This window comes from Drosophila gunungcola (assembly GCF_025200985.1).
Source record: "Drosophila gunungcola strain Sukarami chromosome 3L unlocalized genomic scaffold, Dgunungcola_SK_2 000003F, whole genome shotgun sequence".
Lineage (NCBI taxonomy): Eukaryota > Metazoa > Arthropoda > Insecta > Diptera > Drosophilidae > Drosophila > Drosophila gunungcola.
This window is the reverse complement of record NW_026453179.1, coordinates 3,646,672-3,768,567: the sequence shown is the minus strand read 5'-3', so window position 1 is coordinate 3,768,567 and position 121,896 is coordinate 3,646,672. Positions and strand designations below refer to the sequence as shown.

The window sequence follows — 121,896 nt, the reverse complement described above, 5'->3', positions numbered from 1 at the left end:
AGTTAAGATTGCTGAAAAGGTTTCCCTTAAAATTCCCTCAAACGCCAAAGATTTAACCCTTATCATGGCTCGATTTAATGAGCGGAATCCCAGTAAAAAGGCATCCGAATTTGGTTTCTTTTTTAAATTTCACATTTTATTTTCTTTTGTGTTCACTTCAAAAGGATTTCGTAATTTAATCATTTGTCACACATTTCACTATCCTTATGTTTGAGTGTTAAGTTGCATTTGCAATTGTATAATCATTGTGTATTTCTTTTTTTTTAATGTTTGTTTGTTTTTCATGTTTTCAAAAAGTATTAACATACATTGCAAGTTTTTTTGTTTATTTATATGTGTTGTTCTGGTTGCAGCTGCTTTTTAAGTTTTACAATAAAAATTGAATTTTAATGTTCGTTTCTTGCTGTTGTCCATTGTTAATGGCTACACTTGTTTCCAATGCTGCTGCACTTGCTATTGATTTTTGTTTCAATTTTGGATTTCGTGTGGCTGACTTACAAATTCTATTTAATATGCAATTGTCTACCCTCGTACATCCTGCTGCCTTGCTCTTGCCAAAAGGAAAGTGTGATAAGAGATAACTAACAATACGCTCAAACAAATCAAATATCCGATAACAATTTGTTAAAAGAGATTCCAGTGCGTCGTGTGCACGTGAACTTAATTAAATGAGTACATTGTTTGGTTCTCAAACATTCGTATAATAGTGACTATGTATATATATATAATAAAAATGCTTTAAAAATAGTCAAATGCGTACAAAAAGTTTCACGCCACGTTCATTCGCCTTCAAATGAGTTTCATAATTTAACTATTTCATTTCGCTAAAGTCTTCCAACTGACTGGTTGAGTTTTGTTTTTTTTTATTATTAGTTATTATTTACTTTGCCTCTGTCAAACTTATACAAACTGTAAAAATTATGTTAAAATGTTGTGACTTGGTATTTAGTAATTTCTCCTTGTATTCCCGTGTTTGATTAGCTTTCATCATCGACGAAGATGATGATTTATCATTAGACTGCTGTATACATTTAGAATTTCTATTTACTCCACTTCTTATAGCTTTCTATGGTCTGTAGTTTGAATTATTACTTTCGTTTTTATTTTCTTTTCATCATTTAATTAAAGTTTACTTTTGTATATTTAATTCAATTTGATTGGAAACCTAAAAAATGTTTTGATTATGTTTCGATTTGTTGCTACATGGTTCAATGGGTTTTAGGGGTAAAAAAATTAATGAGTTATCCTGTGAATGAAGGTGAACAATGCCTGCAAGTACACTGAAAAAAACCATTGACAATCGCCACTCGCACGAATAGTGTACGGCCGGAAGAATAAACAGACGTTCAGCAATTGGGGATTTCATTGTTCCTGAATCGAATTAACATCCAAGCTGCATTCACAACCAATTAATTATTATTTCCCATTTGGTAGAATTTTCATTGATTTGACTATATATTTTTATTTTTTTGCTAAAAATTCGTTCTACAAAAATTGAAAACCATAGGGTATTGAGACGTAGGGAAATCAAAGGGATTTTTAATAAGGTTTTCAAAAATTGTGCCTTTGTCTATGGGGTTTTCGGGGCTTGGGATTGGTTTCCATTGTTTAACTATAATTCTGTTGTCATTGTTTCTCGATTCTTAAAGTGTTCAAAGTGAAGATCTTAATTATTATTGTAATTCTGCTAGAAGGTGTCGTCTTTTTTTGGTTTGTGTTGGTTTTCTTTACGCTTGTATATTTTCTTTTATTTTTTCTCTTGCATAGTTTTATAATTTGTTTTAATGTTTGCCCGCATTAACGTATTGAGTTTGCTTTGCTTGAGTTAATTTTTGGTTTCTTGTTTTTTGCAGATTGGATTCTTTGTGGCGGTTTGTTGACCAATTTAATTGCATGGAGTCGCTTGCGATTTTTCGCTTTTTTATTATTTCCTTTTTGTTTAAGTTTACCATTTAACATTTTGACTAAATTTTTTCTATTTTTCGTTTATGTGTATGTGGAATTTGTATGGTATTTTTATGTATTTTTCAGTGTACTTCCTACATACTAAACATTTTTATTGCTGTTTTGGTTTTTAATTTTTTCATTACGATTACGAGTGTGTTGATTTGCTTCAGTGTAAGTGGCTTAATTGGCTAAAATGTTTTTCAATTTACCATTTTCGGTTTTTCTTATTCTGCATTTGCATTTGACTTTGTTTTATTTTTTTGTTGCAATTCTCTGGGGTTCTTTTGTTTTGTATTTTACTTTTATAATTTAAATTCTCTAAGCCTAAATATAATGGTTGCAATTGGTTTACGGGTTTCCCTCCTCATCGCTTTGACAGCTTCGTCATCGTCTTGTCCTCAATAAATGTATTTAAATCGAAATTTACTTTCAAGTCTTTTCAGCGACAAATGCATTTGAATTTGTTCTCGTATTTCTTAATCATGTTTAATCTTTTTCCTTAGTTCATATTAAATCTGCTCAAAATCCTTTGCTTTAATTATGCTTTTTTTTTATATGTTTTGCACTTTAAATACAATCAATATAAATCAAAGTCTTCTCTTGGTTTTAATTTATGTTTAAGTTTTTCTTTCTAAAAAGGATCTCTCTAGCTGGACCTTTTTGTGGTGCATCTCTCGTTAAAAACGTAAACGTAATTATGACAAAAAACTCTTCGATGTTTTATCCATTAAAAAAGGAGAGGAAACAAATCGAAGCCAAGCATTCTTCAAAAGCCAACCACATCCATTCACCGATGGCCGGTGATTCAATGCATCTTCATTTCGCAGCGTTGAGCTTGAAAAATGCTTTTGGATTCGCTTCGCCTGCTTTAAACTTTGAACTGTTGCTGTTGCTTTTGCTTTGCTTTTGCTGTTGCTTTCACATTGCTCTTGCTTTTAGCTGTTTCTGTTGCTGTTGCCTTACACTTGATTAGTTAAAATTGAGAAATCGAACAGAGGAATTGAAGTTGTGGGCTAAGAGCTCTTATGCTTGCTTAGCTTGATACTAAATGTTTTGCTTTGCTTTTTCTGATTTAATTTTTCACATCGTCTTTGCGGGTTGTTGACTGTGGATCTGTGCCTAAATTTATCATGTCTCGTGGTTTCCACACCGGGGACCCTACAATTAAATGAAAGAAAAGAAAAGATACAATGGAAACCATATATGAAAAAATATGAAATATTTTCGGTTTGGTTTTTGCAGAACTTAATTTGTAGTTTCGTTTTAAAATTCAGATAGAAAATATATAGATTTAGAGAGCGAAAGAGTTAGAAAGAGCAAGTGGGGCGGAGTAGCATCTCCATTTGGCTATAATACAATTGTGTCGAACAGATTTTCATAAGTAAATTTTGGCCAATTCGGATTCGTTTGGTTAAAAAACATGCAAGCAAAGTGCCCAAAGTGACCAACCAGCTTTGGCCAGACACTTTCGGTTCTTTTTTGGTTAAAAAATATAAGCAAAACTAATTATTGTTTAATGTAATGAGCACTACTTCAAGCGGGGTTCGCTACTTGATATAGTTTTGGGGACTGGGGCTGGGTCTGGGTCTGGGTCTGGTTAGTGGGAGTGATTAACAGCTAATTCAAACAACTAATACCGGGGATAAGGGGTTTGGGTAGAATTCTGTTGGCTAAAATGTTGACATCGCTTGGTTCATATTCTAGTTTACAGACATTTTGATAGTTTAGTTTATTTTAGTTTAGCTTTTATAACTATGGCAAGACTTGGCAAATTTTCGAATTTCAGATCAAAAGTTTTGCATTTTATGCCAACATTTTCCGTTCTGCCACTTCTGTTTCTCGTGTGTCTTGATAAAGGGCTCCAATTCGGTATACAAAATAAAAGGGAGAAATTTATGTACATATATGCGGTGGATACGGGGGAGTTTTTATTTGGAAAATTGTGGCTGAGTGAGTGGTGAAATTGAAATTGTTTCGCATTTCAGTTAACCCACTTGCTAATTTCGAAATGAGTTTTTCAGATGCGAAAGTCAAAGAGCATGATTCAAAAAACGATGGATAAAGTTGTGCATAGATGAGAGTTTCATAAAATTCAATTCAATTCATTTTAATTTTATTTAGTTTGGCACACAAAAAGTTGTACGGAAAACAGAAAATTAAATTTCTGGAAAATAATTGCGTTTTTGTGTGTGAAAAAATGCCGAATAAATTCTGGTTTCTAGATTCTGGGGTGGTGGGGAAAGTGGAGTAGTGGTGGTCGAGTTGTGGGGCACGTGTGTGTAACCATAAGACATATATAATTAGATAAATATATATAGATCGATTATAATGAACTCTCTTTCGGTTGGCATGGCATTCAGCAGTTTAAGATTTGGCTCTAGATCTTCGGCACACTCTGTCATTTGTCGTGATTGAGATTTGATTGAGAAAATGCAAAACGTTCAAATTGAAAAGGAAAACTTGCAAAGTTTATCGATTTTTGAATTCAAGTTTTGGTTTCATCAGATTAGTTGTTTATTAATCAAGCGATGCCAACTAATAATATCAAGTGTTTGTAACAGACACAACAGATACACAGATACGCTATAAAGAGATACACATAAATGCATCGAATAGGCGGGAAATAAAACCTAGTAACTTAACATGCCTAAGGTAACTCGAACTCCGACTCCGATTCCGATTCCGACTTCGACTTACGACTAAATATCTAACTGAATTCAACATTATTGGAGTCAATTTTTCTTGTGATTAGGGATTTTAGTTATCTTTGAGATAATTGTGTGTAGACAAAATGAAATATCACCCGTAAAATTGTTTAATTACTATTCAATTCAAGCACTCATCGCCGACAACAAGCGCCTAATTACAATTGCTTAATTACAATTGAATATTGCACTTACCTGCTAAGCAACTACTAAACAAATTTAAATGCATAACTAATCGAGGGGAGGTGTCTTTTCGAGAGTCTGGGGATGGGCCAGGAAATCGGTGCATAAACTCTATTAGTTTATTGGTTTCCGTTCCCGTTCTAGTCGCTGTCCGTCCGCCTTTGATATTTGTTTGTTTTTGTGTACTTTATGTATTGACTTTTATCTCAAATGCCATTTTGTTAATTGCATTTGAATTGGTTTATGTAATTCGCTTTAGTTAGTTCAATTTAGTTTGCTGTTTCCATTATTAGTTATGTATGCTTGCCTTCGTTTAGTTTTTACGCATTCGCTTTTCAAGTTTTCAGTTACGTTTGTTGATTTTTCGATTATTTGTTTAGTGGATTTCTGTGTTTGACCGTGTGGGTGTGTGCACACAAGGATTACCGGTTAAATTTGATATTTGTTATAGTTTTAGTTTTAGTTTTGGTTTTACTGTTACTCTTAAATGTTCGCTGTCTGCGGCTTCCGCTTAAATCTATTTAGTTTGCCTTTATTTTCGTATATTTCTCTGGTCATCGAGGATTCCCATTTTTCGTTTAACATTTATGTTTGCTGTATATGCTGCTGTATATATGCCGTATTTAAGATGTATAATTTGATTTTTGAGAATGTTTGTTTGTTTTTTGTATTTTGTTTTGATTTTGCTGCTGTGAAGCCCAGTGTAAACTGTAAACTGTAAACGTTCTTGAAGCTTAAACATATTTATTTTGACTACGTTTTCCTTTGGTTTGTGTTTTTTAATCTGCTTTGAATTCTCGTTACAACAACCTGAAATTTGTTTTTTATATTTAGTCGAGAGTACGGCGGCTTGGGCCAAGGAATCGAATGGAAATTCCCAGCCCGCGCCGCTAAAAGGGAGGATGGTTATGTATACTATATACGCGTATTTTCGTAGCTACCTAAGTGTACATATAATTTGATTACCCATTACTGAACATTGAGGTACGACTTACGATTATCATTCTTTGAATACATCGCCATTTGATCGGTATTCCATTTATTGTATTTTGCTGATTTAATTGAAATGGGAAACGGAAATGGTGGAAAACCCATGCGGAAACTGTTTCATTTGATTTGCCCATCGACTTGTATATGCATGTATATTTGTTTATATCTATAAAAAACCTATAAAAATCATACAAAAAACCATATGCATATATGCAAATTATTTGTCACAACATTATTGGTACACACACCGATGCCCGTTCGCACAAACGTGCAAATTGGCAATATTTTCTAACTAACTAATGTTTGTTATCTTCTAGTTTTCCTTTTGTCCTTTATGTAAATAATCCCTCGATAGGTATACTTTGTTGTTAGGTATATGTCATGTTAACCCCTGGAAATATTGGCACTCAACCCAAAGTCAGCTTTTTAGTTGCAGATCCATTTTTCGCCAGATAGATGGGTAATTAAAAATGTTTGATTTCATTTGCGGAAATGACTCAGTTTTCCCCTGCCCCCGCCCCTTTGCTTTTCCTACCTCTGCCAATAGTTAGTGAGCGACTTGTCACTAACTTTTTACCTGCCTGTGAGGCGTGTGCCGGCGTGGAGTTTTCTTTTATTTTCACCCTGGCTCCTGGCTGTCTTATTTTTCCCATCCATGTTTCAAGTTGAGTTTGCCATTTGTTTGTCTGCCTGTCTCTTAGTAGTTTACTTGAGTGCGAGTATGAATTTCAACATTAGTTTTAGTTGCTGTTCCAGCTACTGCTGCCACTGCTCTTTTCTGTTGTTTGCCCTCGTAATTACGGCACTTGAGTATTGTGTGTGCAACGCGGCGTATACGTAATATTTCTACTTGCCACCCGAGGCGAGCGGAACTTCCGCCATTTTGTTCTTTAATGTGTCGGTATGTGTGTGTGATGGGGAGTGTGTAAATCACGGCGAAATGTTCTCGCTCAACTCGGCGGCTGCAACTTAAATAATTAACTGGAAAACGGTGGCACACACCCATTATGCAACCTTTCACTTATCGTGGGTCCTAGTTACCCCCACATCCTTTGATTATTTTTCGGTATGAGCTAAATATTTGCTGCGCTAAAAGAGCTAACTACGCTCAGGTTCGGTGACTTACGGCTAACACTTATACAACGAATACGGGTATGGGTATTATAATCATCGTCATCATCACTCTGCCACTATTTTAAGAGTGCCTTCTATTGCGCTGCTATTACTTATGCTTGTGGATTTTAGTAGATTGTATATACTGTAGGCTAGGTATTTTTGATTTCAATCCCTTGTGTTGGAAGTTCGTGTTGGGTTTTGTTTACTACCCTTCTTTTTTTGTATAGTTTGCGTCGTGAGTTTACGTATATCTGAGCTGAGTTCGGTTAAAATTAGTTTTTATTGAGGCATTTCGGGTTGTTGTTGTTACGCTTTTGGCTGTTAATCATTGGATTCAAATGGTTTCTCGTTATGGAGTTCCTTAGACATGGATCTCGAAGTAGTCGTGACAGTCCACACAGCCGCCGGGTGCCTCGGCGGAGCCCATCTCGGGCACGAATCCTATGCCGCCGGTGGCCGTCGGCTGGGCACTGACCACCACCATGCCACGGGGCGTTTTCTTCCGCGTGCGACTCTGCCGCACGCGGGACTTATGCTAGGAGGGTCTCTTCTGGTACAGGCAATCGATGCACGTGGTGTACTCCGGTGCCGAGGAGCTCAACTGATAGCCACCTCCCTGTGGATCATGCTGGCAGCCACCATATCCTCCCATTTCCTGGGCATAGCTCACATATTGCTGTTGCTGTTGCTGCTGTTGCTGTTGTTGGTGGTGCATTGGTGGCTGGTGCAGCGGTTGTGGCGGATGTCGGGGCAAGGGATCATAGATGGGCTGCGAGGAGAACGTATTCTCGGCGGATTGCGAGCGCAGTGGTCCCGAGCTGTAGACCACATAGTTGCGTTCGGGCGAGACCCCATAGGCCCTGTGGCCATACGAACTGCTCGTGGTGGTGCTGTCCCTGGATGTCGAACGCTCCAGGGATTTGCTCAGCCTGCTGCGGCTACTTGAAGTACCACCACCATATCGTCCCGTGGGTGCGGCAGCCACATAGTGATCGCTGCACGTCTGGTTGTCATACACCGGATAGTACTGATAGGTCTCCTGGGCCCTGGGACGCGTGCCCGTCTCGAAGCTTCCGTGGGCGGACATGCTCCGCTTGCGGCTGCCATGCGGCACGTCCAGATTGTGATCCGACTCGCCGTGGCTATCGAAGCTACTGCGCGGCGAGTGGCGCAGGCAGGAGCTGCTCGCCATTCCCCTGTCCGGCGACAGGTGATCCATGCTGCCCCTGGGCGAGACTCGCGGCGAAAGGGTCTCCACGCTGCACACATGCGAGGGGCCGCCCTTCTTCAAGCAACTGCGATCCGGACTCTTGGACTTGGCCGGACTGGACGGTGGCTTGAGGATGCCCGCAGCCGGTCCAGTGGGGTGCTTCAGAATGCCACCGCCCTCGGAGGAGCGGCGTGGGCTGGGTGTCCTTCTGCCGCCCGAGAGGCGATCCTGCGAGGTGTCCCTCGAGGAGCACACACTCAGGCGCTTGCCCTGGTCACTCAGACTGGTGCGCGGCGACTTAATCTTGATGATCCGCACCGGAGAGCTGCCCTGGGACTTGCAGCGATCCGGGGAGATGTATATCTGCCGGCGGCCCCCTTTGACCTTGGTGGAAGCCGGTCGCTCCGGGGACTTGGCCTTGAAGATCTTGTCCACCTTCTTGTCGATCACCACGATGTGCGAGGCCAGCGAACTGGTGGTGGCCTCCTCCTCCGTCTCGTCACCCGATCGCTCCGAGGGTCCTGTGGTGTTGCCCGTGCTGTCCGATTCGGTGGCCGGCCTGGAAGGCGACTCGATGTCCACCACCACCGTCTGCTGCGTGTTCTCCACAATGGTCTGCGGCTCCGGTGAGAGACTGGAGTCATTCTGCTGCTGGTCACCCGCCTCCTCGGCCAGATCCTGGGGATCGAAGGCCTTCTCACGCAGGCTCTCCATGTAGGCCACAATGTCGCAGGTGCCGTCGGCCAGGTTCTCCTGCTCCAGATCGCTCAAATGCTTGTCCATGAACCGGGCCGTGGCGTCCGTTTCGGTCGGGTTTCGGTCACGGTCACGTCGCTGTCTATGCCCTGAATCCCTGGCCTGGCCCGCTGGCAACGGATGCTGATGCTGGTGGACGACGGCCACCTGCTGGGAGGCGGCCATTCGTTCCGCCTCGCTCTCGAAGATCTCGATTACCTCGATATCCTGCTTGGGCGACTGACGCGGCGATTGACGCGGCGACTGCCGCGGTGAGGGATGCAGGGATTGGGACTGGGAATTGGTCTGGGACTGGGAATGGGTGTGGGATTGACTCTCTCGGGGATCGGAGGCGAACAAGCTACCACTACTGCCTAGACTTAAGTTAAAGGAGGCCGCCACCTGGACGGCATGCGCCTCCGACTCCGACTCGAGCTCCGACTCGTCCGGGCTGGGCTTACCTAGGTCCTTCATCAGCACCGGCTGGTAGCTGGCCGGAGGATGCGACGACTGTATCAGGCGCGCCTGGCTGCCGGTGCTGCCCACCGAGAGCGTCGATGTGGTGCTGTTGGCATTCGGTTACGGATTCACATTCGAAAATCGCAGATGTCAAGATGCGGAACGAGCGGTAAGAGAGAGGGATAAATTCACAGGGTCAAGCAATAGTCGAGCTTACTTTGAGGTCTCATTAACTTATCTGGTTTATCCACTGACTAACTAGATTTAAGGCAAAGTGAGGGAGTCTGACTAACCATCTGGCTAAAGTATGTCAAGATCTATTGACTGTAAAATAAGTTAACTTAAAAAAACCAAAATGTAACCTTTTTAAAATGACAAGCAAGCAAATAGCAAACTTAAAAATTGAATAAATACAAACTTGCAAAACCTTTTAAATTATTAATGTAAGTGTTATTATAAAAATTAATTTACATAGTATGTTGCACGTTACCAGTTGTCAGACAATTTCTAAAATCTTTTACCATTCAAAATATGGACAATTATGTATAATTTCAGCTTGAAGTGAATAAAATAATTTATCGTTAGGAAATAAAATTAATAGAAATTGAAAAAAAATGGTTTTTTATAAAGCATGTCGGTCTAAGCTGAATGCAGCTTAAAACTGGAATTTTAATTAACAAAGATTAATGAAGAAAAATAATGGACAAGCGACCAAACTTATTTCAAAACCTCGAAGATGAAATGACAGTGAAATATTTGAGCTTTCTTAAATTGTTTTTTACGTACAATCATTGATTGTAAAATTCTGAAATTTTTAATTTAGAAAGTATGTTGAAAGTCAGAATGATCCTCAAAATGTAAGCATATTTAAAATGCATAGTTTGAAGTTTATTTGCTTGAACTCAAAGTCTTAGTTGACTATAATATTTCTATATCATGTTTTTACTAAAAAGTTGAAATTAAAAAAACTATTGTTAAATATATTGTCGTTAAGAAAAACAATTAAATTATAAAGTATGTTAGTCTAAGCTGAGCGCAGTTTAAAAGCCTAAATATGAGCGGCATTATTTCTCTAAAGAAAAATGCAAATGGCTATAAAAAACACAGTCAGTCAGCTTCTGTTATTTAAGTAGTTTTAAAGTCATCATAGGCAGTTATTAATAATTGGATCAATCCAGTTAGTCAGCAAAGTACCAGTTACAAGGGGCTTGATGGCTTAATGGGGGTGGGAATGTTTGGGCACTCACCTCAGCGTCAGGTGATTGGGCGTTCGACCCAGTGTGGCCTTGGGCCTGATTGTGCCCTGCTGCGAGTCCTCCTCGCCTTCCGACTTCGTCCCAGGATCGATCCTCTCGATGTCCGAGCTGTGGTGGTGCAGGTGTGGCTGCCGGATCGGGGGTGGTGGTGGCTCCCGCGGATGCGGATGTGGATGTGGATGGGGATGTGGGTGGGCATGGGCATGTCCTTGCTGTGGCATCTGCAGTTGCTGTTGCTGCTGCTGCTGCTGTTGCTGCTGATGGGGATCTGGGGAAGAGCAGGTGATTTCTTTATGGCACGGCGTGTGATGATGCGGGGTGTGGTGAGGGGCATTGTTAGCAATCATCTCGACAGGAGAGCGGCGATCTTCGGGACTAGACTTCAGTTAAACTTACCCGCGACATCGCCCACCGTCTTGCTGCGTCCTCGGAAGCCGGCTGGCAGCATCTGCTGCACATGGGCGTGGCCGGAGCCGTATTGAACCACGCCCACACTGGGCGGCAGGTCGTCCGCCTCCTGGCTGCCCGACAAATTGTCGTAGTCAATGTTGCCAGCAGAGTGGCGCTGCGATCCGGACTTCTTCTTCGGTTTTCCCAGAGTGTGCGAGCCATGAACTATGGTGATCTGTGGAGAAGTATTGAACAAAGGCGTTTTGTAATTAATATTTAATAATAATAATAATAATAATAATAATAATAATAATAATAATAATAATAATAATAATAATAATAATAATAATAATAATAATAATAATAATAATAATAATAATAATAATAATAATAATAATAATAATAATAATAATAATAATAATAATAATAATAATAATAATAATAATAATAATACTTTGGAAAGGTCGCCAAAACCAACTATATAATATTTAAAACTAGTATAAAATGTTTTATACCTAAGCTCAAAATATGATAAGATTTCAAAAATTAAATGAACCATTTGTTCTCTATCTTTGGAATTGATTTTAATATCTGAATGATAAATATAATTTTTAATTTCATTTTACTTGAATATAAAGGATTGGAACTATTCAAGATTAAATGTTTAATTTAAAAATTATATGTTTTACCATTTTTTTGTCAGTGTACAATATGTAAAAAAATTATATCATACAAATGCTACATGGCGCATAAAGTGTTTTTTAGGAGTCTAAAAGTTGCAAATTACCTGCTGCTTGGGTCGTTCCAGTGTCTGCGAGTTGCCCGCGTACCCCATGCTGCCCATGCCCTGCGAGGAGTGTCCGGAGACGGAGCCGGAGCTGCCGCCGAAGTTCTTCATCGGAATTGACATGTTCCGGACGCTCTCGCGGATGATCTGGCGAATGGTCTTCAGGAAGGCGTTGCGGAAGTCGGCGGTGCTGTTGGACAGCACGTAGACCTTCTCGGATCGACGCTGCAGCTGGGAGCGCAGGTGGATGAGCTCCCATAGGAAGTGCGAGTCCATGTCCTTGGCCGAACTGGCACGCACCTGCACCTCGGTCACGGGTATTAGCACCTGGTAGCGAATGATCTCCACCTCGTTGGTTGCATTCTTGCTGGACACTCCCTGTGTATAAATAGAAGCGTAAGAATGAGTTTATATTTCTTAGAAAACTATGGTGTCAAATGCCTTTCATACCATCAACTTCTTCTTCTGACGCAGCCGCTCCTTGCAGAGGAACACCACTGCCGACTTGAACACAAAGCACATGGCATGCAGCTCCAGGCCCTTCTTGATCTTGCCCAGGAAGTCCGAAATGTTCAGCCATTCCACTCCTCCATAGTACAAGAGATCTCCTGCAAAATCATAAAAAAACCTTTAATGAAATTCGAAAACTTCAACAAAAACTTCAACAAAAACTTCAACTCTTTAAACTATCGCATAAAAAAACAAAACCGTTTTGCTTTGGTAAATAAAAAATTGATTTTTATTTCATCATTAATAGGAGTTGGATTACATGTAAGTCCATATTTTAAATGAGTATTGACCATTATTGTTTTTTTTTTTTCATAAATTGATAATAAAATCAAACTATAATTTTATGAATAAACTTCTGTTTATCTAAATTTGGTTTAGAATCTGTTGTTTATAATATGAATTAACAAATAATCCAATTTCTAATTATTAAGTATATAAAGGTTTGAGAAATCTTCAAAAAGTGACCTGAAAATAAACGCATTTGAAGGAATATATTTCCTTAAATTTTAAGAACAATTGAGCCGAATCATGGTGATTGTTAAGCATAGTTACAGAGATTTCTATGACACAAATATTTTGTTGCACTCTGGAACTAAAGAAGGCTTCTGGTACACACTCGGTTTGCTCTGTTTAAAAAACCTAAATTTCTTTAAATCTTAGACTTTCTCACCTGGACTCAAGTCGATGGGCTGTTTGCAGGACTTCTGATGCTGCCGGAACAGGTGATCGAAAATGGCGCCGTACTCCTCGTGGATGCGCTGCATCTCGTTAATGTGCTCGGCCACCTTCTCCATGCCCTTGAGTGCCTCTGTTGGTGTTCAAATAAAAAATATATAACATAAAGGTTAGCATTGCATATGCATATGCATGGTGGATGCATCCACATCCACATCCATATCCACCATTGTACATACCACAAAGATGGACATGCTCATCGGCCCGGGTGTCTGTTAGATTGCGCATCTGCTGCAGGAGCAATGGGTACTTGAGGATGCGCTGAATGGGCTTGATCAGATACGATTCCAGGGTGCTGCTGTGCTGCTGCTTGGGATTCCGGGCGGCCAGGAACTCCTGCAGGGCGTGATTGCCCTCGTCTGGATGGGGGAAATAGACGGGATGGAGATGAATTGATGGGCGAATTGAAATGCAAATGCAAATTGAGACATTTGCCAAATGATTCGATTTCAATGGACGCTTGTTTGGGACGGTGAAATTAATTGCAACGTTGGCCCATTACAGTAAATGGAGGGGCGAGGCGAAGGCAAGGCACACGGTACACAAGGTAGACAAGGATATGCAGTTACAGCGGCTATGGCAGCGGCACATCGTCGACAAGAAAATGTCATTAACTTGTTCTTATTGTCAGCCGTGCAGCTTTTGATAAAGGCAAAGTCAAAGCCTGTCTGCAGCAGGATAGGCAGCTGCAACTTTAGCCGGAGCAGATTTACGTCTAATAGCGTCTGTCGCTGGCTGCTTGTCCTTCTGCCAGCCCGACAATATGCCCCCTTGATGCCCTCCCACTCCTTAATATCCCTCCAATCCGCAACAGGATTCTCCAGCTCTTGCACGTAACGAAGGCACTTAAGTGCACTTCTTGCTATAATTAATTATCCTTTCAACTTTTTGCATAAAATTTCATGCAACAGTCGGGCGGGTGCAGTGGCTCCACCCTCGAGTGGATGATGCTTCCAGGATATGGTTCTATGGTCCTACCCCCTGCCCAGTTACCTTGACTACGCCTTGGCTCATTGATTGCAAATATTGTGCATACATTTTTTACCTTGCGAACGCTTTTGATTAGCTGCAAATCCCATCCCATCCACGGACGCATCGATCAAAGTGGCATGGTTTCACATTCAGCCAACAGTGCCAGCTGTTTGCTCGATTGCTTTTAAGCTTAGTCTAAGTCTAATTTAATTATGGAATGTTTGCAAGGCAAGTTTAGTGAAGAACACCCAGCACACCACCAAGCTCCCAACGCCAACACCCCCGCAGAAGTTCCAAAGCCCTGGCATAGTTTTGGGTCGCCATTTGTAAGCGTGTCATAATTCTACAAGTTTAATTAACAAAAGATACTTGACAGTTGCCACTGCTGCTGCTGCTTCTGCTGCTGCTGCCTTGGCATGAATATGAATATGTTCGGAAAAACCCCAGCCATCACACCCTTTTTTCGGTTGGGAGTTTGCCTTCCGTTTGCGGTTTTCACTGGGGAGGGATGTCGTCGACGTCGGCATTTGCGGTTGTAATTATTCATTTAACTTGCAAATCATTTTAAAGTGGGCGCAACGCGGGCCAGGGGCGTGGCACAATTGAAGCGAACAGTTTGCCAATTGTTCACTCTGTGGGTTCGCATCGGTTCGGTTGGGTTTGGTTGGGTTTGGTTCGGTTGTTTGACTTTTACAAGTTTCTTGCTCAACTGAAACTCAAATAGACTTTGACGCTTGACGCTGATTGCAATAGTTGGTACTATTCTCAGCACACACACACACACACACATGTACAGTGCGTTTCATTGGAGTAACACACTTTTGGTAATGTTAATGAGGTCTAGGAAAACTTTTGGATAGGTAGTTAATGTTGTATTTGTACTTAATTTACATTTAAAAACTCAATTAATCTACTTTTGTTAACGAGGTTTATTTCTTGGATATATGAAGTTTTAAATTGAACTCTATAAATTTTCTCTTGCCTTTTGCTATAAGTTTTAATCTGTAACCTGCTTTCAATTTTGTATTATGCAAATTCATTCCTTGTAATGCTGATAATACAAGTTATAATTTATTTTTTTCAAGATTTCCTTGTATTTTCTGCCTGCCCAGTTTTGCCCTTGTATTTTGTTCTCTACTAACCCTCTGATGTATGTAAATTAATTCCTATAATGTACGAATTTGATTTGTCTGGGGGATTGCGGTGGGGATTCTGGTGGGGAGTACTCACTTGGATGCAGGACTTTCTGCGCCTTGCTGTGACTGGCACAGAACGAGGAATACAGCTTGAAGTGGTTGACGTAATAGAGGAAAGCCGAGCCAATCGCAAAGAGCACATTCTGTGAAGGCGGATAAATGCAATTACTAATGCAGCACTTAGATTACCATTTGCAACGCACCCTGAACTGGCCGCAGTGCTCGAACTTGTTGAACTCCGGCTCTAGGTCCAAGGACTCCTCCAGATTCTGCAGGAACTGGCGCTGGAATGTGACGATCTCGTGGATGTTGCCAAATAGAGCGTTGATCTCGGCATTGGAGAGGAATGTCTCGCGTTTCATGGGCTCCAGATAGTGCTCGAGAAGATTGTTCAAGTGCTGCAAGTTAATCGAGAGCCGGATGGTTCAATAAAGCTCAAAATGGGGGAAGTACTTTTTTACGGACAGCGCCGAAAATGCATAAATTAAATTAAAAAATCAACGACCGCTGCCTTCACCCCCCCGATTTTGGCCACAACAATTCCCGGCGGAGTTGGCCAGCAGTTATGCTTGGTTGGAGGAAACTTTTTAGTTTTGCCAACTGGCACAAAACATGAAACAAAAAAGAGTGGAGAAATACTGTAGCATAGCCACAGGCGCGCGCTTTCATTTGGAACAATACTTCCGGGCAGCGGGGGCGGTGGGCGGTAGATGGTGGGCGGGGCAGCACGTTGGCCGCGCTCCGCAGATAAGACCCGAAGCCTTCGCCGTTGCCGCAGCGGCGCTTTACATAATTTCTAAATTATAATAATTATTTGTATGCTTCCTGGCCCAGACCAACGAAAAACCAGTCTTGAAGCTGGCTTAAAGCAAACACTGGCAAGAAGAATCGGTGGAAGCAGCAAACAGAACGAGAATTGGGATTCTCAGAACAGAACAGAACAGAACAGAAGTAAAGCGACACAGTTAAAGGATTAAAATTTGCATTTTTAATTGCAGGCGCTCTCTCTGCCGCCGCCCCACTCTAATGAACACAAGTCAGTGGTCGATGCTGGGATTTCCATTTAAGTTGGTGCTGGGCACACTGATCGAAAGAAAGGATATTATTGACGCTGGCCGCACTGGCCGAATAAGAAGAGTTAATTATAAGTCGTTATGAACGAATAAAATGTGGGAAAAATTCCCTAATGAAATGGTAATTGGATTTTCGATAACTTTGTGCATTTGACATTTATTATAAGCTAATAATGTCAGAAGTAATCGAAATACGGATTATCTTTCTTTCTTTAAACATTGTAAACTTTTTAAAAAGTATAGTATTAGGGACATAAAAGTGTTTAAACCAGATTATTTTAATGTCCCTTTGAGATCACAAGCATTTAGGAAAAGTGGTAATGGTAAGTTTGCCTTTATAAAATTGGATAAGTAAATAAAGATATTAAAGTTTAAGTAACACATTTGTGTCTCATTAATTTGGTTATTAAATATCTCTAAAGGAGCTTTAAATTTAATTACGTATTTTTCTTTATCAAGAAGGCCGATGTGTATATATTTTTAAGCCAAAGATTTCTTGCGGCCCCTTTTTTTTGCACTGCATAGTAGTAGACTCACCTTCACATAAGTGCGTTCCGTGTCCACCAGCTCCATGACGACTTTGCGCAGCTTCTCCGCATCGGTCAGTTGGCGCGATGGGGTTAATGCCGTGGTCGACACCGACGAGGTGACCGAGCCGGTGGGGCTCGATTTGCGTGTTTCCTGGGGTGAACGACAAAATCCGGTAACCTTAACACGGTTCACAGGTCAGGTTCAAGTTGTTGTTGTTGTTGTTGTTGTTGTTTCAGGTTGTTTCAGTGGTGTTGTGTGGTTGTTGTTATTATTATTGTTGTTGTTGTTGTTATTGTTGTTATTATTATTGTTGTTTTTGTTGTGGTGTGTTGATTGTTGCATGATGAGGAGTTGTTTTCGTGGAACGAAAAGGAACAAACCCAAAGAAAGAACAGAACGAAAAGAGATGCGAGCGCGTGAAAAGGAGACACCAAATAAATGACAATAAACAAAAATGAAGTTAGCCGTGTGACAGAGATAGATAAGAACAGCGATAGTTTATAACACCAGGGGAGGGGTAAAGGGGTGCCAAATGGGTGGGGTATTCAAATGGGTTGGATGGGTTTTTAGGGCGTGGCCAAGAGCCCGCGGCCACTTTAAGGAGACACGGAGACAGCTGCGGTTCTAAATGACTGTCACGTCCTTGTCCAAGTTGTTGGTGTTGTCCTTTGTCCTCGGAAAGTGTTGGTGTTAGTGCTGGTGCTGGTGCTGGTAATGGTGTGGCGGCCAAAGTGTTTGTGGGTCTCAATCTCAAAACCCCCTCCTCCACAGTCACCCCCGTCCATGGAATGTAACAACCTTTGCCTGCTTTTTGTGTGTGTGCGGTTACAAGCACATTTGGCACTGACAGTTGACGCTTGATGGTTGACATACACAATATACATACGGACATGTCGGTGCCCCATCGTATAAGCCATGTAACCTCGACTCCCCCTTCCCCCTTCCTTCCATCCCCTCCACCCACTACTTTTGCATTAAGACTTAGTGGCGGCAGAGACTTTCGCCTCGAGTCTTCTTCGTGGCTCTTTCTCTTGACTTTTCTCCTGTTTGCCTAACTCTTCTGCCTCGTCTACTTGTCTATTTGCCACAGAACACAAAGCCAAAAAAAAAACTAACACGAAAACACTGGGAAAAAGTGTTAAATGGAGCATTCCTGATAAATTGACTTAACAAAAGGAGCGGCAAATGAATTTGCATTGTAAATGCCTAAACAAACAGAACTCAAACCTCAAAAAAGGTCTTGAACTTGCAGGAGAATAGGGAGTGAAATGCTTGAGAATTCCACAATTCACTTGGATTATAATAAAAGCTGGCTAAAACTAGGGGTACACGGAGAAAAATGAGATAAAAGATATTTCTTAATATTTGGGTACATTTCTAATAGACACTATTTTAGGTAGAAATTCTGGAATTATTTCGAATCTTGAAAAATTAAGCTAAAACTGAACAGTATAGTTCATTACAATAATATCTTAAAAGTTTTGGAACGAATGGTCATTGAATCTGTCATTAAAAAAAATCTGTAAATATAGTTAGTTAAAATTTTGTAGCTTCTTTTTATCCTACTAAAACTTGTTCGATAAATTACGAAATTTTGAAACTATTATGTGGATATTTATGTGTGTTAATCGGTGTAATTGCCAATTTCATTTTATCTAGCTCGGAAACCCATTTGTCACGCTGCCATCGCTAGGCAGTAGACTCATCTTTTTCATGTGCCCCAAGTCCCCTCTCTTTCTGCCCTCTTCTACTGCAATTGCAGTTGTCATTGTTTGGCGCTGTTGTTGCCCGGCATTGTGGAGACATTTCACTTTTATGCAGTTGCACTTTGTGTATTGTTAGTGCCCTCTCTTTCTTCTTGGCTATACCCCTCCCGCTCTCCGGGTTTTTGCAGCTTGTTCTTGTCTACTTTTAACTGTTTTATTGTTCTGCATTCTGGGGCTGAGCTGAGCTGCGCTTCTGATTTGCATAAGCGACGCCGACCCAAAAGCCAAAACAGCAGACAGGGGTTAAAAAGGGGAGGGGGCGTGGTTGGGGGCTTGCCAGGTGAGTCAGGTGCAAGAACAGTGGCAACATCTGCGGCAGCTGCAGCAACGGCAGCTTCTGGCTTCTGGCTTTTGGCGCTGAGTGCCCACATTGTTGCCGCCGGGCTGGCCCAAAGATGAAAAATTTGAAAATGTCTTGAATTTTGAACCCCGCCTCTTCGCTCCGTCCTGTGTGAAATGTCAACTTGAATTAAAAGGATTCCTTATATAACACAACACCCACAGTCCCTCGCCCTCCAGGTCGCCTCAGTGTGTTTGTGTGTCACAGTGTTCAAGTATCATTAAATGAAGTGGGTTTCTGCCAGTTTCGAGCACACTTGGGGAAAGCATATCCAGAAAACAAAGTGCATTCTGTGGCATCTTTGCTTGTTGTTCTATCTGTCGCGTCACCCCCTTTTCTCAACCCATCTGTACACTGAGGAAAAAACTTAACTTGGCTTGGGAAAGTTTCGTAGTGTGCATCCTGAAACAACATTCCCTGTCAGCTTTTATTAGATGATATTTAATTTGAAATATTTCATTATTCAAAACATTTAATAACAAGTTAATATTTAAGATTAACATCAAATTTTTAAGGCGTCTTATAAAAAATTTATAAATTATTAATTGGAAAATGAATGGTCCTTCTTGGAGTAAGAACCTGAACTTTTGATTATTTCGGTTCAAAAATAAATACAAAAAACATTGCTTAAACATTTTCCAATAAAAATAGAACTTATAAATTTTCATTTTATGTTGAGATGGGAAAATTTAAACTATTTTTAGTATTATTTTCATATGGTAGAAAAGCTTAAGTCAAAGCTTTTAAGTTCAACAGAAAACTGATTAATTTTGATTTAAGTTTTATTTTAAATTCAACTTCTTGTTATTAAAAAGCTTTTGCTTAATAACTCTGATACATTTTAATTCGCGTTGCAATTAAACAGAGTTCCCAAAACTTGCCAGGCTGCAAACTAAGAATTAAAGTTTTCTGAATACCAAGAACATTTGTTCTTGAGTACTTTTTCTCTCTGTTGGCATATCTGTTGTCCTGTATATATATATAGATATCCTTGATATTTTTATGCCAGCCGTGACATTTATTGTTTGCTGGCTGGAGAAGAAGGAAGAGGCCTCCTCCTCCAATAGGCCAAATTTGCCATGACATCTTGAGATGTGTCGAGACACGCCTTGGGGCATAGAGCTCTCAGAGATCTTGCTTCCTGCTACGAGTATCCCAGTTGCCACATCTTTTTGTGCAAATTTCAATTTGTGCACATTTCAATCACAAGTGCTCATTGGGGAGTGGAGGAAGTCGGCCTTCCGAAAACCACACCACCCAACACCCAACACCCACAACCTACAACCCGTTCCCATTCCCGTTCCCATTCCCATTCTCATTCCCATTTCTTCCCACCCATCTGCCGTCGTGTTTGGCGCTCGTTTTAATAGTTTCCGTTTCCGCTTTGCGAGTTCAAAGCAATTTGATTTGCCTTCCAAGTGGCAGGTTCCTGTGGGACGGAGGGTAAATGCGGAAAGGGGTGGGATTGGGGGGCGGTGCTGGGGTCATGGGGGGCGGTCGATAGGGTTGTGTTTGCGTTTGGTTGCCCCACTCCCAGTTTCCAGTTTACAGTTTACCCCATTCTCATTCCCCTCGCCCCGATTTTCGGGCACTGCACTTACTTGCTCTGCGGTCTTTAGGAGATTCTCAATCTCAAAGCTGCTCGTACGCGATGTGGGCTTGGCCACGCCCAGTCCGCCAACGACCACGCCCCCGCTTAGCGCCAACTGGGCGGCCATTGCGGCAGGATCCACAAAGGAGGTGGCCGGCGAGCTTTCCGCCTCCGGCGAGTACAAATCCTTGCTAGTGCCATCTGAAAATTGGAGGGGAGATAAGCGAATGTTGTGATTAAGTATTATTATTATTACTACTTTTATTATTATTAGTTTTGGCCTGCCTCGTAATTAGTTGTGTGTGGCAGGCGCCCGGAGAATATCGATTAAATGCTCGTTTTTTTCGGTTATTTGTTGCTTGTTAATTTTAAATTCCATGTTTGTGCAGTAAAAAGCGAGCGAAGGAATTTTAATACTGGCAAAAATGGCACGCCCTCCTCCCTCTTTTACTCCCTATTTTGCTGCCCTGCCTCAAAGCCGAAAGTAATAACGACGAAAACAGCCAGCAGCAACAACAAGCAGTAATGATTATTGCTGCAATGTGTTTGCCACAACGTCCACACGCTCAGGACGAAAAAGAGCGAAGGATACAGGCGGCGAGAAGGAAAGGCACGCTCTTAACCAAAAGAAATTTATGGCCCATACATATGAGGCCAACTCGCAGACAAACTCCCTTGCACTTCCCAAAAAAGATACCGCAACTATTTTGGCAATTTTTGATCTTAGAAACAAAGCAATTTCCTCAAAGAATCGTTTCTTTGCGCAAGAACTAGCAAAGAGTTATCCAAACTGCAGATGCTATTTTGTTTTCAAAAGCAATAAGTTACAGAAACTTATAAATATTAAGTTGGCTAACAATAAGTTGGAAAAATAGAGTACCCAATCTAAAGAGTTATAAAACTGAAAACCTAAATTAACATTCTTAAAAGTTTTCTGGGAAAGAACGTGGGGGCAAAATTTTAAAAGTCCGAAAGTGTAATATTAATATTTTGGCTTACGATAACAAAACATTTGAAAATACATGGCTCCATTTTGTTTTGAGATGCGTTTATATTTGTATGAAGCTTTAAATCAGCAACTAGTTTTTCCAACAAGTCAGAATTAGTGTTCAGTGTATTTTGGTATATATTTCTAAGCACGTGTATGTTTTTGTGCTCTGTAGTAGAAGTAGTTTTGCCAGCACCCAGGAAGCATTTAAAAATCATGTCCTTCAAGACCGCCTTGGAGTCTTGGTGTCTCGAGTCTTATGTTCCCCAACTGCTAGTGTCTTGTGTTTTCTTGGTCCCTCTGCATGCAAATTTGCTGGCAACAAATTTTATGAACATTTTCCCTAAAATTTGACACCACACCAGACACACACACACTGTGCGTTTAGTTATTGGAAATTGCCGTCTTATAAATTTCAGTTTGCGGTCTCCTTCTGCAAATTGCACGTAGTCCTGGTGCTAGGGCTTTCCCAAATTCCTGCCAGAAGCCTGAGCTAATAACTCGTGGACGTGCCAAGTTAAATTTGTCGAAGGCAAATAACTTGGCCAGTTTTAGTGGTTTTAAATAAAGTAAGACTTGCAGTTGTTTATGGCAGAAAGATACGCTCGAGGAGCTCTCAACTTGGGCCACTTTTTCGTTCATGTTTTTCTTCCAGGATACTAAACAACTTGGCACAAGTCCTGCACAGTTTCTTGGGGGTTAATGATCCCATGATTGTTCTCCAAGTTTGCGGAATAATCCGACTCTTTTCTCGTTGGCATAACTTGGTTGTCTTAACTTTCGCGAATTCATTTCCGTAATTTAATACCACAAATTGGCAAGATCGCAGGTAAAAGGTATCAATAAACTAGTTTTTTGCTGGCAAAAATTTAATTGAAAATTGGTGGCTTTCACCAGGGGAACAAACTCCCTGTAATCAGTAACTCTGCTTTTGTCTGCTTTTATTGTCCCTTCAGCTGTCCTTCTTTTCTGGCAAACTTTTTGAGCCGCCAGGATGTGTGTCAAAAAAGAAAGTAGAAATAAATATTAATACGCACACACACACACACATGCGTGCATATATAGAGAGTCGTTTAATTTCTGCTACATTTTTTTTTCTGTTGTTATATTTTTTTATTTTAATTCTTTTTTAGTGTTCGTTCTGTGCCTTTTAATTGTTTGCCGCAACAAAAAAGTTTCATTTTGTGTACTGTTGTTGCCGCTGTTGTTGTTGTTGTTGCTTGCCGCTGCTGCGTTTGTTGGCTTTAATTGTTTTGTGTTCTTAGCCACTTCGGCTTTTTGAGTGCAGTGCAGCGTGTGTGTGTGTAGTGTATGTGTGTGTATAGTACGTGTGTGTGAGTGCGCTCATATGTATGCTGCAGTTTGTAATTCTGTGATTATGTAGTTGGTTGTTGCGAAACGGCACACACCCACAATCGCCTCACTTTTTCCCTCCCTACTTATTGATGTAATTGTTGTTGTACATGTTGTACACCCACACACTCTTGGTGCCTCTCTCTCGCACCCTCGGTATTGCCATCTCTTTCGCTGGCCGTTGTCTAGAGCCAGCATTTAATGCAAAAAAAAGAGGGGGAAAAAAATATAAATTACTTTAATGAACTTTACAAATTCGCATGCATGCCCGGAAATGCGCTTTTTCGTTTCCTGTGGCACACACACACACACAGACACTCTCCCATTCGCATTCTGGGATAAAGGATAAAGGGAGAGGGAAGCGGAGGTATAGGGACGCACCTCAACGTCAAGGCTCGTGGAACCGGACCCCAAGCCATACACGGATACGGACACGGAACCGTAACCATAGCCGTGATTAGTATGCTTTTGTTGTGCGAGTGGCTGATGAATGCTGCCTGTGGTTATCCCCCCTCCCCCTCCCCGCTCCCGTTCTTTTCACTGCAGCTTAACTGTTTAAAAACGGCCGAATTTCCACACACAACAATTTCGAGGTTACCCCGTGGGGAAATTTGTTTCGGTTTCGCATTTGGGTGCATTTGGGCAGGCGGTACTTACTCCAACCCGGGGCCGGAACAATCAGTCCAGTTATCATCTCCTCGCTCATCACCGGCGGATCTGTGGGCGGCGGCGGGCACACCAGCGAATCAATCATATCGTCCGTGACCCTCATGATCCCCACAAGATCTGGTGGCTCCGTGCGGGAAGACCTACAGAATGATAAAGAAAATGGGATTCACAAAAAGAGATTATGGCATATTAGCATAACTTCCATTTCTAACCCTCTTGTCAAAGTGAAAATTTCAATGCTGAGCACAACACTTGTACGTATATGGATGAAATCAATACTAATTAAGATGTAAATTATCTGGTTTTTATTAACACATAGGTAAAAAGCAAAAAAATGGGTTTAGCTTGCAGCTGTGAATTTGATTTTTTTAATAAGAATCATTATTCATTCGATTGAATTCAATTTAATTTTACCCCTGATAGAAAGCCAAAAAACTGTTAGACTATAAAAATATACATAAAACCTGTCATAAGTTGTGAAGTTCATATTGAAATGTTCTGATTGCTTTTATTAAAAATCAGATTAAATGGCATAAAAAAAGCTTTGAGTTGTGTCTAAATTTGTTTAATACCAAAACTATTTTTATTTTGCGTAAATAATGTGTAATTAACTTAAAATTGTTTATTATTTGCTTAACGTCAAAAAATCTTTATTTAACTTAAATTTATTTAATATAAATCAGACAAGTACAGTTAATCTTTTTTTTATAGAAGTTATATATATAATATTTGTATTTATGATTATTGACATTTCTGACAAAAATGAACTGTCACATATTTTAAGTTTTCGAAATATTTAAGTAAATTTTGTACCGTGTAGTATTTGCATAATTTCCGTTTCTGACCCTCCTGACAAATCCAAACAAGTGAACGTATAGCGACACCTGGAATGGATTCCGGACTACCGACTGCGGACTGCCGTGACCTTTTTCTGTGTCAGTGCGCGAAATTAGCAAAAGATGCGGAAAATGCTCCCAACGTGCATAATTTGAATGGACGGACGACTGGCAGGGGAGGAGGTCAGGGGTCAGGGGTCATTTGGCTCTACAAACGCTTAGCACAAAAGCTTTTCTGTTTTCGTTTGCCATAAAGAGAAGCTAATTAGGCTATCAAAATGCCGTTCGGCTCGTCCGAAAGGTGATGCAGGTGGTGGGGTTGGGAAATTCGGGGGTTGGAAAGTGGGGGACAGGGGGCTGGATGGTCAGCGAAACGGAACCAAGGGAACCCACCGACCACGTTCCAACTGCATGGCAAGCGAGAGAACGTGAAGTGGCAACGTGTTTGGGTTACGGCTTGTCTACCCATTTTGCCCGGTTTTCCAAACGTTTTCCTTTTCCCCAACCTCCAACCACCACTCGACCAACCCCTCGCCACGCTCCGCACACATTTTCCAGCTGCGGCTTGAACTTGTTGTTGACTTTGCTGAAAAACTATAAACCGAAAATGGTTCGAGAATGTACATGGAACATTTTTCAGTTCAAACATCTTCTTTTTTCGCCCATCGACTTTTTTTTTTTGGTTTTTTTTTTCTGATTTGTTGCGAAACAATTTCTGCCACTGGGTTAGTTACCATTTTTTCGAGTGCGAAACTTCTTATGGTGTAACATCATCAAAAATTGGCAAAGCTTGTCGATTGTTGACATTCTGGGGTGTGTGAACTTGATGTGGCTTGTGGCCAGTTGGTTGAGTAATGCCAAGAGTTAGAAAGCTTGCACAGAATGTTTTTAATTAACAACATCAGCAGCTGCAGGTTGCTGTTTTAAAGATTTTTTTTAAAGCTGGCCATGGCCAATAATAAGGATTGTGGAGGGAAGACTGATAAAATCTGTCAGTCAGTCGGTTTTTCCTTCAACTTTATGAGCCATATAACAGGGAAATGGACACAAATTTTCACACAATGGTAGAACAATGGGCTGGATATTGCATTACGCTGTCACGAGTCGCCCTAAAGCTAATTGACATCATCGCTGGACGCAGTGACTAAAATAGTTAATTAATCCGTGTAACTGAAATTTAAACAATGGCCATATGCGCCCACATGGGGCGCGGCCACACGGCGTATACTTTATCGCCGGCCATTCAAGTCGGAACATCGAAACAGATGTTAAGCAGGGCGTAAACAAGAACAATGCTGGTCTGTGGCTGTCATAACTTACCGCATCATCATGCTGAGCGATTGTTCCTCCTGCAGGACGCTCTCCAAGTACATCATATCTAGATCGGACACAATTGCGCCATTGATGACCATTATTTCGTCTCCTTTGATAATGCCTGCAATTGGTTGTACAGCGTTAGTTATAGATACATACTTTATATATTGTTGCATATAGGTTGAGTTTCTGCCACGGTCATTGTTACTTTTCAGTACCATTCCCCGTTTCCATTCCCCGTGGCTTAGACAATGGGTTCTGCTCGGTTTGGGGCGGGATCTAATGCTGCCTGCCGAGCAATCAAGGTGGTTCTATGGGGCTGGAATCAATGTCTGACAATTGTGCGGCTGCTTTGCACCACTGACATCTTTTATGTAACAAGCGATAAGCGGTATGTCTTCAGCTGATACTACTGCAACTGCTTCTGCTATTGCAGTTTCTATGCTCGTGAAACAATAACAACAAGAGCCTTGTGGTTTTTGCATTGTTCATACGCCACGTTATCCCAGCGCCATCTACGCACTGATCGAAAAAAAGGGATTCGTGGTGTAAGATAGAATTGCTTTTGAATTTAAAAAGTAGATTGATTTTAAGATATTTGATTATTAATTCGTGTACGCTTAGCAAAACCGAACTGGCAAACTAGTATTACAATAACATAAGGGGATGCCACAGAAATTAAGGTGTCGAGAAGTATGCAACAATATGTTTTTTGTTTGAATGTCTTACAAACAATTTACATCTTTCCATTTGCACTGCATCCTTTTAAAACCTTTATAAGTGACTTTAAAATCGTATTCATTTCTGTGAGAACTTAGCTAAAGGAAAATTCAACAAAGATGGAAGTATGGACTTCTCGACTAACTTGAGTCCTATTTTGATAAAATTTTCTCAACTTAAGATTATATTTTTCTTAGTGATTCCCTGCGCTGCGTTCGTTAGCATTTTCTACTTTGTCTGCATGACTCGTCTATCATGTGTGTGTGCCTTCTACCCGCTGGCTGAGTTTTCTACAGCATTTATTCTAGCCATGATGTTGGTTATTCCTTGTTGCCTGCTTCGACCTGTCTTACCCCGGCCACTCCCACTGCCACTCCGCCCTTCTTTTCTTCCTGTTGACGACATGCATTCAGTTGCCTGCAGTTGCAAGTTGCCAGTGTCGCTTATCATTGTTGGTGCAGTAGCAGCAACATTTTCTTAAGGCAAAGTTCGATAGACAGATATATGTCCGGAGCCCGCCTTGTGCCAATATTTTACCTGTGTTACACCTTCGTTTGGGTTCTTTTTTCGGAATGGCAGGGGTGTGGGTTGGTGTGTTCAGCCCCTGCATTTGTTACAATTTAAACGGATTTTTACATCTTAATGCTGGCAAGGCATGACACATGCGATTTAGCATATGAAATGCACAAATATATACATTTATAGTATGCAAGTGTCGTGCTGTACTTTATCCGGAGGATTATTTCTGGCTCTGGGAAAAGACAAATTTTATTTATATTGTGGTGGCTGCGATGTCTCATCCCCTTATCTCTTTAGCCCCTTTTTATTCCTATTTGGCCTGGCATATGCGTTGTCAACACGTTCGCTTTGCTGTTTTCCAGTTGGCCTGGCCCAAAAGAAGCCAGAGCAAATTGTTATTCCATGTTTGCCAAATGCTTTGCCACGCTCGTTTCAGCGCTAAAGTTGCTCCACTCAAAAAGTGCCGAACTTTTTGCACTTGCATCCACCCAAGTAGGGAATAAGTTGCTTTTCAAAAAAAAAACTCGTGGATGGAAGCCAAGCGAAGACTTTAAGACTTGTGCTTGAAGAAGCCCAGGGTTTTCCCTAAGTTTTCCGACAGCGTCTTTATCAGGGCCACCGCATTTCCTCGCAGTTCGTTACCATTTCACAATTAGCCAAGCAAAAGTGGCCAGAATTTTCCGCTCCCCAGCCACATTTGCATTTGAAAGCTGCGGTCAGGATTTGTTTTTGTTTTTGTAATCCATCGGGGCAAACTTTTGTGCAATTCGGTCGTAGATGTTGTCTTCCAGCCTGTCCGAGCTTTGTTTTGCGGTTGCTGCTTAAGAGTTGCGTCTTTCGACATGCTAATAGCCATTAAATTCAATTGTGCCTGAGCACTTCCCCGCCAGCTCGCCCTTCAATCATCTCTGGTTAGTGGCCAAAAAGGGAGGGGGGGTTGGTGGGTGGCGAACCGGGGGCACAAAGTTTCCTATTGCGTTCTGCGTTTTGCAAATGTAAATGCGAGTCCTGAGTCCTGAGTCCTTAATTTATGCATACACACGCAACTACAATGAGTGGGGGATATTCTCGCAGAGAGCCGGCCAGATAACGCTAACGGTAGAGGGCTTAAAGCCGCACTTAAAGCTCAACACATTGTATACGCAATATTTGATGGCAAATGCTGCCAAAGCCAGGCAATCAGCATAGATATGGTGAAGCATTGACACTGGGGAATCAGAGTCAATAAGACCTTTATCCATGTCTATTGGAAATATTTTGTATATACCAATCTATGCAAATGCTACTGAGTGAATTGATATGGCGAGCTCATAAACAAATTTCTTCATATCTAGTAATATGTAATTTTTTTAACTATCTATCTTTCAAACTAACAATTAGAAATCTCACTATTTTCTTAAGAAAATATAAATCTACAGAAAGTTAAACACTTTAACCTTTATAAAATAAACTTTTAACAAAAATATTATTTTTTGTAATCTTGTGGTTAATTCTTCGAAGTTTGGTGATGACTTTAATTTACGTGCGACGCTTGCAAACAAGTAACACGTTCAACTCGTCGTATACGCAATATTTTATAGTAATTGCGTTAAGGAAAAGTTTCCTAATTGACTTTTCAACCCAAGCTGATGCAAAAAGATCAATGTTATAACTGCTTTAGTGTCAATTCGCGGTAATTTAATTAAGCTAAGGCTTCCTTCCTTTCCCAGCCAGCGAATGCAACATTTGCTCAGTCGTAAAACTCATTAGCACAACTCATTCACTCTACCACTTTTTCCTTGCATTCTTGCTGGCAGTCCAACTTTTTGCCTCCTGTGGTTGGGCTTCTTTTTTTTGTTTTTTGTTTTTTTTTTGGTTTTTATCACCGGTGCACTCCTTCCGGAGAATTTCGTGCGCATTGTTTCATGGATTTTTGATTCGTTGTCGCCTTCAAAACCAACCAAATGAGCGCCACTCGCCCCCGACGTGCTTAATGAGTTTTCTGCCGTTACTGCAGCATGAAATGTTCTTTCGGTTCATCACTTTGCCAAGTGCAGCACTGCAGTTTTTCCACCTGAAGGGGAAATGGGTATGACAAGGGGTAGCTGCTGCTGCTGCTGCTGCCTGTCAGTTCCATAATTTAAGGCGCTGTTCTAGTGGCATTTCGACTACATCTACTTGACTCCATGGCGTTGTCGTCGTCATAGCCGGCAAATGCAAATGCCAACTTAAGTTGATTTTAAGTGATAGAAAAACAACAGAGCGGTGGCGGGCGGGTGGGTAAGAGGAGCTGAGACGGACGGCTCACTCTCGAGGCAAACCCCTTTAAGGACCTGGAAGCCGCCATCGCCGCAGCCGAAGTAAACCGTCGCCCACACCTGGCAAACATTTCGAGTGCGCTGCTCATCACCATCATCGTCATCCTCATCCTCATCCACATTGTGGCGCCCACCTGCAAGCAACCCATTTCGCAGGGCGAACAAGCGCTGACAGTTGACTTTTCGCATTGCACGCCCCGAGGTGCTCCTCCTGTCCCTCATCCTCATCCACCTCCTCTTCCATCTCCATTCGGGCTCAAACTCCACTTGACTCGACTCGGTCTCCCTTGTAGACCAAAGTGAGTTTGCTCAAGTTTCGTCTTGTGCTCTCCACTTTTTTTTGACATAAAAGTGAAAAGCATTTAAATATAAAAGCAGCATAAAACTACAGAAAAGAGCAGGCAGAAGAGCAGGGTGGGGGCTACCTGGGCACTTTATAATTTTCTCGGGAAACATTGGGCCACATTGTTTCGCTCGGGGCGCCTGGTGAATAAAGCGTAGTGGGATTGGAAGTGGACGTGGAAGTGGAGTCTCCTTGGGGATCCGAAGACAAAGACTCTATTTCATTTCCTTGCGTTCCGCTGCGTCACCTCAATGGCATACATTAAATGCACGATTTCATCGCCTGAATGCGATTTGTGTCAAAACCCATTTTCGTCCTGTCATCTCCTGGATGGACTCAAAGGCGAAATCGTCCTTTGTACTCACCATTGTGCATGGCCACACTCTTGTCCTCTACGCGACTCACATAGCAGCAGAGCTCGTCCTGGCGCTCGGCGTTCTCGATCAGCTCCGCCTCCACGGAGAAGCCCCACATCTGCTCGAGGGTGGTGCGCTGCAGCTCCACCTGGTACAGGATCTTCATGCAGACCTCCACGAACTCGTGATTATGTAGCTGTGGAGAAGAAAATTTACAAAGATTATTACTCATCAGTCGTACTATGGTTTTATCTAGAATTTATAGCTTAACAAATACATAGTTCTCCAAAGTCTACTGGCATGTCTTTTGTTTTGTTAAAATATGACTTACCAGAAACAAAAAAATTCTAACCATATGAGACTTTTATTTTTTAAAGACTAAGGGCATTTTTACACCTTTATGTTTCCAATTCGACTAATTTTTATAAATTTAAGGAATGTTTTATATGTGACTTTTAATAACGAAAATAAGAGACGGGTTCTTAGAATAAAAGTCTCAAACAAAGTACATTTTCGTTTTCTGCTTGCTATCAATATACCCCTATTTATTAACAAAATGTTTTGCTTTGTTAGTGCAAATTTTAACTGTAAATTTAATATAATAGAAGAAATTAAAAAGCTAATAAGGCTAGTTCCTAATTGTTCCTAATTAAAGTTATAGTTTTATAAATAAATATTTTTCGTATTTGTTTTAACTAGGTGAGCTCCAGAAATAAATAAAAAAGTAACAAACATTTATGATCCGTTTTTGGCAATATATTCTGAATTTTCTGCCCATGTGGGACAACGGATTAAGGGAAAGTGAGTTTGAGTGCGCGAGCTAAGTGCCAAATTAGCCGAGTTACGCAAGCAATCATGGGGGGCAGGGGCAGTCATTGATTGAGTGGAGTTACTGCGAGTTGCTCAAGTTGTTGTCGAAATTTATTGAACTGCCACCGGCGAACGAAACTTTTTATCAAGCCCATAGAAACTGCCACCGCCACGGCCACCTCCACTCACATTCCCCATTCCGACGCCATTTGCAGCTGCAGTTGCACATTTTTGCCATTTGCCATTTGCCAATTGGCCTGGCTAATATTTACTAGCTTGTTGTTGAGGTCGGAGTTCGGAATGCTAGGCGTTCGGGTGCCGGAGGTCAGAAAGTTTTCAGCTAGCGGCTGACTTGGCAGCTGGCTAAAGTCTCACCTAGACTAATAGTGTGCCAACTGAAGGGGAAACGGGAAATGGCCAATGGGAAAGTTCATAATTTATGGCATTATGTTTCTGGAAATCGAAGTGTAATCGGCAGGGCGGGTGTGGAGATGAGCTAATTGCGGAATTTTGTATTTTGTTGCAAGCCAAGCTCCTGCCCGTTTCATAGACAAAAGAGAACTGTTGGAAAATCTTCACCATTACTAGTTTTGGTGTGAAAATTATTAAAAGTACTTTGGAAAAAGTTCTTCCTTTGTTAATGAAATCTGAGCGGTGCAAACAAAATTTAAATCCGATGGATAATAGACTTAAAAAGTGTTGTAATGTACAGAGTCCATTAAACCTGATAGCTTTTGTAATAAAGTAACTTTATAACTTTATTATTAAAATAATGATTTAAACGGCTTGCATTTCTGACAAAAACATTTTGGGCATATTAAATTATGTGTTACATTACTGCGATTTCTCAAAAATTCCAAGAACTACCTTTTTGCTTTTATGTTATAATTAAGTCTTTTGCAGGAATTTCGGTGCACATCCGTTTAAATTGCCGTAATTCAGAGACACCCATCTGTTTGGATATTTCACCCTAGCCACGTTTCCAAATTCCATTTCCAAGTTAAATTCAATAAGTTGAATTGCAATTAGAGTTGGCGGGGCCCAACCCTCATGTAATTATGTTAGCAGGCTGGCTGTGATTATGCACTTACATAATTTTCAATCAGATCGTTGCGATGCGGCACAAAGTAATTGTGATCCTCCATGTCACGTCGCTTCTTGACGCGCACAAAGTGTTCCATGGGATTGAGGTTGCGACGGGCGCAGGCGCTGGCGAGGAATTCCTCCACAGACATGGCATCACGTAGATAAACCGTCGAGTAAGCATTGTCGGGCATTGCAACTTTGAAAGTTTTTTCCGGTTCGTCACGTGAATTCATCTGGAAAAAGGCAGAAAATTCGATTGGATAAACAGGCACACAGACACACACGTACAATGTCATTAAGCAGTCAGGCACAGACATTTGCGAGGCCCACATATACATCTACATCTGCAGATAAAGATACAGATACACACCCAACAACCCACATACAACCTACAGCCATACCCATGCAGCCATTCTCGGATATGGCCACACGGAAGTGAAAATTGAAAAATAGCAAACACACACATTTGTACCCGCAGCCGTAGCCCTTCGACCCCCTGAAATTTAATGAAAAATGTCGCCAGCAGCAGCTCGGGCATCACTGCAAGCTATACCGAAAAAAACGGACTTTTATAATGGCCTCAAAATCTAAACTAAATAGTGTTAAAAGTGCAGATGTAAGTGCAGCTTAAAATCAAGGCAAAGAATTGTGATCTTTAAATATAAAACCATTGACTAAGATCATTTTTATAAACCTTAAAATATATTATATAATTTTATTTGCAGTAAATAATAATGCTATACCATCTTCGCTGGGGTGTTCAAAGTCTTTCAATTTAGAAGCTCAAAACACCAAAATTTGAAAAGTGCGAAATTAATTTGTTATATTTTAATGCAAGCCAACTTTTAGCATTTAAATAAGCTAACAAAATTCCACAAATTATAGTTTCATATCCTCTTATTAACCCAATATTCAACAAGATTTTCCGTAAGATAGGATTTTATTTTTCTCGGTGCAGGAGCAGGGGCAGCAGCAGTCGCGGATCCAGCCCTGCAGCAGGATCTGCTGCCGCTTTGAGTTGAGTTTGAAGAAAACTCAGTTAAAATGCTTAACCGTTTCCACAACGTCATTCTCGTCCAATGTAAACGCCGTGATGGGGCTTCCTGCTGCTCGTCCTGCAGGTACTTGTACTCCTTCCCAACTGCAACTGTAAACGAATCAGGTGGCCCAGCTGCCAGTTGTCGGCTTCTGGAAATTGCATTTGTATTGGCAGCCATTGGCAATGGGTTCGTTGAAGTTGGCAGCAGCAGTTTTCCACTGCAGCTGGTCCTGGCCAGGTAATACACCCACACACACGCAGGACAATTGAATTAGTTCGGCAGTTGGCAAGGGCTGCTGCTGCTCCTCACTCGAAGCCAGCTTCGAGAACTGACGGAGCCGCCGTTTGAATTTGCATTTGCATTGCATAACAGTTTTGCATATCGATTACGGGATCATTATGAACTGGCCAAATATATCAACTTTATATTCATGGAAAAATATGTGGCATTAGAGCTGTGAAATGGATCTCGAAATTGGTGTATATCAAAAATGTTCTTGCAAAAAGAAAAGTAATTTTGATTAAGGGTGGGGCTTCTGTTCAAAAATATAAAACCAAATTTTGAATTGATACCAAATTTAAATTGATACAAAAGTTGAACGCCATTTGATATTAATACTGGCTTATGGGTAATGAACCCTTTAATTTTAATTTTTTTGTGTGCGTAAATCAAATAAATGCTATTGGGACAAAGGTGGTAGACTTCGCATAAAAGCTTTTATGATTACTCTTAATTAAATTTGTCAAAACTGGTTAAGTTGGCAAATTGTCTGCTTACAACTCGATTTTATTATTCCAATTGTTGACATGGGAAAATGTTAATCTATCTGTTCCTGATTTCGAGTACCAGTTGTCCCACTTTTGCACTGTATCGGAGATGGAGCCCTGAAAGACGATTAATTCAGCACGAACGCTTCTCGCACACTTAACTCTCCTGACTAATTAACTTTTGATTGTTCCTGACTGAGTCCCCTTAAGGCCAGGGAAAATTCAGCTTTCTGCCGTTGTCGATGGACAGCTTAATTAAATTTTAGCCAGGGTATTTCGACTTTTGCGAGATGGTTATTTCGGTTGCCCGATAACTGGCTGCTGGCAACTGGCGTTGATAATTTGCTTTGGAAAGCTTTAATTTTATTTGCCATTTCTGAATTGCTGTTGCAATTTCTGCTGCATTGCAGTTGACATGTTCAAAAAATGACCAAGTAGAATGCAGTTACAAATCTGGGGGCAGGGGAATTGGCCGGGCGAAAATATATGAACCAAATCAAATGCACATTTTTCAAATTCATTGAATTTGCAGCGCATTTACAACGCAACAGCACTGGGTCTCCCATTTATGTATTTCATTTCATTTGTTTTTCCATGGCAATACAAATGCGAATGCGAATGCATTTTTGCATTTTTTTTTGATCCGAATGGCAGCGTGACTGCTGATAGAAGGTGAATCGGGATGGGGCAATTGTGCATCGTTGGCGAATTTAATTGGAAATGAAGTGTGCGACGGTCAGAGCGAAGCCGAGAGTGAGCTCCATGAAATCCGAGTTGTGCACAAGATTATTTTGTCAATAATCGAAATAAATTGAATTTATGAAATGAATTTCATTACAAACACGAGATATGCACAAATTGGTTATACTAATTGAAGCTTAACAAACAGGACAAGTGAGCCCTGCTAATCGACTGCCCGCACTGAGGTTGGTATGAATGGCCTCTAGGCTATTTGCTGGAATTTAAACTTCTCTTTATTCTTTGGAATACTTCTCGAGTTGATTCAGATTTGATTGTGTTGAGGTCATTAGTAGGGAAGGGGAGGCGTCTGATCACCATTTGAAATTATTATTATTATTCACTTAAAATATGCAAATATTTTCTTTTGCCAAGTCAACTTGGCTTTTTTTTCTCTTTTTTCCGCGGCTTTTCTTTTGCCAACTGCGAGGGAGAGTGGGTCGAAAGACCCTTCATAAATTTCATTATTCTTTTTTGTAATTTTTGATGGCCATTAAATGCAAATTATAAAAGCTAAAATACACAAAAACAGCAAACTCTAATGGACAGGGGCGTGGCCGGTGGACATATTTTTTGGTGGCCATCCATTTAAGCATTAGCGCTCAATTTAGCTTTTAATGCCGTTTCCGTTGCCTTAAATAAAAATTCAATTACTCAGACACACACACACACACACACACGCACGCACATTAAGAGAACGAGAGAGCCATAAACACACAAACAGTCACGAGCTGCGCCGTAAATGCGTTTAAAATTGAAATAATTTTATTACCCATACGCCCCGTGGTCGCACATAAATGCTCACATTGATGCGGGGACAACCAGAAAGCACATAAATGTTTATATAAACACACTCGTCAAAAACTTTTTCTTTTTTTTTTGAGAAATGTTTCCTTTTTTTTAACCAAGAAATGATTATTTTTAATTAACGGTTCATTTGTGTAAACTTAGTCCCTTCAAAACCATTAAATATTTTAATATTCAGGATGACAAAAGCTGTTATTCAAAATATATATATATTTTTTTTTTAATAATAGCTCATTTTATAAATTAAAAAAGCAATAAATAAAGGCACAAAGTAGATTTACTTCTTCGTTTATTCTATTAAGTATAATATACACTAACAGAATTTGGTTAAATCTGCCTTTTTTTTATCTTAGAGAAAAGGATTGTTTGTAGATATTTTGGTATTTTTAAAAATGAAAATTTAAAATATACAGTATTGCATGTCTTATCAAAGAATGGTATTACTGTTTCTTTTGGCATTTAAAATCTTGTAACACTTTAACATACATCTTATACCCTCAAAGACAAAAACTAGGCGAATTTCTCAACATTTTGGGATACTTCTTCTCTCAGTGCACTTGTAGCGTTTGTGGGATCCAACTCACCTGCATGGAGCGACGACTGGAGCCGCTGTTGGACCGCGACAGCATCGGCGGTCGGCGCTTGGTGGCCCCGCGTCCGGCGAGCAGGTTGTTGAGCAGCGAGGGCGAGCGGGCGCAGATGAAGGCGTGGAACGAGGAGACCGTGAACACGCCCAGCTTGTTCAGCGTGTTCTTCGTGGGACGCGACACGTGAGTCAGCAGCGACTGTTGAATAAACGACGAATGCGAAACGTTTCAAATTAACTGTGAATAGAAGTTATTTTGGGGACCGTAGTCCAACTCCCCCTGCTTCAACCGGTTGCCCGTGCCCCTAACTAATTTTGTTATATTTACGATCCTTTCAGTGAGCATTAAATAGCAGGCAGTACTCGTACACCCGTTCTCATACACCTATGCAAATAAGCCTTTGGCATTCTGCCGTCGACTCTGAAGTTGTTCTCTTCACAGGTGCTGAAGTTGTTTGCATTTTGTGGTTATTAATAATAAATAATGTTGCTTTCAGGGCACACAACTGCACTTACCACACCCTGTTGGAAACCTCGAACACCCTTCTTCAAACCCCGTTCTGCTTGCCATTAAAAGCGCAATCAACTTTCAACCCTTTTGAGTCAGTCAGTCGGCGTTCGCAAATCCTTGTAAGGTTGCCTACAGTTGGCGCTGCCGAAGGTTGCCTTAAAGCCCATTTAAGATGCTTAAACTTTTGTTTTGGAGATTAATTGTGCATGTTTGGGTTTTGATTTTCCAAGAGCGTACCACCGAACTTACTCTGCCTCTGCCTCGTCCATTGTGCAAATAGGAAGAGGTAATTATAGACAACTCGAACCCGTAAAGGGTTTTAAACGTAAATGTAAACGGGTTTCGGGGAATATGGTTCTTGTTGTTAGAGGGATTTAAGCAAATGCCATTGTACCGGTATTAAGCTCTCGACCAGGTTGTGAATCTGCTATTGATGTTCCTGTAAAGCGTGGAAAACTTAAGCCCTTTGGTGTCTTTGGGAAGGCATTGTACTAGCATTGAGCAGTGATTAAGGAGTAGTTCATCAAGGCTGTTTTGAACTAAATTTTCTGATTAATTTCCAATTTAACTAAGCCCACAGATAAAGACAGTGGGGTACACTAAATGAAAATCAGTAAGCATGAAAGAAATTTTTTAGCTATCTACATATTATTAATGTAATTTAGTTAATGTATTTATGATTAATTAGCCAAATGTTAAAATCTTAAACGTTTTTTTTATAATTAATATGAAAAACTTTGCCACTAAGTGCGAGAAGCTAAAGCTGAATTTATGCCCTAAATGACTTTTAGACACCAAAGCTAATCAACAGGCAATCACTATTTATTGTGGTTGTCAAAATTAAATATTTACATTTGTTTGGTTGGCTCCATAGAATGCAAATATTCAACAAATATATTTTAGTAACCTAGTCAATAAATCACATTATACTATTAAAAGCTATTACATTTTTGAATAAATTTAGCTTTGTCTAAAGCAACCTCTTAAACATAAACCATTTTAAATGACTCAAAAAAACTTAAATTCTTGTAAATCGCTAATCAAAAGTTATTCATTGTAGTTGGCCACATGAATTACAGAAAAATTGTATTATAGGCATAATGGAATACAAATGTTAAGCGCATCTATTATGCTTTTGAATTGCCTGAGAAATAATAAAAAATAAATAGCCGCCGAACGAAACGCACTCTCTTCAACAGCCCCCAAATGTAGGCAATGTTTTTTGCCCAAACAACTGTGCCCGTTCTGGATGAACTATACAGCCGCCTGAGGGCAGTGCATCCGCCATTAATTGCATTTGACTTATCTCTCTGACAGGTCGCATTTGAGGCCACTGGGACTGTGGGCTGCGTACTGTCTACTTGGCCATAACTCACCTTCGGATTGGGCAACTCGCCACTTTGCAGCGAGGCCATGTAGCATCGCAGCCGGAACTGCTCACAGTGCAGCCGCTCCAGGTTCTCCTCCCACTGCAGTATCTGCGTCTGGATCTGATGACGCGTCTCCTGATCGGTGACAACCGATTGCTGCAGCTCGGCCATGTGCTTCAGCTTGTGATCCTGCGAGGGACGAGAGGAAAAGGAAAGAAAAACCGGGTTAGTGCGAAAGCATATGCATATATATTTGGTGTACCATAAGGATGTGTGTGTGTTCGGCTGTGTTCGCGAGCAGTACGACACTCGTTGGTGGGTTATGAAAGCTTCCGAGGCATGGCATCATTAGCATTTCATGGCAGCTTTGTCCCACTGCCGCTGCTGCGGTGGCTGCCATTTGACGAAAATACATAAATCACGCGTCATGTGCAGCTAAAATTTTCCAGCTTTCCAGCTTTCCCCCTTTCCTCATTTCCCCCATTTGTACCCCGGTGCAATTCAAATATCTCTCGGCTGCCCTGGCCTCCTGTCCCTGATACTGAAGTGTGTTGGCAATGCACCAAAACAAAAAAAAAAGAAATTCCTTTTTGGGTGGGGAGCGAACGGGAGCACGGGCATATACATGCCCCTGTTTTCATTACAAATACCGTTTGACTTCCGCCGCAGCTGCCTTTCTCCTTTTATTTCGGTGGGCCCGAACCAGAAACAGAACCAGAATTCAGAATTTGAAATCCCACTTTGGATCCCACTTTCACGTGCATTTATAGCACGCTTGCATAGATCTCATGGAGCACGTGATTGTTTCATTTTGGTTGCTGCCGTTGTTGCTGCATTTTGACTGCTGCATTGAATGTGAGTCAGTAAGCTGACAATTATTTGCAGATGCAGATGCAGTTGCCGGTTGCCATTGCAACCGTGTGAGTTTGTGTGTGTTTGTGTGTGTGCCATGGGCGTGGCAACAACCTGAATAGGCACTTTCGATGTTCGACATTTTAATGAATGTGTACACATAAACAGGCAGTGGCGGCTGAAGGGCGCAATGGTTGGTATGAGCGAAGTCCCACCTGGGATTACGAACGACTCCCCCATCTGTGTATTTGAACTGGGCGACGTTGAGCCCTTTCAATGTTTGTTTTACGTGGAAATAAATCAAAGTTTTATGCATTTTATTTGTACATTTCGCATACGAATGCTCGGTATGACAATGTGTGCACTGCGGTGTCATCAAGTCGGCAATCGATACGTGTGAGTGGGGCAACCTCACTTAATTCAATCCCACCAAAGATGGCTATAATTCCTAGTTGAGGTCTGAGCCATCTTGGTCTGCTAATTAATAAACCTAAATCCCATCGTGCACTGCGACCGCACACACACACACACACACACTCTCGCAGAAGGGTGTTTTGGGGTATGACCCCTCCTCTGGACTGCTGTCAATCGCACTTGGCACTTGAGGAAAGCTGCTTATTTGACAAACACAAACCATAAGGAGGCGGGATGGCTCCCGAAGAGACACTTATCTTGGGACAGAGTGAGTTTTGTGATTATTTACATTACCAAACTGAGTTTCAGGGGGCAACAGTTTGTCCTTGTCAAGGAAATATGGGTTCTTCCTGTCCCATAAATAGCTCTCGCCTGCTTGACCATTAATCGCCCCGGTCATTGTATCCATTGTGCTGCACTTCATCTTTCCCACTCTCCCACGCTGGCCATTCTCGTTTGGAGGAGGCCCTCCAAGGGTTAATGGCAATGTTAATGGACTTGTAATTGCCATGCAATTGGGAGTGTAAATCACGCAAACGATAACTCCCTGCCAGCGATCCTTGGACTGCGAATCGCTCCCGGGTGTTTGAACTTCACTGGGTGTCCAATTCGAGAGAGAAATGTTTGCTGCACATGCAAGGGAAATATTTGACAAACAAGGAACGCTATCTGCTCCACCCAGGAAACTGCAGCTTTTAAAGCCATTGCATCAATGAATAACTAACGAACCCATTTTTACACGTTAGTCGTTGGTGTTATTTTTGTTTATAACAAAAGTGAACAAAGAGGATTTGATTTGCCGTTTGTTTTAATATAGTTACATATTGATAGATGTGTTAGAAAGATGGATTTGGAAGTCTATAGAACGGAATATTCAATGCATTTTTCAATCCCTGATCTGATATTGGTAAATATTATTTTAATATTTTACTAGCATTGTTAGCTCCATAAGCAAGTATCTAAGCAAATACGAAGTCTTAAATCTATGAGCGAAATTAATTTTTAAGACTTTTCCGACAGCTTAAGAATGGTTTAAATTGAAAATGTAAGTTTATTTAGTCGCCTTTTCCTGATTCGGTTTTTAAAACATATTTTTTTTGCTTTATGATGGAAGTAGTCTAAAAGTAAAAACTAACTGCTAGCTTACCAGGGAGTCGAGAAAACGGTCCTTAGTTTTATTGTGGTTATGTATTCTTAATGTCAAGTCAATCTCCATTTGGGTTAGGTTCCACCCACTCTGAGTGCCTCGTCACCAATTTTGAGGCTTCCTCCCAACCAAATCCATTTCACTACTCTTGTGGGTGGCTATTAACAGCACTCCCAGGACACGGGATGCACTTGGGCAGGGGGCTCTAAGGCTCTGAGTCTCTGGTCACGGTCTCGCTGCGGTGGCCGCTTGTTTTGACACATGTCACGCGCTAAGTGACAGCCCCAGCCACAGTTCGAGCGGCTCCTCCTTTCCAGCCTTTCGGCTCCGGCAAACTGGAGTACGGCTACGGGTACGGGAATGGTATTGGCTTGAGGTCCTACGAACTGCTTCCATCTCAGTTCCCGTGAATTTTATTATTTCTGCATAGTTGGATTCCCCATCTATTTCCCCTTTTCCCTGGCCATATCTGTCGCTCCTTGACGATGAGTTTTTGCGGTTCGCCTATTTAGTTGTCCTGCCTCGACTGTGTTTCTGTGTATTTGTCCCTGCCTTCTGCCTCCTTCCTCCTGCCTCCTGCCCCCCTAGATCCTGTCCCACTCAGTTGTCCTGTGGTCGTGTGCCTGTGGTCCTCCCGTTGTCTGTTGCGCTTTCATTAAGCGCCACTTGAGGCTGCCTCTGCCCCTGATGATGCCTCCATCCCAGAGCACACATTTGCGAGGGAGTTGCACAGGCAGAAAAAGCGTTCTTCTATCGTGGTTCAAAATTAAGTAGAGGTTTTGCCAAATAATGCAAATGACATAAAACTGATTGAAATGAGTATGTCACTCAAATATATGTTCATGTATTTCTCAGGGGAAGTAATTATTTTTTTTAATTTATACAAAAACATTGTTGTAGTGACATTTGGAATAAGTTTATTTTCCTTATTATTCATATGTTTCTCAGGAGAAGTAAATTTTTTTACTAGCATTTTTACAAGAATATAAAAGATGTGGTTACATTTTGCAAATGATTGTCACAAAATTGCTTTGGTCTGATATAAAAATTATATTCAAGACTCAGGGTGAATAGACTTAGAAAAAATTAAAATTAGCTTACAACTCACAAGAATAATTTTCTTAGAACATTTACTAAGTTGTATTTTTCTCACATAAACGACGTCAAGTAAAGCTTTTTTATTATGGGTAATTATTTTGAGGTCTAGAACTTAATTTTTAGCTGGTCTTTTAAGGTGTAACTTTTACCTTTAATTTTCTAAAACTGACTTGTTAAATAATTGTTAAAGTGGTACCACAGATATGATTAAAAATAGCCACCCCTTAGTTCCTTCAGTGTGGCATCTGAATCTGAAGCTGGTCGGGAGCTGCCATTGCCATTGCTATATGTACTTGTTATTATTATTGCTGGTCTTGTTGTTGTCGTTGGTCTGCCATTTCCGCTTGAGAGTCGAGAGTTTGTAGAGTTCATGGTTCTTGTTTTGTTTTTGTTTTTGTTTTCGTTTTCCTCCTATAGCTGCTGTGTTTTGGTTGATATATGTTTTTACTCGGGAGTACAATTAAAAAGTACATTTTACCATTGTTGCGTCCCCGTTGTCAGCGCTCAACGTAGCTCGCATGACAAGCCAAAGATGCTTGAAATGGCAAAACCACCGGGACAACAATAACGGCAAAACAATGACTAAAATAATAATCATGCGCCGGCAGTCAGGCAAAGGACTCGTCGTGACCTGGTGGTATCAGTTTATTTTGTTTGCCACTGCTAATGGCCCCTGTCCCTGCCAACTTCATCAACTTCACTCCAGTTCACTCCACTCCACTCCACTCGATAAGAATCAATTAATGTGGGCGAGCAAAAGGAGGCTATCCTGCGACCCTAAAGGATATTGAGTTGTTCAAAGGAGAAGACTTTTGACATGGCTTCTGCATTAAATGGCTGCTCCATTGCAGTCAAAAGTCAGGGAAGTGGGTGAAGGTGAACGTGAACGTGGACCCTCTCAGCATAAACCGCAAAATGAGGGGTTTGATCGGCCCATGTCAACAAAAGGCCTGCAAAATTGTATATGGTCTGCATAAATGCTGACCACAAAATGATGCCACATTATATAACGTGTTGTGAGTGCTGCAGTTGAGCGGTGGGCACAGGGACCGGGGACCGGGGACCGGGGACCGGGGACCGGGGACCGGGGAAAGATGCTAGGCCCGAATCCCCCGAACTCAAACCTCTAAACTGGCGCCTAGGTCTGTGGCCACAGCGCAGCGAAGTGGACGAGGATGGGGATGAGGATGCGCTAGCTACTGGCCATTGGATGCTGTTGACAATTGAATTGAATTTTACGCCCCTGACCACAGCCACGCCCACTGTGTCAGCGCCTACATAAAGCATATTCTCGCATCTGCATGCAGCAGGCCCGTTTGTTCGTTCGTTCGTTCGTTCGTTCGTTTGTGCCTAGGCCAACAAAAACAAATCAAAAACCAAAGCAAACGCATTCTGCGCAGGAAGGGTCGTGGGATTAAGGGCCGGTTCCTGCCGTCCTAATGTCCTCGTGTCCTGGCCCGGTGGCAACCATATGCCAGACCCATTTCCTGTGCAACTTTGGGCCAAAAGTTGCAAAAATATTCGCACGTTTGGCCAAAAACAAAGCTGCGTCGGGGTCACCACATATGTAGGAGTGTGTGTCACCTAGCCCGTGCCTTTTGTGCCGGACTTTGGAGTTCAACTCGTTTCTCATATTTCTTGCCATAAATTTGTACCATTTTGGCATTAGTTTATGAAATGCCACGCCTTACTCACATGCACTCCCACGCCCAGAGCCATATATATACTTGTGTGCCTGGTCAAACTAAAGTTTTTTTTCCCATCATGAAGAAACCTCAGGACAAAAACGAACCGAACAAGTAAATTTTATGGTAATTATAAACTTTATGGTTTCATTAAAAAATATTGAAGAGAGAATGGAGCAGCAAAAGTAAAAAACACCAAAAAATAAGTTCACTTTACGAGTGGAAAATGGAAGAATTTTTGGTGAAAAGGGAAACTCATTGTTTTCCCCTTTCCCCGCTGCCCATCGAAGCTTCTTCACATTTTGTGCGGCTTTAAGTTGGTCTAATTAAGTAAAGTTTTCGGTGTAAGTTAAAATTAACTAAATATGCATTTCATTATAATTTTGGTTTACAAATTTTCGGTTTACGGCCACGCAAAGCGTTGCTAGCCAGCAGAAAGGCGAGTTAAAGATAAGTGTGTATGTGTTTGTACATGCGGTTGAGTTTCACTTTAATTATTATAATTTTAATTACACACTTTAGGGCTTCCCCTCGAATGTGTGTGTAACTGGTGGAGTAATAAAGCCAAAAGAAATTTAAATCTTCAATGCAGGCGCAACTTCTGTAATGATTGACCACTTTCCGGCTCAGCAGTCAAGAAAAACAATTTTCATTTACTAAATGTTTTCATAAAGCGCAATACAATTTTTTTACTGCCACCCCGACTGCACAGAAAATGCGTAAAGTCATTGCCATTCACGACTGTTGCATCATTTAATTAGTGCAATTATTTAAAATCGATGGCGGCCGCAACAAAATCATTTGGCCGCAATAAAAACTGCGGTTAAGGTATTTAAAAAATGAGCAAAATAACTGACTAACTGTGAGAAAAATGAGTTTAAAGAAAGGAAAAACTTTATCACCGGAAACTATTGATGGCAAATAGTTGTTGATCAGAAAAAGTATTTAAAAGCTAAAAGATTCGAAGCTGGTTTATAATTCTTTTTTGTAACTCAGCTTAGTTTGAGTTTTGGGTTTGTTTTTATTATTGTCAATTATTGTTGCTTATGTTTCCAAAAGGCTTATAAGGCTTATAAGGCTTAAAGCTTATAAAATATTTCTGTATTGAAAAAATTCTTGCTAAAATTAAAAGTTGTATATTTTTGTACTGCTACGTGACGAGCATGAATACTATTGACTTAATTCATGTTGCTTAAAAGAAATAAACATTTTTTCAAACATATCATTTAATGTGAGATATTTTTGAGCTGCTGAACATGCGTTCGTTAGCAAAGAAATTGTTTGTGGAATACGAATGTTTTCAAAAATGTTAAAGCAAACAACAATTTAAGCCCAAAGGTTTGGCCAGGAAAGCCGGGGGCGAAATTGGTGGGCGTTCGCGAAAAGAGGGCGTGGCGGGAGTGAGCTGGCTGCTATTGAGCTGAAATGACAGCAGCCATTGCAAATTGAAAGCATCCCTGGCAGAAGGTAAAAAGCAGGAGCGAGATCAGCAAGTGAGCCTTGTTTAGACAGCGCCGCCATGGCAATTGCACATCAGGTGCGATGGGGTGTGGGTGGGGGGGAGTTGGTCTATGAAAGATAAGGGGGGGTTGATGGTGTAGCCAGGTGCGAGTGGATGTTGGCTGGTGGATGGTGGAGCTGGTGTCGTAGGAGTCGTAATTAGAGCGTAAAAACCAGAGCGTACGAAAAACCAAACGCGCTCGGGCAGCTACTACTATTTTTTTACGGCCCAGCATTGTGTATGTGTGTGTGTACGCTTATGCGAGTGTATGTGTTAGTGTTTTATGCGAGAAGAAAAAAAGATAGCTAGAAAAAGAAGCAGCTGGAGAAGAAGTATACCCACACATAGAAAAAAAAAGACAGGGAGCAACTTGAAAAGCTAAAGCAAACGAAGCGAAGTGCTGCCAAAACCGCCCACGCCACCGCCCCCTCCTCCGCTACCGCCCCCTTTTTACCGCCTCCCCGCTGACACATATATGATTATTTCCGAAAGGTGACAGCTATAAAAAACAACAACAAGCTGTAGAAGGCAGGACGACAACAAAAAGTGGCAGAAAAAAAGGACAGCACTGTTGCTCTTTTCACAGAAAAGGGGCGTTGGGCGGTGGGTGGTAGTGGGTGGCAGTTCGGTGGTTTGGCTGGGTGCCGGTGACCCGTCCACACACGCCAACACTCACAAAAGGAGCAACTAGAATGATGCGTTGGTGTGACACCTTTTTTATTCCAGCTGTCTTTGCCTTACTTGCTTTTCTTTCTGTTAATTTCATTCAACTCTCGTCGTATTTTTCTAGAAAATTAATTAACAACAAATGCATCAACGCAGTAATGCTAAATACTAAATGCAAACTTCATTTTTGTCCACTCCTTAAGCTCATTTAATTAATATTTATCCAACTAGTTTGTTTTCGGCCAACTGAGGCCCACTTGGCGGCCTGGCTGGGAAATGAGGTAAAGCGGAAGTAATAGAACCCAGAGCACTCTTATGGCAATCTCGGACTTCCGCTCAATGGTTTTTGTTTTCTTTCTCAGCATTTTTTGTTTTGTTTTTTTTTTTGGCCAGCGACGTAAACACAAACAGGCCGAGAGACAGAGAAACGCAGCAGTTCAAGGAAGTAATTATGGTTTTTCCAAAGGGACAGATAGTGGAAGATGGATGGAGGAGCACGGCAAGTGCAGGCCCTCTCGCTCTGGTCATAACATCAAACTACAACTTTGCCGAGCAAATGAGAAAAAAAACTAAATTAAAAAAGGGCGCCAAGAAAAAATTGAGGTGGGCCCCCGCCCACAGCTCACAGAAACTGGGGCACACAGAACAAAAATAGTACGATGACTTGTTTAAGATCATGTAAAATATTTTCTTAGAGTTTTCTGAAGTCTATTTGTTCAGATCTTGTAATTATTATTGCTATCAATTTTTTGTTTTTGAAAAACAAATGAGATTAATTCCACTTTCAGGTATCGAAAATCTTTAAAGACAGATTTATATTTTGTTTTTCAAACTTTATGCGATTTACCAATATTGGAAGAAACTTTGAGCAAGAAACTTAAAATATAACCTATAGAGTTAATATGTCTTTAAGCTTTTGTGACTATCGCATTTACACAAAATCAATTTTAAATTTCTTTAAAGTTTTTTATTTATAAAAACAGATTATTTAAAGTAAGAACAGCTTTTTTTATTCAAACTCCGTGCGATTTACCGATAGAGAACAAAACTCGGAAAAAAACTTAAAAAAATTAAAAAAAACTAAATTATTTTTGTTAATTTTTAGGCTCTTTGGAGATTTCTATGAAGCGATCGATTTTCTATCGTTTTAAGATTAAACTATGTATTACAGTCACAAAAATCTAAAAGTTTATGTGGCTTTAAGCTTTTGTGACTATCGCATTAAATATTATAAGTTTCTTTCTTCAACAATAATTTAAAAATCCTTAAGTTTTTAGCTGGTTATTTATTGTTGCACTAAGCAAACTTCTACGAGTCACTTCTTATAATAATTTCAAAGCATTCTTTTTTCTGAATTTGCCATAACCGGAAGTTGTAATTTTCCGGCAAACGCTATAGCAGCTGAGGCGGCAAGAGCAGAAAAGCACCAGCGATGTTAACGACAGAGACGAATGAATCAAGTTGTTGAGGATAGGACAGACAACATAATTGTCTTTTGGAGTCCCTCTAACTAACTAACAAACAACAAGAAAAACTGCGGCAGCGGGGGCCGAGAAGAAATGGGTGGTAAAAGGGCCGGAGAGAAAGGCAACTGAAAATGACATGATGAAAAATAAATAAACAAATAAAGTTTACTTTCTTTGGCGCGGGCTGGATGGGTTTCATATCTCCCCAACGGTTTCCAGTTCCCTGGTTTATCCAGAGCATTTATCGTGGGCCAAGTGCAATTTCTTGTAGTTTCAACTCGAGTTCAATTCTGTTTGCTTTTACGATTCGTTTTTCCATCTTTCCTCCTTTTGCTTTGTCTTGCGATTTGCGCGGCGCAAAAATTTTCCTCACTTTGATTCCCTTTCTCCACACCCTTTCTCCACTCCCTTTCCCATTTATCCTTTTTACAAAAGTTTTCGCTGGAGAGGAAAATAAATTGCAGTGCAAGGAATTTTACGCTGTTTGCCGCGAAATTGATGGGGAATTGATTTGAAAGCAAATACATAAATAGTTGCCAGTAGAAGCAGTTTGCCCCTCACTCGATGCCTCGACAATGGCATAAATCTTTGGGGAATCGCCTGAGACTGAGAAATTGGTTGGGAATGCGGAAAATGCGGGCGGAAAATGCGATTGTTGTGTTCCGTCGCCTGTTGTGCTGTTGACTTCTGAGTTGACAGTGCGATATTGAGAAATTGTTGTCCTGCAAAGGATATATCTGTGGGAATTTGTTTTTCTAGTCGATTACATTAGTCATTGAGTCAAGGTAGTGGAGTTCCAAAAGAGTTATGGAGCTGTGGATTTCTTTCTGATACGACAAAATGCTTTCTTTTAAGAAATACTAAGGTAAAATAATTAATGAAATATATTTGTATTGCCAATTATCCTTACAATCGTTTCCTAACTTTAAACAGCACAAACAATAAGCTTATTGTTCCCTGTGCCATTTGTAACCAAAGCCAATTTTATCTTCACTAGTGGCTTGATAAATTGCATTAAGTTTGTGGGTCATAGCACATGAACTTCTTGACATTGCTCATCAAAACTCAAAATATTTACCAGACATAACGACATATTTATTCCTACTCTAAGAGAATTTAAGCACATAATGCATAACCGAACTGATGTGTAATCCGCATTCGATGGGTTTCCTAATTTAATTCGGCTTTCGTCTGCCATTCAATTCCGTTCTCGATTCAGTACAGTGCGATTCATAACAGTTTTAAATCCTATTTGGTATTCGCACAATTTGTATGATCGATGATGCATTCGTAAGCGATACCAATTGATGGGACATTGGATGCATATGCTATTCAGTGGGGCTTAGACCGCCTTACGGCGATGAAACGCAGCTTTATCTCTTTGACATGGCTGTGCGCCATTCAATGAGAAATGCGAGATGCAACCGCAATCCAAGCAGGTGCTCCTTGGATATCCTGGCATTCTCCTGATGCTCCACGTGCTCCATGTGTTCCTGGCACGGAACCGCAGCGAATACTTTTGCACGCAGGCCCGCATCGAATGTGTATTGAATTTGTGTTTGGGTTTTTGGGATTTTGCGGTGTTTGCGTTTTTGCGGCATGCATATATTTATCATTTATTCCGCATCTGGGGGCCAACATATTTACTCACCGACTCAATGGCCTTCTCCAACCGGAAGATCTCCTCCTGAAGCAGGTGCAGCGTGCCCGTTTTTCCGCGATGTCTGGCAAAGGCGGCGGCACAGGCGCTATGGATGCTGTTCACCCAGTTCTCAAGCTCCACCTGCGAATGAATGGAAATGGAGGTTGTTAAAGGGGAAACATTGTAACAAATTGCAGACCAAATGCACCGCAAGCAATTTGATGGGCCTCCCCAGCGCCAAACGTCGAACTTATACCCCATCCGAAAGCCATTTCATCCCCGCTCATCGCTGGCTATCAGTTATGCAAATTTAATGACAAATCACGTTGGGCCACGGCGAGAGTTGGCAGCCAGAAGGACGAACAGGACGCACAGGATGGGGGGGTGTGCAAAACGTATGCCTTTGAGACATATAACAGTTTAGGGCTGCCACAAGGATGCTGCTGCCACTGCAGCTGTTCAAGGCAATCTGCCAGTTGGCAGTCAGTCAACGCCACCTCAATCATGGCTCACACTTTAAGCCGCCCCCGGCTCCCTCTACTCCCCATCTCCTTTCCACAGTATATCGCTCACTCTCTCTCTCGAGCAGACTCTTGCGTGTTGCGTCAGTCAGCGCCTTGCCAGCGTCCTCGTTCATGTCCATGTCCTCGTCCTCGTCCTCGTCCTGTATCTGCATCTGCATCTATGCACACTAGCAAAAATAAGAATGCGCTCTTTTTTTTTAAGTATGCTATAACCAGATGGGTTAAAATTCTTGAAATTTTAGTGAATGCAAACAAAAGTTTTTAAGTTTACCACACTATTAATGGCATTTACCAAGGCAAAATTATTAATTCTATTTTATTTATTAACGATTACAATATCTAATTTTTTATACTGATTTATTTCTTATATTTGTTAAAAGTTATAAGTTTTCCACCTGAAGAAGAATTTGTTGTAAATGCCAAAATGTGTGTACTTTTTACTCTGCATTTTAAATTATTCTAATATCTGAAGACATGTTTTCCATTATAAGTATTTCGATTTTAAAGTACACAAAAAGTTTTAGTTTTAGCTATTTTAAAATGTTTCAAATACTTTAAGACAAACATTCATGGTTATTGAAATTAACTTGCTAAGTTAAATCTTTATGTGGAAAAGAAAATCAATTTGCACATGTTTCAAGACATTACACATTTTTCAAAGTGCATTAATCTCCATCTGTGGTTTCTTTATGCCATACATTTCTAGCCAGCCTGGCGATTATGAGAGAGCAGGGTGACTCGGACCCGCAAGCGCTGGACTCGCCTATCCTTGCATATCCTTGTGCAAACAAATTTGCGCTGCCATCTTTCTATGCTCCGACTTCGGACGCGCGGCAAGGCCAGTCTTTCATAGCTTCCTTGAAGGACTTCCCTCTGATATTGACTGCTCGAAACGAGAGCGAGCATGTCCTGCGGCTGATATGTATAGCCAACCATCCAACCACCCACCCAGCCAACTCACACCTGCGACGTAATAGAGATACTCACCTGACAGGGCGCCTGGAAGAGATAGGCATCGCCGAACGCCGTGCTCAGACAGAAGATGTAGTCGCGTTTGGGATGCTCGGGTATTGGTTGCATAATTGCACCATCCACGATAATCAAGTGCTTGGGCGCCGCCTCCACACTCCGGCCCTCGCGGGAGTCGCACGGATAGAAGAGCAGCGTGGTGCCCTTCAGGCACACCCAGTAGCCCTTCCAGCCCCGCTTTCTGGCCAGCTCGATCTGGTGCTTCTTGCGTAGTAACCATTTCTTTACCGATAGGAAGCTGCAAGCAAACATTTTGATGTAGTTCGGTTCGGTTTTGTTAAGTGGGCGGAGGGGGGAAAAGGTCTCGTAATCCCTGGGAGAACTTCAACAGCTTCGCCATCAACCCATTAACCTTTGGAGCTAATCAAGATACGATAATAGGATGGGGCATTTCCTGCGCACATAAGTCTTCCAGCGGCTTATCATAACAGAAAGGGGGAGCTAATATAAAGGATCGAAGGCTGTCATACCCTATACTACTTCTTAATTTTTTGGTATTTGTTGGATTGAACTATTTAAATAAATCTTATTAATGCAACTATTTTATGTAAAAAAAAACAAAATTTCTAGAAGACTTAGTTAACTGAGTACGTTTGAGGCAATAATTATTTCATATTACGGATAATTCTGGAATTCTATTTTTTTTATAATGTAAAACATTCTATAAGCTAAATTTGGCAGGAACATTTGTGGAATATGTTAGCTCTAAACTGTTTAACCTTATGATTAATTCTAATCATAATTACGAGTGGGGATATTTTTTGATCTACCTCAAGTCACGTTAACGCCTTGCTAATACTAATAAAGATTAAATAAAAGTTATGGTCTTACCATAATCTACCTGATGTGCTTAGCACTTTGATACCTCCTCACAACTTTGATACCTCTTGCACGGACATAATAACGTTAATCCCCAGCCACTGCTTTCTCCACCTCTGACCACCTTAATCACTGTGAAATTATGTTCCCCGAGGAGGCTGCTCATGAACCGACCCACCGACTGGTTATTTATGATGACTTGTTGGACGTGAGCAGGTTCGGCCACAAGCCAGGATACCCACTCTATGCCTAGCTGCCAGATTACATACACCGGAGGCATAAATTCCCAGATTCCCAGAAGGTGATGGGATGGGATGGGTTGGGTTGGGGATGAGCAGGAATCGAGATGGAATATGAACTTACCCGGCTTTGCGAACAGCGCCCGTGCAGTTGAAGGAGGATGCAGCGGTGCCAGTGGCCTTTGCTTTATATGGTGACGCCATGACACTTTCCCCATCATCTTCATCCGAAACGGCGGTAGTTAGGCTCATTCGATCATCGTCCGAAATCTGCGGGAAGATTCAGAGAGCGAGAGGTTGTGGTGTTCAGAATCGAGAATGTGAGCAGTCAATTTAATTAAGACGCCTGGCAACACGTACGAGGTTTCGGTTGCCGGCCATAAAATTCAATAAATCGAACAGAAAATAATTGAAATAATTAAGTCATAATTAGCAGGCAGCAGGGGTGGATGGATGCCATCCACCTTCCACCAGCCACTGGTAAGCCCCATTGGGCGAAGCCATTTGAAACCAATAATGGCCAGTTTTCTTGTTGTTGGTTTTTGGTTTTTGTTGCTTGTTGGTTGTTGGTTGCTGTTGCTGTTGTCAGTGCCGACGGCAACATTTGTTACGTATGTCGTCGATAAAGCAATTTGTCTTCTCTTTTCGCCTGCATTTTTAGCGGGGTTGGAGTCGGGGAAAAACTGGACCGACAGATAGAGATAGGACAGGCCCAGACAACAATTGACAAAATGGCTGGGAGAACTGGGCGAAACGAAGGGATATAAATGGCGAAAGGCAAACTGTTACTTGGCAATGTTATTTCATCAAAAGCCGGTTCGTCCGACTGACTCACTAGCTGACTGACTGACTAACTCACTAACTGAATGACTGACTCTTTGACTGAATGCTGTTTGCCTTTGGCCCGGCTGGCCATCTCCCAGCTTCCTTCCGCTCGCCTTGCAGCCATTTTGCCATCTCTGCAGGAAGGGAAGGCCAAAAAGGAGCAGCTGGAGGTGGAGAATTTCGGTCCATGTGGGAATTCAAGCCAAGACCAAAGTCGATGGCTCTGCTCGGGCTACGTGTCCCGCGTGGCAATAAAAATTGGTTTGCCCATTCATTCGTTTCAATCGAGGTGGGCGTAGCGGGCCACCGGCCACTCCCATCGCCCAACTGTCGCTCACTTGCTTTTCATGCCATTTTTATTTGAGTTCCCAAGGAAATCAATTTACAATGTGTTTATTCGTTTCGTCTCTCCTTCCTGTGAGTGTGGGTCCTTCGAACAGGACTTCGAGCCCAGCCATCCAGTCCCTGGTTACTACGATACTCCAGCCCCTGCTTTCGTTTTGGCAATTTTCAAACATTTTTGCTCATATGCATGTTTTACAAGTTATTTATTTGACTGCCTGCCTGCCTGTTTTTTTTTTTTTTTTTGTTTGGGGGAGCGGGTTCTAATGTTTGCTCTCGGGCCGGGGAAATCCCACCCGTGGCGAAGAATCACCGTCTTTTGCCAGCCGGGGTCATGTGTACTTAACCCACAGCATCGACACAGCGGAGTGGAGCGACCAAGTTTAATCAAATTTTATATTAATCGAAGAGCAGTGCAAAGGCATGCAAATAACCAAAGGAACCCAACCTGAGACGTGGCTCGCTTAGCGACTGAGGAGATGGGGGGGCGAGTGGTTGGAGGATGATGATGGCCGGGAAGCGAGGGACCCAGATCAAAGCGGTTACAAGCTGCGAGGACCAAGGTGGAATGGGCACTCGCACCCCTCAAATCGATATCTGTGCGTGTCACTTTAAGTGGCTAAAAGAGTGTGGGGCGAAAATTTAATAGGAAAGTTCAAAAACACTCCCGCCACCTGCACTTCACCAAAACGAAATAGTTTCCGCTTGCTCAATGAAGTTTTCCATGAAATCATCAAGCCGAGCGGAAGCTGTCGAGTGGAACTGTGTTGCAGGAAGGGGCGTGGAATTGAACTGTTGGTGAGTTGGGGGAACCATGTTTGAATCTACCAGTACTCTCCGTTTGAATTCAAGGACTGACCCAGTGAAAAAATCATTAAAATTGAGTCCTTTTCCTCATCATCAAATTATGCGACTTAAAGAGGTTAGAATTTAAGGAAAATACTTATGATGAACTGATACAGAAAACGGTTGGCTTGCATTCCAAGTGTTTACCAATTGATTTTATGGATCTTCCGTCTAATCAACTTTAGTGATTTGAAGGGGTTCATTTGAATTTGAATACTGAAGTGACTCAGTGAAAAACCTACTTTTGCTTCATACTTCTAATCAACTCCAGTGATGTGAAAAGGTTCAGGTTTGAATTTAAGAACTAAACTGGCTTCATACATCTAATCAAATTTTGTGATTTAAAGAGGTCCAGAGTTAGGTTACCCTTTTACAGCAGATTACCACGCATTTGGCATTCCTGCTGGTCATCCCAGGAGAGATCGGCCCGAGTCCGAAGAGTTTGTCAAATGATTCATGAATTTTTAATTGGCCTGAAAGTGGCAGCAGGTAGACTGTTTCTTGAATTTCATCCCGAAATCCCGAAAACCCGAAACTGACAATGGGATTTCTCCTGGGCAGTCCATCTCCTGTCTATTTGTCCTTCCAGGACAAGCTCGCACGAATGGCTGAAAGCGTTCACATGGGTAAGCCTAAATGGGCAACCCAAAACACGAACACGAATGCGAACACGGCCAAACAACAATCACACAAAAGATTAAATGCCAGACAGTAGGGGTTCTCGTTGGTCCCTTTACCTCGTACCTCGTACCTCAACTCAGCCACCTGATTACTTTGGGGCCTAATACGCCATATCTCAGCATCGGTGCAAAATCAAAATTCAATTTACGCACAGACGAACCCGCCCACTTAGGCGCATTGATGGGTTCCCATATATAGAGCACATCTCTCCCCTTCCCCCCACATCCGCATATCCGCACAGCTGAGCCAGGTGCTTTCGTTACGATTTCTAATCAAGAATTGATTGTGATCCCTCGATGCGGCTGTCGTTCACGTTTCAGCCATAATTATCAATGACTTTTGAATGTCAAATGTGGACGAGATGAGCTGGGGAATGGCATGTCATTGGCACTGCCATTGTCACCTCGCCCCGCCCCTCAAACATCTTCGTTTTGATGGTGAAAATCTTTTCATATGTCGCTGTCAAAAATTACAATATTTGATAGAGTGTTTATGCAGGGGGTTTCGTGCTATACCCTATATATATATATGTATATATGTTTATATGTATATATGTATTGACGAGGGGGTTGCAAGGTTAAGCTGGTTGGGGAAAAGTTATTCGGTGGCCGTGGCACGTTCCTGGCATTGCTGCGATTAAGTGAGGCATTAAAGAAGTTTTCGTTGCCGGCGCAAATGTTGTTAGCCAAACGAAATTGATTCAAAGACGAAATCTGCAAGGCAGCTGGGTTTGGGATAAAATCAGGGAATACTGACGAGCTTCGAACGTTTCGTAGCTGACTTGTAAAGTTTCTTTCTTTTTTGCACAGCCAAATTGCTGCATTGCAATGCGAAAATCAATTTGGAATTATCCCTCAGCTCATCTTACTTGTGGGCTGCGAGAAGGGGCAAACGATGGGCGGATGGGTGATAAACTTGCAATGTCATTGCGATTTGATTAAATATTCCAGCCAGCGCTGAGCGCCCATCTAATTGGCTGAAGGTGAAACTGTTTAGCATTGAATCAATCAAAATTAACAAGCGACTCGGAGCAACCTTGGAAATGGTTTTGCAGTAATCAAAGAACAGATGCGCAATGTTCGTGCCATTTTGGTATTCAGATCATGTGGACGGGTAACAAGCGTTAATTAAAGCAATGGGGGAATGGCAAAACTCACAGATATGCCACATTTAATCCGGTAAATCCGCTCCTTCTTCCATTCGGGACCATCTCTTTTAGCACTGATCTGGCCATCACTTAGTATGCATACCCATTCAGTTGATAAGCCAACTAAAGCACCGCCACGCTCCTCCATTCGGCGCCACTCGTTTGAATATGTGTGTTCTCGGTATCTATGTGCAGATTCAAGCACTGCATGTAAGACCCTTGACCAATGTAAATGTATCTATTTGCTTGTTAAGTTTACCAAACGAAGCTACAGGGATGCAAAGTAAACACAGATGCCGTGCGTTTCCAATGAATTCTGAAATTGTAACTCACATTTAGAGGCTATACATCTGTGGTGCATGGCACACTCTTTATCTACCTATTTTCAGACGCCCCATGTGTTGGTTCTCCATGTTGGGCCACGCCCACACTGTGCCCAACTCCCCCTTTTCCATCAGCTTTTTCGGACAAATGGCCTTTTATCACTTTGAAGCCATTTGATTCATGCGTATTGCAATCAATGCCATTCATTACCGAAAAACTAAATACAAGTACCAGTTTTTCCCACCCCTTTTTGCCACCACCTACCCCGTCCATGAACGCTATTTGTCCGTGTGCTAAGAGCTTTTCTCGAATGGCATTAGGTCGGGGGCTAATGCTCTAATTTATTGCTCCTTTGTGGAGCCAAAAAAGGAGCCCAGGAGCAGCTCGAGCGTGAAAAGGATGCTTTGGCTTTGATCAACGTTTTGTTAGGCAGCCCGAAATGAGTTTGTACCAGTCAGACAATACACTTAACTGAAGGAATTCGCGGTGGAAAGGGAATTGGTCTCTGCTTTCTACCCCGGGCGACATTTTCTCACGCGCTATTCATTAATTTGCCACGGGAGTAGAAGTTCAAAGCATGCCTGACAAATGTATCCAACGCAAACGATTAGGATAAAGAAATTGCGGAACTTTCTAAAAGAGCAACTTCGATTTTTATAATTTCATTTGGTGTCCTATTAACTGAAAAATTTGAATCTAATATGGGAATTGCACTTTAAACCACAGTCTAACTTTGGTTAGATATAAACCTAATTAAGAAAAACCAAATCATTTGGAGGTGCCACAGAAATCTTGTGGTTTTTCAAATCACTTAAAAATATGTCTAAAAGTATGCAGGGAAAATTATATTATATGGTGATTTATTTTAGTTTTGAAAGATATTATTATTACCATACTTATAAGAGGACTCCCGTCCTTAAAATAATGAAGGACTAGTTAAGGAATGAAATGCTCTTCCTTTTCAAGAGTCACACATTTTTTTAATTTACAGAATATAATGATAAAAACCTGTTTAAACATTACGAAACTCTTAAAGATGATAACCCCAAATTACAGCCCCATTTAGGGATCAGCTTTTCCTACCTTGCGAAGGAACATTTCGTTGCACTGCTTGGCGGTGCTGCGCCAATGGCGATGGCGATAGCGGGAGTTGCCCAGCTTGAGGGTGCCTTGGAGATCGGCGGCCTCCTCGACCACCCGCCGGATGCACTGGTATCGCAGGCGGTTGCATCTATGGATCGGTTGCATGGGCACCACTCCGTGTTCCGGCTCCGATTCGGCGCCGGAACGCACCTGGTCCTCATCGTCGTCCACCCAGGCGCTCAGCACTCCCTCCACGAAGTTGTACAGCATCTGGATGTTGGCCTTCATGGGCGCCGACCCGGACGGCACCTGAGCCTCCGTCTTGATGAGCTTCCGGTTCTGGCACACCTCCCGCAGCAGGTTCTCGCCGAAGTGCACGGTTTTGTGGCGCCGGCGACGGGAGTTGAGCGAGGCAGCCGAGGCGGACTTCATCAGCTTGCCGTTCGAATGGTGCACATAGGCGGGCAGTGGTTGCACTAGTGTGGTTATGGGCTCCAGCCAGGCCAGACCTGATCCGGGGTCTCTTAGGCCACCTCCTCCTCCTGGACCTACGTTTACTATTACGCCAGCTCCCCCTCCAGAACTGGCGGAATCGCCCCTCTGGAGCGTGTTTGGCTGGGAATTGCTGCGATAGTGATGGTGCGGATGCGGATGGGGGGGCGAGGGCAGTGGCTGCATCTCCAGGTCGTCCAGGGGCGCCGGCTCAATGTCATCCAGTGTGGTGGGCGGCTGGGCCAGTTGGGTCCGCAGGCGATTGAAGTCGGCGGCACAGCGAGGCAGTGAGTTGCACTTGGCGGCATTGAGGCATTTGCGATTCCGGCAGCTGAGTAGCGGGGCACACGACCGGCAGTCATGGCAGATGACCAGGCGGCGTTCGCTGAGCGTTCCCACTCCCGATCCTGATCCTTGCATGCCACCCCCTGGCGGCGGCGGTGGTGGGGTGGCCGTTGTCGAGGGTGTTGTCGGCACATCGGAGCCCATGGCACTCACCAAATGGGCCGGGACCGCATGCAGCTGCACCTGCGCCAACTGCTGATGCCTGGCCAGATTCACCGAGCTCACGGACGAGGTGATGCACTGCCGCGCCTGGCACTCCTGGTATCGGCAGTGCGGATCCGTGCAGATGGGCAGTAGTGGACAGTCGGGATCCGTGCAGGGGCCCGGCGATGGCGACCGCGGAGCCCGCTCGGCACTCGACGACTTGCGCTTGTGGCCACCGGAACGCTGGGCGGACATGTCGGAGACCGTGGCGGATCTTTGGGTCTGGTGGCGTCGGGAGCGCTCCTTTCTCCCGGCCCCGCCCCCGCCCCCTTCCTTGCTGGCCTTCGGCACATACTGATAGCGGTCCTTGTGCGGCTTGGCATACAGTCGCTCCAGATGGGCGGTGTTGACGGCGGCGGAGGCGGTGGCTCCACCACTGCCCACCACCTCGCTGGCCGAGTGACGCAGTCTTCGCTCCCGGGAACGCTCCTCCCGCCGCTGGCACAGCGGGGTGTGGGACAGGGCACTGGGCACCGCATAGCCACTGGGAACATTGGCCCTGTCCGGCGGCTGACTTGGCGGCGGCTGCTTGCCCAGGGACTGCAGCTTGTGCAGCGGATAGGCTATCCAGTCGGCGGTGAGCTGCTGCTGCTCCTCCTCGCTGACTGCTCCACTGTGTCCCAGGGAGTGCCTCTTCCGATGGCTGGCCTTCGACTGATCCTGGGCATCCTCCTGCGAATTGGAACGCGGCTGGGCATCGCCCCCACTCCCGTTGCGGCGATGGTGCGAGCGACGGGACTTGCCCCGCTCGGTGCCCTGCCCACTGGTGCCCTGCATCTTGGTCAGCCACTCCACGATGTCCGTCTTCAGCAGCGAGAACTCACAGGGTCCGGAACTTTGGCGCGACAGCGGTTTCTTTAGCAGCTCCGACAGGGCCTTGGCATAGGCCGAACCCACTGCCTTGTCCGTGTCCGAGGGCAGGCGATCCCGATCCCGATCTCGTTCGCGCTCCTTCTTACGCGGCAAATGATCCAGCAGCCAGTCGGGCAGTTCGTCCTTGAGCACTGTGATCTCACTGGGACCCGAGGAGGTGCGCACTGGCTGAATGGGACTGGCGGCAGTCTTCTGCAGCTTCAGCCACTCCATGGTCTCCTCTCGCACCTGGGAGCCACCTTCGGCGGACCGGGCGGAATGACGCTGCTGGGCACGGCGATCGAACCACTCCAGCTGTTCGGCAGGCTGACGCAGAGCACTCCTAGGCATGGTGGCCACTTCCTCGGCGCTCTTCTGCCTGCGCGGTGGCAACTGTGGGCGCTGCTCAATCCGGACGTGGGCGTGGCCAGCGCCTGTGGGCGGTTCGGTGAGCCGCACCGAACCCTTGCGCCTAATGCACTTCTGCTCCATGGTCTCCTCGTCGCGAGCTCTTACCCGGCGTGTGATCTCGAATATGTCGCCGTTGATCTGGTGATAGAACTTCTCCACCTCAACGCCGCGATCGAACTCCTCCTTGGCCGTGGGCTTGACATGTGTACGCGAGGGGGGGCGTGGCGGTGGCGGCAGCTGGGCGGCAGCGTCATCGACCGTCTTCTTCTTCTTGTCATCACTCTCGTCGGAGGAGGCATTTAGCAGGGCGCCCGAGCCGGCCGCCCCGCCATCCACCACCCAGCTGATCGATCGTTCACCGCTGGCGGCTGCCGTCGATCCATCGCTCTTCTGGAGCAGCCTGTCCAGGCTGCCATGATGGCTCTTGATGGTGGTGGCTGCCAGGCCACCTGCTGCGGTCTCGCCCAGCGATTGCAGACGGCACTGGGCATTGCAGATGCAGACGCCCGGGCGCTTTTTGCTGCCGAAGCGGAACAGCTGGCTGGCCAGCTGGGAGACATTCTCGCCGAGACCGAGGCCCAGGCCACCACCGCCGGAACCACCACCTCCTCCAGCGGCGGCTCCACCCGCATCCCTTCCCGAGGCCGTTGTTGCCGATGTCAGGCGTCCTCCTGGATGCGCCACTGGTGTGATGTCGACGATCACGCAACAGCAGTGCAGCGAGAAGGTCTTCTTGGGATCGCCGTCGCTGCTGCAGTCTGCCCCGCCAGCACTTCCGTTTCCGCTTCCGTTTCCGGTTCCTCCGCCACCTCCACCAGCTGCAACTCCCCCTCCACCAGCAGCCGCTGCACCAGCACCACCGCCAACAGATGGCGGTGCACCACCGATCGCGTGATTGCCGCTGTGATCGCCGCTGTGATCGCCGCGCTCGCTGTTGTTGTTTTGTTGGGCGGCCAGAATGAATCACAGCGGCAGCGGCAGCGACAGCAGCAGATTGCCAGGGGGCTAGCTCCTTGGCGAGGTCCTTGACGAGGTCCCTTCCTCAGTTGGCCATGCATCGGCGTTAGTCCGCCATTATGATTGTATGTTGTTGTCTACTTATGAATTGTGTTTATGCACCTTGCTACTACTATTACTACTACTGATTATTATTCATTTGATTAATTAAACTAAAAGCTCATTTTGCGGCGCAGTCATTTATTACATCGGCAGGGGTTGTTTTCGCTATTCGCTTTTCGGTTTTCGGTTTACTGTGTTGCTTTGGCAATTTATCTCACACGCGTCGCACACATTTATCTATAATTAATTATTTTTACTTGTTGCCAGCAAAGCGAGTGGCAAAAAAGAAATCACTTGGCTATCGTGTGTGGCATTGTGTTGTGTTTGTGTACATATTTATTCGAGGATTTATTTAATTATATTTGTTTTGCTCTATAAATCACAAAGCAGTTTGCCTGGCTTTCCCCCCGAAACATTTGCAGCTTGTTAAGCTTCATTATTTCCAGTGACCGAATTTAATTTGTATTTGGCTTTAAGTGTTGGGGTTTTAATTTATAGTCAACAATATACAAAGTCTTTAAATTTTTGCAGTAATAAAGTAGAAAATAATTGTCCTATATGTAGGACGTTTCAATTATGAGTATTTTGTAAAATTGTATATATTACAAATTTTAGCATAAGCAAAACTAAACTGTTCAATTTCATGAATAAAATAAAATCCAGATAATTCAATAAGTAAATGAATTTATATCTGGTTATTAATAAGCTTAGCTGATTACTTTTTGAGGATATAGCTGCGAAGTTTTAATGAGCCTTCATTTAACTAACAAATTGTTAAATATATTTAGAGCTCAATGGAAATTTGTCAATTGAAATAAGTTTCGTTGTAAAGGCATTGCACAAGTGCTTAGGAAAAATATGAAATCACAAAGGGGCTTACTGAATTTAAAAATACTTTATAAGCCTTCTGAACACTTTGTATTTAATTTGCTTTCCATTTGTCAAATGTTGTATATTTAAAAAGATTACTAAAACAGACATACGAAAGCTCTTTTTTTAGAAATCCGCAGCATACTTTATGAAACTGGCTGTATGCGAATATAATCCCTGACAAATTCACCCACAGGTCTAGGCGTAGGCGCTTTAATTAGCACATATAAGGCTAAAAAAACAATGTTGCATGTTGTAGGAAGCACTTTTTTACTTCAGGCCATTTTCTGAGCCCTTGGTGCCATGAGCTTTCTTCGGTGTTATTTTAAAGTTGCTCTGCGAAAAGTTTTTGCAACTCGTGCGCAAATATTTTGTTTGTTATATTGCTAGCATAAATTTGTTGGCTATCTGAACAGACACTCTGGGTGTGTGGGGGCATATATTTATAAGCGCATACATAAATACTTTTCGGGCTGGCAGCAAATGCATAAATTTCATGTCTACATCTACACGGAGATATGACTCGGGAACTGCTGCTCCGCTACGGTCATGTTTGTGTTTATGCAAAGGAGTTTGCCAAAGTTTTTTCGTTTCGTTTCGTTTCGGCTGCTGCCAAAAGTTTGCTTGTTAAGTGAAAGGATTATATGATCCCATGGCAGTGGCAGTGGCAGGGGCAGAAGGAGCCGAAATGGGGGAAAACTTAAAAATACACAGCCGAATAGAACAACAAAACTTTTCCTATTTTTATGTTGTGAGCTGCAGCACCTAAGAAGAAATCCCATACACACAACAACTTGCCACAAACTTGAGTTGTGTTGATAGTTTTTATAGCCTACTTTTCTGAGCCTCATGAACAATTCGCTGGAGATGAGAAAGAGAGAAATAGAGAGAGTTGCGAGTTGCGAGTTGCGAGTTGCGAATTAGTGTCTTAGGCGGGCGGAGGCAAAAGTTTTTGGCCAGCTTGTCCCGTTTAGATTAGTGCCGTCGATAAGTTTCAAGTTTGCCACATTTGCCATGTGTTTAGTTGCCAACTGTGTGTGCGTGCCTGAGATTGCACATCGTGTGTGTGTGTGTGAGTGTGTTTCAAGGCTCAACTAGTTGGCAACTTGGGAAATGAGAAAATCAGGATGGAGTTGTGGGGAGAGACCATCGTGGCTTAAGCCACCACTTGAAAAGGTGCTTGGGCGCATTTGTTTAGCGATTTTCGCTTGATTCGGCCAATAAAGTTAATTTCTTTCTACCCCAAATGGAGGAAAACTTTTGGCTTAGCTCTCCCCTAGCGTGTTAAATGACATTTTTATATCGTTTCGATTGTTGTTTCTTGGCAGAAAACTTTTCCAAATTGCCCAGGATCGGGGGCCTAATTCAAAAATTTCCCTAGCACGCAAGGGAATCTGATGGGCCCTGAATAAGTAAAGATGGGATCAGTGAGATAGTAATGGCCAAACTCAGGTAGTAAAGCTGCTTTAACTCTTTAAAAAGTTACTCTTGCTATGTCGGGGCTTATGAAGAATGGGAAAATAGACTTAATGGCAGGCACATCCTGCTAAGGTATAATTAGATTTCCCCTTAATGCACGGCCAGCCACAGGCTTTTGGCCCTATCTCAGAGAGAGTTATTTAATTTTAGTTGAAATTATTTTTAATAGATTTATCCACATCAACTGGGGCTTTAATGCGTTTAACACACAGCCAACCACGGACGAAGGACCTCTGTCCATAAATATAAATACGTTTAATGGTTGGTAAGAACAAACAGCAACAAAATGTGCCACCAAATGCTGCATCACTCTATCTCTCTCCTTTTGGCTATCGCCTTCTCTTACTCCCTCTCTTTTTATCTGAGGCCGTCTTAGTGTGTGTGTGTGTTTGTGTGAACTTCGACAGGCATGACGTTGATAATATCCTTGCACATGTATGACGTTGCTACTGCTGCTGCTTCTTCTTTCGCTCTGTTATCCTTGCAACAGAAGGCGCAGCCTTTTCAATATGCCACCAACACCAATACCAACAAAACGCCATCGCACTGACTATTATTTTTGTTGTTTTTTGTTCGCATCTTGTTGATATTTTATTAGCCCGACTTTTGTGGGCCAAAACAGGACACAAAAAACAAAGCACACCACACACATACACAAGAAATCTTGCTGGTTGTGAAAAACTTTTTCTGTTTCTTTTACTTTTTCAAATTTTTGTTTTTGTTTTTTTTTGCCTTGGCATTTATGTTATTCTTTTTCCGTTCGATGGCGATTTAAATTTTCCCCCGCGTGCTAAAAATATCTGGGCAATGTATATAGGGACAAAGGCGAGAGAGATGCAAAGTCCGCAATATAACATGGAATCTCGACACGGCTCGAATCTCTGGCGCGTTTCAAGTTTTTCCACGTTTTTTTTTTAAATATTTTTTTCCAGCGAGTTTTTCCTTTTTGCGTTGTTTTTGTTGTGCCCCCAAATGCCTGTTTGTGTGTGTGTGTGAGTGTTTGGGTGCTGCCGCTGTGTTGGTAAATATGTGTTAAGTGCGTTGGTATTTGCCAGTACCCTTGTGGCCCCCATACCCCCCACCCCGCGAGCCACCGCGAATCCTTCACAGCTGCTCAGGCATTTTTCAACACTTTTTTCTGTTATTGTTGTTGGGCGGGATTTTCATTTGGTGCGCCAGATCTTGCAACTTGTTAATTTGACTTTAATGCCTCGCCTGACAATCGAAATGTTCGTTTGATTTTCCCCCGCTCACGCACACACACAAATACAGCCCAGCACTCTCCATTTTCTTTCGTTATTTGCTGTTATTTTTGTTGTATTATTTGCTTTTGCTTTTCGTTTTTTTTTTTTGCGTTTAACTTGTGTGCTAAATTATATGGTCTATGGTCTGCGTCAATTTCAGCGCTGCGTGTGTTAGTCCTTCTGTCGACATGAGTGTTGGTGTATCTATGTGTTCTTGATTTGGTGTGTGTGTGTGTGTGTGTGTGTGTTGCTGTTTTGTAATTTGATTTCTTTTATGCCGCCCGCCTCCCGCTGAGGCATCAGCATCAGGACTATAGCTTCAGCTTCAGCTTGAGCTTCAGATTCAGTTTCACTGCCTCTACTTTCGACGATGATGCGATGAGGCTGCTTCTACTGCTGCTATTGCTGCTGCTGACGCACTTTTCTCAGATTTTTCCAGCTTTCCTCGACATTTTCGATTGCCCCGTTTTGATTTGATTTCATTCGATTCGATTCGATTCGTTTCGATGCGAGGCGACTCGACTCGATTTCACTTGGCGGCACACAGGCTCGAATTTATGATTTATTTTTGCGTTAAACGAAGGACAAGAGGACTTGTGTAAAACTAGTGGCCGACACAGTCTGAAGTCTGACTATTGCGTTCGCGTTACAAAATGGCGTTACACTCAGCTGCCAGAGAGCGCTACCAAGCACAGCTCGCGACGACGTTCCCGTTCTGACTGACTTTTCACCACAAAGGATGTGGATGTGGACATGCTGTGCGCTGGCCGGAGCGGCGGGCTCGCTCTCTTTTTGGGAGCTTCCAGCAGCGCGGCGGCGGCTCTGCTCGCCCCATTTCGTGTAGAGACACACGCACACACAAGCGACGGCGGGACTCGGGTCGGAAAAGCTTCGGCTGCAGGTCCTTCGGCTGCCGATTGGCCGCTCGGCTGTTCTAGTGAAATTGTTTATAACAGTTCTGGCCGCACACATTCCGTTGGTGGTTGTGTGGCTCGGCTTCACTGGCTTCGCCTTTATTTACGTAATCAGGGAAAATCAGCAAAGCTCACCGACCAGCATCCTCTGGCTCTCTCTCTCTCTTTGGCTCTCCCTCTCTCTGTTTGGCACTCTCACGAGTCACATGGTTGGACAAGGTGAAAAGCTACAACCAAAGCTTGCTCTCTTCGCCAGATTTTAAGAGAAGGATCGAAAGGCTAAGAGAGATGCCAACGAAATCCCTGTGAACCCAGCATAATTTACAAATCAGACGACGGTGACGACGTCATCAAAACCAAAATGCAGTTATAATGCACTCAGTGCGAGAGAGAGGGTGCTAGAGTGCGACCAAGAGAGAGCGAGTTGGGGGAAATATAACGTATACAACCCGTGTGACAGCTGCCAGAGGGCGAGGCACCAACTCAAAGGTGTTTAGTCAACATGAACAACGACAACAACAGCAACAGCAACAACGACAACGGCAACAACTTGGAGTTATGTGCGGTAGGTCGGCCGCAGCTAAAATTAAATTTATTCATTGTTGTCTTTGGAGCCAAGGAAACGCAAGTCAAGCCACAGCAGCTGCTCTACAGAGAGCGAAAACGGGGGTACTTGCGGTAAAGGCCTTATAAGCTTTACAGCCGCCTTTAATAAAACTCAAATGTGGTGGGTGCTTGAGTCTTGAGTTAATCAAGTTTCAAAGTCTTCATTGCACCATTCTTTTTTCATGTCCTAAAAGTCAGATCATAGCCAGCTAGTTCTAGATTATTTTTCCAAGTGCCATAGCTCCTGATGCCGCTCCAGCTGGCTGCTCCTGCTGTGTGCACTCAGGATTTGGCTCTGGGGCGTATTAAAGCTTTTTACAAATCGTAAGCATAATTTATTTTGCTACAACTTGGCTCGTCGCGGCGCTGGAGGAGACATTTTGTTGGTCCATTGTTGGTGGGATAATGGAATGGCCACAGAGAATGGCAGAGGCAAGTTTTTGGATTAATTTGTAACAGCTTTGTTGCCATTTCAACATCCGGTGTTTGTGTGTGCATTTTGCATTTGATTGAATGGGTCTAAATATTTGATTATCACCGGGGTAAACTTAATTATGTTGATTATACGATAATACTTAATTATGTGGCTTGTGGGTGCAATAAAGCGATCTAGTTGTGCCAGCCCATTTTTGTGCGGGACGAAACTCTGTTGCTTGAGTCATAAATCCAGACAGGCGTTAAATCTGCGCCTCAAATGGCCCCATAAAGTCAACACCTCAAAACTGAAATGTCGCCAGGCAGACACACACAACAGTAAAAGCAAACCAGGGGGGTTTTCTCCCCACCATTTGTACTACATAGGCAATCACAACAGCACAAATGCTTAAACACGCTCAAATAAGTCACATGGCGGGCCACGCCCACACACAAACACACACAAACAGTCGCGCACACACACACACACCCACACACTGACACAAACAAAGACACGAAGGAATCGTAAAATATAACGCATACGCAGCGTTGGCCCAGTCCCAGTCCCATAGCAGCCATAAGAAAATAGCTCGAAATATGTTAATAATGAGATGTGAGCGAGCGCTGACTGCTAAATATTATACAAATACTTGTGTATACATATAAATTCAAATATATAAATATATGAATATATATATATATATATATATATATATGTATGCGGTGCAAAAGAAGCACACAAACACACACGCGAATACACGCAGTGTAAAGCCTTGCAAATCTACATAACTCGGTCAAGGACACTGCAGCTGATGCTGAAGCGCTGAAACGGAATCCGAGGCTTCGAGGCGATGAGGATGTGGATGTGGACGCAGATGCAAATGCAGATGAGGCTGCGGCTGCGGTGCGGCTGCGGCTGCGGCACTGCCACCCAAATTGCCTTTAAATATAATTATTTTCCTTTTATGCGACGTCAGTGACAGGACTGAAGGATTGCCGCTCTGCCAGCGACATTTAAATTTGGACCACAGCATCCTGCTTGTTCCATTTCGCTAGCAGATACGTTGCCAGATAAGAAAAGTCACTTTGATGACGTCAGTAAAGCATTTTAGGCCGTTTTTCTTTCGTTCATCCGTTTCTGGCGAGATAACCGCCGCCCCGCAACCCCCCTCCCCCCACCTGCCCATTTATCCTTGTGTTTCAGAGCGCGCGCAAATGGCAGGCACAACAACAGCAGCACAACGATAGCATCAAACTACAATAACAGAGCGAACGAAGGTCCTTCTCTTAGTTTCCAAAGAGCACATGCTGAAAAGCTCGTTTTCGTCCTCATCCTCATCCGCGCCCCCTTCTCGTCCACGCTCTTTGCCATCCTGTGTCTGTCTCTCGCATTTCATCTATTACCATAAAATCAAATCACAACAATAACCATAACCATATAGCAAAGATTTAATAACTGTGATTGGGATTTGAAAAATGAATTTTCTTTCTCTGGTTACCCTCGCTGGCTTTCCTCTGCCGTAGGTGAGATTATTTAATGGCTTTTGCCATTTAATCCAACGCATTTGGCATTGAATTTCGCAACCGAGCGCTTGTAAATGTAATTGAAGTCGGCTGGCAAAAAATATTGAAATTGTTTTCGAAGGCAGCTCAAATGATTTGGAAAATGATAACCTAACACAAAAAGAAAATATATATTTCCATTAAACTCAAAGCGACTTGGCCTGCCAATCGAACTCAGTTACCGCCGGAAATCTGCATTTGAAACATTTTTATAATTTCCGGCCTTAGGTTCTGGCGTTTGTTGCTTAATTTCCGTCACCTAGTCCATAAAACAAATCGCTCCTGGATATTTTCCCATTTCCCACACCTCTCATAATTATCAAACTGTTGACATTGCCGCTTCAATTTGGTTTTATGTCAGTTCATTTTGTTTACTTGATGCGCCGCCCTCGTCTTGTTTTTTTTGTGCGCTGCTGTTGAATTTTTTTGTTTTTTTTTTTTTTCAAACTCGGACTCTCTGTTTCTAGGCCAAAGCTCTGCCGAAAATCCGGCCAGCTCCCCAGCCTCCTGGCGCAAAAAGCTTGTTTGTGGCTGTTGGCGGCATTAAATACAGCCGACACACAGAGATTGTGAAGTCTGGACGACGGGCGAAGTGTTTTCAAATCCAATTACCAGCGCAAATTTAATTTGTTGCTGCACTCGAGGAAAAGTTGCCAACACCGCGCTGATAGCCTATGAAAATTGTTTAGCTGCAATAAAGCTATGTCCGTCGGACTGGAGGGGGTGGTGTGGGGGCGGTAGGTCGGTAGGTCGGAAAAGCGTGGGAGCTGTTGGCTATCACTGCCGCCGACTTTGTATTTTCCGGCTGAACCGGAGGGCGGCATCATCAAGTGGTCACAAGAGAAAAAGAGAGAGAGAAGGGAGATAGAGCGAAAGGCAAAACCCGAGCGAGGGCTGGCAAAAGTTTAATTTGAAAAAGGTTTTCTCGTTTTCGTACTACTTTTGTTTTCCTCCCGCTGTTTTCCTTCATTTTTTTCTCTTCCGCCCACGCCCCTTATTTTTATTAATATTGTTTGGCTCGGTCTGCTAGAGGTGTTGAATTATGAGCAAAGTTCATGAGTTCAGGAGCCGGGGCTGCTAACAATTTATAAGCCAAATAAAGCCATGTTATGGCCAAAGGCGGTTTCCAGTCGCGCTCTTCGCGCCGGGTGAATTTTCCAGCCTTTAGGCAGGCACATCGCAGTGCCTAAACCCAGCTAATTGCCTAGAAATTGCCTGAATGATGGTGCCAAAGCAGAAATCACAAAATATGACTGGCAACAATTTGGTTAAAAGTTTCTTTTTCTACAGCCTGTTTTTTTTATTTTTATTTTTTTTTTGATTAGCCTTTTTAATGCTCTTTGGCTAGGCGCAGAATGGCTGCTCTTCATTTCGTATGCAATATTCATAAAAAGGTCGCAATTTCATATCGATAAATTCTTCGAGGGCTCAACTGGGCAACTTGGCATCCCGTCTTCATTTCCATTTCCATTGCCATTTCGCCTACCATTTTTTATTGTTGTCGATTATTGTTGAGTTTGCCATTGCGTTGTCATTGTTGTTGTTATTATTGGGGCGTATTCCGTATTTGAACTATGCCTGGACTCTGTTAGTTTTCCACTTCTTTGCTGGCCCGGTCTACAAAAGCATTTTACACTCTGCGAAATAGAGGGTTTTATTGACCGGGTCTGGTTAATAAATCAGCCTTTGTGCTATGACTTTTTTCTTTGAGTGTGGGGCCTGGGGCTATCCAGCTGCTGCCACCTAATTGTTGGCAATGCGAAAACCGAGAACTTGTCTATGAAACTGAAGCTGTAGCTGGAAGCTGTTACTTTCCCCCAGCCCGCTGACTCGGCCTCTCTGCAGGCAAATAACAATTGCTCCACTGACAGGCCTTCTGGCCAGGATTCGTCCCCTTTTTGCCCACCATCTACCCCTTTTTTTGCCACCCATGGCTGATTCCCTGCCGCGTTTTGACCGGCACGAAATCGCCTCGTGCAACTTGAAACTAAACTGGGCAGAGGCGGCGGTGTGAACAGGGTGGGGTGATTGGGGGAGGGGATGGGGGTTAGGCAGAGGCGTGACTGCTGCTGGCCAGTGCACAATGGGCCCATAATTTCAGAGCGAGACAGCTGGCGAGTGGCAGAGCGAGAGGGCCAGAAGGACCAGCAAACCGAATGCGAAACCGAATGGGAATCTGAATCTGAATCCGAGACTGGACGCTTAAGCACAATGCCCCACTAAATTACAGTTAATGTTTATTTCTTTTGCCACCCCGCAGACTGGCCTCCTTGGAGTTACCCCCCTTTTCGGAAGGGGAGCCGGGGCCTCTTCTCAACTGGAGCAGTGGAGAAGTGGAGAATCGTCGACGACTCTCCTTGGCTTTGTTTACATTTCTAATCTCCCGCCGCCCAGTGGCAGTTCGACCTACCCCCCGACCTTCCCCACTTAAAAACCCCCCTGACTGACTGCTAGTTACTGCATTTGGATTGTATCTTTAACTGCCAGCCCACAAAACCCCCCTTACTTTCTACGCCCATTTTAGCCAGCTTTGGTTTTAGTTTTGCCTTTGTTTTATATTCTTTTTGCGTCTTCCTCTTTGGCTGTGGACAATGGTTTATTGAGTTATGGCTTGCATGCGGATATCCGCCTCTCTCACAAAAACACAGGCAGGACACAGATACACACTCACACACACACACACACACGCGAACAGAGTCCTGGCACATTTATATAACTTTGTTATTGGCTCCCATTGAGGTGTCGCTTGGCTTTTCCACTGCCTGCTGAGATTGCCAACTATAAATTAGCAACATTTTCATGTTCGCTCATAAAATGTATGCAATTTTCTTTTGTACCAGTTTCGCTCTATAAAATATATTTCTATTGCATCGCTTACTTACCCCTGCCCAACAAGACAAAGATGGAGAATATTGGCTTACCTGCAATGGCAAAATCAAAAGGAGAATTTTTACTGTTTGCTTATAGATATGGATATCAATATTTTAGTTGAAATGTCACACACAAATAAACACAGACAAAGTTAAAACAACACACACACACGCATACATATCGTTAGCTAGTGCTAGCTTCCAGGTAAATTGGCATTTGATGTTGGCCAAAAGTTATGCAAATTGGATTTTTCAGAGCTTGTGTACGGAGTGACCAAAATGAAAAAAGTAATAATGTCCCTAGAAAGTAAGCAATTGAATATGCATTTATTTTTTGAAATTTTTTTGGTGGTGCTACTTTGAATTTAGGTACTTGAATTATAATAATAATCAATAAATTTAAATGTAATTGAAGTTCCCAATAAAAAAGCTAGTTTACATTTCAGTATATATTTAAATGAAATACATATTTTTAAACAAAGCTCTACAGCTGTTATAAACTTAGAACCATTTGAAATTTACATTTAGTTCATCATTAGAGATAATAAAACTTCTTGTCTTTTGTCGTCTTTTTTCATATTTTCTCCTCTTGCTTTTACACAATCAGCAAGCAATGAAGGCAGTCATTTAACATTTTCCTTAGTTTTTATTTGAGTTTTCTTTAGGTGGCTCCTTGAATCCCGCTTTTCGCGCGCTTTTTCCCATTAAGAACTTTTTGGGGGCAACTCAATCTTGGGCATTTCAATTTCAACTTAATTTCTCAACTTAAGGACCTAATCTGCCGCTGTCATTGTCCTTAATTGTTGACCAGCAACAATAAGCGTCAGGCTAAATGGAACTCAAGTTGCTTGGCTATCCTTTTAGCTCTCCATGGGTCCCGGGCAATTTAGTTGATGTCTTTATTCCTGTGATTCTCCCCTCTCCCTGCATACAAATATAAACACCTCAAAGGACATTTTGTCCTCGCAAGCCGAGTGACAGAAGAAACATGGCTTTATAAGGGATGCAAATATGTAGTTGTAACATTTAATTATATTCATATCTTTTAGCCTCATTGCCGGCCAGGTAATCTGAGCGGGAAGGAGGCAGGGAGGCGTGGCATTTGTGCGAACTGTGCGAAAAATGTACAAAATGCTGAACACATGCCAATTACGGGGGCAAGCCAGCCAAAAAGGAGCAAAACTGTCGAGGTGCCAAAATGAGGCCTGAGAAACTGCTGCTGCCGAAGCTGTCGAGGTGAAGAAGGTCGTGTTCGCTCAACTCCCCCTGCCGCCCCTGCCCAGGGTAAACCCCTTTTTTTCGAGCTGCTCAGGTGGGTGAGTTGTGAGGCGGTGAGCAGTTGTGGGATGGCAGCTTAAAATACGCGAATGCCGAAACGACATTTACATGTTACATACAAAGAAATGCGTATGTGCGGGGAGGTTCGGTTCATGTGTGCGCTCATGTGAATCTTGGCAAGTTTACCCCGGCATCACCCCCTCCCCCTCCATCCACTGTAGTTGTGCGTTTTTTTTTTGCACATTTTATTATTTTTTATGACTGCGCGAGCATAATCTTTTGACATGGAGGCAAAAGGAACGGCAGCGGCAAAGGCAACGGCAAACGAAACGAAAACGAAAACGAAACGGAACGACATCGTTTGCCATTTCAGGACCTGTTCTCCAGCAGGAAGGAAGAAATCAAGAGGCGAATGGAGGAAGGAGCCTGCCGAAACAAGCCAAATGGCAGCAAGGAAGCGGCTTTTTATTCGGTTAACTTGATTTGCACTTGAGAGCGTGTGTGCGTGTGTGTGTGTAAAAGTGCTATTTCCTTCAGCCCAATTTCAGGAGCTCTTTCTGGCAACCATACCCATACCCATAGCCATACCCATACCCCAACGCCCCCGCACTCAATTGTTCATTGATGTTTCTTTTTAACTTCTCTGTATGATATCATCTTACGTGGTTTTCACTTCGCTCCCAGTTTTTACTTTATACTTTCATGTGTATTTTCCCGATTAAAGTGCTGAAATAAAAATCGCCTCGGTTTCATTTCTTCGTAATTTGCTTTCATTTAAGTCATGTCTTGTGATATGGCGTATATTTCTGTGAAATTTGCAAATGGCCAAGCTGAGGAAGCGAGGGGTGTACGAGTACTCCAACTCCTTGGTGAAGCATGTGCAAAGTTTTCGCTTTTCTGCACTCGGGTATTTTTTTCTTTCATTCGCCCGGCTTGAAACTTCTCGGGCGTACTTAAGGCGAGGACTGTGAGTGAAAAGTTGTGTAAGTGTTTTTAAATCCCTTTCAGAGGGCGCCCAAGCGTCGAGTGCATCTCATGGAGTTGTTGAAAGACCCTAAATTATGCCAAAGTAGCCAAGGACAACCAGGTATTCGTATCCCGAGCCAATTAATGAGCCCCACTCGCTACCAACTTTAGCCGATCCATTTATTATTTGGGTTGCCCGGCAAATGCGCTTAAATTTCATAAGCCAGCAGCGGGTTGTTCTGATCTGGTTTTGGCCACCGCAAAAGGGAAATAAAAGAGGCCACTCCCTCGGCACTTGGCCATGTGTTACACACACACGTGCGGCCATCAGCCAAAAGAATTATCGGGAAATAAAAATGAATCCCAGGCAGTCGCTCACTGGCTCATCTCCCACTCTTTTTGAACTCGGACACATTCTGCACTAAACCGAACCCACACCATCGGCTTTCGTACTTGGACAACTTTTGGCTCAAGGCTTTTAGCATTTCATAATGTCATTTGGCAAAGAAGATGGCAGCAGCAGCATCGGGTGCAGAAGAATGGAACGGAATTGAACACAAGCTGGCTGCAGTTTATATCCACACTTCATGACAGATATGGCATATAGCGGGCAGCTGGGGACACCCAATGCAATTGTGGAGAAGGCTCTTGAAGGACAAAAAAAATGTGTTCTCTAAAAATCCTTACAAAATTAATATTTAAAGTATAAAACGTGAAAAGGAAAACTGAAACATAAAGAATTTTTTTAATTTAATTTCAGTTCCAGTTTAATTTTTTAGTCCCCTAAAAATATTTGTGATATTCAATAAACGTTTTTTCCTATCTCGTCAAATTATATTATAAAATGTTGTAATTTATCGTGACATCACATTACATAGTTGGGCTAGGATGCCAAATAAATAATAATAATTAGACGCCATTTGACATAAAAAGTGGTGAAATTATATTTTTACTTAGCTAATATTTCAAGCTCTTCTTAATTTCATTACTTTATGCAAAACAAGAATGGAAGCAAACTTCACAAGGTTTGCAAAATTTACTAATCTTCAAAGAAACAATATGTCAATTTTGTTCGTATATGTCAAAATTAGTGAAGCTAATATGATTTTCCGCTGAATTATAAAGGCGCTATTTGACATAAAAAAAAGTTAAAATTTCTTAAAAAGAAACTAATGAAATTACTTTAATTTATAATTATCCGTGGTGATCCAGAAATCTTCACGCCTTTCTTACTCTACATTGAGTTAGTTATATCTGAGTCAATTTTAAAATCCCCATTAATAATAAGACAATGATTCAGTTCCACTTTACGCCCAACAATATATGTCCAGGCATAAATGGTATCCCATATGTGCCCCACTGCATGCGTGAGTGGTGCAAACTTCTGCTGACAGGTCTCTTTTGCCGATGGCCTGAGTATCAAAGCTGCTGTCTAACTAACCGGTGGCGAGGAAGAAAAAAGTAGAAGAGGATGGAACTTAGTTCCAAACTTTGAGCCAGAAATACGTGGCAAAAACTGAAAAAAAAACTGAAATGGGAAAAAACTCAGTTCGTTGGTCAGCGGCAAATAAGAAAACTGTTATTTTTGTGTCAAATAGTTCGGCCAACTGTCCACGTCCAACTTTCGCTGACAGCAGCAGAAGACTTTCCCCTCACCTCGTTTACTTCTATCCTCGCCACTATCGCCCGGCCCCGCCCACTTTCCCGCCCGCCTTAATGCACTCGCTGCAAATTAATATTGCAGTTTTTCTTAGCCCTCCTCCGGCTGCCTTGGCAATAGTTTGAAGATGAGAAACTTTTTCCCCGAGCAGCTTGTAATACAAAAATTAGTTTCTTCACTTATTGAAATGTCAATGGAATGTCAAGCGTGCGGGGGGAGGGTGAAGAGGAGGACCTACGTCTCTAGCCAAATTGTAATTTCCACGTCTGAACATCTCGCTCTTGACTGGGTCCTTTTTTTGCGAGCAGCTTTTCCGTTGCTTTTTCCCTTGCTTTTTCGCTGCTGCCTGCTCAGCGTCAATTTGCTTGAAATGCTCTGTGCCAAATGATTTAGCGTTGCACGGGGATCCTCCCCCCCCCCCCCCCCCTCCCCCACGCACACACACACACTTCTACATACACCTGCGGGCGGTGGGGTGCATAAAAAGTTTTCAGCTTTTGTTTTTTGCGTGGCCTCAGCTGTTTGGCAGCGCGCTCATCAATTTGCCCTAATGATATCAGCGGGTGGAAATGGAGGCAGCGACTTGGATAAAAAAAAGGTGCGAAAATGAAAATTAAACAAAATTAAAAAAGGGAATTCCCCCGATAAGGACATAAAGCTAATGAGCATAGCCATCCCACAAATAGAATGGGGTCCAAATCCTAAACTGGTCCAAAGTGGCTTATGTGTTTACACAGTTTTTCTTTTACCCAAATCGCCTCCAGGTTCTTTCTCGATAGCTGTTCTTAGCCTAATGAATGTCATCCTCCCCGGAATCTTCCATTGTTTTCTGTTTTTTTTTTTTGCTTTTGGGGCCGCTCCTTTTTTGGTGTCAGTCAGAAAAACCACAAAGTCGCATAAATTAATGTCTTGCCACGCATTTAAAATGTGTTCAATTTGGTGTTGTTTGTGTTGTCGCTTCATGGGGGGTAATTAATCAAATTGATTGATCATTCCGATGGCCGCGAACTGCCCCGGGAATCGTCCTTCTTTTTTTTTTACTTCAGGGTGGGCAAATGCAAATAAAGCGTTTGTCAATATTGTAAATATTTAAGTTGGTACTTTAAATTATGCAAGCTCATTAAGCCAATCGAGCTGTATGCCAAATGCTAAAGTTGAAATCAATACGAGGGGTTGGTGATGGAAAACTTTATCATTCAATTTCCCAAAAAAATATAAAGGAAAAAAGATAAAAAAAAGTTTGACCTGCCAAAGTGTCATAAAAAGTTTCTGCTGCTGTTGGCGAGAAAAAATGTTGAATGCACACAATGAGCTGACAGTTTAGTCAAATTATATTATCAGCAGAAATTTTTTGTGGAGTGCAAAACTATTTCTGCCCTGCGAAAAATATGTCATCAAAAGCCATCTATCCAATCGGCTCAATGAGTTCCATGCAATTGATAAAGTGGGGTCAGCCAGAAATTGTATCGAAAATTCACAATTAAAAGGGTAACCTCGCTTGAAAATTCATCAAACAGGCAGGAGCACTCGCCCACACCAGCGGACAGGACTCTCCCATTACAGGGGCTCAGAAGGAGCTTAACATCAGCCCGGTTTGGTATTTCCCTACTCTGCCCCTCAGTGCCTCTCACCGCTTTGCACATTGCCACATCCTGTGGACAGCGGAAAGCTTTTAAATCGCCCTCAAAGGACAACCTCCCGCCCCACCCTGCATCCCCATTTGCCCACTCACTTAACAGAAAAGCTTTTACGAAGCTTTCAGCGGCATGTTAAAACTGATAGCAGGCGATTTACATTAGTCAAACATTGCCCAGCACTTTTGGCTGTGTTTGCTAAGCGCGCAGATACAGTGGTCTCTGCCTGGGATGGAAATCAAAAAGGGTTTCTGCCATCTCTGCCTTCAAGGCACAACCACTAATGGCCAGGGCTTAGCCTGCGAATCAATTGGGTATAGTGGACCCTTTCAACACTCGACATCCTCTCCATTTCCATACAATTTATCTAATGGCTTCGTCATTACCATTATCACTACTATATATATACTTATTTATCAATGGTTGCCACTTTTCGGGCAGCCATAGAAAGACCGCACAAACATCGCCGGCGGCCACAAACACATTTGCAATGGCACAACTTGGCTAGCTGCTTATCAAAACACAACATCTACGCACACACTCGTTCAACACAAACACGTGACAGAAGGAAACGTGGGTTCTGCTTAATCGCATTTGGCCAAGTTTTTGCTCTATTTTGCAATGGAGCCTTTCTTGGGGCTTACTTTTGCAGTTTGTCGATTGTGCCCGCGACTAATTGAAAGCTGGCCTGAGCTGCATTAGGCCGAGATTTGTGCTCACGTCACGCATACGCATACGCCACGATGGCACCCCCCTCCACACTTTAACAACATTACGCATTCGCACTGTGTGCGTGATTGACTGTTTGTTTGTGCTTGTGTGTTTGTGTCAGTTTTACTTGTATTACCATGTGAATGGTTTTGGGCAAACTGAGCAACTTGAGCGGGTCTTTGGGAGGGATTAACCAAGCGTTTAATCGCAGCTTGACACACAAAAGCACATAAAACACTCACTCACTCACTGTCTGACATTATTGGGGCGCTTTTCTTTTTTTATTGACATTTACTTGCTTAGCGTGCTTGTAGCTCCTTTTATTGTTATTATTATTATTGTCGTGTAGAGATCTGCTGGCTGTGGCTGGATGGTGATGATGATGATGATGCTGCTGCTGCTGGTTGCTATTTGCTGTCTATCTTTCACGTTCTACAAAATTGCAATAAAGCGAATTTTTCCACACGTTGCATACTTTCGAGCGCCGCTTACTCACACACACACACACACTTACACACATACATGTAAGGTATGAGAGAAAATTGCAGTTACTGCCGCTCGATGGCTGAATTTTAAAACAATTTTTTATACACAATTTTCCATTGTGGCAGGCGGCAGGCGACAGGCAGGCTGTGTGTGACAAACGGTGCACGGGAAAACTCTCAGTTCGGCAGCAAGTTCTGGCGGCTGCCTTTGTGGCTCCCGGAAACTTTATTTATTGCAATATTTTCGTAAGTTGCAAATCTGGCACGCGCAGGCAAACACACACACGTACGCACAACGCACACACACACACACACATGTGCTCCGCCGAATTTCGGTTGATTATAAAACGACAGAGCAAAAGTTAGCGCAGCGCTAGAACAGCAAAACAGCAGAGCAGCAATGACAGCGGCAAGCGGAGCGGAGCGCGAACGGCACTGGGAAATCGCATCAGCAGCAGCAGCAGCAGTAGCAGCAGCAGTAGCAGCAGCGGCGAAAGAGAAGCTTTCGCAGCTGGAAAAGGAAAAGCCTGGAAAACTCAAGAGAGAGAGAGAGAAAGTGAGAAAGAGAGGGCGGCCGAAGCGCATGCGCCGCTGCAGAAAAGCTGGAAAAGCCTTTTGGGGAGGTGGGTGGGTGTTTGGTTGGCTAGCCATCAAGAGCACAAAAATCCAATTCCCCCATTTATGTGTCAGTGTAACAATGGAAGATGCAAGTAGAGTTGCTGGGCTCATTAGTGTCAAGGCGACATATAAATTTGGCACTAACTAGACAAATTCCTTGAGTGGCCAATTAATATGCATGTGCAGGGGCCACGCCCACGCCAAGGAGGCGTAACCGGAGGAGGCGTTAGTGGAGAAAGAGCTTCATCATCATCACAAAGCCATCTATCATCCCGGGATGTTAAATGCCAAAAAAAAATGAAGAAAGCAGGGGAAAGAGAAAGTATTTCGGGGCCTTACATCCTGTTGGGATGCTGGCTTGGGAGTCCTGCGCCTGTCCCGCTCTCTAGGTGTTCGAGTGTGTTCAACTGGGTGTCTGTGTGTGTGTGTGTTTGTGTGTGTGTGTGTGTGGATGGCAGTTTGTTTTTAATCAACATAAACTGGGTCAGCTTTGGGGCTGCAACTAAAAATATCATTTATGCTGCAGTTGACTTTCCCTTCTCATTTGCTTAGCCGTTTTTCGGCTTTGAATAAGCAAATACATATAAAAGTCATATATTTATGTGTACCTATATATATATATATATATATCCGACATCAAGGAAACACACTCGACCAACAGCGGCTTCAGCTCTGCCGGGCTTTAACATTTAAAGGTAGTGGAGTCGGTGCTGTTAGTGTTACAGCTTCAGCTTCTGTTGCTACTGTTGACCCAGTTGCCTCTCTATAAATAGCACAGCCCACAAATGGGCGGGTCGAGGGGTCAAAGGGCGGCGCAGGGCGGAGCAGGGAGAACGAGGCACAAGGCAGCAGCCAACGAGAATTTGAATTTGAGCAATTGATGTCGGATGTCGGTTGGCTTATGACGAATGCTGAGCGTTCGGATAAAGAAATTGCATTCTCTGCGAATGGGAAATTACATTTCGTGGCAGTCCATTTGGAGTGGGTAATGCAATATTTAGAATGGGGACTTTCTTGCTTCTTCTTGGTGGCGCTCACTTAAGGTGAGTAATGTAATATTTATGTGGGTGAGGTCAAGGAAGCGGCTTCTTGGAGATAAAATAGTTATGGGAGGTATACTTGAAGTTTCATTGCCAATTTTATATTACATTTCTGAATTTTATTTTGGGGCTTAAAAGTAATAAAGTTGTATTTTAAATAAATAAGAGCAAATGGGTTTTTTTTAAGAGTTTAAAAAAACCCTTTTAACTTTCAAATATCATTAGATAAAATTGTTTACAGCTCTCAAAGAAAGCCTTTTAGATGTTTCTTATTTAACAGCTGAAATTGTATAATTTCGTTTATAAACTACTCCATTATAAAATGTTTTATTTATTTTTATTTACAAAAAAAGGAACACTTGGATTCAATCTCATTAAGACCAGCCTTTTAATAAACAATTTAAATAGTTTTGCCTTTGATATTTTTAAATTAAATTTTTTTTAGCAAGGATTACTTGGGTAGTTACAGAGCACAAAACAAATCAATTTAAGCTTTAAGATGATTACCTAATAATCCCAAGAAAGTCATTACTTATTAACAAAACAAAGAAATAAGGTATATCCAATGCACATTTTACACAGTCACACAAAAAATAATATATATAGTATAGAATAAGCCTTCAAGTAAGGAAGCTCACCTCTGATGAAGTTAAATAGCACATCCTCGAATCGGTGCTCTCAATGGAAGCCTGTTGAACAATTCCGTAGCGTGACTCGCGATCGCTTAGATACTCTGATCGCAAACTATCCTGTCGTATGAACTCGGCCCTGGAAAATAATATCAAATTTAATTATTTCAGTGGATACAAAATATATATTAACTGACCGTTGTTCTAGGGAATCGGCACGAGCACTCTTGTAGCCCGAATCATTGAGGCTGCTGTCCTGCCTTAAGGATGGTAGCGAATCCCAGGGCGAACGCTTGTGCCCGGAACCAGGAACCTGCTGGGTCATCATGCCATGACCCGATCCAGAGCCAATTGTGGAGCTGCCGGAACGCCAACCATCCGAGTGACGGAACCACTGGGCCCGAGCCGATTCGCCAATGCAAGAGGCGCAACGCGAATTGGAGAAACTATTGAGGAAATCACATAATTAGGTCTGACTTTCCTCACATTTTCGATTTATCTCACCTGGAATTGTGATCTGATAGGTAGCCACGATCGCGTTCTCGTTCCCTTTCCCTGATCAACTCATTGCGATCGCTGTAGTAACCATCACGATCGCGATCTCGTTCCTTGTCACGAATAGTAGACAGTGGTCGATGTGGCGGCAATGGCAAAGTTGAAGACTTGGCATTGGCTGTGGGAAAAAAAGCATACAATCTAGTTAGTTTATCTATATTAAATAACGCAAAATGCAATCCTAGTTGAAGGCATTCCAAAATCTAGGGCAGGCAAAAACAATCGACTTTAAGCTTCGATTGGCATCGAATCGAGTTCGGATGGGAGATAAAGCTAGATCATTAAATCTGGAAGATATCGTGCGGATTCGTAATGGAACTACTTACGCCTACGAAGTGGATATGGGCTGCGCTGGTTTGATCCGGGTAGGCTTTCAGCGAATTCTGATGATGGTTGTTGGATTGTTGTGGTTTTTATTGTTGTAGTTGTTGATGGTGTTGTTGGTTTGTTGATTCAGGTGTCGGTGGGCAATGCGAGGAGATTAATGGATGATCAATTAATGACGTGACATGGATAGCAATTATGTTAGATTATTAAACAAATTGAGTAATAAATATGGACAAAATACATACATTTCGAGAAAACGAAATAACAAGTTAAAAAGTCAGAGTTTATAGTAAGAAATTGGCAGCTAAAAAATTCGCGTACATCTAAACCTTTTTAAAGCTAACATATTACAAGAATATGCCCTAAACTAAGGTATTTAAATTACTCAATTCTCTTTAAAAGTTATAGTTATAAGCAAATAGTTATAATAGTTAAAAAAAATGAAAACATATATAAGTATATACTTGTTGTCAATAAAAACTTTTAAATATTATTTAATAATTTAATTTAATCATTTAATATTCGGTTAATCATTTTGAAATTCAACCGAAGATTAAGTAAAAATATTATTATCTTTTAGTTAACAAAAATAAAAAGAAATATGTTTGTTTTCTTGTTAAATTAATAAAATATATATTTTTAAATTAACGATATGCTACTACCTTGGACTTTACAGACAAAAGTTTAAGCCGTTGGTAACCATATTTAAAGAATAATTTTCAACAGTTACTGTTTTATTTTCTCATCATCGAGACATAAAAAAAACTGAAAGCTATTAACGATTTTTTTTAAATTTTCAAACCTACGATACTAAAGGTAAAACAAAATTAATTACAATGAACAACGTATCTGTCTTACATAATCAACTATTCTCAGCTTGTGTGTTTAAATTACTTTATGCCCTTTTCAAGCCCTGACCAATCCTTCTCCATTACAACATTCAACATTCCACTTCCGCTAAGCATTCTCGTGCCTATTTAATCAGATTATCAAGCCATTCCTTGGCAATCCACCTGCCCCCAAAACAAGGCAAAAACAGAACAACCGACTTGATTAGACCGCTGACATGGGTTCGATTGGCTGACAGGTTGATGTTGATACGTTTCCCAGTGTGTTTCGCCTACCCCAAAAGCTAATTAAGAAAGAAATTCAATTAAGCAGCGAAGCGAAAGAATGAGAAAACCAAACGTTCAAAGCTACCACAACAACGAGAACCAAAGTGAGGCATCTGGATAAAAAGCTAACCGACAGAAGGTAACAAAAACATGGGCTAGGCTCGACGAGAGTGTCGCGTTGGCTCACCCAGATTCTCCATGCTCTGCGAGAGCAGGGCCTCGAAAGTGTGCAGGCTGTAGGACTCGGCATCCATGCCCTTGGCCAGAGTGTTCCTCAGATGCATCTCGTACTCGAGGAGCAGCCGCGAAGTGGGCGAGCCCGGAGTGGGGGTCACATTGGGGGCCTGCTGATGGTGGTGCTGATGGCGCGAAGATCGCTGCGGCGGTCCCTGCTGCTGCTGGGGATGCTGTGGATGCTGCGGATGCTGGGGATGCTGGGAATGCTGGCCCGAGGACTGCTGCTGGCCGTAGGACTGATCCTGGTCAGAGTTGCCATTGCTGGAGCTCGGAGTGGTCGCATAGCACTGGTTGTCGAACATCACGTTGTCCGAGGGCGGCGAACCCTCGATGCAGCTCCTCTCCCGCTCCAGCTCCAAGTAGAGATTACGCGGCGGATAGCCACGTCCGATTTCATGTGAGGATCTGCAGGTTATATGGGTAGTATAGAATGTGATATATATTTAGCGGAAATACGGCGAACAAGCACCCACCTCGAGCCGGAGAAACGCGACGACTGACTGCTGGCACGGCCCATCGTGTTGTTGTTCATTATGTGGTGACCTCCGCCCCCGCCGCCCATTCCCATGGCCATTCCATGCTGGTGCATGTGCGGCGGATGGCCCAATGTCTGGGCCGCATTCGCGTTGTAGTAGTTGTAGCGCCGACGCCCCATCTCCGGCGAGGTCACCGGCGACTCGGTGCTGGGCATCGGCTTCAGCATGCTGCGCTTCAGGGTGCTGGTGTCCACGTTCATGTCCTCGGTGCTCTTGGTCTTCCGCCGGGTGTTGTTGTTGATAACATTGTGCTGGTGCATGTCGTGCGAGTGCGCGTCGCGTGTCTGTTGGCGAAAAGTGGGAGTGAGTGTGGGAGTGGGTGTGGGAGTGCCAGGTGGCAAGTTGTTAGTGATAAGTGGGTGAGAGAGCTCTATTGGGGCACACAGAGAAAGGCGACCCAGAAGCGGGTCTTTGCAAATATAAAGATTGATTCGTTTACATACTGCTTTAGCCCCTAATCGATTTACTTATTTTTACTTAATTACTATAACAACTTAACTTAGTAAGTCCATGTCAATTAAACATTTTTAGCTTTAATTTTCATACGTTGTGTTTAGGTTTTTAAAATATTTATTTATTTATTAATGAACTTAATTAAAATATTTTTCGCTTTCAATTTTTTCGCTATTGCGGTTTTTTGATATCTTGTTTAACTCCATGAAAATCAGAAATGACATGATAGCTATATTCTGGTTGGTATGCTTTTTTTTAAACACATACAATTACTGCGATTCAGTGGATCGTTAAAAGATCTATTGACAATTCGTATAAAACATGTTGGCGTTTTCTGTACCTAGACAAATATGTCCTATTTCCTACTGACAGATAATAGATAAAGATAATAGACTCAATTTTCAGTTTTCGGTGATAGATAACCTAAAATAGAAATACCTGGGCTACTTTTGGGTAATTTGAAGTTTAAATATTTCTGTTATATAAAATCTTCAATTGTTTCCTTAGTTTAATTAAAAAGAAAGCATACAAAAATCTTGGGGTACCATAAGCAAAAGGAGTTTCAATTCTCATAGAATTCAAATTCCCTCCTGGTTCATTAGAAAACGAAATTAACCATACAAATTGATTATTACGCCGAATTCAAAATATTTAAAATTTTTAAAGTAATATTTTATCTTTACTTTTGATCAAAGTTGTCCTTTAATGCTTCGGTAATTACATTTTAAACTTATACCAAATAATATCTCATTTTTAATACTGTTGCTATTAACAGTTAATTTCCTGAACATTTTTTAGGTTTACTTGTCAAATAAAAACATCGTTTTGACTAATATACTTTTCTAATGCTGTGTAAATACAAAAAATGTTATAAAAACATTGACCTGAAATTGATTCTAACAGCTAAACTGTCTCACTATTTTTAAAGGAGTACAATAAGTTATTAGTTTCATATCTATTTTTTGAGTGTACAGAAACACCTCACTTTTCGCCACATTCTTCATTCTTTTTCTATGTGCATGCATTGGATGTGCCAGTGAACTAACCATGTCATCGCCAAAGTCCTTGTTGCGGGTGCCGGTGCCCTTGGAGGAGGAGGTGCAGGTGCCCACGCTCTGGTGCAGTCCGCCGCCGGCCTGAGTGCCCTCGCTCTTGGACAGATCCATGTCCATTTGGCATGCGGCCGGGTCATCGTTGCCCACCTGTGAGCCCACATGATTCTGGCCGCACATGTCGGAGCCCACGTTGCCCACGCCCGTAACAATTACGCCCGGAGTGTTGGTGTTCACTCCGGCATTAGCCACGTCCTGTCTGTCCTGCTGGCCGCCCTTCATCTGACGCGGCAGAGTATCTAGAGGTTTGGAGGAAAACCAAAAAATTAGATTGACTTTTTTTCGAGGAGCACAAAAGCGAATCTCACCTGCTCCCTGGCCGGTTCCGGGACCGCCGCTGGCCACGTTGTCATAGAGCGAGGTGCTGCTCACCGCACTGACCACCTTGCCGGAGCCCACCTGCTGCTGGCCGTCGACGTCGGTGATGCGGTGTGAACCAACGTTGCGCGGCAGGGTGGATGAACCTGCAATGAGGATGGCGGTGAGTGAGTTGATGGGTGGGGATGCGGTGGATCTGGTCGCCTAGTCGCTAAGCACTGAGTTCGCAAAATGTTCGAGTAACACAAACAAAGGTGTTGGGAATTGAAAACAAAAAGGGCTCCATTGGGTTTTTTTTTACCGCGGGTTTGGGGGCAGATTTCTGGAGTATAGCTCTCACCTCGAACACGGGGATCGGTGCGCAGGCGCGCATACTGCTCGGCGGACATGCAGGTGCACTGGGGCTCCTGGCGGACGCGCGACGGCGACGCCGGAGTGCTGAGCGGCTTTCGCTTGGCCTTCACCTTGCCCTTGCCCGGGGGATCCAATTTCAGCGAGTACGACGACGAGGCCTTTCGTGAAAATTTGAAAGAAGGCGACTGTAAAACGTCGCACTATCATTAGGTTAGTTGATTGGGATTACAAGGTTCTGTGTGTGCGGTTTCTCCTCTCTTTCTACACTGTCTCACTCTGTCAGACTTTCTTTATCTCTAGCCGCCCAGGATCAAGGATCAACTGGGGTGCGATCTCCTCGGAGATATTTTGTGCACGAGCCGCTCTTAGCAGCTCGGCGAAATTTGCGTGTCTGTGTGTTTTTTTTTTTTTTGTTACTGGATAGTGTTTTGAAATATCTTAGAGAATTTCTACGAGTAGCAGTTAAATAGAGGGTGCAGGAAGAAGAGTTTGAAGCTTGACTTTGGGTGCTGAAAGCCTTGTTCTACTTTAGTACAATATCTAGATAGTAAAAGCAGTTTTTCGATTTTTGAAGGAAGTAGTAGGGTGTGTGTGGGACACAAACGAGCTCTTTGGTTGGTTTTAATTACAGCAGTTTGGCCATTTAGGATATTCTTTTAATCTCTCTCTTCACAGCGCTAGGCGCAACTTAGTAACTGATAACTTGATTGTTTTATATAGCGATATAGCGTTGTTCCAGCTGGAACAATGACTTAGCCTAACGTTAACATTTCCTTTGATTATACAACTTTGATTTGGGTTAACTTCAACAATTTATTGTAAGCATGTGCGTTTGCTTGAATATAACTATGTTCCATTTGTCTGGACTTGATTCGGTTTCAGAAACCTCCATGGAAGCCGCCTTCGAGGCGATAAATGATGCTCCAAGAATATATATGCGCTATATCGGCAGCTACTTTTGGCTCTAACTAATGCTCTCCTTGGAGTGATACTGGCTTTGGTTTTTGAAAATTGCTTCGATTCGTAAACCGCCCACTTGCATGGGATCTCGGAGTGGGAGAGGAGGATGGATCGGGATTATCGGGATCGGGGGATCGGATTAGGGCTCGTCGGAAACGGATTGTAGGGGATAGGTGACGGTATTGTAGTACAGGATACGTGCGATTGTTTTAAAGCGTTTGGCGTTTTTCTTTTGCATTTTCATTTGTACGATTCCACAGTTATTTACATCGTTCATCGATCATCGATCGTCATTGCGTTCAAATTGTTTGTTTTCAATTTACATATTCATTTTCGGAAATTAAGTTTTGGTTTTAGTTTCGGGTTTTGTGGCACACGTGAAATGCAAACGAATCGAGTTCAAAATATATTTATACATACATAAATATATATTTAGAGTAGTTAAATAAAATTATTGTTAGATTATAAAAGCATTTCGAAGGGGGAAAACGGGGGATCATATATAGATAGAATAGATTTCAGAGAGAATCGTGGTGTACATTCAAAATGTTAATATTCGGGGGGTTATTGGTATTTGTTGTTGTAGTTGAGTTGTTGTTGAGTTTTGTTTGTTGTTTGTTAGAGTTGCGTGTTTATTCATTCATAAATTTCGAAAGAAATATCCGTCGGTTTTCATTTTGGTATCGGTTGTTTTTGAAAATGTTTCGAATTGAAGTACGAAATGAAATGCATTACAAATGAAATATTTCGAAGGATTTATAGTTTTTGAGTTTTGGCGTGTTTCGACAATGATTTCGAAAAATGATTAGAAGAGAGAAAAAGAAATGAAAGAATATATAATATAAATACATTTAACAAATTTTAGTGTGTGTGTGTGTTTGGGGTGTTTGGTGTGTGGCGTGTGTCTGTCTGCGTTCAGTGTTATCGGATAGTTTCGCTGTTCATCTTTGCACTTGGATGAGTCACATTTACAAATGAGTCCTAGGACCGGCAACTTTCAGGTGAGTTTTCCGAACACTGAGAGTGAAAGCGAGAGAGTGGGTGGAAAACTGGGGCTGGTGGGTGGTGGCTAGTGGCTGGTGGCTGGGTGGTTGTGGTGGGTGGACACATAGAGCAGAAAAGTTTACAACAATTACGACACTCAGTATGTGGTTGTTGTGGCGTGAAACACTTATGAAAGGATCTTACTCATGCCTGACGTGGCGGATTGAACAGAGATACAGAGAGTTTAAGGGAGGGTGAACTTTTAAATGGATATTAATAATATTTTTATTATCTTTTTTTCGGCGATCAAACGACACTTAGGTGAAACAAGAATTATTCAGTGGTGTGTGGCTGTGTTGGATGTACACTGTACACAGTGGAAAAGAAACAATATGAAGCGATACTAACGTATTTTTTTACAATGTAAGACACCTGCAACAAATGATGCGCAAAGTAAGAAAAGAAAATGAAACAATTATTAGACTTGGCTAGTCCAGATAGTTCATGTCTGACTACATTATATTAGAATCTATATATTAATAGGCGTATGGCATGGTATGTGTATATTAGATGGGTTCTAGTTTCAGTTTAAAATGTGTTTGTTCAGATGAAAGCTTTATGGATGAATAGGTCAGAAATTAAGTAGTAGTACAGAGGTTTGAAGTTTATCACTTAATATCAGTTATCAATTTTTTTATATAGACAATGGAAATGGTGGCGCTTATGTACATCATCACAGCTATTGTTTCTAATTAAAAATTTTCATAAAATATTTACAGAACGTTAAGCTTTCATTGTCACCAAGGATTGGGGACTTAAAACGGACAGAAACTCATTAAAACTTTGGCACATCTCTCACATTTCTCCCTCAATTTCTGACTTTGATTGTTTTTCAGGTGCATGTCTCTGTATTGTATGTGTGCTTGTGTTTGCATGTGTGTGAGTGTGTCTCTATAAATACTACGATTATACTTTACTTGGCCAAATTTCTCAATGAATGTTAACTTGAAAATGAAGAACGCAAATTTCCACATACAACTCAATAAAGTTTTCATAATTAAACAAACAAACACAAAAATTGTTTTCAAATTTTCAGCGAACCAATTTCATAAAATTGTCAAGTTTTCCAACTAATTAGAGTACAAGGAAGAATTATGTATCGGTGAGTGTTTTTTTTTTTTAGAAAGTTTATGCAGGGGGACTTTGGTGGTGAGCTTTACTTTGTTTATGCCAACTATGCAAATTTTGTTTACTTAAGTGTAACTCTCATTGTATTATAACCGATTTTTTTATCCCAAAAAATTAGATTAGTTGTACAACTTTTAAAAAATAATTATTATTGTTTTCTTTTGTGGTGATTTATAATATGTTAACATAATAAATATTATAAATACTAGAATGTCTTAAACAATAAAATTGATTTTCTTTTAAAGGGTGTTACAGCTATTGTCTTGTACTTTACATTGAATTGACTTTATTTCTTTTTTCTTGCTGACCTATAGGTATAATACTTTTAAAATGTTATGAACCACAGGAAATTTTAAGTTTTTTTTAATTTAAATTTTCAAAATAACAAAATCGTGCTTGGCATAAACGTAGTATGTGACTGTGACTATGACAGTGACAGTGACTGCGGTGACAGTGAGCGAATGAAGAGCTTAATTATGATTTCATCTTCAGATTGTTCGAGTGTTTGCGGCACTGAACCTTGAGATTGATTGAGGATATTTAGAGTACATAGCTAGAGAGATGTGTTTTATATGCAAAGCAAACAACAACTGGCTCATAACCATCGTCATCGTCATTATCATCGTCGTCAACGGCAGCATCATAATCACAATCGCTATCATTTTGGTCGTCACCATCTTGGTCGGCACCTTGGCTTCTTTCAGTGTTTCTAGTGTTAGTCTGTGTGTTGTGTCGAGAGAGTTTTTTATGGGTGGATGGTGGTTCGGTTTTTTTTTTTTTTGGCTTGGTTCGGTGGCTCTAGTGGTTCTGGTTCTGGCAGTGGTTTTGGGGGTGGTGGCTCAGCTGAGTGCTCCAGCTGGCGGGCATGATTACAGCTCGCCGCCAGACCTCTGTTAGTGTTGCTGTATTAGTTGTGGGGTGGCTGAGGTTTTTCGGTATCGGTATCGGTATCAGTTGAGGTTGGTTTTGAATTAATTTTCATTTTTGTTTTTCTTTTGCTTTGGCTGTTTTTGTTTAAAAGATTTTTTGATTTTGGATTTTTTTTATGGGTTTGGCATTGTTGTTGTCGTCGCTATGCGAAAATGTTTGCCTTTGCCAGACCGTAAGAGAATACTTACACAGCACTCGCGGAACTGTTTGGCATCGATGGGCGAGGTGAAGTTGAGGCCCCAGGTGTCGTTGGTCATGGGGTCCTTCCAGTAGACGAAGCACTCCGATGCCTGGCCAATGCGTGTACCTAAAAGGGTGGCCAGGTTGGCATTCGGATGATGAAGTGACGCCCAACAATGTGCACTCACCTGGCTGCACAAGTCTCACGTCAAGTATCTTGTCCACCTGACTGTTGTACGCGGTGATGTGAAAGATGCACTCGGGGGAGTCCTGAATGCAGGTGATGTTCACAGGAACCAGATCCTCGGACACTTGTTGCCATTTGACGGTGCCGGCTCCGCTGGCTGACACATGGAAGACCTCTGCCCACAACCTGAACGAACTATTGTTGGTTAATTAAGTTTCGACAATGGATGGAGTGGTTTTATTTATTTTTTTTTTTTGATTTGGATTGTTTGGAGGAGATTCGATTCCGATTCGAATTTGGATTTGGTGCACAATTAGATTTTGGTTTTTCGGGGGGTTGGAGAGGGAAATTGGGAAAACAAAGAAACACATTTTGTTGTTATAGTTGGTTTTTTGTAGTTGTAGTTGCAGTCGTAGGTAGGAAGGAAAAGTTGAAGCAGGATACATTTGTAGTTGTTGTGGTGGTTTGTTGGATAGGCCGCATCAATTTGTGTGTGGTTTTGAGGTGTTTTTGTTTCGATTTGTCGTAAGTTGTAGTTTGTAAATTGTATCATTTTATTTGATTTTTTTTATTTTTTTTTTTTTGGTGAAAGAAAGAAAAACCAGAAGAAGAACACAATTAGTTGGATCGAAAAAAGTTATCGAAAGAGCGAATTCAATTGTGGGTCAGTAGTTGGTTGTGGCGGTGGTGGTGGTTGTTGGAGCCCCGTTTCGGCAGTCAGAGAACATAAACAGAGTCGGGCTAAAAGAGTGGTTCAGTTTGAAGGGTTTAGGACCAAGACCCACCTCAAAAGATGACCATCGCGACGACGGGAGCTCTGCCAGGGCGAATCCTCATAGCGATAGGCCTTGCGCATCAGCGGGGCACAGGAGCAGCTCAGTTTGTTACCCATGGCGCAGTTGGCGCAGCTTGCCGCAGATCCTGCCACAAAATTGGGTTAGTTTCTGGTGGGGACTATAACGGAGGAACCAATGGGATCTCACCTTTACCAGAGGCACCCCGATGTCACCACATGCCGCTCACGTCCGCCTGCGAGAGCGCCTGTCCGCGATTCAGGGACTGTGAGCGCTGGTTGTGCCGATGGTTGTGGTAGCGACTCGATCGCTGTAAATAATTGAGCATAGTTGAATATTACATATACTTTATTTACTTATACTTATACGTAATTAGTTTTTTACTTATATATTTACTTATTTTAAAAGTTAAGGGTTTCTCTTGAATAAACATTATACTATCCTTAATAGGCTTATATAGTTGCCATCCCACATATACAAAAATATTTTCGGTTATGAAATATATGTGGAAATCATCTAAAAATCCTATCAAAATATATCACTTTATAATTGTAACTGAGGCAAAATATATTTTAAAATATTTTTACAGTTTATAGATTTTTTTGGTTTCAGCTTCAAGAAGTCTTGAAATTTAACTAACCTGTATTAGGAATAATTTTAGAGAGTGTTTAATATAAAAACCGAATGCATACTAATGACCTTAATAAACCTTTAGCTTTAATTGATTAATCCTAAAGCCCTTACGTAGTTTAAATTACATAGAGATAGACCTATACATTTCCTAAAACTATAAAGATTTATTATTTCTATTTATTTTAAGGTTTTCTAATGTAAGTATTTTACATCTTTTAGATCACTTTAGAAAAACAGTTAAAAAAAAGTAACTTGTTTTTGACAAATTACCCAAATTGAAATGAAAAAAAAGAAGTGGGAAGTGGAAGAAGTATTGTTAATAACCATCTTGAGCAATCATTAAGCTGCAATAAATTTAAAAAAAATTCAAAATATCTGCAACGAAGGCTGCACAACAAGTTCCAGGTCTTCGGGTGCTTGGCTCTGTGAGATTAAAGCGTTGAAGCAACCCACGCCACAGTTTATTATCATCAAGCCAGACCGAGAGGTGCGAGCGCTAGTGCAGCAATATTTCCCCGCCACCGCCACAAAAGTTGTGTAGGTGTCAAAAACAAAAGCGATGCATAACTCAAGCCAAACGATGAAAAGCGGAAAATGTGCTTTGAAGTTTTCACGTTTGATTTTCTTGAACACCACCCGCAGACATTGCACTCCGAAGTGATGCAAAATCTAAGGTGAGATGGGGGCACATTTTATTTTTATGTGGATTTAATTTTATAAATATTCACAGTCTGGCCCATATGTTGGCCACATTTGTTGTTCACTCGCACAAAAGCACATTTCGATCGCTATAATAGCAATAAATATATATATATAAATACGATATATATAGCTATCTTTGTTTACATCGTTTGATTCAGAGGGCGACACACACAGACACCTGTTCTATGAATCGGTTTTGGCCATTCAGTTGCCGGCTTCCAAACGGTTCGAATTGCGGTTTACGGATCGGGGCTGACGAGATCTTGAAAAAGCCAAAACAACATCCCAAATGCACGCCGCAGACTCAACTAACCGACACGCAAGAAAATCGAAATCACAACGAATTTTCATCTCTGTGGCTTGTAGTCTCTTTTTTTCGGATCTCTTGGCGTCTCGAGAGCGCCATACCGCCCACATGGAGCTCTCCGGCTGCTCAAGAGATCAGATCTCTGGCGAGATATGGTGGAGAAACATGCATGCCAGCGATCATCAAGTGGACCACAACATGGGAATGGGCATGGGAACCCCAATGGGAATCCGGAATGGTTATGGGAGTGAAAATGGAAAATGGGGGAAATGGGACCGTCATCGCGGTGCTCTCTGTTCGCGTGCTAAGTGCACGTGTTGTTGTCTAATTTATTTTTAAAATCAATCCACTCTCGCCCCGCTCCACTCTCATTAGAATTGCAATTGGGATCTGTCTGACACACATTGGGGGCGATGAGCGACACATCAAAATAGATCATCAGGTTGTTGACAATATTAGGGACGACTTTTATGGATACTTTCGGGAAGAAAAGTAAAAGAAGGGGTTCTTGTTCAAATAAAGATTTGCTGTGGTTTCTTTTGGCAGTTTGTTTTTTTACTCTTTCAATGAAAATTAATTATTGCCTTATTTTGACATTGTAACGAAAAAAAAATGAACTATTTCGGGAAGTTAAAATAAACTTAAGATCAAATGCTGAAAGCGAAGAGGTTTCTTAGGAATTTTTAAATTTTGTACTTTATTATTGTTAACAGATGTTTCTAGGGGAATTTTTCGTCTTGTAAAAAAACAAAAATATTTTCTTTTTCAATGTTTTTTTTTTTTAAATTTTAAGTAATTAAAATAATAAGTATCTCTTGATCAGCCTAAGACTTTTGAAAATAATAATACATCATTGATCGAAATAGGTGTTTCATAGAATTCCATCCAATTAAAACGAGTAAAAATCAAAAGTCTTTTTATGACTTTTAAAATACTTTTTCGCTTAAAAACTTTGTTTTGTTTTTCTTTGTCAACATATGTACCTAACGTTAGGTTGTTGGGAATCTTATGAAGTAGAATTTATAGATGGGCTTATAATTTGATTGTTTTTTTTTTATATAAATAATACACACCTCCACATGGCCCCAGCCATCGGCGTTCATTTTGGCGGCTGCCTCGACACTTTCCTTGGCGCCCATTGTTTTTGTTTTTGTTTTAAGATCGCGTTCAGTTTGGTTGATGTTTTCCTATGGAAATTGTATCGCTATTCGCTTTGGCTCCTCGGCTCCCTTTTCACTGCCCGTTAAGTGCTTTCAGGACTCGGGCAGCTGTCAGATGTTATTTATTTTGGGCCCAAGCGGAGGACCAGGAGCGTCTGCGTTGAGAGGGCCGCGGCTCGTGGGCCAGGAGACTCGGTTCAATGTATAAATATTGAGCGGATTGACGTTGACGTCGCTCCTGCTGTCTCACACACACTGGCAAACAAAGGACCCGCTCTTTTTTTTGTTTTTTCGAGAGCGAGCGAGGGATGCTGGGGCCGTTGAAGGTGGCTTTCAATCGACTTTCGTCGGGTTGAACGTGCTGCTGACGTTGAAAGCAGTTAAATAATAGAACAGGAGCACGTCCTGCCCGTCGGTGTGTGTGGTTGCTTGTGCGAGTATAGTATCCTGCTGGTATGTCCTGGCCTATATGGCGTATACGTATGCGTGCGGCGAGTGTATTATTTATGCAGCAGAATGTTCTTGCTGATGCTGCTGCTTTTGCTCCTCCTGTGAAGAGTTTTATTCCTATGTTTGTCCTTTACTTTCTTAGCTTTTTCCTTGTGGTTTTCGCGGTTAGTCAATTTTTTCACTTGATGCTTTTTAAGGGTGCGTATGATTAATTTGTTGTATATATTTCAGTTGATTTTATCTTTAATTTGTTGAGGTTTTCTTCTTGCCGCAGTGCCTGTGATTAGAATTTAGTTTGATGTTCAGTTAGGACATTGTTGTTTTATCCTTGTGGCCTTTGATTTGGCAACGCCTTTCGCGGCCCACCGAAGAAAAGTTCGCTTTTGGCCAGCTTTTTCGTTTGTTTGCGAAACCAGTTTCGTTATATTCTTGAAGGATCACTTTTCACTATACTTTAGAGGAATTTTGGGTGTGTTTTTTTAGTAATTTTGGGCTGGAAAAATCGAGGTTTTCCTTTTTTCGCCACGAAACGAGCAGGATGAAGGCGCTGTGTATTTTCGTGTAGCCAAAATACCTACAAAACTTGACGAAGCCCAAACGAAATGTTTTCACTTGACGAAGCGGGAGAGGAGCAGAGCCGAGAAGAGAAAGTGCGAAGAAAGAGCGGAGAAAGAGAGCAAAGTAGAGCAGGAGATGAGCGTCGAATTACAGCGACAGCCGAAAATTGCTCCCCCATCTCGCTTTCCCACAGGCTTATATTTTAATTTCGATTTCTTTCTTGGTTTTTCGTCGTTATCCTTTATTTTGTATGCCTTCTCTTCTCCTTCTTTTTCTGCTCCTCTCGCTCCTCTGTGTGTGTGTTTGTGTGTGTGTGTATGAGTGTGTCTGTGTGTGGGCTTAGCTTAAAGGTATGTGCAGTGGCTTTGACCCCCCTTAACCCCCCTCTCTTTGCGCTGCGTGTGTGCCTCAAAAAAGTTGCATAAATCACCACACCTTAATTTACTTAAATGCCCTTTCTTGCTTGGCAATGTTTGTTATTTGATTTTAACTTGATTAATTCATTTTCGTCTGCCCCGTGGGCGTTTTTCCACTCCAGCACAAAAGTATGCTACACTTTTTTCGATGTTTTATCAGTGACTTTATAGGAATTTTCTTTACTTTTAAGCTTCGGTTTTTGCTATTTATTTATTTGGATTTTTTTTATTTTCTTTCAGTATTATAGTTGAAAGCTTTATTTTGTTTCGGTTATTACTTTTTGAAGCAAGAAAAAAGCGACACAACCGTCGACGTCGACTTCGAAATTCGTTTTGACTAGTCGCTCAAATGCAAAAGGGATGCTGCGACGTCGACTGCGACGCGGGCTGAGCAGCTGGCAGCGGCGTCGCTGCAACTGTTGGAATGTGTGCCACACACACACGCACACACACACACTCTCCATTTTTTTTGGGGTGGCTCTGCTCCTGTTGTTTTTGGTCCTTCCTTACATGTGCTCCTGTGTGCGAAACTTTTAATGTCTCCCCGATGCATATATGTGCGTATGGTTGTGTGTTAATGTAATATTAATGTTATAATTTGCTAGGCGTAAAGGACAACGAACGTGCCGAGTTGGAGACATCAATAATGCAGTCAAAAAACATAAAGGTATATGCCAGTGAATAAAATAGGTGGTGGCTGGGTGAGGGGGTTAAGGGGGTTGAAGGTGTGGAAAGTGGGTTTCCTTTTTGAGCATGCCAATCAACTGAGAAATTCCCAATTAAGGCCCGCCTCTATTTTCCAACACTAGCACAAGTTCGAAGCAGCACGTTCCACATGCCACAAAGTAAAAGTGAAAAGCAACATCAAAATTAATAAGTAGAAAGGATGCTGACGTCGGCGTTGCAGCCGCAGTCGACGTCGCCGTCGACAGAGGCAGAGAGAGAGAAAGAGATTATGGCATTTTGCTCCTGCGCCATTTCAATATTTAACGAAACTTTCGTTAAGTCAAGACAGCGACCAGCTGCAGCTTCTCTAACGGGAATTATTCGCTCTAGCCGTTTGCATTCAATTGTTTATAAATGTTTAAAAAATGTCTTAGATAAAGTCAATGCTATTTATCTTTAAGTTCTAAAAAAAGAATACATATTTCATATTATAACTCAGGGCAAGTGAATAAACAAGGGTAACCACCCACCCACATTGGTTAAATACCGTTATCTCTCGCTCCCTCCAAAAGACGTCATTAGAAAACTGCAGCTTGCAGCTGACGGCGGCAGAGGCAGCGGCAGAGATTAAAAATCGCGTCACACCAGCACAAACAAAAACAAACCCTCAACAAAAAATCCTACAAAATGTATCAGTTGAAAAGTTAACCAAAAATGTCTAAAAAAGGTTTTTGTTTTTCTTCATGGCTGCAATAATTGGCCATATGTGTGTGCGTGTCTGTCTTTTGTTGTTGCGTAAGGCTTTTTAGGGCAACTGGAGGGTGTGGTTTAGGGTTGCCAGAAACTAAGGGTCACCAAACGGAAACTCTAGCTAACATGTATACGTAAAGTTGATACCTTAAATCTGACTGACTAAAATATATTTTAATAAGATTTAAAACCATCTTGAGCAGCATTTAAATGACTTAAAAGTTCCTTTGTGAGGGTGTGGTTGCTGCGCAGATTCCCTTGCTCATCCTTATTTGTGCTGGGTGGCAACCCTAACATCTGTTTTTCGGCCTACCTGCAATCTCTTGCACCTTTTCATCTCGATTCATGTTTTTATGAATGAATAGCCGCAAACAACAATAATTTAAAAGCTTTTTGCAGGCAACTACCACCAAAAGCGACTTGTACTAAAAGCTGTTATGACTTCAATGTTAAATATCAACAATCAAGTTTTTATCACTAACTAGTGATAAAGCGCAAAATGAAAAAATTAATTAATTGTTTAAATATGTTTTCGGGCTCTCATATATGTTGAAGAAAACCTTAAGTATAAAATGACTTACAAATCTTAGTGAAGAATATAGGATAGGATATATTTGATATTTGAATCCAAAAAGTCCCTCATTTAAATTAAAATTAACAATTTATGCGCTTTTACACTTTGAGCACACATGATTTTAACCGCGAAATTTAAAAAAGTTCTTAAAACATACCCCATAAATGAACTGGTTCCACTTCACTCACCATCGCCTATCGATAGTTCAGTGTTGGTAGAGGATACATCGGAACAATCGTTATCGCTTGAGGAGGAGGAAGGAGGAGGCAACTTGTGGATTGAAAAAACACCGACGCCGCCAGAGTTTGAAAATAAACAATTAATTAAATAATAAATACGAAGATATGTTGGAGGAGTTGCGTGAGGCAAAGGTACTGGCCAATGTGACCAGTGCTGATGTGGGCCCAGAGGCGAAGGGTAAGTTAATAAGCGCCGACATTTGCATTCCAATTTAACCATATTTGTTTGTTTTCTTTTAAGAATACAATTTACTACGCGCCGACGAAGAATATCGCAATGGCAATGTGGATCACTCGATTTACTACCAGGTTAAAGCCCAGTTCCATTCCACCGACATGCGATATATTACCGAAGCGGAGGAACTGGAGAAACTACGACCCACAACGGAGGAGCTGATAAGGTCAGCCTCTAACCAGGAAAAAGTGGACTACAAAAGGTGGGATAACACTGAAATCCGCTAATATTCAAGTTCTCAATAATCATCGACCCTAGCAACAAACTCTGGCAGAGCATCCTCAAGCGTCTCCAGGAAGTGGAGCAGCAGAAACCTCCTGAGCAGCCCACCAAAGACGCCTTGGAGTACATGGACTTTCTGGAGGACGTACGGAATGCCACTGAGGGTTTAACCCGCATCTCGGATATATGTAATGCTATGCCCAACGAATGGTGTATCCTGCACCTCTGCAAGGGCTTCAATCCCGCCACCACCTACTCTGTGTTCAATGAGATAATGGCCAGCAATGGAGCCATTTATCTCAGCCTGCTGCGTCACTGTAGAAGTCCCCAATTGGGACCAATTTGCCTGAGATTTGCTGGCGACAAGCTGGCCAATCTCTTCCGGGAATACAGCACTATGGTGCAGAGATTCAAGCGAGTGGTCTTTGTGGATCCACTCAATGTGAAGAGCAGAGAGGTTAAGCAAAAGTATTGGGAGGAGCTGAAAGTTTTTGAATCCTATTTGCAAGTGAGTTTGATGCTTAGACCTTAATTATGCATCAAACAAAATTCGAATCTTCTCCAGAAACTCCACGCCAACTTGCGGGACATATTCCTTCCCTATTCCTTTCTGTTCTTCGGGAAACGATACGACTGTAGTGATGCCCAAAGACAGGCCAAGATCATCTATAGTCGCGTCGATGATTTCTGCCTGCTTAACCAGTGGAGCAGTCACCAGCGCGTATTGCTCTCGCAAGCTGCTCTGCATGCCAATCGACTGGACTCCGCGAATCTCAAGCTCATCAGCTATGAGCTATCCAGCAACGAAAACGAAATCCAATCGGTGTACGATATGCTCAAGGACTTCGCCAGCGACTGGAATCAAGTAGAGGAGCGGCAGCCGCTGGTGGGCAGGAGATTTCCCACCATCCTGGTGGTCGATGAGGTAGCTTAAAGATTTCAAGTAATGAAACATCTCCAACCTCGGTCTAACCACAACAGTATTTATAAAGCAGTTGGTGTTATTTAATTGAATTGTTTTGCATTTTTTTTTAGCGCCTTGACCATTTCAACTGGGAGCAGCTAGTCACCGTTCAAGAGTTTACCCGCATCAAATCACTGCATTGTCTATGGCGCTTGTTTCAGATTCACAAATCGAAGATAAAGCATGGCTACTTCACTACGAACATCAAACAAGGCATGTGTGTTATAAATCCGGATGCGGATTTGGTCAACTCCAGTCGCAGGCTGCGCAGCTTCTTTGAGTACTGGCTCCCGCAATGGAAGCATATGTTCGATACAGTGCCCAACGAGGAAGTGATTTTGAAGCAGGCCTTTCAGGCGGATTGTTTTGTGTGAGCCGCAATTTTATATGAATATGAAATAGGGAGACTTTAACTAATCAATTGTGATGTAATTTGTAGCTACGCTGGCCACGGTTCTGGGCTGCAGTACGTCAATGGACGCACGATTTCTCGAGCCCAAGTTTGCGGCGTGGTCTTCCTGTTTGGTTGCGATTCCACGCGCATGTTAGGCACGGGCCTGTACAGCGCTCTGTACGGCGCACATGATTATTACCATGGAGCGTTATGCCCCTCGATAGTGGGCACTCTAATGCCCGCATTGGATGGCAATATAGATACAGTGTCGGCCACAGCCCTGAGTCTTTGGCTGGCTCCCGGCACTAAACAAGTAATCCCGTGGACGCAAATAGATCGAGTGCCTTGGCTCAAAAGTGGCATTATTAAAGGTGGGTTTGCAGAGCAGGGATTAACCTATGGTAGGGAATTAGGTAGCACTATACAAATATAACCCTTTAACAACCTTGGACGATAATTATGTTAAAGAACAATTATATATTTCAGGAAAGGAGAAAAGCGCGACCACAATGAGTGTTGAACCCAACTATCATCTGGGCAGCCTTTGCTCCATTATCTCGCTGGTGCACCAGGGAAAAGTGGAGCCTCAGGTCTACAACTACAGCATTTATGTGTGCCGCGGTCTGCCCGCATGGAATTTGGCCGTTGAAAAGATGCCTTTGTAGACTAAATTGTGTGCTGTGTCGTTGAGTCGATCTCACTAAGGCAATTGTTTAGCAAAAGAAACCATGTACAATAATCTTATTTAATTGAACTACTTCATTCAAGTGGAAAGTGGTGCTCATAAGATTACATTAAAAGTCATAACACTCAGAATCGTAGGAATAAATCAGTACACTAAAATATATTAAGAAAAAGAGTTTTACTTACCTTTTGCAATTTATTTGTAAGATTTTGTGATGAAGTTTATAGATTTAGCACGTTAACTAGAAGTTTCTTTGATTTCGGTTTAGTTTGTTGTTTAAGTAGTAGTTTTAAGCATGTTTAGGCTTTGTACATTGTGTTTTGGTTGTTGGAACTTGTAACCGTTTATGGATTTGTTAGATTAATTGATTTAGGTTAGAGTTTTTGCTTGCTTTAATTCGAATCATGCCAGAGACAAAGAGTGGAGGTTCATTCTTACATTGCCTGTGCAAGAACAAGGAGTGAAAAACGTTAAATCGAGTTCCATTCGGAATGTGGGTGATGAAAGCAAAAAAGTGAAAGTGAGGTGCAAACGACAGTCAGAGAGAAAGTTAGAGTAGGAACATTGAGAATTTGTTAAATTGGAAAATAAATGTAACATCGAGGAGAGATTATCCCACACCCAGTTCCACGGGGCGAATGTGTTATGTCTGAATGGCCAGAAACGCCCATCTATTTATTTACTCGCACTCGTTTGTCGCCCTCCATTCGCTCTCCAAAAACGCGACTCATCTCATCTCATCGCATCTCACCTCGTTCCCGTCCTCGTCCTCGTTGTAGTCCTCGTCCTCGGGTTGTCGTTGTCCTTTTGGCCAGAGCTTTTCCCCCACTGAACCTGCGGCGACCTCCAACCGCCCAGCATCGCATCTACTTGACCTACTAACGCCTGTCGCATTATGACACACATTCGTTAATTAGGCCCAACCCAACTCCTTTTCGCAAACAAATTCACTCAAATCATCATCGAGCACGCGGCGTATGCGTAATATACATACACTCATATTCGTTTGGCCCCGATTAGCATGCCATAAAAAACGCACAGCAGGCAGACACACCTCGGCGCGCTTCCCTAACTTTATTGGTATGGGTTACCAATAGCTGGGATGGGCCAGTGTCCTTCGTAAATCGTTAGTCGTCCTTCGGCCTGATGTCTCAATGCCGTGCCCATGCAGCGAGTTAAATCAAATTAGCACCCGTAGGGGCAGCAAATCCGAGGTGCATGCCATGCCACACCCCCCACATACACGGGAATCACACGAGGAGTGGGGAAACAGGGAACAAGGAACAAGGACTTGCGACATGACAGGAGACAGCGTCAGAAGGAGGATATTACATAACAGGCGCTCCCCATGTAAATCTGGTTGTAAATTCTCAGTGTGTGTGTGTGTGTGTGTGTGTGACTATAAGCAAGTGTGCGAGAGTGCCTTTGTGTGTCTTGGTTTTATTTTGTGGCTTGCCCCAAATGAATATGCGATGACGTTGACGTTGCTTTTGTTATTGTCAGTTGATGCTGGCTTTATTATTGTTTGCCCAGTTAAAAAGGTAATTTTCGCATTTTCTCTTAACCTTGAACTCTTAGGTTTCGCCATCATTTTTCGTTTTCATATTTTATGCGTTGAAAAACTTGTACTTCTTTATGCAAAAAAAAATGGTACAAATGTTTTCGGGTTTCCTGTTTTTTTATTTTTTTTTTTTTTTATTAATAAGTTTTGTAAGTTTTTTAATTGTATTTATTGGTTATTGAAAATTTGTTGCTGAAACGCTTTGTTAACTTTGTTGAAATTCTTTTAGTTGTCTAAGTTATTGTTTTTGGTTTAAGTTGCTGATTTGATTTAGCTTTCCATTAAATTGGGTCCTTTAAATCTGTGTTAAAATGTTGTAAATGTAAATTCCGCCGCGTTGCACACAACAATTCTCTGGCAGAGATCAACTGAGACTGAGCTCGACGCTGGCTTTAGGGTCCCGCATAAGCGATGCATCCTTTTGGGCATCCCGCTCCTGCTTCCTTGCGAAGGACACAAAAGCGCGACAGCGAGAGCCAACGAGCGAGCCCGAACAATGTTGCAAACTGATGGCGAACCGTCCAAACCACAACAAAAACAGCCAAAGGGCCAACAGTCAAAAAAAAAAAAAAAAAGCAGAGAGTGAGAGAGAGAGCAAGACTCTCGACTTTCTACTCTCCTTCCGGCCATGTCCTCGCCCAATCTGTTTGTTGTTGCTGCTCACTCTGTTTCACTTTCAGGGGGTGGCGGCTTGGCACCGGGGGGTGGGTTTTAGGTTTCAGAACTTAGGTTTCCAGCTTACAGTGATTCTGCGTTTTCATGGTGATTCTGTTGTTGCCCCAAGGAAAGCTCCAATGTTGTCAGTGGCCACGTGACTCGCGAGCAGGACTTCCTTATCAACCAAGAGCTTTAAGCTCGGCCCCAAGGGTGCAAAAGCTCTGACTTTGGTTAGCAGACGAAGGGATGCTCTCTTTCTTTAGCTTAATTCATTTAATTGTACTTTAGTCAAAAGCCTTATTGGTAGTATACAATTAAAGGATAAACCTAAGCCTAAACTTATTTTTTGGGGTGCTTTGTTTTTTTTTACCCCCTCTTATAACTAAGAGTAGCAGCTAGTTTTGTTGTACGTGGGTTTCTTTGATTTGATGCGTGTTTTTTTAGATTACCATTTTGTACTTGTCAAAGAAGTTTGTAACTTCCAACTACCAATCCGCTGTCCACGGATCGCTTTAGATTTCTCAGGTGGCCTCCTCGCTTTTCTCCGGAGCTCCACTGCTGCTGCTCTGGTCGCTGTGGGCTTGGTTCTGCAAAAGGATTTAATCCTGAGATTGGGACACAGGCTAAGTGGCAAACACTCACCACATTGCGGTGCGGGCAGTCGGCATGGAGATGGTCTTCACCCCGGCAGCGATGACAGCGCTTCGGCTGGGGACCCAAAGCGCATTCGGAGGCAATGTGGTTGGCGAATTCGCCGCAGTTGTAGCAGCGCATGCGGCGAGTGCGGCGATTTCTGAGTGGGGGGAAAGGGGAAAGGAAAAGTCGGGAAAGTCAGTGGGTGGTCGCGGTTGGCACTGGGTCAAGCCCTTCTCACATGCGTGGCCTGTAGGTGCTGCCGTGGCAGTTCTCGCCCTGCTTCCCCGACACCCTGGTGGCCTCCAGTCCGCGGGACGTGCGCTGGCACTCGAACTCAACCTCCTCCTGCTCGCCCAGCGATCGGAAGCCGGACATCTGGATGACGCTCTGAAGGTAGCAAAAATGGGCATTACTGTTTTGTTAAATTAATTCTTTCCATTCCACTATGTTTGGTTATTATCAAATTGAGTAAAATACTAATTATGACATTCTAATCTGTAATATCAGCAAATATACCAAATATTAACTCTAACGTTTTAGTTTAGATTTAGTTAACTATAACTATGGGAATTTTCATGGATTTTCATTTTTCAAGTAGTGTCAGTTAATGTTTAATAATAATAATAATAAATAAATACCTGGTATTTATACTGTACGAATTAATTTAATTCAATAATTTTGCCAGTGTTGAAATTAGGCTTAGACTAAATGTTTCCATGGATTTTATGGAACTAAGTAGTTGGTAATTGCATTACCTTTGTAATTATCTTTAAATTTAAATTGTTAAATTATTTATTAATTGATTGATTAATAACAAATACCTGGTACATTTACTACACGAATTTTTATAATTCAAATACTTTGTTAATCTTTAAATTAGGCTTTACCCTAATATTCCCTGGGTTTATTTTTTCTTTTTTTTTTTAAGTTCCAAATTGATAATATATGCGAAAGCTAACCTTACAATATGAATACGTTAGCAAACGGATATATTATTTTGCTTTACTAAGTAAACTAAGTAATTGGTAGTTGACCTTTGTATTTATATTTAAATTTGATGTGTTAAATAGTTTCTCAAAACTTACTTGATGTACGAACACCTCTTGGCCGCCGTCGTTGGGGGTAAGAAAGCCCCATCCTTTGGCCACGTTGAACCATTTGCATTTGCCCAGGCGCACACAGCCGCATTCCTCCAAAGGAGTCGCAGGATTCGCGGTATTCGCAGGATTCGCTGGATGGAAAAGAAATGAAATGAAAAGGAAACTTGAGTTCGTTGCTCAATTCGATATCCTGTCTGGGAATCCCTGTTCAAGGTTTTGTTATTCAAATGAGCCAGCGGCAGCTGAACAACTAGGGATCTGTGTTTCTGCGTTCATCGTGTCCTTGCCCCATTTGCCGCGAGGCGAGTTCAACTTGGGTTAGAATGCCGCTCATCCACATCCACATCTACGTCCCCATCCGCATCACCCCTCCCCCCCCATCCCACACCAACTCCCATTGAGGGCAGAAAACAGGTTTCGTTGTTATTATAAGACATATTTTTGGAAACGAAGAGCTGAAAGAGCCGAGTGGATTCATTCCATTATCTAAGCAGGGGCTCATCTCACTCACACACTCGCACGCCCATCCATTTGGGCTGGTTCATTCATTCATAAATTGTTTTCACTTCGCCCGTTTGCCCGTTCGCCCGTTCCCATTTCGCTGGCTGGGCCGCTTATCTTCGAAACGGCCTCTTGTACTCGTAGTATCGCCCAGATACAGATACAGTTACTGATACAGATACACGCAGCACTGCATTCTCATGCGCTGTGGCCTATCTGAAATCAAAATTTTTATTTTCGGGGGTTGCTGGCATTTCTAGGTCGCATTTTTTCACTCATTTCCCCGACAACGTGAATGGACTTCTCGAAGATCTGGAAATTCTTTTGCGTCTGATAAGAAACCTAACTGAATGAAAATCTTTCAATTTGGTCAAACCACCACCACCACAACCACCACTGTGATTATCCTTCGGTAGTATCCCTCTTCCCTTTCTTATAGGTTATAAGTAGCAAACTGGTTTCGCCGCACAACTAGCTTTGTAAATCTCAAAGATCTTTTGCCTCAAATGCACTGGGGCGATGATAATCCTCACTTGGACAATGGGTCCTTGATCGAGGGGTGGGGTTTGGTGGAAAGTCGGTCAACGTTCGGGGGTTGATGACACCTCTGTGTATGCAAACCCCCCATTAGCCAATAAAATATCAAATCAGCGAATGGCAAAAACACAACAGAAACCGAAAAAAAACACACGCCAGCGAATAAAGAACTGCGCAGTATATAAAAAAAGCAAAAAACAAGCAGACAAAAACAGAAACGAAATATTAGGGCGATCGCAGAGCCAATCAGCTTCGACTTTGATAAGATTTCGTACTGAATTTGTTGTCGTTGTCGATGTTTTCTTTTTTTTTTTTTTTTTGTAACATAAAACGTGTTTGGAGGGCAGAGGGGGGGAAGACTGTGGGGTGGAGGGAGTGTGACGTCTAAGCATAATTGGAAATTAGTTTCGCTCCAATCTAAACAAACCTGATGAAGTCGAGCTCTGACTGGTACTCCTTTCCAAGCCATTTTCCTGATGCAGGTTTTCCATGCTGTTTGTTTGTATTTATTTGATTATTTTTGTCTCAGTTAAATTGGTTGAGGAGTTTCGTTCCAAAATTTGTTATTTAAAACTTCACTGTGAATGCATGGTTTTCCTGCCAACGAACACACATGTGGCTACAGTTGCACACACGCAGATGTATCTGTAAATTTCACTGCCCGCACTCACACACAGATACAATACGAGCTATTCGATTTTCTTGCGTTTTTCTCTATGTGTATTGGTAAGGGGAAAAGGAAAAACGCTGCCGCTGCGCACGACGCACTTTGTCACACTGACTCCGCGTTGCGTTTGACTATTTCTAGGAAGGTCGCAGCACACCCGAAAAATATTTAGCTCAGTATCTTGAAAACACTGTTCGACTCGGAGCGTGTGAGTGAGCGTGGAAAACATCGAGCTGAGTTGAGTGGATTCGCCCCGAATCGGTTTCGGTTTGAGTTGAGTTGAGTTGAGTTGAGTGTGTGGTGTGGTTTGGTGTGTGTCACACGTAAATGTATCTGACAGATACTCTACATGGCGATCACGGGTGGAGAGCAGTCCAAAACCTAGAGAGAGCGCTAGAAAGAGCGCTACCGGAGTGAAGAGCGACCAATTTACCTATGTCGAGTTATAGACCGTCAAATGCCGAGTACACTTTCGGATTCGGATGTATATGTATCTGTACCTAGCACTCAATTAATGCGTGAGCCGACCGCACTTCAGGATACTTCAGCTTTTCGACTGTTATACAGTCGATCTGGCACAACTTAATTTATTGTAATTTAAAATTTAATAGAATAAATTGTTGAAAATGGTTTCTTACAGAATGGAATTATCTTCTTAATTGATCTTCTTTACAGATTAATTAATTTTTTAGGGGAATGGCGTCGTTTCTGTTCGTTTTTTCATTATAAAATGTGTATTGGAATAATTAAGAGGTCAAATAAGTTGTTATTTTTTCCAAAAGCTTAACACCGTATTATTTTGAAAACGTTTCTCGAGCGAGCACATTTTATTACTCTGTCTGGCACTTAATACGCACTTTAAGATACTTCAGCTTTTTAACTGTTATACGGCCGATCTCGATGAACTTAATAGTTTCTTCTATTTTCTATCCCCGGAGATGAATTATTTTATCCCAGCGTATGATGTAGGTTCTAAACATGCTTATTGGGAAATATGTATTTCAATATGGAGGGAACAAAAATTACTGTTACTACTACGAGTTTAAAAACCGTGTTATTTTGAAAACATTTCGGCGGTAGACTAAAGAGAAGAAAAAGAAAATTGTAATAATATTTTATTTTTTTTTAAGGATGCACTGCTTTTTACTTATATATGCTGAATAATTTTTACTTTTTTATTGGCCATTTATTAGTTCTAGAATAGTTACAAAGGAATCGTGAATTTAAGAATTGTGAAAGGATAGATCGCTTTTTTTAATGTTTCAAAGCTTTAACGGCCAAAATATGTTCTCTTAAAAAACAAAATAGTTTTAGATAAAAACCTTAAACTCAATTTTTTCACTCAAATATTCAAAAACTTAGATTAACAATATGTTACATTTGTACACCCCCATCATGCGCAGTTCTGATAGGCAGTTCCTTTTCCAAAAAATGATTCCCGTAAAAAACGCACTGTCCTGATTGGTGAGTGCCAAAAAAAATTGCAATAAAAAACGGCATTGCAACTGGCGGGCTGCAACCCTCGCTTCAGTCGCGTGCCGGGCAGCTGTGAGGTTCGAATGCATATATGCATTTCAACCCCTCGTGGACGTGGACTTCACCCCTGCACTCGGCTGCGTTGTGCAACATATTTGCGAACGCTCGGCCTGCCCTCTTCCTCCCTTTTCCTCACATGTTATCCGGCTTGGATGCAATTAATTTCAGCACGTGCCTCGCTGGCGTGCCGAATCGATGACCAATGCCATTGATGACAGCGGAGACGAGGGCGGAAACTGTATCGAAAATCGAACGCACAAGGGAGGTATTAAATGAACATTTTGTGGTTCGTAGTTTGGCAAAAACTCTGCCGATTTTGAGTGGAAAGTGGCTGAAAAATATAGAATTATGGGAATAGATTTGGAGAGTAAGCAGACAATAAAGGGATTGGCAATAAAGTTTTTAAAATAATGAATTTCAGAGGTAAAATTGTTTAAAAAAAAATTGGTACGCATCATCACCCTTAATAACATTATTAAGAAAAAAACGAAATTTGTAAATACATAGATATGTGCTGAAAAAAAATTGCTGACATATTTGTATCAATTAATATTGATTCAGAAGTTCTATATATAATTTCTTTTTACTTTGTGTTAGGAACTTATTTTAGTCATCATGTCAAAAATTGAGTTTAAAACTCTTTACTAAAAATATTTTGATTATTTTCTAATCTACATTTTTTTTAAATAACTTTCTTTTAATACCAATACATAATAATACCAATAGTACCATTACATAGTAGCCAAGTAAGACTTGTAGAAATGTTGAAGAACATTTGATAAGCTATTCAGATTTTGTAATTGTTTTTGCCCTTATTATAGTTCTAAAAATTTATAACTCGCAGCTAAGAGCCTTAACACAAAATGCTGGTCTAAAAGAATAGAATATTTTTAGAATATTTTATTTATTTTACGTCATAAATGCAATTCCAAAAAAATATGTAATTTGAAGACTCAATCGATGGCGAAACTAGATGAAAAGTCTGGGAAAGCCCGCAGGGCGGCTGTTGTTAATGTATGAGGGGTCACTAAGGGTCAGTTTGATTTTTTATCAACAGTAACAACAGTAAATAAGCGCTAAAGAACCCAAAACAAAGCCGCTCGAGCCAGCCGTCGCACAGTCTGTAATCAATATTTTGGCTGTCCCGGGCCGGTCTCAATCCGATGGCCACTGGTCCTTCGGCGGACAAAGCCGGCCAAACGGACAAAGGACGCGGCGAGAGCGAAAGTGCCCATTAGGGATGCGACGGGATGAAATAGCAGGCACTCACATGCGCGTAATTGGAACAGGATTAACAAGGCGTCCCGGCATTCACACAGAGTGCAATTGAAGTTGGGGAAGTGGAAGTGCAGCCAGGCATTGTCCAAGGGTCCGAGGATCGGTTCGAGGCATTTCCGGACACCCTCTGGACGGGGGCGCCCTACACAATGGCCATGAAAATAATCCGCTTTAACTATAAAACGTTGCCAAACAGAAACCAAGGCTGACATGAAAATGAGGAAAATTCCAGCCCTGAATTCTATGCAAAATCGAAAATTAAAGAGCGTTGGGGAGGGGAGGGTTGTGCAGGACGAAGCGATGCATTCGCTCCATTTAGCCAAAGCCATAGCCATAGCCTTCTATGTGGCATATCCGCACAGCACGCGTTTGACCCGACCTGGCACCTCGTTTTTTTCTGGTCTTTCCGGCATCCTCTCATCATGCCAGCGATAATCAGGAAATGTTTTTTGTTGCCATCTTTTTATGCGTGAAACGCACACAATTTGCATGTCCAGGGGGGTAAGCGTGTAAGAGTAAGCATTGGAGTGCCCTACTTTCATTGTTGATTGACATGTGATTGATGTTTCTATTTGCAGTGACAGACTGTCAAAGAGCTCTTAGTCGCTATATGCTACATTCGCACAGAGGAGCTTAACTTAATTAATTTTTACAAAATTTAGTTGCATGAATATCGACGTGAATATACATACGATGAAAAAGGAAATAAGCTTTAAAACTTAGCTAATTATTATTTAAATCAAAGTTTATGTGCTTGCTAACCTTTTTTTTATTATCTTTCGTAGTTTTCAAATAAATAAACTTTAATTTAATTATACTTTATAAAAAATGAGTAATACTTGCAGTGATATTAAACTGAAATAAATCGAACGAAAGGAAATTGTCAAAAACCACATTTGCCCCTTAAAGTATACCAACATTTTCCTCAACACTCGAACGTTTTATCCAAGTAGAAAATCGAATAATTTTAGTATGAAATATTTTTGTATTTATTCATTCTTTCGTACTGTTATTAATTGTGATTCTTTAGAGATATTTTATAGAGATATTTCATATATAATTAATAGGAATTTAAGTTGCATTCAAATAATTATATAATTCTTGTTTTCTGCTCGATTTTGGTTTTTAATGCCTTTTTTTTAGATGTTTCGCATGTAATTGGCGTATAAATATGCATATAGTCAATTATTTCGTTTATTGTGGTATAAGAGGTGAGTGATATATAAGCGTGTATATATCTTGAGGCTTGTACAAAACAACATTTTTTTCAAGTGGGCTTAAACAGAAACACAATCTCCACCTCGAATGTTAAATGATTACCTTTTAATTGCAATTTTAATTGGGCGTAGCTTTGATTGCAAATGAAGTTCGTATCGTTTTTGTTGTTTCATTTTCTAATTTTTAATTATTTATGAGAACCAATTTTGTACATTTTGTGTATATGAGAGAGAGAGTGGGGAAACAATTTCGTAGGACATACGTATAACAAAGGCTCTACATGATCTATATAGGGCTGAATTATAGATAATTGTAATTATATAGATTCATACATTTGAAATATTGATTGCAATAAAGGTATACGATAGACTTATTGAATATATAATGGAATATATATTTGGATTTGATTTCTAGAATTGATCCTTGAATCATTTGTGTATGTGTGTTTGTGAGTGAGTGTGAGTGTGAGTGTGTTCGACCTAAATCAGAGTCACTTATAACACTAAGAAGCAGTCATTTATTCTCCATTTAAATTTACGTTGTGTCGTCACGTTCCTTGAATCCTGAAACAGATTTCAATTACTGTACAAAGTTGGGCGCTTTAACCATAGGCCATAGGTTGTTCGTATGTATAAATAGCTATAGCTATAGCTCTCTACGACTACGTATTTATGTATGTGTGCTTTGTATAAATATATATCTATATACCTAGATGCATCCATATCCGTACTCCATATCGTAATATATTACAATGCTTGCTCAAACAAAAGGTTCGGTAAAATATATATCGAAATGTTTGGGGTTTCGCCAAGTCCTCAGCAGACTCTCTATAAGAAGGTTCTGCTATTTGACCTCGGCTGTCTTTTCTATGAGTTACGAGTATTGTATATATAGTAATTCATTCAGTCTCACAAATAGGAAAGTATTATGTATGTTGCTTATTTAAGTAGATTTCTGTAACTGTCTCAAAAGTTGTAAGTCGATGAAACTATGGCGAAAATAAATAAAAAGATAAGTTCAAGGATTGAATCCTTGAAAGCTCAACGAAATATTGCACAAAATGAATGATTGCACAACCAACAAATGTGAGATTTAAAACCAAACGGGAAATAAAAAATCAATTTTGTGTTTTTGTATAATTTTGATTATCTTCTTTTATATTTTCCATGTAAGTAGGCTTGTCTCATCTTTTCTGCGGTTTTGCTTTTCTTTAGAAATATTATGCGTATATATATAAATATTGCATATGCTTAGAAATCTTAAGTCTATCTTAGCCTAGACCTTACATGGCTAAAACATCGCATCGTCACTCTTTTCCTAACTCCTGCTTGCTTTGTATCAAATACAAAAAATACAAAAACTTTTGCATAGTCTTAGTCTCAATGATCGGTATTCTTGCGAATTTTCCCGAACTCCCCACCCCCCACCATCTCGTACTTTACAAGACAAATACTTAAGCATTACGAATTGGTGTTGTGTCTTACAGATCGAAGCCGAGCACAGGACTCAGCCTTTAATTTACAGACCTTAATGGCTAGTTTTATCAATATGCGCTTAATAGATTTATATATGTAGATACTTAAAGCTAGTCAGCCTCATTAAGATTATAAGCTTAAGTTTAGCTAAAGATTTCATATATAATATTCAGACGAAAACGAAGACTAATTGAGAGCGTAATTTTGGTAAAGTACAATACGAGCAAAATTTTTGGATTCACTTTTTTGTTTGTGGTTAAGGGAGTTGGAATTAAAGTTGGAGGAAGGTTGAATGATTAAGGCGCAAAAGTAGTTTGGGGGAAATATCCTAGACTGTTATACTAACGTGTATATATTTTATATATGTTTAGTGTGGTTTACAATATAATTCATGTGTTTCAAAATACAAATACAATCGTAAATGTAAATGTGGACAAATGGAAACAGTCAAAAGCACCGATTTTTCAGCTAAGTTTTCTTTACGATTTTGTTTTTCGTTTCTTGCTTAGTTTTTATATGTTTTTGTTTTTCGTAATAATCATAGTAATCATAATAATGATAATGGTAATGGTAATCCCTAGAGGTCTATGTAATTTTAAATAGCTAGGCGATACTAGTTCAACAGATGCCGAAATAAGATTTCCTTCTATGTACAGTTTTGCTATCATTTGTTTGTTGCTGCTGTTCCGGTTGTGTATATTTAATAAAATACATATAAATATATAAATATATATGTATAATATTGATATATTCATATATAAAATACGTATATTAGCTTTTCAGATCTGTTCATATCGTACAGAGATGATCGACTCTAAGCAAATGTTTTCGGTTACTGTTCTTTTCCGCGGGTTTCAGTGCTAACGAAATTCAAATAAGGCAACTTGAATCTATGTATTGTATGAGTAATGTATCCTTAATTATGATTTTTTTTGTTTTGTTTAACTTCTAACTGTGTAATCTACTGCTACAGGTGCGCGCCTCAACAAACAAACAAGCAAACAAACAAACAAACAAACAGAGAGGGTGAGAGAACAAATCAGAACTGGAAAATCATCGAAAGTCAAATCTAAATGCATTTCCTCTCGTTCGTTCTCAGTTTTCCACAAAAATTCTCTCCTGCTGCCGGCTCCATTTATTACCCCATTAACAATCGCTTTCTGTGTTAACCAATTTTCACGTCCTTTATATGTACGGTGTGTATATATATAAAATATTTATCAAAAATAATATGCCTTTAGTGCTCTCCTGCCATGCTGATAATGATGAGAAGAAGAATTCAGGGGTTTGCCAATTGGTGAGATCTAGTTTTCATAGCGCGAAAATGAGATTTCAATTTCAGGGGGCGGGGGGTGGGATAGGGGGATTAAAAATTTACGTGGGATCTTTAACTATATACAACTATATAATAATACCATTACGTTTACTTGTGCTGTGTTTTCTTTTTTCCGTTCCCGTTTTCGTTAACGTTTTCTTGGGGACGTCGTCTGTCTGTCTGTCTGCCTGTCTGTTCTTAACTCTATTTGATTTTATTGCACTTGGATTCCATCACTTCCTCTGGTCTGCAGCTGCTCCTCCTTTTACTCTACACTATGGTATATACCGATGCCCTACGTGCACTCGATGATCATGGGCTGGTTGGAGGACTCGATGACCGAAGGCCTGCTCTCCTGCGCCTGCACATGCTGGCCATGCAGATACACGCCCGTTTCTGGCAGGGATTTCAGTCCCTTGGGCGAGTGTTGCTGCTGCTGTTGCTGCTGCTGCTGCTGTTGCATCTGCAAGGCATGTGGGTGGCCATGTTGCAGCAGGCGGCTGGGCGACGACTGCTGGTGATGCGGCGGCGGTGGTGGCAACTGGCTGGCGGTGGTCAGCAGCATGGGTGTCGGACCCACCGAGTGTTGGGCCATCAGCAAGTGGGGCGGTGGCACTCCCTGCTGCTGATGCTGCTGCTGCTGCTGATGTTGCTGATGCGACTGCTGCTGGTGCTGCTGCTGTTGCGGCGCCATGTGGCTACCCAGGGGTATCAAACGGGGCGGCGACTGACCTCCATTGGGTAAGTGCCTCAAGCCCGGATGCACAGCGGGATGCATGTGCTGAGTCAGTTGCTCGTAGGCTTCCCGGGAGTCCGGTTCGGGATGGTCCTTATCTGGGGGTTACCACAAAATGTTTCCATTAGTATAAATACTTTTAAGAAGTAAGCTAGTGAAAACCTACCCAAACACTCCGATGTGGCCGCTGCTGCCATCGCCAGCTCCTCCTCCAAATTGTTGGGCTTGCAGCTGGTGGTCTTCCAGTGAGTCCTCAGTCCCGAGGCACTAATGTACTTCTTGTCGCAGCCCTGGCACACATAGGGCCGGTCGTTGGTGTGCAAGCGCTTGTGCAGCTTCAGGTGCACAAACTGGGTGAACTTCTGCGGACAGAGATCGCAGGCGTAGGGCTTTTGGCCACTGTGCAGCCGCAGATGGGTCTTCAGGTTGGAGGTGCTCGAGAATCTCTTCTTGCAGATGTCGCACTGGTGCGGTTTCTCGCCCGTGTGCACCAGGTGGTGCTTCTGCAGGTGCGCCAGCTGGGTGAAGCTCTTCGTGCACACGTTGCACTTGAAGGGCCGTTCGCCGGAATGGGTGCGCAGGTGGACCTTGAGGTTGCTCAGCTGCCCGAAGGTCTTGCAGCACACGTTGCACTCGTAGTGCATCTTGCCGTCCTTCTTCTTGAGCGGATAGGGCAGCGATCGGTAGCCGCGCGAGGCCAGAGAGTTGGGACTGAGGGGACTGCCGCTGCGGGGACACGAGTTGCCGTCGGGACTCAGGCTGCTGGGCGGTGAGATCCTCAGCGGCGATAGACGCTGCAGCGGTGTGAGGGGCTGCATCAGCGGATGGTTCAGCATCTGGGTGCTGGTCTGCAGCAAATGCAGATTGGAGGCCGAGCCCGCTCCACTGGAGGCATTCGACTGGCGGTCGAAGGGGGAATGGGAGCTGTGTGGGGGCGAGTGGAAGGTGGAGGTGGCCGCTGCACCGTAGTGGGGATACCCCGGATAGCCGGGACTGGGCGAGTGGCCACCCGCCTCGCCAGCGCCCAGATAGGCGGCATGCCTTGAGGGCGAGAAGATCACGTTGTGGTGATGGTGGCTGGGCGGCGGCGGTGAGCATTCTCCCTTGATCAGCGTGGCCCGGGACATCTCCTGATCGCCGACCACCCCAACGGCCGACGCGGACAGCTGCTCGGGGTTCTGGCCGAGATTGGAGCTGCTGTCGGGACTGACGGCATTGCCGTACCGCTGGGACTTCTTGTAGCTGTAGGCCATCTCCGTGGGCGAGGTGGGCGGCGGTGTGGCCGCATTGGCCTGACGACAGGCATTCGCTGCCGCTGCTGCCGCCTCCAGGCGGTGCTGGCTGGTGAGGATGGTCTCCAGGATGCTCGACGAGGGCTGGCCAAACCGCATGTACCGTTCTCCCGGCGGATCGGGCTCGTAGTAGGGCTTACTCAGTGGGACAATGGTGCGGGTCTGACCGCCGGAATTGTGTTCCAGTACGATGACCGTCGAGGAGGCGGGTTGCTGATTCGATTGTTCTCGTTCTTGGATCCTTTCCCTTTCCCTCTCCCTCTCTCGCTCCCTCTCCCGCTCACGCTCACGCTCCCTCTCCATCATCAGCATATGCTCATCGCCCAGGTGGGTGGTGGTCGAGGGGCAGATGGAATCGGGTTCCGGGTGCATCGCCTGCTCCTCATCCTCCTCCTCCGGCGGCAGCGACATCTCCTGGTCCACCTCCTTCAAGATCGGCTCCTGTTTCACGCAGCTCTTGTTCTTGAACTCGTACTTCAGCGGCATCTTGACCTTGAACTTCCTGTACTCGTTCTTGTCCGCCTCACAAATGGGCGTGGCCGTGGGCGAGCCGTGGCTGTTCATGGGGTTGGTGGTGGTGTTGGCCATGACCACGGCCACTGGTGGCGCACTGCCCGGCTTCTGGGCCTGGGCAATCACTGTCTCCTTGGGCGCGATGGCCTTCTTCGAGCAGTCCAGCACATAGTTGTGCTCGCTCTCGCTGTCGCTGGAGTCCTCGGGTGGTGTGAGTCCATCCTCGTGGCACTCGTTGCTGTGGTAGCCCTCATCCGATCTCACCGACCGCACGCTGCCGTCCTGAGGGGTCATCTGGTGGTCCAGGCCGGACAGCGGTGAGCCCGCCGTATCCTTGTCGCTGCTGGCCAGGGGCGATCGATCTTGGCCAATGATCACGGAGGCGTGGCGGCCGTGATGGATGTGCGGGTGGTGGGAGTGGCAGGAGGAGGTGGTGGTGCTGACGTGGGCGGGTGGGCTGGAACGGCGGCAGCATTGTGTGGCAGGCGGGGGCGGGGGCGTGGCACTAGAAAGGGAAACGGAACCGGCACCATTCGCCTGGCCATTTGCCGCACCCACGGGCAAATGGAGACCCATCACGTAGGTGATGTGACTCACGGCCACATCGGCGGGAATTTCCGGGGCAGGCATCGAGTACCGCGGCTTGCCCTCATCCCCCTCACCCTCACCCTCCCTCTCCGCCGCCGCCTCCTCCTCCTCCACCTCGTCCACCTCCTCCTCCGCCTCCACCGCCTGCTTGCAGGCCCCGAAGATCGTCGTCTCGGGATCCACATCGTAGCCGAGGCGACTGGCGAAGTCCTTGCAGTACCACACCATCAGCTCCTCGTTGGGCAGAATGTCGCGGGTGGTGTAGAAGTAGATGTTCTCCTGGTGCTGGCACGCCACCAGATTCATCACGGACAAACTGTAGGCGGAGGCCACGTAGCGCATCCAATTGGATTGCGAACGATCGGAGCCATCCAGATAATAGTAGTCATCGTCCTTGAAGATCTGCAGACACAATGAAAGAGCAAAGAAAGGGGGGGAGTTTAGAGACATTCTGGAAGGTGAAAGCCAGAAAGGATAACGACAAAAGACGCACAACAAGGAAGAACAAATAAAGAGCGTTCTAGAAGGTAAAAAGATTTAAGGTATGTATGTGTTTGTAAAAACTTTTAAATTAATTTCTTTTTCAGTAAATATGTTAACTTAATATCTCTTTTCAGATATATTATATATTAATATAGTTACTTTTATAAACAAAAGTTTTTTAAAACACATTAGAGATAGTTAAGTAGTGCAAGGATAGTTAGAGAAAGAATTTGTGCTGATTGGGGGATTAGTGGGGGAAGCTGGTGTAAAGTTACGGGTTAAATACAACAAATATAAATCAAAGAAAGCATAAATCGTGAGTGGTACCTTAATATTCCCGTAGGTTATGTGGCGTGTTCCCTGCACCTGATTAACCACAATCGAATTGAATTGTTTTCCAAAATGCAAAATTTAATTTTGAATTTATGTTCGTTTTTTTTTATACATAGTTGTGTTCATTTTGGTTGGGTATTTGTGGGATGGTTTAAGATTAGATCACATGAAATAAAAATTGAAGAGAAACGAGTTGGTTAGTTGCATATTTTTTATTTTATTTTTTTCGGCTGGATGATTGGATGGGGAAGCATGTTTCTGGTAAATGATTATGATTTGTTTGGGGCAACACTTGGTCCTCTTTTTGTGGAGGAGATGTGACCAAAGAAATGGCAAACAAAATATATGCAAATGAATAAGAAGCCCACAACAGATGCTAAGCCCTTCATTGAAATGAAGCAATCGAAAAGAGATGAGGATGCTTACCCGCCAGAAATAGCGCGCCTTATTCTTATCATTGGGATAGTTTGAGGTTGGAATGCCTTCGAATGGGCCAAAGCGAGTGCCACGTGGGATGACCCCGCTGCTCCAAACTCCTTCAGTCTGAAAGTGGCAAAGAAGATCGGGAGAATAGGGTTAGTTCTATATATTTTTTACTTTAGAATGTTTGCCAACTATATTAATTAGATTAGGGACTTCGTTTGTACCTTAACATTTGGCGTTGAGTAGACCATGGATGACTTTAGTGTCAGGCTGCGCGGCAGTGTCTTGTCCGCCCGATTCGGAAGTCCCCGCTCCGCCTGGACATCCGGTACCAGATAGACGGCCAGCCGCTGAAAGTCCTCCTCCCGCATCCTGGTCACATCGTAGTCCTGGTTGCCATCCGGCGTCGGACTGCGACTTCGACTGCGACTGCGCGCCCTTCTCGCCGACAGCTTGTGGTGCGGATGCGGATGCGGGTGGGGATGCGAATGCGAATGCGGATTTGGCTGGGCATGGGCATGGGGATGCTGATGCTGATGCTGGTGCGGATGTGGGTGGTTGAGAGGATGGCTGTGGGCGGGATGGTGGGGCTGGTTGGCTGCCTTCATGATGGCTCCTGGCTGCTGCTCCTGCGGATTTTGCGGTTGCTGCTGTTGCAGATGGTTGTGGTTGTGATGTCCATGCATGGCGACTACTAGCTAGATAGTTGCTCTGCTAACGCTATATATATGTTGGTCTATATATATATATATATAAAGGGGGTTCAGTGGTTGCTGCTTATTCTGCTAGTTGCTTGTGATTGAAGTTTTACTTGATCTGGAATGGCACAAAGGAACGGAAAAAAAACGGTTTAATTATAGACATAATTTTGATTTGGCGCTATAAATAGAGGCGCCTAGGACCCCGTACACCTGCACCCCATCCCTATTTGGAAAAGCTTCGCTGGGTTTTCACAGTGTTGCATTCGTGTTATCGTCACTGAAAAAAGCTATCTGCAAAACGGCAACGAGTAGCGAGTGGAGGGGTCATCCAGAAAGGGGGTTGGGTGGCAGTGAGTGCAGTTCAAGATTGCGGCCTTAGTAGAGGTTACACATTCACGTTCAGGGGCACCTGCACCACCACCCCTCCCAACTCTTTGAAAATGAAATGAAAATTCCTCGAAGACAACTCACTTGAATTATTCTCCTTCATTTGGCTGCCGTTGCTGTATTTTGTACTCTCGTTCTGCACTTGCATTGGTTTTCTCCCTACATTGCTTTTAAGCTAATTACAAATATTTTTCATTTTGTTTCTTTTTTGTGATTCTTAATTATTATAGAGCTGCTAAGTGATTGTGGGTTATATTTTGTTGTTGCTCCTTGCACTGATTTCGATTTCGATTTCGTTCTTTTCATTTGGATTTTTGTGTGTTGGGCCCGCAAATTACGCATCACTTTCTATTTCGTTCTCTCGTTACGCATACGCCGTGTGGCCTGCCACCAGCCCTTGAATAATTTTCCGGCTGTCCGGCTTGGCTTGACAATCTACCGCGAACCTCAAGCTGCTGCTCAGCCAGCATTCTCATTTGCACTGCGACATTAAGTTTTTCGGCCAAATTCGCCAGGCGGAAATTAAATGCAAACGCATCTGCGGCAGCGACAGCAAAAATGCGAACAAAGATTGAAGCAATAATTTGTATTTGTTTGTTTTCTTGTTGTTTGTTTAGCAGTTTTTATTTTTTGTGAAGAAGAGCTAGGGAAACGTTGACGCCGCCAACCGAGAGTTCCTACTACTGACCCACATCCAACCGGCATAGACCCCGAAAAAGCTCAAAATTGCAAGTCCAAGTCCCCTCACAAACACACACTGACACACAGACAGCAGCCGGCATTGCACCAACACGAATTGCACTGCAATACGAACGCATTCCGCAAAAGATTCTCAAATTCTCGCTCGGAAAGTTCTCCGCTAGAGAGGGTTGAGAAACGCTTTCCGGCGAAAGCTTCTGGCTCGGTGGTGCGGCTGGTCATATAGTGGTTGCATCGGTGGTTCATTGGTGGTTGCCTGTCGACTATTAAAAATGTTAGTTTCCTTCTGTTTTTTTTTTCTTTTTCGGACATATTTAGCTGCGCAATCATGAATTTATTGTGCAAGGTTGGCCAATCTATTGCTTCCTAGAATTATGAAAGTTACGATGGGCTGGGTTTTTGGGTCTCAACAACAAGTTGATGCAATACAAGTGCTTGATCGTATTTTTTTTTTTTGATTGCATAATTTAATATTCAACACCAAAGAAACTAAATAATAAAAAACAAAATAATCGTAATATGACTCCCAAAGTATTATAAAATTACAGTAAAATTAAAAAAAATAAATAAAAATTAAAATTCTATAAATTTATTTTCATGGCATAATGCACTTTGAAAACATAAAAGAATTAAAAAAAATAAACTTATATTTTTTATAACACAAGTAAAAATTTGAATTAAATTGAATATTTAAACTCAAAAACAGTTTTTATCATTAAAATAATATAAAAAATAAATTATAGCAATTTAAAAAAAAGTTTTGATAAATTGCAAATGATGTTGAAAGGCAAAACCCATACTAAACAAATATGGGTAAGTTGATTGTTGCAAAGAGGGGTGTACTCCATCAAATTCCCTAGCTATTTGCTTAAATGCAGCAGGAAATACCAGGAACTCTCGTTCTTATCAAACTGCTAAGCTTAACCATTTGCTCAAAATGTTATCGCGCCCCCCAATCGCATAACCTGGAAGTTCACTTTGATGACCATTCAGTGGGGCGGGGGGTTTGTTGTGGACTCACCCAATCTGTATGGATTATTTAGACAATAAATATGGCTATTTGTGCACCATAAAGGGCTTCAACTCCCCCGTGAACCTCTCAAGTGGGCCAAAGGAGATACCAAGTGGCGCTGATCCCGTCCGCTTGTAGAACTGTACGCACGTAGAATGCGAACTATACGCCCGTATGCGAATGTGAATGCGAATTTACCGAGCCCCGGCGATCGAAAGCGACACGGATGCAAAATTGCAACACTCTCTGTGTCGCAAATGTGAATGTGTGCGTCCGATGATCTGATGCACTTGCACTTGCACTTGCGAATTGCATTTTGATTCTGTTCTGCGAGTGCGGAAATGTGCGAAAACGATCTGCAGAAAGTGATTTCTGGCTGCTCGTGATTTTCCCATCCCTTGTGCATTTGCTTTTTTTCTAATTTCTGAGTGGGTTTGCCAGCTGGCGCCGCCAGCCAAAAATATGCAGACGAAATGAGGAAGATACAAGCTAGTGGGCTGTGCGAGATACTTTCGATTTTCGAGGGAGGGGCAACGGCGACCCTTTGCGCAATTACAGATGCGTTTGCCACACTAGGAAGTCGAAAGTCTTGTCATGCATACCGTACGAAAATCAACAATATTTTACTTAAATCAACAACTGCAACCGTGAGCGTAACTGCAGATAGCGCGCCAAAAAGCTTTTCCCTATCGCTGTGAAAATGAAAATAAACAGCTGCATGTGTACACACACACACATTCACGTGGACATTAGAAACAAAAAGTAAAAATCAGTTGGCGCTTTGCGTTTCTAATCATCGCACAATTGCATTTGAAGGACACACACTCGACGCGAGCGAAATTAAAAATAAATAGCGTACACAGACCAAGACATAATCATAAAAATGAAATGAAACAGAAGCGGGAGCGGGAGTATGAGCGGGAGAGGCAATTGGTCAGTGTTTCAACATTCAACTTGAACGCCGACGACCCGCGATAAGCGCTCGGCCACATTGCGCATACGCCATGTCAGTCGACTGCCGCATAGTGAAAGAAAACTTCCGCGAAGCTCCTATGCTCGCAATGCATCGCATCGCATCGATCTTTATCAGATTGCAATGCGGGAAGCGATTCGAACCGAACAGAAATGAACAGAACCCCAAATGGGGTCTCATACCGCTTGGAATCGGTCGCTCAAGGACAAAGCGAACTGTACTAACCGCACTAATGCACTACCTATATATAAGTACATAACAATATGGTACTATATGTATGTGCACGTTCTACTGATAACTGCACACTGCCGAAGCGCCGCAGTCATAAATTGTTCGCCATCTCCCTCTGTCTAAGTAGGAAATCAACGAAGCTAAGTAGTTTCAATGAATAAACAAATTTAACGATGTTTTTTTCAAGTGTAATGTAAATATTTATTATTTGCCCATATGCCAGGCATGGAAGTACTTCAAAAGGGGTTACGTTCTTTTACCTTCGTTTTATTAGATATTAGAAAATCTATTAGTATTAATTTTTAAAGATTTTTTTTTGTATTTTTTAATAAGAAAAAATTTTTAAAAATAATTATTTTAAATTCTTTCTTAATAAATAGAAATATAAATATTTTATATATATTATATTGATCTAACGATTTATAACAGAAATACAAAAAAAACTTTCTGCTAAATACAAAAATAGGTAAAAACGCATCACAAATAAGTGGTTTATTCTAATTTAAGCCCATTTTAATTTATTACTTTTATCTCTTCCCTGGTTTATTTCTGGTAATCTAGGAATTAAAACCTATCAAAGGCGGAACAAGGAATTGCTTTATTTCTGTTTACACATTCTTAGATCTTTTCCCAGGGTCTGGTCTATTATGACATCAAATTCGCAACACTTTCGAGACGGTTACAGTGCCTTTGGACTGGGATTCGCTTTGCATGTCTAGTACTCGATATTACTCGCAGTTAATCCATATTTTCTGTTGTTGGCCGAGATGATTTGCAGTCATTCAGTGCCCAATAATACAGGGTGTGTGTGACAGAGAGGGCACAACCCGGAAATGTAAACTATAAAGGGGTGGAAACGCGGGAAAAGGGGGGAAAAGCGGGGAGTTCGCATTTAGTTTTATGTGCATGCAAAACGAAACGAAAAGCGAAAAACAAAACGAAGGGGGTGGTGAGGTGGGGCAGCTGATAAAATAAAATTGTGCGCTATTAGTCTGTGTCTCGCTCTCGCTGTCTGTGTAATAATAATTTGTGTGAGCTTTTCAGCAAAAAGGGAACAAAGGCGGGGGGTGGTGCTTTGGGGGGTGGGCCGTTCAGCTAGAGCATCATCATCATCATAACCTTGAGTCACAAGTCGAGAATGTGCATGCGAATTGAATGCGAAAACAACAAAAATTGCCGCATTCGTCTCACCCATCCGCATTGCAAAATAAATAGAAAGAAAAAAATGAAAAAAAAAACAAACAGAGGGAGGGGGTGGTGCACTGTGGGTGTGTGCAGGTGATTATCTAATCAGTGTGTCGTGAAATTAATATCAACATTTCAAGGACATTGAACAAAAGGTATGCCAGTTATTTTTATGCTGATGCTTCGGTGAAAACAAACCACCACCCACTCATAATCCACCCCTTTGGCTGGTTAGGTATTGTGTTGCGGTTTCGTTGCACTTTAACCTTGAAAATGTTGTGCATTCTTTTGTTTTTGTTTCTGCTATTACTTTGATTTGCGCATGTGCAAAACGAATGCAATCTCCACCCCACCAACAAGCGAGAGTGAGAAAAGGCGATTGAACCGCTCCCACCGACAAAATACTTAACCGATTCCCACTGTACATTCAAATCGTTTCACATTTTGGCAGTTAATAAACGTAAATTTTAAATCAATTTAAAATTCACTCCAGCACAATAAAAAACAACAAAAATAAAAGCGAAAGTATGTATACATATTAACAAAAACAACATATTATTAATGCAAAACAACAAAAAAACGTTGAAGTACGTTGTTCATTTTTTGTACCACATTCAATTCAAATTCTCCAAAAACAAAAGCTAAAAACGAAAGTATTTAATTAAACAATTCCCAAGAAATACGTTCATTCATTTTATTGTTGTTTAAAGTATTGTAATTGAAATAAATGTGCAATGTATTTGATTTTCGTTTTTAAGTTTGTATAATACATTATTAAGAATTTCGTTTATTGATTATTTGTTTTTTTATTTGAATACCTTAAGTACTTTTTATAATTTATTTCATTCATTTTGTTGTTAAATAAAATTGTCGTTTCTACCTAGGTCTGTGTTTTTAATAATTTGGTTGTATAACTTGTTTTAAGCCTGCGCTACAAAATTATCTTTTTGTGCTTGACTAATTATTTTTTTTAACTTTTACTGCTGCCTTTTGTAAATGATAATAAATCAATAGAATTTTTTGTTGTTTTTCTTTTATTTCTGTTTACTTAGGCTTCGACTGTGCCCTTGAGTAGGCTGCCTACATATATTATCACTGTTTGGCGTTGACGGAGGTCAAATAACCATAAATTAAGTGCTATTTTCGCAAGGGGGTTCCGCCCTCTTTAGCCCTATTCACCCTTTTTCCCAGCATTCTTCTTATCAATGCAGTTTTTCGCTTCGAGTGTTTTTTTTTTTAGCTTCGTTAAGCTTTTGGTTTGCACTTTGCTTCCTTATCAGTTGGCAATTTTTCGACCTATTGCGCAGTGAAAGTTTTCCATTTGCATGCTGTTGCTGTTGTTGTTCCTGATATAGTAAATGTAAATGTGTTTGTTTGCTGTTTAATTAGGAATGATTAAACTTTGCAATTTAAATGGGCGATAGAGCAACAATAGAATGCAATTGAAGGGCATTTCCGTTTTATCAACTTGCTATCTTTAAGTGTTTTGGGAGATACAGTAAGTGCAGCAAATCGCAAATATTTATTTTAATCTTCTGCTTCAAGTCGTCCTCCCGTGGCTTACATCATCTAGTGTGCACAAAAGGGTTAACGAACCCAAAGGTCAAATGCTTTTTACCCAGACATAGACGCCGCAGTCGACGCAGGCAGCGGCTGAGGCGTAATGCAAATTCAGCTGCAGCCCAATGATGTTGCCGATGATGTCATGGCTACCAGCAAAGAAAAAAGAACAATAAGAATGTGCATTTTTATTTATCCTGTGGCAAAAATCAATAAACCACATGCTGAACAACAATTAAAAGTGAATAACTTTTAAGTAAAAAACCCAGCCTTCCAGCCGAGCAGGAAGCAAATCAAGGTGCCTCCTTTGGGAACTCTCATTGCTGCAGACGGATCAGGACTCATCGCCGGAAGCGGCTTAAGTCCATAATCCTGTGGGCGACACATTACCTTGACGACAGTTCCGAATGGAAAGGAACGGAACGACAACAAACACGACCTACGACAAAGCGATTGAAAATGCGCATAAATTCGACAAAGGAGCAGCCAGTGTCTGCCTCCCATTGGCAAAAAGGAGGCGGGCCGGCGGTGAGGGGGCAAAAGATTGGTTGCCAGACCATGACAACAACAAAAAAAGTCAAAGTAAAAAAAAAAACATACATTCGCACAGGGCAACAAAAATAAGGGCCAGACAACAGAAAAGGCGAACGACCCTTTTCAGGCATTTTCAGACGCCAGACGACGCCATCAATGTGGATGTGACTACACTAGGAAAAAATATTGAATGCTATAGCATTTTATCAAAATTTTGCACATCAAGTAACCCCGACCAAAATAAATAAAGAAATATAAAGTTACATAAATAGTTCATAATAATTCAATTTTCGCAATTCAAAAT

At 42.3% G+C, this 121,896-nt stretch overlaps 6 protein-coding genes across 37 annotated transcripts in view; 1 reads left to right on the top strand and 5 right to left on the bottom strand.

Moving 5' to 3' along the window:
* Positions 1–788: 788 nt before the first annotated feature.
* LOC128258660 (protein still life, isoform SIF type 1) lies at positions 789–88,626 on the bottom strand. 25 transcript variants are annotated; one of them, XM_052990423.1, is made up of 33 exons: positions 88,498–88,626; positions 87,714–87,907; positions 87,534–87,652; positions 83,270–83,441; positions 82,920–83,075; positions 82,546–82,850; positions 80,984–81,330; positions 80,461–80,915; positions 79,158–79,214; positions 78,781–78,949; positions 78,474–78,722; positions 78,286–78,415; positions 50,809–50,954; positions 49,585–49,864; positions 48,083–48,214; positions 37,609–37,791; positions 35,720–35,920; positions 31,789–32,016; positions 29,897–30,083; positions 25,659–25,773; positions 23,491–23,642; positions 20,503–20,693; positions 16,802–16,972; positions 15,395–15,589; positions 15,226–15,334; positions 13,203–13,382; positions 12,959–13,096; positions 12,229–12,386; positions 11,779–12,156; positions 10,998–11,226; positions 10,593–10,890; positions 9,348–9,451; positions 789–3,105 (listed from the first exon to the last, which is right to left on the bottom strand). In XM_052990423.1, exons 1-33 carry the CDS (start codon positions 88,602–88,604, stop codon positions 3,020–3,022), a joined length of 6,321 nt encoding a protein of 2,106 aa, XP_052846383.1. In that variant the 5' UTR covers positions 88,605–88,626; the 3' UTR covers positions 789–3,019. The 25 variants fall into 25 exon arrangements, 24 of the variants coding, with proteins under 24 accessions (XP_052846383.1, XP_052846390.1, XP_052846389.1 ...); XM_052990430.1 differs by having other exon boundaries at positions 83,270–83,483; positions 87,714–87,898; XM_052990429.1 differs by having other exon boundaries at positions 83,270–83,468; positions 87,714–87,898.
* Positions 40,181–40,868, bottom strand: LOC128258668 (uncharacterized). Its single transcript, XM_052990440.1, is given in 2 exon segments — positions 40,181–40,467; positions 40,469–40,868. Coding segments are annotated over 2 exon segments (258 nt in total). The 5' UTR covers positions 40,672–40,868; the 3' UTR covers positions 40,181–40,412.
* A 69-nt stretch (positions 88,627–88,695) lies between the features above and the next one.
* LOC128258669 (uncharacterized) lies at positions 88,696–99,043 on the bottom strand. Of its 4 annotated transcripts, none has more exons than XM_052990444.1 (3): positions 99,027–99,043; positions 91,222–92,035; positions 88,696–88,816 (listed from the first exon to the last, which is right to left on the bottom strand). In XM_052990444.1, the coding sequence occupies exons 2-3, from the start codon at positions 91,285–91,287 to the stop codon at positions 88,718–88,720; spliced, it is 165 nt and encodes a 54-aa protein (XP_052846404.1). In that variant the 5' UTR covers positions 91,288–92,035; positions 99,027–99,043; the 3' UTR covers positions 88,696–88,717. The 4 variants fall into 4 exon arrangements, with proteins under 4 accessions (XP_052846404.1, XP_052846401.1, XP_052846402.1 ...); XM_052990441.1 differs by lacking the exon at positions 99,027–99,043 and adding an exon at positions 92,752–92,908 and having other exon boundaries at positions 91,222–92,340; XM_052990442.1 differs by lacking the exon at positions 99,027–99,043 and adding an exon at positions 92,752–92,908 and having other exon boundaries at positions 91,222–92,210.
* On the top strand, positions 94,946–97,626 carry LOC128258665 (uncharacterized). Its single transcript, XM_052990437.1, has 7 exons — positions 94,946–95,139; positions 95,203–95,398; positions 95,455–95,926; positions 95,984–96,343; positions 96,454–96,752; positions 96,822–97,147; positions 97,263–97,626. Exons 1-7 carry the CDS (start codon positions 95,067–95,069, stop codon positions 97,439–97,441), a joined length of 1,905 nt encoding a protein of 634 aa, XP_052846397.1. The 5' UTR covers positions 94,946–95,066; the 3' UTR covers positions 97,442–97,626.
* A 54-nt stretch (positions 99,044–99,097) lies between the features above and the next one.
* Positions 99,098–103,258, bottom strand: LOC128258667 (protein lin-28 homolog). The gene is made up of 5 exons (XM_052990439.1): positions 102,881–103,258; positions 101,401–101,546; positions 100,554–100,702; positions 100,322–100,472; positions 99,098–100,266 (listed from the first exon to the last, which is right to left on the bottom strand). Exons 1-5 carry the CDS (start codon positions 102,942–102,944, stop codon positions 100,201–100,203), a joined length of 576 nt encoding a protein of 191 aa, XP_052846399.1. The 5' UTR covers positions 102,945–103,258; the 3' UTR covers positions 99,098–100,200.
* A 3,740-nt stretch (positions 103,259–106,998) lies between these two features.
* LOC128258663 (uncharacterized) overlaps positions 106,999–121,896 on the bottom strand; it is a 22,262-nt gene continuing 7,364 nt past the window's right edge. For 2 of the 5 annotated variants that reach the window (XM_052990431.1, XM_052990433.1), the window contains exons 2-6: positions 114,535–115,126; positions 114,314–114,430; positions 113,882–113,920; positions 110,845–113,473; positions 106,999–110,776 (exon numbers count right to left, since the gene is read on the bottom strand). In XM_052990431.1, the coding sequence (XP_052846391.1) occupies positions 110,238–110,776; positions 110,845–113,473; positions 113,882–113,920; positions 114,314–114,430; positions 114,535–114,996 (3,786 nt within the window). In that variant the 5' untranslated portion in view covers positions 114,997–115,126 and the 3' untranslated portion in view covers positions 106,999–110,237. Of the gene's footprint in view, positions 110,777–110,844; positions 113,474–113,881; positions 113,921–114,313; positions 114,431–114,534; positions 115,127–115,482; positions 116,092–117,118; positions 117,605–121,896 lie in introns of those variants that run through there. The other 3 variants (XM_052990434.1, XM_052990432.1, XM_052990435.1) reach the window with 3 other exon arrangements.

Bases quoted from the DNA above. Each gene is read 5' to 3' on its own strand.
- LOC128258669 (XM_052990444.1), bottom strand. From the start codon at position 91,287: ATGGGCGCCAAGGAAAGTGTCGAGGCAGCCGCCAAAATGAACGCCGAT. The intron at 88,817-91,221 runs GTGTGTATTATT...AATTATTTACAG, and splicing joins ATGGCTGGGGCCATGTGGAG to CGATCGAGTCGCTACCACAA.
- LOC128258660 (XM_052990407.1), bottom strand. From the start codon at position 88,604: ATGGGTAACAAACTGAGCTGCTCCTGTGCCCCGCTGATGCGCAAGGCC. The intron at 78,416-78,473 runs GTCAGTTAATAT...ATTATTTTCCAG, and splicing joins GCCGATTCCCTAGAACAACG to GGCCGAGTTCATACGACAGG. The intron at 30,084-31,788 runs GTAAGTGCATAA...TCTTCTCCACAG, and splicing joins ACGATCTGATTGAAAATTAT to CTACATAATCACGAGTTCGT.
- LOC128258665 (XM_052990437.1), top strand. From the start codon at position 95,067: ATGTTGGAGGAGTTGCGTGAGGCAAAGGTACTGGCCAATGTGACCAGT. The intron at 95,140-95,202 runs GTAAGTTAATAA...TTTTCTTTTAAG, and splicing joins TGTGGGCCCAGAGGCGAAGG to AATACAATTTACTACGCGCC. The intron at 96,344-96,453 runs GTAGCTTAAAGA...ATTTTTTTTTAG, and splicing joins CCATCCTGGTGGTCGATGAG to CGCCTTGACCATTTCAACTG.
- LOC128258667 (XM_052990439.1), bottom strand. From the start codon at position 102,944: ATGGAAAACCTGCATCAGGAAAATGGCTTGGAAAGGAGTACCAGTCAG. The intron at 101,547-102,880 runs GTTTGTTTAGAT...TTTTCCATCCAG, and splicing joins TCAGAGCTCGACTTCATCAG to CGAATCCTGCGAATACCGCG. The intron at 100,703-101,400 runs GTAAGTTTTGAG...TGCTACCTTCAG, and splicing joins AAGAGGTGTTCGTACATCAA to AGCGTCATCCAGATGTCCGG.